The 144,179-nt window shown below is 41.8% G+C and overlaps 3 protein-coding genes and 3 long non-coding RNA genes across 8 annotated transcripts; all 6 read right to left on the reverse strand.

The window, feature by feature from the left end:
- Nucleotides 1-16,623: 16,623 nt before the first annotated feature.
- On the reverse strand, nucleotides 16,624-28,887 carry LOC123483852. The gene is made up of 5 exons (XM_045213810.1): nucleotides 28,712-28,887; nucleotides 18,938-19,234; nucleotides 18,554-18,799; nucleotides 18,206-18,351; nucleotides 16,624-17,446 (listed from the first exon to the last, which is right to left on the reverse strand). Exons 1-5 carry the CDS (start codon nucleotides 28,776-28,778, stop codon nucleotides 17,072-17,074), a joined length of 1,131 nt encoding a protein of 376 aa, XP_045069745.1. The 5' UTR covers nucleotides 28,779-28,887; the 3' UTR covers nucleotides 16,624-17,071.
- Nucleotides 28,888-35,031: 6,144 nt separating this feature from the next.
- Nucleotides 35,032-99,951, reverse strand: LOC123483844 (obscurin-like). Its single transcript, XM_045213800.1, has 18 exons — nucleotides 99,639-99,951; nucleotides 97,486-97,746; nucleotides 96,979-97,260; nucleotides 96,499-96,771; nucleotides 96,036-96,305; nucleotides 95,635-95,943; nucleotides 95,261-95,539; nucleotides 94,846-95,094; nucleotides 94,509-94,625; nucleotides 94,371-94,395; nucleotides 94,180-94,277; nucleotides 93,965-94,015; nucleotides 40,477-40,560; nucleotides 36,862-36,936; nucleotides 36,609-36,671; nucleotides 35,775-35,846; nucleotides 35,524-35,580; nucleotides 35,032-35,066 (listed from the first exon to the last, which is right to left on the reverse strand). The coding sequence occupies exons 1-18, from the start codon at nucleotides 99,949-99,951 to the stop codon at nucleotides 35,059-35,061; spliced, it is 2,886 nt and encodes a 961-aa protein (XP_045069735.1). The 3' UTR covers nucleotides 35,032-35,058.
- LOC123483867 lies at nucleotides 41,047-42,440 on the reverse strand. The gene is made up of 5 exons (XR_006658329.1): nucleotides 42,351-42,440; nucleotides 41,977-42,255; nucleotides 41,568-41,810; nucleotides 41,220-41,345; nucleotides 41,047-41,097 (listed from the first exon to the last, which is right to left on the reverse strand). It is a non-coding gene; the product is annotated as an uncharacterized LOC123483867 (long non-coding RNA).
- Nucleotides 46,227-48,939, reverse strand: LOC123483869. 2 transcript variants are annotated; one of them, XR_006658332.1, is made up of 4 exons: nucleotides 48,909-48,939; nucleotides 48,300-48,344; nucleotides 46,648-46,920; nucleotides 46,227-46,502 (listed from the first exon to the last, which is right to left on the reverse strand). It is a non-coding gene; the product is annotated as an uncharacterized LOC123483869 (long non-coding RNA). The 2 variants fall into 2 exon arrangements; XR_006658331.1 differs by lacking the exons at nucleotides 46,227-46,502; nucleotides 46,648-46,920 and adding an exon at nucleotides 47,638-47,913 and having other exon boundaries at nucleotides 48,909-48,933.
- Nucleotides 99,952-126,489: 26,538 nt separating the features above from the next.
- On the reverse strand, nucleotides 126,490-128,870 carry LOC123483856. The gene is made up of 3 exons (XM_045213813.1): nucleotides 128,630-128,870; nucleotides 128,095-128,252; nucleotides 126,490-127,335 (listed from the first exon to the last, which is right to left on the reverse strand). Exons 1-3 carry the CDS (start codon nucleotides 128,853-128,855, stop codon nucleotides 126,961-126,963), a joined length of 759 nt encoding a protein of 252 aa, XP_045069748.1. The 5' UTR covers nucleotides 128,856-128,870; the 3' UTR covers nucleotides 126,490-126,960.
- A 14,198-nt stretch (nucleotides 128,871-143,068) lies between these two features.
- LOC123483866 lies at nucleotides 143,069-143,849 on the reverse strand. 2 transcript variants are annotated; one of them, XR_006658327.1, is made up of 4 exons: nucleotides 143,739-143,849; nucleotides 143,417-143,514; nucleotides 143,200-143,250; nucleotides 143,072-143,090 (listed from the first exon to the last, which is right to left on the reverse strand). It is a non-coding gene; the product is annotated as an uncharacterized LOC123483866 (long non-coding RNA). The 2 variants fall into 2 exon arrangements; XR_006658328.1 differs by lacking the exon at nucleotides 143,200-143,250 and having other exon boundaries at nucleotides 143,069-143,090.
- Between the last annotated feature and the right edge of the window lie 330 nt (nucleotides 143,850-144,179).

A 144,179-nucleotide genomic window follows, 5' to 3' on the forward strand; every position in this document is an offset into this window, starting at 1 on the left:
ATAAATGGTAAAAACTTTACACTCATAAAAATGGTTATTCAGCTTACAGTTCATACTGTAATGTTCACACTGATGATTTGTTCTGTTCGATGACATCATCACATTGTATCTGGTCTTGAGGAGATTTGACTGTTGAACACAAACCTACAGGAATATAACGGATGGAAAGTAGCATTAGAGTTAAACTGATCCAACTGCTCTTTCAACTGTACACAGCTATAACATGTACTCCATCAGAGAGCATGACATAAAGAAGGATATTATCAAGCAGGATAAACTGATTGTAAATACACTGAACGAAAGTTCTCACCTCGAGCCCTGCAGCATTTCACCATCATCACTATGGACACCAGTAGAAAGGGAGACACCACCAGTAGACCACACAGCAGCCTGGGCAGAGAGATGGAGACAACGGAACCTGGAGGGACTAGCAAAACACGTGTTTTACCATCAAGACACTTGAACACACACTGCTCTTCTGACCTCTAGCTGTTGAACCCCATCGAAGTAGAAGAAGACTTTGAACTGCACTGTATGAGCGGTCGCAAGTAGATGAGCTTGATTTGAGCTCAAAGAGAGAGCTGCATGTAGCAAAGTCTGCACATTTGTTCATATTCTTTGCTAGTTAGTGAGTTATTAGCCCAGTTACAGCTAATTTCGAGTCAACAATGGGGGAGGGGTTGCTTCCTACAACAGCACAACATGTGTACATTTCTAGCCATCTTTGAAAAGGGAGTCAGATAAAGAGCTTTTTTTTAGGTCTTAAAGGGGCAGTGTTGTATTTTGAGACAGTCTTGAATAAGCTTAGTAGCCAATAAGCAGAGCGTACCATAACTTGTTGGTTAATAATGGTATGGGAATAATAATGCATTTTTTTGGTAAAGTGGTTTCTTGAATTAAACAACACAACATTTTCAGTCACCTCCATGTCTGAAGGACAAGTGGATAAACAGGTTAATGTCAAGCCCTGCATGTTTTTTTCCTCAACATTTACTGGGATGTAGGCTCACATTGAACACCACATATTGGCTGCTACTGTAGGCTGAATTATAGGTTTTGGTATTTTATTAGGATCCCCATTAGCTGTTGCAAAAGCAGCAGCTACTCTTCCTGGGGTCCACACAAAACATGAAACATTACATAATACAGAACATTAATATACACGAACAGCTCAAGGACAGAACTACATCAAAAGAATGTTAAAGGCACACGTAGCCTACATATCAATACATACACACAAACTATCTAGAACAGATATGTCCATATTAACATGTTATGGGATGCATTTTTCTCCATTATTAGCCACAGTAGCCATACTGTAACTTAAAGTGGGTACAGTCTCAGTGTTCACAGTAAACGCACGCCGGAAGTTGCACAGAATTTCCACAATGTTCAAGTTTGCGCTCAGCAAATATGAAATTTGCTCAGTGCCCCAAAACATTTTAGGGAACATTGCACACAGACCATGTCTACATACTCTCAGTGTACAAAACATTAGGAATACCTGCTCTTTCCATGACATAGACTGACCAGGTGAAAGCTATGATCCCTTATTGATGTCACTTGTTAAATCCACTTCAATCTGTGTAGATTAAGGGGAGGAGACAGGTTAAAGAAGGATTTTTAAACCTTGAGACAATTGAGACATGTATTGTGTATGTTTGCCATTCAGAGGGTGAATGGACAAGAACAAATATTTAAGCGCCTTTGAACGGGGTCTGGTAGTAGGTTGCAGGCACAGCGGTTTGAGTGTGTCAAGAACTGCAACACTGCTGGTTGTTATTTATGCTCAACAGTTTCTCATGTGAATCAACAATGGTGCCCACCCGAAGGACATCCAGCCAACTTGACACAACTGTGGGAAGCTGAATTTTGAAATCACAAACAGAAAAGCATTGAGCCTTTTTACCTGTTTTTTTCACACCTATTCCCAACTTAACCCGCCAGGATGTTGGAACTCAGCCAGGCGCTAATGCGTCTCTCTCTCCTCACTGAATGAATGGATGAATGTGCGATAATTGTGCACCTTACTTCACAGTTTCATTTAAATTATGCCTAACTGAATGATAAGGAGGGTGAAGAGGTTGATTAACTTTAGAAAGACAATAGTGTAATGGTGAGTTTGTGTTATGCCTATTTATCAGCAGCAAATAATTTGACTGCGTGCCTTGCGTGTTGATACCAAACTCTTTTATGTTTTACTTTGTAAAAAGAAGCTGTTATGAGACTGTTTTATTTCCTATAACTCTATTACTATTCTAATTTATTGTAAGGGAAATGAAAACATGCTACATGTTGCAGTAGGCCTTTAGAATAATGTTAAATATATCCTTGACTCTATCTAAGTTGATGAGAGGGAAAGAAATGATGCCAGTCAGCCTGCACAGCTGGCCCATCGAAACTACACCTAAACTATACTGAAACTAATTTCACACATTAGAGTTAGCCTATAGACAGGACAAAATTGACAATAATCTGATGAGTGACAATATTAGGCCTATCAGTTGTCAAATTGTACATGAAGCGATGGGCATATCTTGTAATTGACAGATGCAGGGAAAGGAGCATCCCTATATAAAATCCTCCTTCAGAGTCACATGCAGGTAAAACGTTTTGATTTCTATATAGTATCAGAAAGATAATATTCTGCAGTTTCTATGACATTTACCTCTGTCAAATAACTTTCAAAACCTAAGAGGTGCAGCTTCTTTTTCCAAATTTTACTTTTTCCAAGAATATCCATGCTGTCCATGCATTCAGCATATGTGTCACGACTTCCTCCGAGGCTGCCTCCTCTCCTTGTTCGGGCAGGCTTCGGCGTTCGTCGTCACCGGCCTTCTAGCCATTGCCGCTCCTCATCTCATCATTCCATTTGTTTTGTCTTGTTTATTACACACACCTGGTTCATATCCCCTCATCAGTACCTGTATATTTGTTCCCTCTCAGCCCTTGTCTTTGCGTGTGATTGTTGTGGTCCTCTGTAGCTCAACTGGTAGAGCACGGTGCTTGTAACGCCAAGGTAGTGGGTTCGATCCCCGGGACCACCCATACACAAAAATGTATACACGCATGACTGTAAGTCGCTTTGGATAAAAGCGTCTGCTAAATAGCATATTATAATTAATTTATTGTGAGGATAGTGAAGCTCGGTGGAGATCCTTGTATTGTGTATCGCCGGGTTATTTTCCCCGTGTGCCTTGTTGGTTTCAGTGCGCCTGTTTTGCGCACTGGACTGTTTTGACGCATTACTGCGTAACTCTGTTTTCCGGAATAAATCCTGTTATTCTGTGATTTACCATCCTGCGCCTGACTCCTTCAACTCACCCATCACAATATGACCACTCAAACGACAGCACTGCTCTGGCTACTAAGCAAAAATGTGTAACTTAAAATGTAAATATGCTATTGTGTCTTCAATGGATAAATGGGCGATAGAAACCAGATAGAAACTGACAATGGTGCATGTGACTTCAATGAACTGAATGATGAAGAGGGTGATTACATTTGATTGATCTGACTGATGAGGGTGAAGAAGATGATTGATTTTAGAACATTAGTGTAATGATGATGAAGAATTGTGGGATGTCTAATTATTGTATTATGAAAGGCTGGAAATGGTATGTAATTTCCCCTGGGAGAGTCAAATTAGACACTGAGTACAACATACACTGTGTGTAGTTCACAATGGCAAGCCCAACCAAACGAATGGATGCACTGACAGCATTGCAAATACTGCAGAATTTAGATAAATTGTAGTCGGATGGAGGATCGGATATTGAGCTTGAAATCAACGTTGCTGATTAAGAGTCTTCATCTGATTCTGATGTTGACTTTGAGCTTACGCCTCCGATGCCTGAGCCTCGCCACAGAAAAAACAGAACAGAGCCAACAGTACGTGGGTCATGTCTATGGATGAACTCAAAGCATGTATTGCACTCTTGTATGTCCGCGGGGCATACGGTGGAAAGAGCATGGATGTGGAGTGATTTTGGTCTGATCCGCACGGGGTGGACTTTTTCCGAGAGACCATGCCACGCAACTGCTTCAGAGAGACTATGCCACACCTGCGGAAGGTGGACACGAAACAAGGCCCATGAAAACTGTGTGCAGTGCAACCGATTTGTTTGTGGGGCTTGTTCACACAAAGCACCGAAGCTGTGTGCTGACTGTGAACCCGAAGCATAAAGAGAAGACAAGATTGATTCATGGGTAAAGGCACAGGTATGGGCATAAGGACACAATACAATTAACAAATGTCTGATTTTATATCTTGCCATGAATATATTTCCACTAATATTTCTTTATGCAATTCATCCTTTACAATTGTTCATGCACCACTGGTGCTTTTGTTTAGGAATACTGCTAATATTTTCACCTGTGCAGCTGGCTGGTGATATTATTATAATATTTGTTGTTTCAAAATAAGCTGCAGCTGGACTTTACTTTACTAATTACTATAACGCTATTACTAATCGAATCTACAAATCAAGTTGATCAAATGAATTACATTGTCATATTAATATGTGTTCCAAGCAAGAAGTATGAACCTGGTGGCACTGCAGAATCATCGATGCGCTCCCAACCAAGATGTTGCAATTCCCAAAAAATGAATGTGTACTCTACGACGTCAAGTGTCGTAGAGTACACAATAGTTACATACAATAATTGCCTACCATTCAGCTGTTTTCTAACCTCATTGTCTGAACCGTTAACGTTCAGACAACAAGCTAGAAATTTAGCTAGCTTGTTGCTACCTGGATAGCTACTAGTAAACAATAGCTGGAACGACCTAGCGAACAGACGCGAACTGGCTGAGTCAATTCAATGGCTAGCTTTGCACTTGGCTAGCTAACAGTAGCTGCTAGGGGTAAGTCATAACTTACATTTGTGTTTTGTTTTTTACATATTGGTAGCCCGAGTCGTTCAAGGAATTCGGGACATGGGTGACTAGTTAACGTTAGCTTGGCTCTCTCTGTGTGTTCGTGCCGTGAAAGGAGGGGTTCTTCTTTGTCCGAAAGCAAAGGCTAGCTAGCTTGCTAACTATTCTAGCTAACTAACTAACTGCCTGAATAAGTTGACGATGGACTCGCTCAAGCTGTCGGGACTAACCCACAACGTTAGACATGGACACGAACGATCTGCTTGCGTGTTGATACACTGGTGGTTTGTTGTGGCCGAGTATTGGCGCTAAACCGTGTTGTTGGAGTCCGGCATATTAGCTGGCTGTGGCGTCTTATGACTAGGTGCCCGGACGATTTTCACGGAATAATACTGTACCTAGTTAGCTAGCTGAATAAACTAAGTTAGTCTATTCCTAGAAAACATTGAACCGCTGTAGTTTACAACAATTATAGTTTCTGAGGTGGAAGTTGGGAGTTGTGGTGAGGGAGGCCCCGCTCTCTCCTTTCCCAGATGTTTAGTTCATTTCATTCCGATCTCCTCTGCATTATTGTAGCCATTTGCTGCAGCCTGTCAACTATGCCTCTGCCTATTCCTGTTCTCTCCTCTCCGCACAGGCTATACAAACGCCTCACACCGCGTGGCTGCTGCCTCTCTAACCTGGTGGTCCCTGCACGTACCACCCACGTGGAGTTCCAGGTCTCAGGCAGCCTCTGGAACTGCCGTTCTGCTGCCAACAAGGCAGAGTTCATCTCAGCCTATGCTACCCTCCAGTCCCTCGACTTCTTGGCGCTGACGGAAACATGGATTACCACTGAAAACAATGATACTCCTACTGCTCTCTCCTCGTCTGACCATGTGTTCTCGCATACCCCGAGAGCATCTGGTCAGCGGGGTGGTGGCACAGGAATCCTCATCTCTCCCAAGTGGACATTCTCAATTTTTCCCCTGACCCATCTGTCTATCTCCTCATTTGAATTCCATGCTGTCACAGTCACTTGCCCATTTAAGCTTAATATCCTTGTCATCTATCGCCCTCCAGGTTCCCTTGGAGAGTTCATCAATGAGCTTGACGCCTTGATAAGTTCCTTTCCTGAGGATGGCTCACCCCTCACAGTTCTGGGGGATTTCAACCTCCCTACGTCTACATTTGACTCATTTCTCTCTGCCTCCTTCTTTCCACTCCTCTCCTCTTTTGACCTCACCCTCTCACCGTCCCCCCCTACTCACAAGGCAGGCAATACGCTTGACCTCATCTTTACTAGATGCTGTTCTTCTACTAATCTCACTGCAACTGCCCTCCAAGTCTCCGACCACTACTTTGTATCCATTTCTCTCTCGCTCTCCTCCAACACTACTCACTCTGACCCTACACAGATGATAATGCGCCGTCGCAACCTTCGCTCTCTCTCTCCCGCTACTCTCTCCTCTTCCATCCTATCATCTCTTCCCTCTGCTCAATCCTTCTCCCTCCAATCTCCTGATTCTGCTTCCTCAACCCTCCTCTCCTCCCTTTCTGCATCCTTTGACTCTCTATGTCCCCTATCCTCCCGGCCGGCTCGATCCTCCCCTCCAGCTCCGTGGCTTGATGACTCATTGCGAGCTCACAGAACAGAGCTCCGGGCAGCTGAGCGGAAATGGAAGAAAACTAGACTCCCTGCGGACCTGGCATCATTTCACTCCCTCCTCTCTACATTTTCTTCATCTGTTTCTGCTGCTAAGGCCACTTTCTACCACTCTAAATTCCAAGCATCTGCCTCTAACCCTAGGAAGCTCTTTGCCACATTCTCCTCCCTGCTGAATCCTCCCCCCCCCCTCCCTCTCTGTGGATGACTTCGTCAACCATTTTGAAAAGAAGGTTGTCAACATCCGATCCTTGTTTGTTAAGTCAAATGACACTGCTGGTCCTGCTCACACTGCCCTACCCTGTGCTTTGACTTCTTTCTCCCCTCTCTCTCCAGATAAAATTTTGTGACTTGTGACGGCAAGCCGCCCAACAACCTGCCCGCTTGACCCTATCCCCTCCTCTCTTCTCCAGACCATCTCTGGTGACCTTCTCCCTTACCTCACCTCGCTGATCAACTCATCCTTGACCGCTGGCTATGTCCCTTCCGTCTCCAAGAGAGCGAGAGTTGCACCCCTTCTCAAAAAACCAACACTCGACCCCTCTGATGTCAACAACTACAGACCAGTATCCCTTCTTTCTTTTCTCTCCAAAACTATTGAGCGTGCCGTCTTTAGCCAACTCTCTTGCTATCTCTCTCAGAATGACCTTCTTGATCCAAACTAGTCAGGTTTCAAGACTGGTCCTTCAACTGAGACTGCTCTTCTCTGTGTCACGGAGGCTCTCCGCACTGCTAAAGCTAACTCTCTCTCCTCTGCTCTTGTCCTTCTAGACCTGTCTGCTGCCTTTGATACTGTGAACCATCAGATCCTCCTCTCCACCCTCTCTGAGCTGGGCATCTCCGGCGCGGCTCACTCTTGGATTGCGTCCTACCTGACCGGTCGCTCCTACCAAGTGGCGTGGCGAGAAGCTGTCTCCGCACCACGTGCTCTCACCACTGGTGTCCCCCAGCGCTCAGTTCTAGGCCCTCTCCTATTCTCGCTATACACCAAGTCACTTGGCTCTGTCATATCCTCACATGGCCTCTCCTATCATTGCTACGCAGACGACACACAACTAATCTTCTCCTTTCCCCCTTCTGATAACCAGGTGGCGAATCGCATCTCTGCATGTCTGGCAGACATATAGGTATGGATGACGGATCACCACCTCAAGCTGAACCTTGGCAAGACGGAGCTGCTCTTCCTCCCGGGGAAGGACTGCCTGTTCCATGATCTCGCCATCACGGTTGACAACTCCGTTGTGTCCTCCTCCCAGAGTGCGAAGAGCCTTGGCGTGACCCTGGACAACACCCTGTCGTTCTCCGCTAACATCAAGGCGGTGACCCGATCCTGTAGGTTCATGCTCTACAACATTCGGAGAGTACGACCCTGCTGTACACAGGAAGCGGCACAGGTCCTAATCCAGGCACTTGTCATCTCCCGTCTGGATTACTGAAACTCGCTGTTGGCTGGGCTCCCTGCCTGTGCCATTAACCCCCTACAACTCATCCAGAATGCTGCAGCCCGTCTGGTGTTCAACCTTCCCAAGTTCTCTCACGTCACCCCGCTCCTCCGCACACTCCACTGGCTTCCAGTTGAAGCTCGCATCTGCTACAAGACCATGGTGCTTGCCTACGGAGCTGTGAGGGGAACGGCACCTCCGTACCTTCAGGCTCTGATCAGTCCCTACACCCAAACAAGGGCATTGCGTTCATCCACCTCTGGCCTGCTGGCTCCCCTACCTCTGCGGAAGCATAGTTCCCGCTCAGCCCAGTCAAAACTGTTCGCTGCTCAGGCACCCCAATGGTGGAACAAGCTCCCTCATGACGCCAGGACAGCGGAGTCACTCACCACCTTCCGGAGACATTTGAAACCCCACCTCTTTAAGGAATACCTGGGATAGGATAAAGTAATCCTTCTACCCCCACCTTACCCCAACCTACCGCCCCCACCCCCCAAAAAAAAATAAAAAAATAAAAAAATAAAAAACTTTGTAAAGTGGTTATCCCACTGGCTATAAGGTGAATGCACCAATGTGTAAGTCGCTCTGGATAAGAGCGTCTGCTAAATGACGTAAATGTAATGTAAATGTAAGTGTCCTTGAGCACTGCACGTTTTACGTTAATGTTACATTGGTGGTGATAATTGGACAATATTTTACTTGATTCTGGGTATATATTTATTTTACTACAACTTTAGGTAAAGTGCAGAAGTGTATTCTTGGCAAAAAATATATAGATGATCTCCATTATGTGTACAGACCTGGTGGCACAGCAGGAACTTCAGGTAGATAGTAACCAAGATGTTGTGAGTTCAAATCCCAAGTGAGGTTTAGTCCCAAGTAATCAGTATACAGCATCAAACTGTCCTTTCACATTATCACCTTCATTTAGCTGTAAAAATACAGCATCATATTCAAGGTATCACATGTTGAAATTTTGCCTCCCCATGTTGTCACATTTATTTCACATGAGATCGGGTTTTCACATGTACTCAAATGTTGTCACGTGTAGTTTCATGTTATCACATGTTGCTTCACATATTGTCACATGTTGCTTCACATTAAATCACATGAGATCACATGCAGTCACGTGTTCACATGTGAAATTCATGTGTTTTTTCCATAAAAACCACTATTGCTTTTGCCCAATCTGTTTTTCTCGCATGCTCTCTAGACCAGGGTATCCCAAACTCAGTCCTGGGGCCCCCCCTGGGTGCACATTTTGGTTTTTCCCCCTAGCACTACACAGCGGATTCGAATAATCAAAGCTTGATGATGAGTTTGTTTTTTGAATCAGCTGTGTAGTGCTAGGGCAAAAACCAAAACGTGAACCCAGGGGGGGCCCCAGGACCGACTTTGGGAAACGCTGCTCTAGACAACAGTTCACTGACAAGTGACACTACAATATGATGAGATGGACAAGAGCAAGAACAGCTTTCTATGTTAATTACAGCTAACCACCGATTATAATGTCACTATGTGAGAAAGAAATTATGTATTTACCTGATTTGTTTGATATTAATACTTAAACAATTATATACTTAACAAAGACTAAGACATTTCTATTCTACTAATGCTGTGTTTTTGTAAAGGGATGGTTTCCACTCTAGCTCCCTGCAGCTAATCTGGGCATATGGTCAAGAATGGGTTGTACTAGATATAGTTTAGGAGTAGAACAATCCCTCATTGTCTCAAAATCCTCCTTGCATCTGGGAGACTAAGCCGGGTGGGAGTTAAAATAACACCAGGTGCAGATAGCCATAATATGAACCCAAACTGGCTTATGATGCCCCCCGATTTGTATGGGAGGGTGGAACCAGTCATGACTAAGCATTTTTCTGTCAGCTATGTAAGACCCATGATTCCTCAGAATAATTGGGCTCTCAACTAATCATCTGAGGGTGGTTCGTCGACCAGCTTCATTATTGCAATAATTAATCGATGTTATCAATACGTTTTGAATAAAGAAATATCCTGTTTGGTGATTGACCTTGTCTCTCCTCATTATTGATTAGAATTTCCACGACAACTAGCATACAAATTAAGACAATGTAGAAACTGAGCAATACAAGTACCACATCCTGCTTGACCACCTGAAGGTGGACAGGGCGAAGCACCTAGCCCTGTCCTTTCTCTTTTTCCCCCTTTAGGTAGGCACTACAGGCTCTGGATCAGAGGTATGGGCAACCCCGGCAGCTGGCCATGAGGGAACTAAAAGCCATCAAGGACCTGCCATCCATCCGGCCAGGAGATGGTAATGCCCTTGATGACTTTGCGCTACGGTTCAGTCCCTTGTTGGCCTCCTGCACACAACGGATGGAAGAGGTCAGGCTGAATTGCTCTGTGGGTCTCATGCTAGAAAAGCTGCCGACGGAACAATAAGAGTCTGTTTGAATAAGTGTGAAGATTTACAACAGCTCTGTTTGGTCCACCTCTATCAAAAGAAGTCCATTCAAAACTGCACTGAAGGAATTGAAAACATTAAGGGGTATTTCAATTCTAACAAAACCCCCCACATCTCTGTCAAAGCCCCCACTTCCATGAAGTAAACATGCAGTGATGTTTTTATTGTTATTAGAAAGATAGTATTTTAAATTAAGCATCTATAAATCAATATCAGCCAGGAAATGATTCAGTTCCATGTTATTATATGAACTGTAGGCCTGAAAAAAGTAGATTATTTCTTGCCATGGAAATACAGTGATTCAGATACAGAACATCGTTACACCTGAGAACTTGAAACAGCTCTTCTCAGCACAGAACTCAGTCAACAGGAAGAGGTTTTCAGTTTCTTGTCACATTCCCTCTCACACCTTAAAAGAGAGCTACACACCCTCAACCTAACCATAGATTTAACGACGCATCTAAACTACTCGTTAACTATTTGTAGCTCTTAACAATGTTTAGACATTGTCTCTAATTTCAGCATTTATAAATTGTGTTAGAAATTACCAATATCTCATTCTCATCACAAAGTCAGAATTAGACTAGACTAATCTCTTGACAGACATCTAAAGCTGATCTAGTTTGAGAAATAGATTATGGCCAGCCAGCAAAAGATCAAGTCTTTCATAATGTAATTGATTTTGTTGTTAATGTAGATTTAAAGGAAGAGGTCATTTAAACAACTCAATGTCAATAGTGAGGTCTGTAATGAGATTGTTTATTAATACTGTACATCTCATGTGTTATCATCAGACAAGTGTTATGGTCGGATTACCTCAAAGAGGAACTGGTGAAAAATACAGATTTAGCTCATTAAAAATAAATTGCTTTCACATTCTAACACTCGCCCCGTTTATACCTGGTTCTAAAATGCGTCCTTTGTCCTGATCTTGTCCTCATTCTGATTGTATCCACATGTTTAGACAGGTGTAGATGATTAAAAGATGAATTGTGAACTGATTTTGATCAGATCTTATAAATGTAAACTGGCAACATCAGGACAAGATCAGGACAGAATCAGGACCATTTTGACTATTTTCTACAATTTGAATAATAGTGAAGACATCAAAACAATGAAATAACACATATGGAATCATGTAGTAACCAAAAAAGTGTTAAACAAATCCAAATAGATTTTATATCGCAGATTCTTCAAAGTAGCCACCCATTGCCTTGATGACAGCTTTGCACACTCTTGGCATTCTCTAAACCAGGTTCATGAGGTAGTCACCTGGAATGCATTTCAATTTACAGGTATGCCTTGTTAAAAGTTAATTTGTGGAATTTCTTTCCTTCTTAAAGTGTTTGAGCCAATCAGTTGTGTTGTGACAAGGTAAGGGGGGTATACAAAAGATAAATAATAAATATAATATGCCATTTAGCAGACGCTTTTATCCAAAGCGACTTACAGTCATGCGTGCATACATTTTTTGTGTATGGGTGATCCCGGGGATCGAACCCACTACCTTGGCGTTACAAGCGCCGTGCTCTACCAGCTGAGCTACAGAGGACCACAAAAGATAGCCCTATTTGGTAAAAGACCAAGTCCATCATTACTTTATGACATGAAGGTCAGTCGATATGGAAAATGTCAAGAACTTTGAACGTTTCTTCAAGTGCAGTCGCAAAAACCATCAAGAGTTATGATGAAACTTGCCCTCATGAGGACCACCACAGGAATGGAAGACCCAGAGTTATCTCTGCAGCAGAGGATAAGTTCATTAGTTATCAGCCTCAGAAATTGCATCCCAAATAAATGCTTCACAGAGTTCAAGTCACAGACACATCTCAACATCAACTGTACAGAGGGGACTTTGTGAATCTTTCATGGTCGAATTGCTGCAAAGAAACCACTACTAAAGGACACCAATAAGAAGAAGAGACCCGCTTGGGCTAAGAAACACGAGCAATGGACATTAGACCGGTGGACATTTGTCCTTTGGTCTGGAGTCCAAATTGGAGATTTTTGGTTCAAACCGCCGTGTCTTTGTGAGACGCGGTGTGGGTGAACGGATGATCTCTGCATGTGTATTTCCCACTGTAAAGCATGGAGGAGGAGGTGTTATGGTGTGGGGGTGCTTTGCTGGTGACACTGTCTGTGATTTATTTAGAATTCAAGGCACACTTAACCAGCATGGCTACCACAGCATTCTGCAGCGATAAGCCATCCCATCTGGTTTGGGCTTAGTGGGACCATGATTTGTTTTTCAATAGGACAATGACTCAACACACCTCCAACCTGTGTGAGGACTATTTGACCAAGAAGGAGAGTGATGGAGTGCTACATCAGATGACCTGGCCTCCACAATCCCCCGACCTAAACCCAATTGAGATGGTTTGGGATGAGTCGGACGGCAGAGTGAAGGAAAAGCAGTCAACAAGTGCTCAGCATATGTGGGAACTCCTTCAAGACTGTTGGAAAAGCATTCCAGGTGAAGCTGGTTGACAGAATGCCAAGAGTGTGCAAAGCTGTTATCAAGGCAAAGGGTGGCTATTTGAAGAATCTCAAATCTCAAATATATTTTGATTTGTTTAACACTTTTTTGGTTACTACATGATTCCAAATGTGTTATTTCATAGTTTTCATGTCTTCACTATTATTATACAATGTAGAAAATAGTACAAATTCAGAAAAAACCTTGAATGAGTAGGTGTGTCCAAACATTTGACTGGCACTGTACATATATATTTATTTATGTATATATTTACTCTGACATTGCTCGTTCTAATATTTCTATATTTCTTAATTACATTATTTTACTTTTTAGATTTGCGTGTATTGTTTTGTATTGTTAGATATTACTGCACTGTTGGAGCTAGGAACATAAGTATTTCGCAACACCCACAATAACATCTGCTAAATATGTGTATGTGACCAATAAAATTTGATTTTTATTTAATTTTTAGCTTAGGGGTTATGTTTAGGGTTGCAATTTGGGATAGAATTAGGGTTAGGGGATAGGTTTAGGGTTAAGGGTTACGTTTAGGTTGTTAAGGTAAGGCTAAGGTTAGGGTTAAGGTTTGGTTTAGAATTAGGGGTTTGGGAAAATTGGATTTTTTATGGAAATCAATTTTAGTTCCCCACAAAGATAGAAAAACAAGTGTGTGAGTTTGTGTGTGCGCTTTTCACAAGTATGTGGTAAGTTTTCACAACACTTAGTAAAAAAAACTAACAGATCATAAAAAAGGCAGTTGGTTCAAAACTCTAAGGACATTTTCACTAAGTATAACACACGCAATCATCCAGTCACTTTTTCACCAAACTTAAATCAGTGTTTCAGCTAGAAATACATGTTTCACATTGCAATACATATTCATATAAAGTAATTGCTTTTCACAATGCAATACTCACATTACTTTTAATCCTTTACATTTACATTTTAGTCATTTAGCAGACGCTCTTATCCAGAGCGACTTACAGTTAGTGAATACATCTTTTTTTTATACTGGCCCCCCGTGGGAATCAAACCCACAACCCTGGCGTTGCAAACGCCATGCTCTATCAACTGAGCTACATCCCTGCCGGCCATTCCCTCCCCTACCCTGGACAACGCTGGGCCAATTGTGCGCCGCCCATGAGTCTCCCGGTCGCGGCCGGCTGCGACAGAGCCTGGATTCGAACCAGGATCTCTAGTGGCACAGTTAACACTGCGATGCAGTGCCTTAGACCACTGCGCCACACTTTAGAGTCCAAGAAGTTGGGGGGGGGGGGGGGGGTGCAAAGCTGTAATATAGTGCATTCGGAAAGTATTTAGACCCCTTGACTTTTTCAAAATTTGTATACATTAAAGGTTTGTTTTAAAATTGATTAAATCTTTTTTCCTAATCAATCTACACAGAAAACCCCATAATCACAAAGCAAAAACAGGGTTTTAGACATTTTTGCAAAAAATAATAAATAAAACATTTACATAAGTATTCAGACCCTTTACCTAAGACTTTGTTGAAGCACCTTTGTCAGTGATTACAGCCTCAAGTCTTCTTGGGTATGACGCTACAAGCTTGGCACACCTGTATTTGGCGCTGTCAGTTTGGATGGGGAGCGTCGCTGCACAGTTATTTTCAGGTCTCTCCAGAGATGTTTGATCGGGTTGCGCAGACGAGATCCTGAGTCCCATTATCGTGCCATTCATCCGCTGTCATCACCTCATGTTTCAGCATGATAATGCACGGCCCCATGTCGCAAGGATGTGTACAAATTTCCTGGAACCTAAAAATACTTGTCACCCACTGAGCATGTTTGGGATGCTATGGGTCGACGTGTACAACAGCGTGTTCCAGTTCCCGCCAATATCCAGCAACTTCGCACAGCCATTGAAGAGGAGTGGGACAACATTCCACAGGCAACAATCAACAACCTGATCAACTCTATGCATAGGAGATGTTGCGCTGCATGAGGCAAATGGTGGTCACACCAGATACTGACTGGTTTTCTGATCCACGCCCCTGCCTTAAAAAAAAAGTTATCTGTGACCAACAGATGCGTATCTGTATTCGCAATCATGTGAAATTCATAGATTAGGGCCTAATGAGTTTATTTCAATTAAATGATTTCCTCATATGAACTGTAAGTTAGTAAAATCGTAGAAATTGTTGCATGTTGCGTAATTTTTTTTTCCCAGTATACATATGAACATGCATATGTTAAAACACACATACATGCAGACTCACACTCACATTGACTGAAACATAAACATGCATAGCACACTCACACACGCACACACGCACACAAGCACACACTCATGCATAGACACAAAGGCACACACAAACCCATGCATACACACAGGCACGCGCGCTCACACACACAAACACGCAGACACACAGCGTGTGAAATCATGAAGTTAGTCCCATTACTCTCCTTTGTGTAAAGTACCATTTTCCATCAAGTTAAAGTGCTTTTAGTATTGTTAACATACATCTCCAATACATTTTTCCTTTGAAAAAGAAAACAGAAAATAACAGATCAACCAACCCATAATGTATGATTTGGATGTTAACGCAGAGTACTAGCTATATTTCACTATATTTTAAGGTGACCACTCTGGAAACCTCTTTCTCAAAGCTACGGATCCCTTCACGTTTCTCTCTTTACTCACCATCTACTGAACCATGATGATGTAGCCTAAGTCTCTGCCTCATTTGAACAAACATTCAAGGCCATTATGAAGGTTACAACCTTCTCTATTCTGTTTTAACGGCAATTGCAGTTGCACATGCAGGATGCAGTCCCTACACATTGCATTGGAGCAAAAACAATCTGCGTTTTGTGTGATGATGTAGGCTAATCTTTGTAGTTGCTGCCATATCGAAGCCACGAGCCAGAGTTGCTGAAAAAGAACAGTACTACTTTGACTGCCTGTCTGCATGTCCATTGTGTACAACTTGAAGTTTGTAGGCAACACCCATATATATAGTTAGACGAAGCATTATTGTATCTGTCCCATTATGAGAGCATGGGCAGGGCCATTGAGGTCATCTCCATTTTGAAATAGTCAATTTTCTTCTTCTACTACTTTTATGAGTTGGTAAACAAACTGAATGTGTTATTTGAACAGGTATAAACCAAGGTTGGTGATTTACTGCCACCTGCAGTTATGGAATGTTTGCTCATGAGTATAAATCATGGAATTGTGTGATCCTTCCTTAACCCATAGAAGTCCTACCCAGTTGACTTCTTCAAAATGGTGAAAGCCCTCAATGGCATTGACCATGCTAAAATAGGCTTTTGGGCACTAGAGTTCTATATCTATCTCTATGGCTACACCAGACAAAGATGATCATCGCCAATCAAGGAGGGGAAGCGGCAGTGGAGCAGCTACGTAGGTAGTGGAGTGGGCAGCAGCTAAATAAATACAAATCTGCACATACACAGACATCTTTAGACACGGCAAATCGGGTTTCCAGCAAATCCAGAACTGCAGCCACTCCGATATTTTTAGCTTTTCTCCACAGGACAAATGCTTTTGCTTTTAGCCATAATTGACTTTTCATATCTCTGCAGTTCCTCCACATAACCTGCTGGATGTGACAGATACCTTTTATAGTTATATTTGAAATATGATCTCCCATCGTATTAAATAATTAGACATACAGTATGTTTATAAAAAACAAACATTATTACATACTCGGTTGGTTTTTGCTTGCTTACTTGATTTATTGATTGAATGATTGGTTTATGTATTTACTAATTGATTGGTCGATTTGATTGGTTGATTAGATGGGCTTCCCATTTTCAATTCAGCTGTTTTGTATATAACATTTATTTTAAAGCATGTACAGTAAAAATATTCATCTGCATATTTTCATTAACAGAAAATAAGACAGTATGCACAACAATCTATCGTTGAAGAGGAAATCTGCAGTTCAAATAATAACAACGCGGGCACCCTGCCACCAATTTTCTTTACAATTTATAATGTTTACAAACAATGGAGTTAAACAAGCATATGTTGTTTTCTGCATGAATCAATAGTTATATACCATTCATTGAAAAGTATGTAGAAATCGCAGATTGCCACTTTAAATATGGATGAAATTAGACATAAACTAAATAAACAATCAATTGTCATAATTTCCCCTGTGTTTGCGGTTCGTTACCTGAGTCTATGGGTTAAGTCTTAATCAAGGTAACATCAGGGGATCTCTGAGAAGGATGGAGGGGTAATCTCCTATTGTGCAATACACAGTGTCTGGTTTATTCTGATTATTTCCTTTGCCCACTGGGTGGTGCTGTGCTACAGCTGGTTTCTGTAAGGTGCTATAGAAGACTGATGTAGTCTCTGCCTCAGAAGGGCTCTGTGGTTCCGTCCTCTCTTCTGGTGAAGTGTACTCTTTGTCTCCTGGATGGACTTCTTCTCCTCCTGCTACTGCTGGTACTGCTGCTCCTGGTCTCCCTGCAGTGTCGTGGATTGATGTCACCTCAGATCCAGGGGTGTTCTGTGGTTCTGGTCTTCCTGATAAAGTACTCACTGGGATGTCAACTTCTGGAACAACGGCCTGTTAGGAGATGATTAATCATAACGTGCAAATGATCATTAATTAAAATGTTTTTTTTTTATTCTCTAGAGTCTAAGACGTTGGGGGGTGGGGGAATTGCTTTAAGATGGTCATACCATGGATCATTTAGCTATTTGATTTGGAATTTTAGGACCCCTTTAGGTATCAAAAACAATTATTTGTAAATGTTTTGATAAAATATTGAATGTGGCCCTTAGTCCCAAATCCCATAGAAATGCATTGAATAACACATTCATAAATGGCAAAAAACTAGGTTAAAAATAAATCATAAGGTTTTGAAGTGTCTGTCCTATATCTAGGAGATTCAATAAATATTTGTGCTTTTTTTGACACATATTTAACTCCTTTTTTGGGGTAGACCTCCATACTTCCATTCATTTTTAAACCAGTAATGGTTACCTTCAAACGGGTCATAGAGCAAAACGGAGAACACCATCGTGTTTGTAAAAATCGCCCCTTTCCACATTGGGGTCACATTAGTTCAGACTCTACAGACATTTTCGTGAGACGACCGATTTCAGGGATGTCTCATGGTCTGACAAACACCGCTGTAGCATTGGCTGCATCTCAATCCACTTCATCCGCCTATGGCGGCCTTCCGCAACTGCGGTGATTGAGATGCAGCCCATGTAAAAACACAGATATCTCTAGCTTAAACTGATGGATTTTGATGTGGATTTTATGTTACTTATATTTACGCACCGTTGGTTAAACATAGATTAATGATAGAGAGGGTACCTTCAGTAGCTGTTTTTCTTTAGGGGATCGCCGTCTTCTGGTTGATGTGATGCATCCTACACCAACTAAGAATAATCCACCAGTAACAATGCCCACAATGGTGCCAACTGGTGATGCTGCAGCGATCCCCTTCTTCTCACCAATACCTGAGATGTCGCACACACACACACACATACACATACACATTTACATGACACACACACAAACACACACACACAGGCACAAAAGCAGCATTATCCACATTTTTGCTGGAGAAGAATATAACTGCAATGATGTTAAAAGTTAGTTGATTTTTTTAATAAATATAGAGGTATGTACAGAAAGTGGAAGTTAGTAAGTTAGACTTACATATGTCCTCCATGCGTTGTGATTTGGTCTCTGCACTGACGTGATTGTTGACGATACACTGGATGAATCCATTACCACTGGAGACGGTGATGTTGACCTCAGAGAATGACAGAGAATCCTGGTACAGTGTGCACTGACCTCCATTACAGACATAAAACATCCAGCCTGAACAATTCACTGTGATGATACAAAGTCCTGTACTTGAGTTGGAGTATGTCACCTGCATGGCTGGAATGGGAACAGCTTCTAAAACAACCAATAAAGTTCAGAAAGATACATTTTACATGTATGACTGGTGAAGACATTTTAAAGGAGATTAGCTTTTTCAAGCAAAGCAGAAATACATAGCAGACTACCAAAACACTAAAAAATCACAAAACTCACCCAACACCTTAAGTCTGTATGAAGACGTTGAATCTGTCCAATCTATTTTCTGTGCATTTGCAATGTAAATTCCACTGTCTGTGTCCGTCAGATTCTTAATGCACAGTGTTTGGTTCACTGGGTTATAATCTACCTTCTCCTTGTATTTAGGAGAGATCTCTTTATCATCAACTATTATATAATTTTGGAACTTCCATTGAATTTGTTTGAGTTGATCAGGTAGTTCTGCAACAGCCAGACACACCGAACCTCCGTTCAAGCCATACTGGTCTATTGGAGGGTCTTCAGCCCAGGTCCCTAAAGAGAGAGGAAGAGGTTCACCGGGCGCAGAGTTTGCAGCTCTTTATTCAGATAGGGATAATCTTAATAAGTGTTTAATCTAGAAATACATGTTTTTACTGAATTACAGTTAATTTAAGGAAATTAGTAAATTGAAATACATTTTATTACAGACAGAAATACTCCTCAGCACAGGATGTGGAGGTATTGGGCTGCGGTTGTGAGGCTGGTTGGACGTACTACCAAATTCTCTAAAATGACGTTGGAGGCGGCTTATGGTAGAGAAATTAAAATTAAATTATCTGGCAATAGCTCTGGTGATCATTCCTGCAGTCAGCATGCCAATTGCACTCTTCCTCAAAACTTAAGTCATCTGTGGCATTGTGTTTTGTGACAAAACTGCACATTTTAGAGTGGCCTTTTATTGTCCACAGCACAAGGTGCACCTGTGTAATGATCATGCTCTTTAATCAGTTTCTTGATATGCCACACCTGTCAGGTGGATGGATTATCTTGGCAAAGGACAAATGCTCAATAACAGGGATGTAAACAATTCTGTCCACAAAATTTGAAAGAAATAAGCTTTTTGTGCGTATGGAGAATTTCTGGGATGTTTTATTTCAGCTCATGAAACATGGGACCAACACTTAGCAGGTTGCGTTTATATTTTTGTTCAGTATAATAGCTTTCCACAATGCAATTCTCACATTACTTTTAAGATGATAAAAACACACACACACATAAATATATATATATATATATACACACACACTGTATATATTTCTTAATCCGACTGCTCTTAATTGATAATCACTTAACCGTTTGGTAAACCTATAGATTTTAAACTGCTTTGTTTACAACAGATTTTGTGAACTAGAGGGAAGTTGAATTGTGAATAATTATGAGTGAGAAAGTTACAGATGCAAAAATATCATACCCCCAAGACATTTTGGAGGGCGTATGCTATTTGTGCGTCTGTAACTTCTCACTCATCATTATTCACGATTCATTCAGAATTATCCGTAATCATGGAAGGACCCCATATTAATGTAGAAGTGTTCAGAAACATCTTCTATTCTTATTTACAATAAAAGTGACCCCAAAATGACACAATACAATATTTACCATTCATTTCTATAGGGCACAAAATTATCTGAAACACAACCAAAACAAACAGCAAATGCATCCAACAAATGTGTAGAGTTTCAAGCTTTGATGTAGTCATTGTGTGCTATGAATATGGGACCACATCCATGTTTAATACTTTAATAAACATAAGTGAATTCGTCCCAACACTTTTGGTCTCCTAAAATGGGGGGACTATGTACAAAAAGTGCTGTCATTTCTAAATGGTTCACCCAATATGGATGAAAATACAGTGAAATGAAAGCTAACAGTCTGCAAATTAACCTCATGGTCATTGTTTGATTTCTAATCCAAACTTCTGGAGTATAAAGCCAAATGAAGAAAAAAGTATTCACTGTCCCAATTATTACAGAGGGCACTGTATGTGATGTAATACACAATTTTCAGGGACCACTTTTGGCTCGTGGTGCTACTTTCATAACTACTGGCTTAAAATTATACAAAAGTACAGGAGAATCCCTTTAAGGCTGTTTATGACACACTGGGGGAGTGTGTTGTGACACACTTTGTTGAAGTAAAGTGTCGAATGAAATCATAATGCCAGATGAGGTTGACAGTACTTTTTCACAGATCTGTGCTCTACTGTCTTATTGCTCTCTTTTATGTATTGCTATCCTACATCTTAAAGCTAGTTCAAGTATGCCTATACTTTGGTGCATCAGTGTTAGAATATGAAAACTTTTGTTTCACCAGCTCTTGGAATCCAACCATAACACTCATCTGGTGATTGTCGAGCACGAGATGTATTACTGAACAATCTCATGACAGACCTCACTATTGACATTGAGTTGCTTAAATTAGCTCTTCCGGTAAATCAACATGAACAAACTCAATGAGAGTATGAAAGACTACGGTCTTTAAAGGTGTAAGACTAATCTCACGAGCCATAATCTAATTCTCGAAATAACTAGCTTGTCTGTCAAGAGATTAGTCTAGTGTAATTCTGACTTTGTGATGAGATGGCCATTATAGAGGCATATTTTCTAAATCCATACCGCTGAAGAGACGCTTTATAGCACAATTGAAATGTAATTTCCGATTGGGCTGACATGAGAATGCAGTCTCCATGAACACGGAGCGTTGCCTTTAAATTGGAATCACGCTATAGCACAGATCTTCAGCAATACGGATTGAATCTATCCCAAGGTCTAAAGAGTTGTCTAAACAGTTAACAAATAGTTAACAGCAGCATATCTGTCTGAAGGGTGTTTTTACCAGCAGTTGACAGCAAAACCACCGTCAGAATGACACTACTGACAAGAAACTGTTAACCACACTGAACACTTCCTGTTGACTAACAAAGAGGCACTGACAACCAAACCTAAACATTAGGGGCTTTAGAAAGACACTCATGGGGTTGTCCACTGAACGCTGACTAGCAACAACACCTGGAAACTAAAAGACACAAACCATGAACAGCCACAACATTTCCCCAAGAAGAGGCAAACAAAATAAAACCCACACCAAACTTAAAGACAGGAGCAAACCAAAATGTTGGTGCAAAGCAAACACAAAGAAGATCAGACAAAGGACCGTTTTTCTAGAACTCAAATAGGGCACATCAACTAAAGGTGTTAACCCTCCACATCGCTCCAGACAACTGGAGCACTAGGGTCAGCCACTCTTAAATATCAGCTGGGCCAGCACAGGTGAAACACCTTCCCACTAACGAGATGACAAACCAGGGCAGGTGTAACACATACTGACTAATGAGTTGACACCAATCGGTGTGCCCCACATGCTAATGTCCAACCTCAAAATATACATAAATGACCAAAGCCTGTAACAAGGTGTTGAAGTGCTCTGATGAAGTGCATCACTTTATTTCCATGGCAAGAAATAATCAATTTTATCAGGCCCACATTTCATATATTAACACGGAAATGAATCATTTCCTGGCTGCTATTGACTCATAGGTGCTTACTTTTTTGGAATATGACATTTCCAATATCAAAATAGAATTTTCTAAAACGTAATGTTTCCAATTCCGATGTGGCGGTTTCATTTGACAGAGACGGACCGAGACGTTTAAAAACAGGCCCTTCATAGTATATTAGTGATTAGGTTCCAGAGATGAGCGCCGGCCTGGGCAGTACATTTTAAACTATCACAGACATGGCCCGCGTTCAGCAGGATGCAACATTTTGGAACCTTCAGAGAGAAATATTCCATGTAGAACACAGGCGGCCGGTGGCACCTTAATTGGGGAGGACAGGCTCATTGTAATGGCTGGAATGGAATCGATGGAATGGTATCAAACACATCAAACATGTTTCCCATACGTTTAATACTATTCCATTTACTCCTTTCCAGCCATTATTATGAGCCGTCCTCCCCTCAGCAGCCTCCTGTGATGTAGACCAAACAGGCCTCTGACATATAAGGGAATAAGGGATCAGGTCAGCTCTATTTGTGGCATTTCTATCTTCTACTGAAAGTGGCCCTGATAAACCAAACCCTCTGACCTATACAACCTTGGCCTACGGCCGGGGGTTGGCCCTGCCAGCAGGCTTAGCACAACCACAGTTCACGACTGGGGGCTGACCCTACCGGGACGCCAGCAACTAGGTTAGCTATACAGCTAACGTTAGCTAGGCTAGCTAGGTGGCTATCGTTAGCTAGGCTAGGGGTTAAGGTTAGGTTTAGGGGTTAGGGGTTCAGGTTAGAGATAGGTAACATGCTAGCTATGTAGTTAAAGGGTTAAGGTTAGGGTTAGAAATAGGTTAAGTTTAGCTAACATGCTAGCTAAGTAGTTAAAAAGTAGTAAGTTGTTGCAAAGTTGATAATTAGTTAAATGCTAAAGTAGTCCATGACAACAACAGAAACCTTCAACAGGGCCGGACACCAGGCGTATGTGGCAGGGGCTTCTAACGATCATGAATTAGAAAAAGAAAGCCAGTCACGTCACGAACACCAACGCCACCTTACGAGCTAAAAAACTTTTTCTCTCCTAGCATAAAGATGACTCTGAGCTGCCGAGGAGAGCCCCTGAGAACAATGAGGGCTACATACTTACTGTTTCCACGGAGGACTTATGTAAGTCATTCAAACTTGTTAGCACTCGCAAGACTGCCGGCCCAGACAGCATCCCTAGCCATAGGACTCACTTCCGTCAACATGTGCAGACCAGCTAGCTGTTGTGTTTTCTGACATTTTCAACCTCTTTCTAGGTCAGGTCGTTATCCACACCTGCTTCAAGATGTACACTATCATCCCTGTGCCCAAGAAAGGGAAAGTAAGTGAACTGAAAGACTACCGACCCGTAGGACTCACTTCCGTCATCATGAAGTGCTTCGAGAGGCTAGTCAGGTCCCCTGTATCTCAGTTGGTAGAGCATGGCACTTGCAACGCCAGGGTTGTGGGTTCATTTCCCACGGGGCCAGTATGAAAATGTATGCAATCACTAACTGTAAGTCGCCCTGGATAAGAACGTCTGACAAATGACTAAAATGTAAATGTATTCAAGGAGCACTTCACCTCCTCCCTTCCAGACACACTCGACCCTCTCCAATATGCCTACCGCCCGACAGATCCACGGAAGACGCAAACCCTATCACCCACCTGGACAGAAGGAATGCATATGGGAAGATGCTGTTTGACTACAGCTCGGCCTTCAATACCATAGTGACCTTTAAGCTCACCACAGAGCTCACAGCCCTGAGACTCCTCCTTATGCAACTGGTTCCTGGACTTCCTGACGGGTCGCTCCCAGGTGGTGAAGTTAGGCAACATTACCTCCTACACACTGATCCTCAACACGGGGGCCCCACAAGGGTACATCCTCTGTCCCCTCCTGTACTCCCGGAGACCCGAGTTGGCACTTAGAATTAATTAGTGAGTCGCTTTTTTGAAGAGCCGCCCTCGGGCCCCGTAATTAGTGAGTTATTAGCCCAGTTATAGCTCCGTTATAGTCAACAATTGGGGAGTGGTTGCTTCCTACAGGAGCTTAAAATGTGTGCATTTCTAGTCATCTTTGAAAAGGGAGTCAGGTAAAGAGCTTTTTTTATGTCTTAAAGGGGCAGTGTTGTATAAGCTAAGAAGCCAATAGGCAGAGCGTAGCATAATTTGTCTGATTCGCTAATAATGGTATGGGAATAATGAATTTATTTTCTAAAGTGGTTTCTTGCATTAAACAACAGAACATTTTAAGTCACCTCCTTGTGTCACGATCGTCGTAATGAGTAACGGACCAAGGCGCAGCGTGATATGCGTACATCTCTATTTATTATATTCACCACACGAACAAAACAACAAAACGATACGTGAAGTCCTTGGGTACATACACAAACCAACACGGAACAAGATCCCACAATACACTGTGCCAAACAGGCTGCCTAAGTATGGTTCCCAATCAGAGACAACAAGCAACAGCTGATTCTCGGTGCCTCTGATTGAGAACCACCCCGCCAACATAGATACACATTGAACTAGATCCTGAACATAGAAACACAAAACATAGACTCTCGTGACAGAAGATCCCACCAAAACTGGACCAAGCAGCGTGTTTCGGAGCAAACGCCGGGTAGGGCATTCCTGGAGGCGGAGGCGATGGCCACCAGGTGGGCCAATGGCTGGTCCCTGGGAGGACTGTTCGAGGGCAGAGGACCATGGGCAGGGTTAAAGCCCTGGCGAGAGAGGAGGTCTGGGCGCCAACAGTGTGGTGCGCGGACAGGCAGGTACTGTCACGCCTGGCTCTGGGGACCTGTGTTGAGCCAGGGTGTGTAGAGCTATGGTGAGGCTTGGTCCGGTATGGGGCCAGGACTTCACGTGTCGTTGGGCCGGGTGAATCGAAATAATAAAGTATGTTCGCTTATCACGCTGCGCATTGGTCCACTCCTTTCAACGATCGTGACACCTTGTCTGAAGGACAAGTGGATAAACAGGTTAATGTCAAGCCCTGCAGGTTTTTCTTCTCCAAACCTTTCATAAAATGTAGGCCTACATTGAACCCAACACATTGGCTGCTACTGTAGGCTGAATGATAGAACAGCTATTTCCATGTTAAAATGTTATGGGTTGCATTTTTTCCATTGTTTTTGATGGTAGGCCACTCTGGTAGGCCTGCAGTAGCCTACTTGGCCAATGTTAAAACTGTAACTTCAAGCGGGTACAGTCTCAGTGTTCACAGTAAAGGCACGCCGGAAGATGCACAGATTTTCACAATGTTCATGTTTGCACTCAGCAGTCCTGAAATTTGGTGGAAGGCCTGATTACCAACAACGATGAGACGGCCTACAGGGAGGAGGTAGGCACTCTGACAGCGTGGTGCCAGGTAAACAACCTCTCCCTAAACTTAACAAAGGAGCTGATTGTGGACTTCAGGAGGAACCAGGCTGGGCACGCCCCCATGGTCATCAACAGGGCTGTCATGGAGACGGTCCAAAACTTGAAGGAGATGAAATGGTCAAACCACACGGAGACTGTGACGAAGAAGAAGTCACAACAGCGAACCACCCCCCATGGACATTTATCATTGTTATATTTGTTTCATTCACTTCCCTTTGACCTGCACTGTTGGAGCTCTGAGATTAAAAATGTCTCTGTACTCTACAATTACATCTTACCCTAACCCTTGGCATTTTTCCTATTTTGTTGCCTTACAACCTGAAATTACAATGGATTTTAGGGGGGTTTGTATCATTTGATTTACACAACATGCCTACCACTTTGAAGCTGCAAAATATTTTTGTGGTGAAACAAACAAGAAATAAGACAAAAAAACAGAAAACTTGAGCGTGCATAACTATTAACCCCCCTAAAGTCAATACTTTGTAGAGCCACCTTTTGCAGCAATTACAGCTGCATGTCTCTTGTGGTATATCTCTATAAGCTTGGCACATCTAGCCGCTGGGATTTTAGCCCATTCTTCAAGGCAAAACTGCTCCAGCTCCTTCAAGTTGGATGTGTTCCGCTGGTGTACAGCAATCTTTAAGTCATACCACAGATTCTCAATTGGATTGAGGTCTGGGCTTTGACTAGGCCATTCCAAGACAATTAGATGATTCCCCTTAAACCACTTGAGTGTTGCTTTAGCAGTATGCTTAGGGTCATTGTCCTGCTGGAAGGTGAACCTACGTCCCAGTCTCAAATCTCTGGATGACTGAAACAGGTTTCCCTCAAGAATTTCCCTGTATTTAGCACCCTCCATCATTCATTCAATTCTGACCAGTTTCCCAGTCCCTGCCGATGAAAAACATCCCCACAACATGATGATGCCACCACTATGCTTCACTGTGGGGATGGTGTTCTCGGGGTGATGAGAGGTGTTGGGTTTGTGCCAGACATAGCGTTTTCCTTGATGGCCAAAAAGATCAATTTTAGTCTCATCTGAATAGAGTACCTTCTCCCACATGCCTTTTGGCGAACACCAAACGTGTTTGCTTATTTTTTTCTTTAAGCAATGGCTTTTTTTCTGGCCACTCTTAAACCCATAAAGCCCAGCTCTGTGGAGTGTACGGCTTAAAGTGGTCCTATGGACAGATACTCCAATCTCCAAGGTGGAGCTTTGCAGCTCCTTCAGGGTTATCTTTGGTCTCTTTGTTGCCTCTCTGATTAATGCCCTCCTTGCCTGGTCCGTGAGTTTTGGTGGGCGGCCCTCTCTTGGCAGGTTTGTTGTGGTGCCATATTCTTTCAATGTTTTAATAATGGATTTAGTGGTGCTCCGTGGGATGTTCAAAGTTTCAGATATTTTTTTATAACCCAACCCTGATCTGTACTTCTCCACAACTTTGTCCCTGACCTGTTTGGAGAGCTCCTTGGTCTTCATGGTGCCGCTTGCTTGGTGGTGCCCTTTGCTTAGTGGTGTTGCACACTTTCAGAACAGGTGTATATATACTGAGATCATTTGACAGATCATGTGACACTTAGATTGCCCACAGGTGGACTTTATTTAACTAATTATGTGACTTCTGAAGGTAATTGGTTGCATCAGATCTTATTTAGGGGCTTCATAGCAAAGGGGGTGAATACATATGCACGCACCACTTTTCCGTTATTTTTTTTTTATATATTTTTTTAACAAGTTTTTTTTTTCATTTCACTTCACCAATTTGGACTATATTGTGTATGTCCATTACATGAAATCCAAATAAAAATCCATTTAAATTCCAGGTTGTAATGCAACAGAATAGGAAAAACGCCAAGGGGGTTGAATACTTTAACAAGGTACTGTATCTGTAGTTGTCCTTGTCTTATTATTTAATAGTGATGTTTTTTTATACCTCCTATTATGTTGCGGGTCAATTTGACCCATTTCCACTTTTGAGTTGTCTAAAATACTACTTAACCTCTCTTTTTATGCATGAAATTAAATGACTTTTCCTAATTTAGGATCATGAACCTACCTGAAAAATGTGGACACGCTGATGTGTTGTGGAATGTCTGTGTAGATTTTGTATAGAAACATGATGTTGTAGGTCATTTTGACCCTGAGGCTTTCAAGTGTATAGATATTTGCACAGGTCCAACATAAACAAGTGTATTTGATGTATTTTGTTTTGACTGGTTCTGCTTGCACTTTCATAATTATGTTTGTGTGAAAAGGAGCTTTCCGAAGCTTCTCCTTCTCAGTGTGAGAGCAGCAGATCTCTGACACAGACACTCAAAAATGAGCTCCAAAAGATTTTCAGTCAATGTAGCCTTATCACAAACTCTGGACTGTGACAGTGAAATAGAAGAAGAGGTTTCAGAGACAGAGGACATTTCAGCGATAGAGGACAATGCTGTTGATGATCGAGATTGTGAATTTTTCTTTGGTGAAGAGGATTCAGAGGAGGAGTCTACCATACCATCCCCTCCATCAGATGGGAGAGAGAGAGAGCATGCAACAACCATCACCCAGAGAAGAGAGGACATGGAAGTCTAAAGATGGTAATATAGAATGGTCACCGTCACCACAACGAAGAAGACAGTCAGCTTCCAATGTAATCAAAATTGACTGTCTTGAGTGTGTTTAGACTGTGCGGGTCAATCTGACCCATACCACAATGGACATAATTTATTTTCAGCAAAGCACCAGGGTTAAGGGACGACTTAAAACATTAATTGGATTACAATCCAGTATTGCCTTAAATTAAATGAATCACATGCGTCTAGCACAGGATCATAAGATATCTTGCTTTCTGGAAGCACTGCAAAAGCTGCTGACCCAACCACACCAATGACACACACATCAAATACGAATGTTTCATTAAAACATACAGAATCAATATACTGTATCACTCACCACGTAAAAACGAACAAGGAAGTTAGAGAAAGCTAACTCTATTCCTAACGTCATCATGCAAGCAAGTACATGTAATAGATACAAAACATGAACAGGAGAAAGTAAAGAATCCATACAATACTAACCATAGTGGAGGATAGAGAGTAGGAGTATTCCCTGTTTGGAGAAGCAGGAGAGGGGACCACCAGACATCTCTGTTGGGTGCTGTGTGTCTGTTTCCTCTGGCTGTACGTCCTCCCTATCTCTCTGTGACTGACTGGTAGCTAGCTAGACTCACCAAAACACACAGAGAAGAGAGAGAGAGTAGAGAAGGGAGAGAAGAGACTTATTTTGATGAGAGCTACTGTTCTAAAAAAGACTGCCTGTATGTTAGTTGAAAAGGAAGTCACAATCTATCTGAAAATACCCCTTCACTCAGCTTGAGAGTTAGAAAATGAGGAGTGCGTGTTTGGGGTCTGTTACTGCGGTGATCAGGCTGATGGTATCAGAACGGTGTGTGTGTATATTTTCATGTAGGCATCGTATGCCTGCAGAAGGGTTTGCATGAGTTATCCTGCATGCTCATTGTTCAGTGTGTTTTTTGTGAGGAAGTGGGTCCTAGCTTACTGACAAAGGCCCCCTTCTACGTTTCATGTAACATATTGTGTCACTTCCTGTCTGGTGGTCTCCGTGACACAGTCTGTCTGTCTGTCTGTCTGTCTGTCTGTCTGTCGGTCGGTCGGTCGGTCGGTCGGTCGGTCGGTCGGTCGGTCGGTCGGTCGGTCTGTCTGTCTGTCTGTCTGTCTGTCTGTCTGTCTGTCTGTCTGTCTGTCTGTCTGTCTGTCTGTCTGTCTGTCTGTCTGTCTGTCTGTCTGTCTGTCTGTCTGTCTGTCTGTCTGTCTGTCTGTCTGTCTGTCTGTCTGTCTGTCTGACCACATAGATATAAACACAGACACAGAACCCCCCTAACTGGAACAGTGATGCCATTAGTCATTAAGACCTTGTCTGTAGGATGGTGAGAATATGAGCAAGACCTGGTCAGGTAGTTTACACGTGGAATGTAGCACAGTAATGGAATAGGGTTGTGGGTTCGATTCCCTCAGGGGACCATTATGAAAAAGTATGGAAATCTATGCTTACTTGAACGACCTCTTTGCAATCACATTTCAGTTTTAAAAACACACAAGACATTTGTGTGTGTTGGTTGTAGAACTACAGCAGGTTAATGTTAAAGTATAGTGAGAGGTCATTGCTTTCTTAGATGAGGGGGCGGTTATAAAATGTTGCACATCACTATTTTTATCAGAGAAAGGACGTCACGTGTCTTAAGTTCTTGATATGTATTTCTGTTAGTATTTCCTGATGTTGCAACTAAACCATAACTGATCAACCTAAAGTACTAGTTTGGAGAGTTCTCTTTTGACATTTCTCTTCTCTTCTCTTCTCTTCTCTTCTCTTCTCTTCTCTTCTCTTCTCTTCTCTTCTCTTCTCTTCTCTTCTCTTCTCTTCTCTTCTCTTCTCTTCTCTTCTCTTCTCTTCTCTTCTCTTCTATTATATTATATTCTATTCTATAAGAGTCTATAATATTCTATTCTGTTTTATTACCAGGGGTTTTCCAATCAAATGCCAGACATTCAATTATAGAGTTTTGTTATCAGTAATGATGTTAAAACTCTGAAATGTTGCCACCCCAGCACTTTTCCTGGTTTGTTAAAGAGGAAGTGATACACAGTACCAGTACTGACCAGCTCATCAGAACTGCTGCAGAGAGGACATTAGAAAACTGCCCTTTTCAAGCACACCCTTCCCTAAAAAGTCATTTTGAAAATCTCAATGGGTCTTCAGCTGATGGGATACAGCAGTTGAACTAAGCTCATGAGGCATTTATAAGTTATATTCTTCAAGATTCAATGGGTATATATCATTAAAGAGATGAACTGGTACTTTTGTACACTTTTTAGCCAGTAGTTGTGAAAGAATCGCTCACAAGCCAAAAGTGGTCCTTGAAAATTGCATACTATATCACATATGTGCAGATTGCTCTCTCTCTCACTCTGTTGTGTGTGCATGATGTGCCTCTTGCTAGCTGTCACTCACATGGTGAGGGGCTGAAGCTCATTGGTTGAACTCAAATTGCTAGGGGGCTGGCCCACTTGGGGGAAATGTAGGGAAAATGGCGCAACACAGCTTCCAGAAAAACAGTCGCTGTCAAACTAGGGACTTCCTGGGTAATTAAGGTAAGACAGTAATTCTGCTCATACTACACAATACACTACTGTACATATACACAAAAGTATGTGGACACCCCTTAAAATTAGTGGATTCAGCTATTTCAGCCACACCCGTTGCTGACAGGTGTATAAAATCGAGCGCACAGCCATGCAATCTCCACAGACAAACATTTAAAGTAGAATGGCCTTACTGAAGAGCTGAGTGACTTTCAACATGTCACTGTCAAGGATGCCACCTTTCCAACAAGTCAGGGAAATCTTAACGCTACAGCGTACAATGACATTCTTGATGATTCTGTGCTTCCAACTTTGTGGCAAAAGTTTGGAGAATGCCCTTTCCTGTTTCAGCATGACAATGCGCTATGGCACAAAGCGAGGTCCATACAGAAATGGTTTGTCGAAATTGGTGTGGAAGAACATAAAAATAGATATTTAACCAGGCAAGTCAGATAAGAACAAATTCTTATTTACAATGACAGCCTACCCCGGCCAACACTGAGCCAATTGTGCGCCGCCCTATGGGAATCCCAATCACGGCTGGATTGTGATACAGCCTGGAATTGAACCAGGGTCTGTAGTGAAGCCTCTAGCACTGAGATGCAGTGCCTCAGACCGCTGCGCCGCTGGCCTGCTCAGAGCCCTGACCTCAACCCCATTGAACACCTTTGGGATGAATTGGAACGCCGACTGCGAGTCAGACCTAATCGACAAACATCAGTGTCCGACCTCACTAATGCTCTTGTGGCTAAATGGAAACAAGTCTCTGCATCAATGCTCCAACATCTAGTGGAAAGCATTGCCAGAAGAGTGGAGGCTGTTATAGCGGCAAAGGGGGGACCAACTCCATAATAATGCCCATGATTTTGGAATTAGATGTTCAACTAGCAGGTTTCCACATACTTTTGGTCATGTAGTGTACTTTGTAGTTTCAACAGTTCCGGAGTATGTCTTTAATTTAAAAGTCCCAAAATGTATGTACCGATCACATATTTAACTCATACATTGACAAGCCCAATAACTTTATTAGGCTGAAGGAGGGCTGGCCAAAGCAGATTGTATGAAAGAGTTGACAATGATGACAACATCCATTTACTGTAAGTAAGCACTAATGTCATCTCTTGGATGAAAAACTAAAGTTTATTAAAAAGCACAATGCATAGATATTCAAAAAGTACAGTTGAATAGAAAAAAAAACATGTATAATACTGATAATATTCTGTAAAATTCATAAAGAAATATGTTAATCTATCATCGAATGACAGAAATAATGAATCAAAGATAATACATTTCAGACATTGATAACGTAAACAATAAATACAAAATTGCCATGATGGTGCCACTATGGAAACCATGGATCATCGATCCCATACATTTTTTGTACATTTAATCCTTAGTTGTTTTTAATGGTCCAATGCAGACATTTTTATCTCAATATCAAATAATTTCTGGGTAACAATTAAGTATCTTCATGTGATTGTTTTCAATTAAAATGATCCAAAAAAAAATAATGTTTCTAAGCAAAGCGCAATTTGACAATCAAGAATGTAGCTAGGAATGTCTGGGCGTGGTCTGAGTGGAAAGGGGAAAACTGAATATTAGGTAGGTGTTCCTAATGTTTGGTATACTCAGTGTAAAACACAGGAAAATCACATTTTTGACAGCGCTGGGACTTTAAGTCGTTTTCTTTTGCCATTTTTCTATCAGCTTTTTGTTTTTTGATTGGTAATTCAGAATCCGTAATTAATTGGTCATCCTGAATGAGTTTTAAGTTAGAATTTGCCAGTTTGGCTCACTTGCTACCTACCAAGCTAGCTTGGAGACTGTTTGGATGTGAATGGGTTAGAATGCCACAACACCGGCTTGGAGAGAAGCAGAAGAAGTGAGAGGACTGCATGAGGAGATGGCTGGGACTAGTGGATAAGATACTCTGACTGATAATGTTATGCTTCTAGTGCCTTTGAGGCAGCATAATAGCATCACCCAAGTGGTGCTACATGGAGTTAGTGGAGAGGAGTGGCTAGCCAGCTAAGCTAACTATCACCAACCCAGAGCACGGAGGACATGGGGGGGCAGCTGCTGACTGTCTCTCTACTCTGACCGGCTCCCTCCTCCACTCATAGGATCATCAGACCATCAATGCTTCCTCAGTTCTCAATGCCATCAGATCTGCTTCCCTGATCATCCGTCATCTTGTCCAGTTCCATTACTCTCACAATTTATACATTTGTTTGTGTTTTTTGTTTGTTCTTCTATAAGCAACTCAGCTTTTAACTGCCATTTATGCAACATAATTCTACTGAACTAGGGCAACAGGTAGCCTAGTGGTTAGGAGCAAGCAAAAGGTTGCAGGTTCGAATACCCGGACCGACTAAGGGAAAAATCGCTCTGCGCCTTTGAGCAAGCCACTTAACCCTAATTGCTCCTATAAATCACTCTGGATTAGAGCGTCTGCTAAATGACTAAAATGTAAAAACAAAATAACTAACCAACAAACAATACAATTCAATACAAAGCAGATTATATTGCTGTAGCTGCAGATAAGATCCATAATCATTACACCATATAACTGTTTAAAAAACTGTTACAGTAATACACAATTAAACCATGATTAATTAAAAACAATGTTTGTATTTTTTTCTTGTTTTTTTAAATACAAATCCTTCATGTAAACTCAGCAAAAAAAGAAACGTCCCTTTTTGAGGACAGTGTCTTTCAAAGATAATTCGTAAAAATCCAAATAACTTCACAGATCTTCATTGTAAAGGGTTTAAACACATGCTTGTTCAATGAACCATAAACAATTAATGAACATGCACCACGGTCGTTAAGACACTAACAGCTTACAGACGGTAGGCAATTAAGGTCACAGTTATGAAAACTTAGGACACTAAAGACGCCTTTCTACTGACTCTGAAAAACACCAAAAGAAAGATGCCCAGGGGCCTTAGGCATGCTGCAAGGAGGCATGAGGACAGCAGATGTGGCCAGGGCAATAAATTGCAATGTCCGACTGTGAGACGCCTAAGACAGCGCTACAGGGAGACACGTGTAACAACACCTGCACAGGATCGGTACATCCGAACATCACACCTGCGGGACAGGTACAGGATGGCAACAACAACTGCCCGAGTTACACCAGGAACGCACAATCCCTCCATCAGTGCTCAGACTGTCCACAATAGGCTGAGAGAGGCTGTTCTGAGGGCTTGTAGGCCTGTTGTAAGGCAGGTCCTCACCAGACATCACCGGCAACAACGTCGCCTATGGGCACAAACCCACCGTCGCTGGACCAGACAGGACTGGCAAAAAGTACTCTTCACTGACGAGTCGCGTTTTTGTCTCATCAGGGTTGATGGTCGGATTCGCGTTTATCGTCGAAGGAATGAGCGTTACACTGAGGCCTGTACTCTGGAGCGGGATCGATTTGGAGGTGGAGAGTCCGTCATTGTCCGGGGCGGTGTGTCACAGCATCATCGGACTGAGCTTGTTGTCATTGCAGGCAATATCAACGCTGTGCGTTACAGGGAAGTCATCCTCCTTCCTTATCAAATCAAATCAAATCAAATGGTACACTTCCTGCAGGCTCATCCTGACATGACCCTCCAGCATGACAATGCCACCAGCCATACTGCTCGTTCTGTGCGTGATTTCCTGCAAGACAGGAATGTCAGTGTTCTGCCTTGGCCAGCGAAGAGCCCGGATCTCAATCCTATTGAGCACGTCTGGGACCTGTTGGATCACAGGGTGAGGGCTAGGGCCATTCCCCCCAGAAATGTCCGGGAACTTGCAGGTGCCTTGGTGGAAGAGTGGGATAACGTCTCACAGCAAGAACTGTCAAATCTGGTGCAGTCCATGAGGAGGAGATGCACTGCAGTGCTTACTGCAGCTGGTGGCCACACCAGATACTGACTGTTACTTTTGAATTTGACCCCCCTTTTGTTCAGGGACACATTATTCAATTTCTGTTTATGTCTCAGTTGTTGAATCTTGTTATGTTCATGTTAAGTTTGGTGAAAATAAACACAGTTGACAGTGAGATGACGTTTCTTTTTTTGCTGAGTTTACAATGTGTTATTGTGTGTGTGTGTGTTTGTGTGCATAATCCATGTTCCCAGGTTTCTCCTGCTCCTCCTCTGATGGTGTGTCCCTCCAGCTCCCTCAAGGACCTGTAACAGATCACCACACAAAGTGATGTATCCCTCCATCTCCCTCAAGGACCTGTAACATATCACCACACAAAGTGATATATCCCTCCACCTCCCTCAAGGACCTGTAACATATCACCACACAAAGTTATTTATCCCTCCATTTCCTTCAAGGACCTGTAACATATCACCACACAACGTTTTTTTAGAGGTATACTTTAAATAGATGCAGTATACTTTGATATCAAAGCATTAGCTCAATAAGTATAATACAGGTGTAGCATCTTAATATGATCATCATGTTGTTGCAGGACATTTCCTGCACAGTATGAAATACAAACTCGTAGTGTATTCAAGGTTTAAAAGAGGCTTCTAAAGTTTTGTATTTCCACTTCAGAATTTCAGACTTGATTTTCCCTAAATACAGATGTATCAAGCCCTACAAAAATGTCCATGCATTCTAATACACACAATAAATCACATATCCTTTTGCTGCAGGAGTATTTTCATTCTGTGAGAAACTGGTCAAATTAAGATCCTACACCTGTATTAGTGTCAATAGCATATGGCTATTAGTCTTACCTGTGGCTTTGTGTGGCTTCACTTGAGAATAGACTGAATCTGCTACTGGTGGGGTTGCTGTTTATGTAGGAGGATAAACATCAGCATAATATAATAGTTATATCCAGAATAATATCAATAATAATATCCATAATAATATCCATAATAATATCCAGAATAATGTACAGAATAATAAACATTTATTCAATATGGGTCAAAGAGGAGTGAGGTTCTGATAGGGGGAATATGGAGGGAGGGATGTCTAGTCTTACCTCTCTTCTTCTTGGCTTTGACATTCTTTTGGAGGTCAACCTCAGCATAGGTCACATCAACAGGTCCAGCTGCTGCTGACAATGGACATTTGTAGTCAACAAATGCAGAAATTAGCTTAATGCATATGCTGCCTCTTCATTCGAAACAGAAAAACATAATCAGGCTCAGAGAGAGGTAATATAGGTGTAGAGAAGGGGTGGGCAAATTATGTTTGAGAAAATAAAATAAAACGTTTGTCCACCTCTGGAGTAGAGCGAATACAAATACAATAGTGAAATGTAGAGATTCCAATAGGCCGGCCTGAATGTACAATATTTAGGAGATAATTTGCTATGGGAGTGCAAATCCAAATGTATGTTAACATCAACACTATAATCCATAGTTCATCACACTGATGATTGTCACGCCCTGGCCTATAGAACTCTAGCTAGTTTGGTCAGAGTGTGAATATATTCTAGGTTTTGTATTTCTATGTTTGGCCGGGTGTGGTTCCCAATCAGAGACAGCTGTCGCTCGTTGTCTCTGATTGGGGTTCATACTTAGGCAGCCAGTTTTCCTGCCTGTGTTGTGGGATTTTGTTAGGTTCATGTTTAGGCTTGTGTGTTAGCCTTTGGACTGTCACGGTTAAGTTTGTTGTTTTGGTTACTGTTTTGTGTGTTTATTAGTTAATAAACATGTTCGCCGTTCACGCTGCACCTTGGTCCGTCCCGTTCCTTAACGTACGTGACAATGATAAAAAGGTAATGTGATCAGAAATGATTTCTCACCAGTTTCTTAGGACATACTTAGATATAGTTTCATACCCTTTCAATAGATTGTTGATTAAGTCTTACCGGGGGCTGTGTATGGCTTCACTAGAGAATAGACAGGTTCTGCCTCAGGTGGGGTTGCTGTTTCTATAGGGGGTGAGGATAAAACATCAGCATAATGTTACAGTTATACAGAAGAATATACAGTTATACAATACATAGTTAAAGGTATGAGGTCATGATGATCCGTTACATAGAGAATACAGCTTTTAATATGGGTCAAAGAGGAGTGAGGTTCTGATAGGGGGAATATGGAGGGAGGGATGTCTAGTCTTACCTCTCTTCTTCTTGGCTTTGACCTTCTTTTGGAGGTCAACCTCAGCATAGGTCACATCAACAGGTCCAGCTGCTGCTGACAATGGACATTTCCAGTCAACAAATGAAGGAATTAGCCTATTGCATATTCGACCTCTTCATCACAAACTCAGAAATTACGAATTAAGGTTTTAATGACTGCCAACCTGTATAATGGTTCTTACCAGTGGCTTTCCCTGTCTTCACCTCAGAGTAGACAGGATTTTCTTTTGGATAGTCTCTCTTTACTGAGGAGGAAGAAGTACAGAGAACTTGTAAATATATTTATATATATTATTATACGTGTGTGTGTGTCATATATAAAGTATATATATACACTACTGTTCAAAGGTTTGGAGTCAGTTAGAAATGTCCTTGTTTTCCATGAAAACATACATGAAATGAGTTTGAATAGGAAATATAGCAAAATGCATAGGAAATGTAGTCATTGACAAGGTTAGAAATAATGATTTTTTATATAAATAATAATTGTGTCCTTCAAACTTTGCTTTCGTCAAAAAATCCTCAATTTGCAGCAATAACAGCCTTGCAGACCTTTGGCATTCTAGTTGTCATTTTGTTGAGGTAATCTGAAGAGATTTCACCCCATGCTTCCTGAAGCACCTCCCACAAGTTGGATTGGCTTGATCACCACTTCTTACGTACCATACGGTCAAGCTGCTCCCACAACAGCTCAAAAGGGTTGAGATCCTGTGACTGTGCTGGCCACTCCATTATATACAGAATACCAGCTGACTGCTTAATAGTTTTTATATAGTTTGGAGCTGTGCTTTGGGTTATTCTCTGTTGTAGGAGGAAATTGGCTCCAATCAAGCGCCATCCACAGGGTATGGCATGGCGTTGCAAAATGGAGTGATAGCCTTCCTTCTTCAATATCCCTTTTACCCTGTACAAATCTCCCACTTTACCACCACCAAAGCACCCCCAGACCATCACATTGCCTCCACCATGCTTGACAGATGGCATCAAGCACTCCTCCAGCATCTTTTCATTTGATCTGCGTCTCACAAATGTTCTTCTTTGTGATCCGAACAACTCAAACTTCGATTCCTCTGTCCAGTGTCTGTGTTCTTTTGCCCATCTTAATCTTTTATTTGTATTGGCCAGTCTGAGATATGGCTTTTTCTTTGCAACTCTGCCTAGAAGGTCAGCATCCCGGAGTGGCCTCTTCACTGTTGACGTTGAGACTGGTGTTTTGCGGGTACTATTTAATGAAGCTGCCAGTTGAGGACCTGTGAGGCGTCTGTTTCTCAAACTAGACACTCTAATGTATTTGTCCTCTTGCTCAGTTGTGCACCGGGGCCTCCCACTCCTCTTTCTATTCTGGTTAGAGCCAGTTTGCGCTGTTCTGTGAAGGGAGTAGTACACAGCGTTGTACGAGATCTTCAGTTTCTTGGCAATTTCTCGCATGGAATAGCCTTCATTTCTCAGAACAAGAATAGACTGACGAGTTTCAGAAGAAAGTTATTTGTTTCTGGCCATTCTGAGCCTGTAATCAAACCCACAATTGCTGATGCTCCAGATACTCAACTAGTCTCAAGAAGGCCAGTTTTATTGCTTCTTTATTCAGCACAACAGTTTTCAGCTGTGCTAACATAATTGCAAAATGGTTTTCTAATGATCAATTAGCCTTTTAAAATGATAAACTTGGATTAGCAAACACAATGTGCCATTGGAACACAGGACTGATGGTTGCTGATAATGGGCCTCTGTGCGCCTATGTAGATATTTCATAGAAAATCAGCCGTTTTCAACTACAATATCCATTTACAACCTTAACAATGTCTACACTGTATTTATGATCAATTTGATGTTATTTTAATGGACAAATAATTTGCTTTTCTTTCGAAAACAAGGACATTTCTAAGTGACCCCAAACTTTTGAACGGTAGTGTGTGTGTGTATATACAGTGGGGAGAACAAGTATTTGATACACTGCCGATTTTGCAGGTTTTCCTACTTACAAAGCATGTAGAGGTCTGTAATTTTTATCATAGGTACACTTCAACTGTGAGAGATGGAATCTAAAACAAAAATCCAGAAAATCACATTGTATGATTTTTAAGTAATTAATTTGCATTTTATTGCATGACATAAGTATTTGATCATCTACCAACCAGTAAGAATTCCGGCTCTCACAGACCTGTTAGTTTTTCTTTAAGAAGCCCTCCTGTTCTCCACTCATTACCTGTATTAACTGCACCTGTTTGAACTCGTTACCTGTATAAAAGACACCTGTCCACACACTCATTCAAACAGACTCCAACCTCTCCACAATGGCCAAGACCAGAGAGCTGTGTAAGGACATCAGGGATAAAATTATAGACCTGCACAAGGCTGGGATGGGCTACAGGACAATAGGGAAGCAGCTTGGTGAGAAGGCAACAACTGTTGGCGCAATTATTAGAAAATGGAAGAAGTTCAAGATGACGGTCAATCACCCTCGGTCTTGAGCTCCATGCAAGATCTCACCTCGTGGGGCATCAATGATCATGAGGAAGGTGAGGGATCAGCCCAGAACTACACGGCAGGACCTGGTCAATGACCTGAAGAGAGCTGGGACCACAGTCTCAAAGAAAACCATTAGTAACACACTACACCGTCATGGATTAAAATCCTGCAGCGCATGCAAGGTCCCCCTGCTCAAGCCAGCGCATGTCCAGGCCCGTCTGAAGTTTGCCAATGACCATATGGATGATCCAGAGGAGGAATGGGAGAAGGTCATGTGGTCTGATGAGACAAAAATAGAGCTTTTTGGTCTAAATTTCACTCGCCGTGTTTGGAACAAGAAGAAGGATGAGTTTAACCCCAAGAACACCATCCCAACCGTGAAGCATGGAGGTGGAAACATCATTCTTTGGGGATACTTTTCTGCAAAGGGGACAGGACAACTGCACCGTATTGAGGGGAGGATGGATGGGGCCAAGTATCGCGAGATCTTGGCGAACATCCTCCTTCCCTCAGTAAGAGCATTGAAGATAGGTCGTGGCTGAGTCTTCCAGCATGAAAAGCGACCCGAAACACAGTGGCTCCGTAAGAAGCATCTCAAGGTCCTGGAGTGGCCTAGCCAGTCTCCAGACCTGAACCCAATAGAAAATCTTTGGAGGGGAGCTGAAAGTCCGTATTGCCCAGCGACAGCCCCGAAACCTGAAGGATCTGGAGAAGGTCTGTATGGAGGAGTGGGCCAAAATCCCTGCTGCAGTGTGTGCAAACCTGGTAAAGACCTACAGGAAACGTATGATCTCTGTAATATTGCAAACAAAGGTTTCTGTACGAAATATTAAGTTCTGCTTTTCTGATGTATCAAATACTTATGTCATGCAATAAAATGCAAATTAATTACATAAAAATCATACAATGTGATTTTCTGGATTTTTGTTTTAGATTCTGTCTCTCACAGTTGAAGTGTACCTATGATAAAAATTACAGACCTCTACATGCTTTGTAAGTAGGAAAACCTGCAAAATCGGCAGTGTATCAAATACTTGTTCTCCCCACTGTATATGTACACATTGTAACTCATCTTAGATACACTGCTACAATTTTTTTCTCAATATATGTCACAGTTGAGAGTCACCTTTCTTTTTCTTGTCCAACTTGTTCAGTTGAATCTGGGCGTAAGTCACATGACTTGGTCCAGCAGCAGAAGCACCAGCAGCATCTGAGACATAATACACAAACACCTCCACTTAGTCAAACTCTACATGTCATATTAAATGAAGAGAAGCAGGCTACTACACATTCATACTGAAAACATTACATTACACTACCATTATCATTGTTGTCTGAGGGATTGATCGTATCGTAGATGTTAGTGTCACCTGTTGGTCATAGAAGAGAGAGGCAGGTTAGTTAGGTTGATTATCCCTTAGCTTGTCTAGGGACACATTGTACGGTAACATGTGTTTTACAAAGTGGATGTTGATGAGTCAGTGTATGAGGTTACAGAGAGAGGAGAGTGGTAGAGGTCTGGGCTGAGAGACTGACCATGCTGCAGATGTGTATACCCAGTATCAGGAGCCTGGCCCTGGGTAGATCCTTGGTCCTGTTGGGGGTCCTGGTTGGTGCTCTGGGTCTGAGGGGGCCTACAGGGAGAGAGATACTCAGCATAGGAAGCACAGAGAAGATGTTATACTGTACATATCAATATAGTTGAGAGACAGGTGTACTCACCAGAATATTCTGATGAAACAGGAACCTGTAATGACAAACGCATTGTGTTATGTACTGAACTTTCTTCAAAAACGTATATTTAGAAATGTCTCTCCTAAACATGTAATAGAATGTTTTGTATTAAATGAGAAACAGCCAAAGTATCACCTTTGTTGTTTTGATTTCTCCACAGCAGGACCAGGAGAATGACCAGTAGAACACCAGCAACAACCAGACCCACAACCACTCCTACTAGGACTGATGTAGAGGATCCAGGAGCTACGACTGGAGAGACTGGAGAGAGAACAGCACAGACTCTGATAGAGGTTATATAGGTTTAGAGTATAGAGCATGAAAAGAAAGTAGGATGGCCCATATTTTGACAATTTAGTTGAGAGATCTTATTTTCTAGGGGAGTGCAAATCTAAAACTATATTAACATCAACACTTAAATGACATGTTTTTCACACAGATAATAAAAAGGTAACTAACTTGTGATCATAAATGTTTTCTCACCTCTCACTGTCAACCAGCTTCCTGGTGATTCTCCTTGACCAGATTTACACTTATAGAATCCTTCATCTGACTTGGATACTGTAGGGATGGTCATCTCTCCTGTGGTCTCATTCTTGATGAGTACTCCATCTTTGTAGAAATCAGCTTTGAAGTTTGAGCTGACTTATCGGTATTTACAGCTCAGAGTCACAGAGTCTCCTTCAGTCACGGGATGAGCAGGGCTCTCCAGGATCACATCACCATCTGTGTAACATAATATAGAAATAATACTGTAAATCTGGAGTCATCCCTCACAATACATCAACGTCTTATGAGCTTGTATTTATGAGATGCAATCATTCAGTTAAAGAATTTAACATCCTATCATATATATGTAGAAATGTTAGTGAGTGTTGTACAATAGACGTACTATTAACTGTGATGTTGACAGCATTACTGTACTCTCCTGATCCAGACTCACACCAGAACACTCCACTGGACAATGTGTATGTGTAGCTGATGGTACATGTGGACCCTGTTATTGATTCCCAGTTAGAGACACACCCTGACTTCACTCCTCTCTCTCTGTAGCTCATCAGTCTCCATCCAGTAGAGTTCCCCTTCTCCTCACAGCTCAGTGAGAGAGACTTTGATGTAAAGTGTTGTGTTGTGTTGGGACTTATTCTGAGAGACACTGAAGGCTGCAGATCTGAAACAAAGAGAGACAGAGTCAAACCTATAGTTATATACACACATGAGGGTAACTTAAATATGATTCAATACAGTTTCAATGCAGTTAGTTACCTCCTGACCAGAGAAACTGAGGTTCACTGTAGAGTGTGTCATAGACTGGGTCTCCTCTCCCAGCCCTACACACATATTCTCCTGTGTGAGTAGGACCAGCAGGGATCAGAGTGTAGAAGTATTCAGTAGTCCCATTGCCTGCTTCTGGTAGACGCTGAAAAGAGTAGGACTGCTCTGTTAAAGTGGGAACCGTCCTGTACCAGGAGAACCTCCAGCTTGTAGACGTCTTGTCAACTTCACAGCTCAGAGACACTGAGTCTCCAGGGTTCAGCCACTGAGGATAGATACTCAGGACAGCCTTGGGTTTGTCTGTCATGATGGAAATGGAAGGTATCAAACTTTTAATCGTATAAATAGTTTAGTTAACTATCAAGACACGTATAGGTTTAGATAGACTCACCAGACACAGTCAGTTGTACAGCATCACTGGTCTTGGAGAACTTGTTTCCCTTTACACCGTTACAGGTATATGAACCACTGATAGACATGTAGACAGGACTGATTCTGTACTCAGACTTTGTATTAAAGTAGACTGAATAACCATTCTTATACCACTCATACTGCCATTCAGTGTCTCCTCCTCCCTGTATGTCACATCTCATAATGACAGTCTCTCTAATGAATATCTGGGTCCAGTTGGGTTGGAGGGTCAGAACAGCAACAGGTCTCTCTGCACAGACACAACACAGACAACTAACTGAATAAACAGTTGCACAATTGTACATTTCTTTATTTATCAAAAGGTCTACTCATGTTAGGTATAATTGTTACAATGAGCAGACCAAATATTACGCCTTAGATTACTTTATATCCATATACAATAGCAGCCGTTTATCATAAAACTGTTTTAGACTCACCAGTAATGTTTATCTGGACTGGGTCACTGTACAGGGTATAGTAGACTGGGTCTCCTCTCCCAGCTCTGCACCAGTACTGTCCTCCATCAGAGACACTGACCCTGCTGAGTGTGTAGGAGTATCCAGAGGTTGTGGTTACTGGTGTAGAGTCTGGTCTGTGTCTGTACCAGTAAAACTTCCATCCAGAAGACTCTACTGTACAGGTCAGTGTCACTCTGTCTCCTGTGAATACGTTCGCTTGATCTAAACTCAGTGTAGCCGTCGGACGACTATCTGTTGGAATCAAGAAATGTGTGTGATGCATCTGGAAAACATGGATCTGTTCTGCTGCATGATATGTCCTCTTGATGGGTATAGGTTCAAAACTCAGTGAGGCAGAATAGTCTACAGGCACACAGAAAGTGTCTACATGATTGACTCAACAACAACAGCGTCTATCTATCTGTATGACAAGAGAGAACAGAACAAAGTAATGTACCTTTAACAGTGAGAGTGACAGGATCACTTGGTAGTGAAGATGTGGGTCTAGACACTCTGTTCCCTTCACACCAGTACTGACCCTGGTCAGACTCAACAACTCTACTGATGGTGAGGGTGTCTCCTGTTATAGTGTGTCTGACAGACTGGGATACTACATTATCATTCCTGTCTTTGTACCACTTATATCTCCATCTACTGTAAGACCGTGTTGAACACGTCAGAGTAACTGTATCTCCAGGGAACACAGGGTTGGGTTTTACAGTCAGTGTAGCTTTGGGAAGAGCTGAGGAAACGGAGCACAAAACATCTTAATACATGGCTGGTAATTCAGCTGTTTCTGTAACGTTGTAATTAAAGTCTATTTTACATATGGTATGTTGACTCCATTCAGTTAGAATTGACAGTGTTTACAGTATATTTATATTAAGTGTGTATACAGTGTATACATTTATATTAACCCTCAGTGGCTCTGAATTTAGAAAGTCTAGATTGAAGACAAACAGTGAGCTCACCAGTGATGATGATGGGGAGAGCTGAGCTGAGATATGACTTCTTGGGCCGACCTCTCCTTGTCCCAACACACTTGTACTGACCAGCCTGGTCAGGGAGAGAGATGGAGTTTTTTCTGGTCTGAATGGGAAGCTCTTGGTTGTCTCTGAACCAGCGGTACGTCCAGTCTGTGTAGTCTGATATGTCACACTGCAGAGTGACTGTCTCTCCAGTGTAGAGGAGACCCTGTGGAGTGACTATCTTCACTGAGGCCGTGGGCAGAGCTGTGGAAACAGTTATATGAAGACAAATGCAGTCAGAGCACCAATCTTTCCAAAGTATGATATGACTCCAGTAAGTAGTATGGTAACTATTATTTTAGACATATACACAATATATACAAAAGTATGTGGACACCCCTTCAAATGAGTAGATTTGGCTATTTCAGCCAAACCCGTTGCTGACAGGTGTGTAAAATCGAGCACACAGCCATAAAATCTCCATAGACAAATATTGGCAGTTGAATGGCCAAACAGTTACATATAACTGTGCCCCTGCACATTGACTCTGTACCGGTACCCCCTGTATATAGCCTCCCTACTGTTCTTCTTTTTTTTTTTTTTTTACCATTCAGGGTGACTCTGACAGGATCACTGATGATAGATGATATGGATCTGGACTGGATCTCTCCCTGACACCAGTACTGACCCTGGTCAGACACAACAACTCTACTGATGGTGAGGGTGTCTCCTGTTATAGTGTGTCTGCCAGACTGGGAAACTACATTATCATTCCTGTCTTTGTACCACTGATAGCTCCAGATACTGTCAGACCCTACTGAACACGTCAGAGTAACTGTCTCTCCAGGGTATGCAGGGTTTGGCTTCATATCACAGATTAGACATATTACCTAAAGTGGATACATTAGTAGCTATTTCAAATGTATTTTCAAATGGCAAAGAAGAGTTTTACTCATAATTAGGGACGTCCAGTTAGTTATGGAGCATCACAAGTGAACTCACCAGTGACAGTGATAGTGATGTCACCACTGGGTTGTGACGTCTGGGGCCGATCTGTTCTCGTCCCCTCACATCTGTACTGACTAATCAGACCAGTCTGAGTGATGGGGATGGTGATATCAATGACTTTACTGGTCTCATCAGGACGGTGTTGGTTGTTTTTGTACCAGTAGTACATCCAGTCTGTGTAGCCTGGTATGACACACTGCAGAGTGACTGTCTCTCCAGAGTAGAGGAGACCCTGAGGAGAGATACTCACGGAGGCTATGGGCAGATCTGTGGAAAGACACATGAAGTTAGTTGAGTCATACATATAATCTGCTCTATCATGATTAAATGCATTTAGTGCACCAATCTTTTCAAAGTTTGATCACCATATTTATTTAATTATTGTATGAAATTAGAATTTTTTTTTTTTGGGGGGGGGGGGATTTACAGGTAACTGGCAAAATAAAGGAACCTCTTGAGTAAATTAGGGATACAATGTATATTGTAAGCAGATGCTTCATCACAGGTGTGGTTCCTGAGCAATTCCCAAGCAGTGAACATCCCATCATGCTTAGGGTCATGTATGAAAATACTGGGCAGGCGCAGTTGCCCATTGTTTTGGCTACCATGGCTATGCCCCCATAGGATGACAATGCCCCCATCCACAGGGCACGAGTGGTCCCTGAATGGTTTGATGAGCATGACAACGATGTAAACCATATTCCATGGCCGTCTCAGTCTCCAGATCTCAACCCAATTGACTACTTATGGGAAATTCTGGAGTGTTGCCTGAGACAGTGTTTTCCACCACCATCAACAAAACACCACAGACACTTAGAATCTATGCCATTGAAGCTGTTCTGGCTAGAGGTCCAACGCCCTATTAAAACACTTTATGTTACTTTCTTTATTTTGTCAGTTCCCTGTACTTTTGCTGTTATAACTAAGAATACTGACACACAGACCATGATTGACTCAACAACAACAGTGTCTATCTATCTGTATGACCAGAGAGAGAACAGAACAAAGTAATGTACCTTTAACAGTGAGAGTGACAGGATCACTTGTTAGTGAAGATGTGGGTCTAGACACTGTGTTCCCTTCACACCAGTACTGACCCTGGTCAGACACACCAGCTCTACTGATGGTGTGAGAGACTCCAATGTTACTGTAACCAGACTGGGATACTACATTATCATTCCTGTCTTTGTACCACTGATAGCTCCAGCTACTGTCAGACCCTACTGAACACGTCAGAGTAACTGTCTCTCCAGTGTATGCAGGGTTTGGCTTTACAGTCAGTGTAGCTTTGGGCAGAGCTGTGAAAACATATCACAGATTAGACATATTACCTAAAGTGGATACATTAGTAGCTATTTCAAATTTATTTTCAAATGGCAAAGAAGAGTTTTACTCATAATTAGGGACGTCCAGTTAGATATGGAGCATCACAAGTGAACTCACCAGTGACACTGATAGTGATGTCACCACTGGGTTGTGACTTCTGGGGCCAATCTGTCCTCGTCCCCTCACATCTGTACTGACCAACCAGACCAGTCTGAGTGATGGGGATGGTGATATCAATGACTTTACTGGTCTCATCAGGAAGGCGTTGGTTGTTTTTGTACCAGTAGTACGTCCAGTCTGTGTAGCCTGGTATGACACACTGCAGAGTGACTGTCTCTCCAGAGTAGAGGAGACCATGAGGAGAGACACTCACTGAGGCCACAGGCAGAGCTGTGGAAAGACACATGCAGTTAGTTGAGTCATACATAGAATCTGCTCTATCATGATTAAATGCATTTAGTGCACCAATCTTTCCAAAGTTTGATCACCATATTTATTAAATTATTATATGAAATTAGATTTTTGGGGGGGGGAATTTACAGGTAACTGGCAAAATAAAGGAAACACTTGAGTAAATGAGGGATGCAAAGTATATTGTAAGGAGGTGCTTCCCGCAGGTGTGGTTCCTGAGCAATTCCCAAGCAATGAACATCCCATCATGCTTAGTGTCATGTATGAAAATACTGGGCAGGCACAGTTGCCCTTTATTTTGGCTACCATGGCTATGCCCCCATAGGATGACAATGCCCCCATCCACAGGGCACGAGTGGTCCCTGAATGGTTTGATGAGCATTACAACGATGTAAATCATATTCCATGGCCGTCTCAGTCTCCAGATCTCAACCCAATTGACCGCTTATGTTAGATTGTGGAGTGTTGCCGGAGACAGTGTTTTCCACCACCATCAACAAAACACCACAGACACTTAGAATCTATGCCATTGAAGCTGTTCTGGCTAGAGGCCCAACGCCCTATAAAAACAATTTATGTTGGTTCTTTCTTTATTTTGGAAGTTCCCTGTATACTGACACACAGCCCATGATTGATTCAATATCAATAGTGTCCATCTTTATGACAAAAAAACACAACAAAGTAATTCACCTTTTACAGTGAGAGTGACAAGATCACTTGGTTGTGAAGATGGGGGTCTAGACACTGTGTTCCCTTCACACCAGTACTGACCCTGGTCAGACACACCAGCTCTACTGATGGTGTGAGAGACTCCAATGTTACTGTAACCAGACTGGGATACTACATTATCATTCCTGTCTTTGAACCACTGATAGCTCCAGCTACTGTCAGATCCTACTGAACACGTCAGAGTAACTGTCTCTCCAGTGTATGCAGGGTTTGGCTTCACAGTCAGTGTAGCTTTGGGCAGAGCTGTGAAAACATATCACAGATTAGACATATGACCTAAACTGGATACATGAGTAGCTACTGTATCTGGGAGCTGTTGGGGTGTATGGTCAGAACAGCCTTTGTGCTTTTCTGACCAAATAAAACCAGCATGAAAGAATTGCCTTACATATGTTAAATCAAACCAGCATGAAACAACTGCCTTACACATTTTAAAATCAAACCTGCATGGTACAATTGCCTTACACATGTTAAATCAAACCAGCATGAAACAGTTGCCTTACACATGTTATTTTGAGACATTAAAACCACAAAATATGTCCAGCCGAAAGCAGCTTTAAAAATCACAAATAAAGAAATAGAATGAAGCATTAAGAGATGGAGGCTTGATGAAGTGAACAAATATCTACCATCATCATCTTCAGAGTGTCCAGAGTTGATGAGTGTACTCAGCACTACAACAAAGAAAGTCACATTGCACCAATATTAGCTTAAAATTAATAACAACATGCCATATACATGTTACTAAATAATAGCCATTCATTCTTGAACAGTTTAACTTTTAGCTGTGAAACACGTTATCATGTGAAATTCAAGTCGTTTTTCCGTGAGGGTAGTACAACTGTCATATCCCATCATAACTCAAAATCTACTGTTATTTTATGACAATGTTTGTTAACAATGTCAGTGTAAACAAACAATGTACATGAATGAATTCCCCTAGCCCCATTCCTCAGCCGTATACCACAACAAGTGGCAGGGTGGCCATTTTGTGGTAGTTTCAATTACGGACTGCAGCTTTAAATGGCCACTGATGTACCATGTCCTGCAATCCCACTTTAGTTCCAATTACTAATAAGCATTTGCACTGTTTTATCAATTAGGGATAAAAGACACAAACAAGCTAAAGCATTGAAACTGTCTTCATTTACATGATTGTCTTATACCTTTGTTCAATCAAAGCCTTAGTAAATCAGGTAATTAGTGTTGATACACAAACACACTAACTCAGTACTTACAGAGTAGCACACAGAGCAAGGTGTGTCCCATTCTGTCCTGCCAACGATCTCTGAACTACAGTTCTTCTGACAAACCCCTCTACTTCCTATAAGATGACAGACCGATTAGTTCATGCCTCTTTACCGTCACACAGAGAAAACGAGAGAGAAGCATTCTACAGACATGTACAAAGACTGTGAAAAAAAATAGTAGCGGTTAAAGGCGTGTTTATTTTCTGACCAACTTCTCTGTATGGCCCCACACTGCAAAATCTCACACTGGTTCCTTCCTCTTTATTGGAGGAAAGGAGGATGGAATGAGATTAAAATAGATGCTTGAAGGCCCTTTGCTAAGTTGTCAGGTAGCAAGCCTAGCCAGCTAACCTCAGTTGTTCCACTGCCCACAAAGGACATATAACAACTTCAGCCACCCCCTCACTTAACAAACACACACACATGCATGCACCCGCACATACACACACACATGCTTGCAAGCGTACGTAAAGGCTTAAAGACTGGGTGTAAGCAACGTGCCCCCCTTAGCACTTGTCTTTCACTAAAGGACCTTAACAACGGTGAACTTTCTCTCCATCCAAAAGATCCTGCAAGGAGCATAGGACCATGGAAAACAGAGCGTAGAAAGGAACAAGCTGTTTAGTCATACCACTTCTCCAAGAGAAAGTCAACAACTGTAAAACAGAGAGCGTGCAGAAGGGCCTGGCACTGTTTTCCAAGGGCCTGTCTCTTTCCCTTCTTTCTGTTCTCTTTTCTGTTCCCTCTCTCCCTGGCTATGCCCCGAGGGCTAAAGCATCCGGGTGAGGATAGACAATTGTTTTGTTCGCTAGGATATAAACCCTGCATGACGATAGTGGCCAGGACCTATCGCAGGGCTCTAAAATAACATTTCTCATTGGTAACACTGGTGCTCCCAAATTTAAAGTTAGGAGCACCACATGAATTTTAGGAACACCAGAAAATAATATTTGTTATATTGATTGAAATACAGCGTATATTGTGCCTACATGAATTCTAGCTACTTTTGAAGCATATGTTGTGCCCTGGAAACTAATATGTAACACTGTAAAGACATTAGTTTATAATAAAAGCTAAAATGTGTATATGAATACCTGTAATTGGAATTACAGTAATTGGTGGAATATTAGGTTTCTACATTGTGTAAAGGCACTATTTTCCTATTGAGATGCATTACATTGAAAATTGTACACTGTCTCTTTAAAACGTCGGTTGACTGAACAAAGTGTAAACAAATGGTTAATGATGGGAGAGTAGTTTTAGAACGGCTCATAATATAATAATAATATAATATGCCATTTAGCAGACGCTTTTATCCAAAGCGACTTACAGTCATGCGTGCATACATTTTTGTGTATGGGTGGTCCCGGGGATCGAACCCACTACCTTGGCGTTACAAGCGCCGTGCTCTACCAGCTGACATGATATATGAGTATAAAATGTGGTTCCGGCGATCCGCTATTGGAAGATAAAAATGTTGGGCCGGTAATATGGGTCAGATCTTTTGACCTGGTTGGGCAAGACGCTAGCCGTTTTCATTGCAGTAATGGTGCAACCATGATGCTGACAAATCTGCACTCACTTGTTTCTCTAACGCACTCTAGGGAAGCCTTATCATTACAAAAGTTATTATCTGGGAGATTTTTATCCTAGTCGCACAGCGCTTCCAATATAAAACTAATTTTCACACAGCAAAATATTTTTTCGCATTCGGGATGGGGTCTCCCAGGACCCACATGGGGTTGTCACTTCTACCAGGTTGCAGCAAGTCAGTCTGGATAGATGCAGGAAGTGGCCTCTATGGGGACAGAGCAGCCAGTACCATGACTTAAGACGTCAGGCAACATAGCCGGAGGAAGAAGGAAATGATTGCAGTAGGACAGCTACGTAACTGGTCTTGGCCCTGCTCCATGGAGTAGGGTAGTCAAGTGCAGAGAGATCTCCTCAGCCGCTCGCTCCTGTAAGATGGGGAAGCAAAGCAGGCAGTGGCCCGGCTGGGTGAACCAATCACAGTAAAAGATGGACTAGGAAAAGCTGAAGCTTTGTGGACTTGGGAGTAACAGATAGCTGTGTGGGGCTCTGATGCCTGGTGAGGGCGAAGCAAACCCCCACCACACTTCTTCCCTAAGACCCAGAAAGTAAAGTAAGGAATTACTATACTGACTGATCTCTAGCTGGAGAGGGTTATCCGTAACAGAGTCAAGTCGCCTTTGCCAAAAAAATCTCTCAGAATCCTTAAAAGGGCTGAGGGGTTTTCACAGTGATCGCTGGAAACCTGTTAAACTGTAGAACAGGGAAGCCAATATGGTTAGGTTTCCCCTGTCTTGTTGTATAGAGTAGCAGCGTCCTCTGATGAGAAAAATGAGGGGCGGCAGGTAGCATAGCGGTTAGAGCGTTGTGACAGTAACTGAAAGGTTGGTTGTTTGAATCCCTGTGCCGGCAAGGTGGAAAAATCTGCCGTTCCACCCTTGAGCAAGGCAGTTAACCCCCAAAACAACTGCTCCCCGGGCGCCGATGACATGGATGTCGATTAACGCAGCCCTCCGCACTGCTCTGATTCAGAGGATTTGGGATAAATACAGAAAACACATTTCAGTTTAATGGATTCAGTTCTGCAACTGACTAGGCAGCCCATTGATTGTGATTGCTTGCGCCAACATTTAGAGGCAAAAACGGCCACTGTGGATGGCGATAGACATATTGCCGTCCTGTTCCGTGTGTCGTGACACTGGAGGGAGGGCTGACATGCTGACTTCCACCCCTGGCTGAAAACATGAGAAAGTTCCAGGGGGAAAGCCTGAGGGAGGGGGACACTCGGGGGAACAAAAAGTGTATGTCCTCCATTTTCTGATGTGAGTACAGCACAGCCACTAAAGTCAGCTGCTGCACAGAGAATAGGGTTTTGTCTTAACACAGCTCTGCTTTCCCACTGTTACAGTGAGGGAAAAAAGTATTTGATCCCCTGCTGATTTTGTACGTTTGCCCACTGACAAAGAAATGATCAGTCTATAATTTCATTGGTAGGTTTATTTGAACAGTGAGAGACAGAATAACAACAAAAAAATCCAGAAAAACGCATATAAAAATTTTTACAAATTTATTTGCATTTTAATTAGGGAAATAAGTATTTGAACCCCTCTCAATCAGAAAGATTTCTGGCTCCCAGGTGTCTTTTATACAGGTAACGAGCTGAGATTAGGAGCACACTCTTAAAGGGAGTGCTCCTAATCTCAGCTTGTTTCCTGTATAAAAGACACCTTTCCACAGAAGCAATCAATCAATCAGATTCCAAACTCTCCACCATGGCCAAGACCAAAGAGCTCTCCAAGGATGTCAGGGACAAGATTGTAGACCTACACAAGGCTGGAATGGGCTACAAGACCATCGCCAAGCAGCTTGGTGAGAAGGTGACAACAGTTGGTGCGATTATTCGCAAATGGAAGAAACACAAAAGACTGTCAATCTCCATTGGCCTGGGGCTCCATGCAAGATCTCACCTCGTGGAGTTGCAGTGATCATGAGAACGGTGAGGAATCAGCCCAGAACTACACGGGAGGATCTTGTCAATGATCTCAACGCATCTGGGGCCATCGTCACCAAGAAAACAATTGGTAACACATTACGCCATGAAGGACTGAAATCCTGCAGCGCCCGCAAGGTCCCCCTGCTCAAGAAAGCACATATACAGGGCCGTTTTAAGTTTGCCAATGAACATCTGAATGATTCAGAGGAGAACTGGGTGAAAGTGTGAGACCAAAATTGAGCTCTTTGGCATCAACTCAACTCGCCGTGCTTGGAGGAGGAGGAATGCTGCCTATGACCCCAAGAACACCATCCCCACCGTCAAACATGGAGGTGGAAACATTATGCTTTGGGGGTGTTTTTCTGTTAAGGGGACAGGACAACTTCACCGCATCAAAGGGACGATGGACGGGGCCATGCACTGTCAAATCTTGGGTGAGAACCTCCTACCCTCAGCCAGGGCATAGAAAATGGGTTGTGGATGGATATTCCAGCATGACAATGACCCAAAACACACGGCCAATGCAACAAAGGAGTGGCTCAAGAAGAAGCACATTAAAGTCCTGGAGTGGCATAGCCAGTCTCCAGACCTTAATCCCATGGAAAATCTGTGGTGGGAGCTGAAGGTTCGAGTTGCCAAACGTCAGGCTCGAAACCTTAATGACTTGGAGAAGATCTGTAAAGAGGAGTGGGACAAAATCCCTCCTGAGATGTGTGCAAACCTGGTGGCCAACTACAAGAAACGTCTGACCACTGTGATTGCCAACAAGGGTTTTGCCACCAAGTACTAAGTCATGTTTTGCAGAGGGGTCAAATACTTCTTTCCCTCATTAAAATGCAAATCAATTTATAAAATTTTTTACATGTGTTTTTCTGGATTTTTATATTGTTATTCTGTCTCTCACTGTTCAAATAAACATACCATTAAAATTATAGACTGATCATGTCTTTGTCAGTAGGCAAACGTACAACATCAGCAGGGGATCAAATACTTTTTTCCCTCACTGTACGAAACTCAGAGAGGGGAAGGACTGGCAAATATTAAACCCGAACAGGAAGTGTAGAGCAGGGAGCCGTAGGCTCTGCACTCTATCCTACTCATCTGCCAGGACTGGGCCCTAGGTTGGCCGACCCTTCTTACCGCCCTTAGGAGAGTTAGAGGGGCTGGTCCTTGATGCGGCTGCAGCGTAGGACTGCTTCCCTACAGGTTTGGCCTGGTTCAGCCTGAGTATTAGCAGACCTCTGCATCGCCGGGACCTCAGTCCCCAAGGCCAGCTTCTTGCTACCTCTGAGCTGTGAGGCTGGGGCGAGATGTAGGAACAAAGAACAAAAAGGCTGCCATGGGGCCCAGGTCTGTGGGGCAGGCAGCAGTTGAAGGCTTCACCTTCGTTCTGCATTGCCAAGACTTTGGTTGTTGACATTGGCTATTGAAAATAGAATCCAGTAGAAAATGTATTTCATATCGAACTGAAGCTTGTATGCCCTCATAATAGTGGACAGCATTTAGTGAGGAAATGCGCACGCACATCCATTCTCCGCTCTGAGTTAGTGCTGTCCACAAGTCTGGTGACTCGTGCTCACTAGAGGTATTGGCGTCAAAGAGGTGGCATCAAACAGAGACACTTTTAGCTATATAACTGACGTGGACCGAATCACCACAAAGTGGGGCTGGTTCAGTTAGTAGGCACAAAGCAACTCAATGCAAGGTGAACTACATACAAGAGCTAAGATAGTTATACCCAGACGGTGGTTAGCTATCTGGCATTAGTCGTGAGGACTTGGAGTGTGGCTGAATCTCAGCACAGGCCGGTAATCAGTAAAACCTGGCTTAATCTCAGCACAGGCCGGTAATCAGTAAAACCTTGCAAAACCATACAGTGGCCAATAATAACTCTGGGAGAAACGCATTGCTTTGCCGGGTTTTGCGTGTGCAAGTCGATGCTTAGCTGTGAGCTTTTGTTAATAGCTTGCTAGTGTTCACCTAGTTGGCTAATAGCCTAGCTAGATAGTACCACGTTAGCCGAAGACAACCATATGAATAGCATTGTTTTCTTCAGTCTTGAGAATCTCTTTTGTCCATAGCACTATTAGGTGTATCTGGTCAGTTTAGCCAACGAAAACGAGTAAACATTAGGTGTACGAAATGAGAGGAGCAAGATGGCCAGTAGTAGCTAGCTTTTCAGCATTGCTGTGAATTATCCTTGACAGGCATGAGCTAACTCATTAGATGCCTTGTGGCTAATGGTTAGCTGAAGTAAGCAGTGTTTATGAACGCTATAGCCGGGAGGCTAGTGTAAGCGTTAGCTAGCTGTCAGCCACCTCGTGAGAGTAAGGATAAGCTATATCTAGAACAGTGCTAGCTGAAGGGAACAGCGTGGGTGCAGTGTTCAAATTCGGATTCAAAATCTCATACGATCGTAATGCGTGAGGCTAAACCGGTCAGCCTAGTCATCACAAACAAGTGAATGTAAGTTGTACTAAACGAGAGAAGGGAGCTAGCAATAATACCGTCTGGGCAGGTAGGGAACTCGTTTCCGATTTATCTAGCCATGCTAATGCAACTGTATGTGCAGGTAGGAATGCTAGTGTGGTTAGCTTGATTTCCACCATAAGCTAGCTAGTGAGCATAGTAACGTGTAAGCTGGTAAGCAGCTTAGGTATTACTGTAGCCAGTGGAAGCTGCTGAGAGGAAGACAGCTCATAATAAATGGAATGGAATGAAACACCTGGAAACCATGTGTTTGATGTATTTGATACCATTCCACTGATTCAGGTCAAGTCATTACCATGAGCCCATTCTCCCCCAATTAAGGTGCCTCCAACCTCCGGTGGCTGTAGCTGGCATAGTGCTAGCTGAAGGGAACCGCATGGGGGCAGTTCGATTTCCGGTAGGTATTCTCCCACAACCGCAGAGCCGTGAGGCTAGCCAGTCAATATAGAAATACACACAAATAAGCGTAGGTTAAACTAGACGAGAGAGGGAAGCTAACAATATTACTGTCTTGCAGGTAGTAATGCTGGTGTTGTTAGCTTGTCTTGGGCGTTAGCTAGCTAGCTAGCAGCTACCTCGTGGTGAAGGTTGCACATTGACGGTACCGACTTCAGACGAGTCTCAAGGCACTTGTGGGGGTCGAAGAGCAAAATGGAGAACACCATCATGTTCGTGAGAATCTCCCCTTTCCATAGTGGTCATACGCTACAGATGTTTATGTAACTTAGATTGACACACCGGTGAGTCAATCGACTCTAGGGGGTTGCAGGAAACAAGGATCCAGTCGAACTGAGAAGAGCTTGAGAGTAATACTCTTCATGAGGAAAAGTGAGAATACTCAGAGGGAGGGAGATTGGCTCCTTTTATGGAGTTGAGTGGCTCACCTCACTCGCCACTCCACCTGTCTGTCTCCAACAGACCCTTGATAGGTTTTTCTGAGAGTAGGTGTTCCTATCAATTCCCATTTAGAGATACCGAACTAAATAATTGAAAGAGAACCCAAAATATAAGGCTATTTTATTACAATTATTGTAAACATCATAGATGAATGAATTTCCCTTGCACCATGCCTCAGCATTATACCACAACAAGTGGCAGGGTGGCCATTTTGTGATAGTTTGAATTATGGACTGAAGCTTTAGTAAATGTCCACTGACTTCCCATGTTCTGCACACAGAGAGAGTACAGAGACCAAAAACACCAAAACAACACTCATTAATCTCTTGGCACAGTTTACTATAACTGTAGCGAAAGAACTCTCAGCCATTTACAATAATCAAAACTTCATACTATGACACATCCCAAAAATATTGATTTTGGCCTTTACTACTAAAGCCCAGGGCCCAGTTCCGTGACAATTGTTGAGGACGTAGAGCAAAACGGAGAACACCACCGTGTTTGTGAGAATCTCCCCTTTCCACAGTGGGGTCCCATTAGTTTTTAGCCCAAACGGTTCGTACGCTACCACACAGAAGTTGGCACATTGACGGTACCGACTTCAGACGAGTCTCAAGGCACTTGTGGGGGTCGAAGACCAAAACGGAAAACACCATCATGTTCATGAGAGTCTCCCCTTTCCATAGTGATCATACGCTACAGATGTTTATGTTAGAAGACCAATTTTTGGGATGTCTCATGGTCTGATAAACATCGCTCTAGCTCTGCCACCTTTCACCACAGATGCGGAAGTGTGACACTGGCGGATGCAATGGACTGAGACGCATCCAATGCAAAAAAAAACGGATATGTCTAGCTTAAATTGACAGATTTTGATCGGGATATTTTTGTTATGTAACTTAGATTGACACACCGGTGAGTCAATCGACTCTAGGGGGTTGCAGGAAACAGGGATCCATTCGAACTGAGAAGAGCTTAAGAGTAATACTCTTCGTGAGGAAAAGTGAGAATACTCAGAGGGCGGGAGATTGGCTCCTTTTATGGAGTTGAGTGACTCACCTCACTCGCCACTCCACCTGTCTGTCTCCAACAGACCCTTGAGGTTTTTCTGAGAGTAGGTGTTCCTATCAATTCCCATTTAGAGATACCGAAATAAATAATTGAAAGAGAACCCAAAATATAAGGCTATTTTATTACAATTATTATAAACATCGTAGATGAATGAATTTCCCTTGCACCATGCCTCAGCATTATACCACAACAAGTGGCAGGGTGTCCGTTTTGTGATAGTTTGAATTACGGACTGAAGCTTTAGTAAATGTCCCCTGACTTCCCATGTTCTGCACACAGAGAGAGTACAGAGACCAAAAACACCAAAACAACACTTATTAATCTCTTGACACAGTTTACTTTAACTGTAGCGAAGGAACTCTCAGCCATTTACCATAATAACACATTTATGCTACGACACATCCAAAAAATATTGCATTTGTGATTTATAGATTTTTGCGCTTTTAAATGAATAATACCATTACTTCTTGAACAGTTTAACTTTTAGCTGTGAAACACGTGATCATGTGAATTTCATGTCGTTTTTCCTTAAGGGTAGTACAACTGTCATATCCCATCATAACACAAAATCTACTGTTATTTTATGACAATGCTTGTTTAAAATGTCAGTATAAACAAACAATATACATGAATGAATTCCCCTAGACCCGTTCTTCAGCCGTATACCACAACGTGGCAGGGTGACCATTTTGTGGTAGTTTCAATTACGGACTGCAGCTTTAAATGCCCACTGACGTACCATGTCCTGCAATCCCACTTTAGTGCCATTTACTAATAAGCATGTGCGCTGTTTTATCAATTAGGGATGAAAGACACAAACAAGCTAAACATTGAAACTGTCTTCATTTACATGATTGTCTAATTCCTTTGTTCCATCAAAGCCTTAGTAAATCAGGTAACTAGTGTTGATACACAAACACACTAACTGAGTACTTACAGAGTAGCATACAGAGCAAGATGTGTTCCATTCTGTCCTGCCAACGATCTCTGAACTACAGTTCTTCTGACAAACCCCTCTACTTCCTATAAGATGACAGACCGATTAGTTCATGCCTCTTTACCGTCACACAGAGAAAACGAGAGAGAAGCATTCTACAGACATGTACAAAGACTGTGAGAAAAAAATAGTAGCGGTTAAAGGCGTGTTTATTTTCTGTCCAACTTCTATGTATGGCCCCACACTGCATGATCTCACACTGGTTCCTTCCTCTTTATTGGAGGAAAGGAGGATGGAATGAGAATAGAATAGATGCTTGTAGGCCCTTTGCTAAGTTGTCAGGTAGCAAGCCTAGCCAGCTATCCTCAGTTGTTCCACTGCCCACAAAGGAAATATAACAACTTCAGCCACCCCCTCACATAGCAAACACACACACATGCACGCTCCCGCACATACACACACACATGCTTGCACGCGTGTCCGTGTGTGTACGTAAAGGCTAGTAAATCAGGTAATTAGTGTTGATACACAAACACACTGACTCAGAGTAGCACACAGAGCAAGGTGTGTTCCATTCTGTCCTGCCAACGATCTCTGAATTACAGTTCTTCTGACAAATCCCTCTACTTCCTATAAGATGACAGACCGATTAGTTCACGCCTCTTTACCGTCACACAGAGAAATAGAGAGAGAAATATTCTACAGACATGTACAAAGACTGTGAGAAAAAAGAGTAACAGTTGCTTGCGGGTTTATTTTCTGATCAACCTCTTATGATTAGCTACATGGCCTCACACTGGTTCCTTCCTCTTTATTGGATAAAAGGAGGATGAAATAAGAATAGAGATCTGAGATGAGATCAGAGCTTGTAGTTAGATATCAGAATGTGCAGATGGTTGTTTCATTTTTGCACCCACAATGCACAGATAGATAGATAGATAGATATCCCTTACTGAGTGTAGGCCTCCCTGCAAGCCTAGGGTGCTAACCTCAGTTGTTCCACTGCCCACAAATAGACATATTCACCCCCACCTCCTTCCCCCTCCTCACCCCTTCTGCTTAGTAGTAGCATGTGTCAAAACCACAGTCAGCTAGCTGACTCTTCTCTGGGGTTTGGTGGTTGACTTGTTTATTAGTCAGATAGTTTTGTTCTGAGGGATACGTTTAGTTAGATACTGTCTACATAGATATTTAGTTGTTATTGGGTTGTTTATGTGATGTGTATCAGGGCAATTGTTCATGTATTTTGCGTGTGTGTGTGTGTGTTGTGTGTGTGTGTGTGTGTGTGATTGTGTGTGTGTGTACGTCAGATGTATACACATGCATTACCACAGACCAGAGATGGGAGGAGTTTTAAAGTTGTAAATGGGTAACTGGGTACATGAATCGTATCGTTTGAGCATTTTCCAATTTTTTCCAACAATTTACCTCTAAATAAATAAAATTGTTTTTCTTTTAGAGTGTAGAGTGTGTGACACACATGCAACATGTGAAGGAGCAAACATAAATAGAGTGAGAAAGGTTACAGGGGAAAAGCAGTCAGACTTCACCTTTGGTGGGTATAGCCAGGTAAACATCTGGGGTTTCTTATCGCCCCCCTCAGGGACAGGCCTGTAACTACTCCACATTCTATTGGATCACAATATAGAAACTAATATGGTCATTGGTCACATAACAACAGCATAAGCCCTCAGTCTACTGGGTCTGCCCTCTTATTCCTTCCTCTCTCTATCTCATCATAATAGTACAGACATGGAACACTTCTGTATGGGTTCATATCAGTAGAAGTCAAATCTGAATGTGGTTTACAGAAGACTGACAGCACTATGGTGCATAGAGATTTTGTTAGAAAGTGTTACTTTACAAAATAAGAAATGTATAGAAAAAAGTTCAAGAGGTAAATGCATTGTTTCAACTCAGAAATACAGAGAGTAAAATGAATACATCCTTAAATCAAGTTATATTTCAAAGATATACAATTATGTGGGGAATCAGCACTTTTTATTTGACATATGAGAATTAATACAAAATACAACACACCTTTTCCATTTTAGGTTTCATAGTGGAACACTCATCTGGCTCCTTTAACAACAACTGAAACCATTTGACAAAATACTTACATGTTGAAAATGTATATCTGCTGTCAAATTGAACAGCGTGAAGCGAACCCGTACATATGCGCAGATACTGTGTGTGATTGTGTGAGAGTGAAGTATTGCATCTCACTCTTCTCAATATCTGCAGTGCCACTCGTGGCAACGTCGTTTCGCTGAGTCTACCTTTAATATAAAAATAAGCATTAAAGCTGCATTATGTAAATATACATTTTTAATAACAAACTATATCTACATGTTCCATCTTAACTGTTATAGTAGGTCAACCAACCAAGTATAAACACATCTTTAATATTTTAAATTCGAATTAAAAACTGAAAAGTTTCACAGACTGTATATATCCACTTGCATGTAAAAAGCATGACATTATCTAAAATACAAAATATTCAAAGAATGCAGCAAATTATACTTTTAAACAAAAACAGGCACCACACTCGTGTTTAATTAACAAACTGAAATAAAGACAGGTAAGTGTAATATTTCAAGAAAAATAAACATCAATCAATAATTACAAAGGAAAGCATACAAGCCACCAAAAGATGAAAACGTCAACATACAAAATCATAACATTCAGCATTTGTGAGATTCTATTCAGTAATATTCAACTCAGTAAATACTATCATATATCAACCGTAAAAACTTTACAATCATAAAAATGGTTATTCAGCTTACAGTTTATACTGTAATGTTCACACTGATGATTTGTTCTGTTCGATGACATCATCACATCGTATCTGGTCTTGAGGAGATTTGACTGTTGAACACAAACCTACAGGAATATAACAGATGGAAAGTAGCATTAGAGTTAAACTGATCCAACTGCTCTTTCAACTGTACACAGCTATAACATGTAACCCATCAGAGAGCATGACATAAAGAAGGAGATTATCAAGCTGGATAAACTGATTGTAAAAACACTGAAAGAAAGTTCTCACCTCGAGCCCTGCATCATTTCACCGTCAGCACGATGGACACCAGTAGAAAGGGAGACATCACCAGTAGACCACACAGCAGCCTGGGCAGAGAGATGGAGACAACGGAACCTGTAGGGACTAGCAAAACACATGTTTTACCATCAAGACACTTGAACACACATTACTCTTCTCACATGCACCCACAATGCTCTTCTGACCTCTCACTGTCACCGGGCTCTCTGGTGACTCCCCTTGACCAGATTTACACTAATAGAATCCTTCATCTGACTTGGATACTGTAGCGAATGTAATCTCTCCTGTGGTCTCATTCTTGATGAGTACTCCATCTTTATAGAAATCAGCCTTGGGGTTAGGGTTTGTTTTCTGATATCTAAAAATGCAGCCCAGAGTCACAGAGTCCCCTTCAGTCACGGGATGGGCAGGGCTCTCCAGGAAATGTCCCAGTTCTTCCATGGCCTGCATACTCACCAGACATGTCAGCCTTTGAGCATGTTTGTGATGCTCTGGATTGACGTGTACGACAGCGTGTTCCAGTTCCCGCCAATATCCAGCAACTTCGCACAACCATTAAAGTGGAGTGGGACAACATTCCACAGGCCAAAATTAAAAGGCTGATCAATAATAAAAAGTATTAACTCACCAGTAACATGTATCTGGACTGGGTCACTGTACAGGGTGTAGTAGACTGGGTCTCCTCTCCCAGCTCTGCACCAGTACTGTCCTCCATCAGAGACACTGACCCTGCTGTAGGAGTATCCAGAGGTTGTGGTTACTGGTGTAGAGTCTGGTCTATGTCTGTACCAGTAAAACTTCCATCCAGAAGACTCTACAGTACATCTCAGTGTCACACTGTCTCCTGTGAATACGTTCGCTTGGTCAGAACTCAGTGTAGCCGTCGGACGACTGTCTGTTAGAATCAAGAAAAGTGTGTGATGCATTTGGAAAACATGGATCTGATCTGCTGCATGATATGTCCTCTTGATGGGAAACTGATCAAAATGCAGTGAGGCAGAATAGTCTACAGACACACAGAAAATGTCTAAATGATTGTCTCAACTACAACAGTGTCTATCTATCTGTATGACCAGAGAGAGAACAGAACAAAGTAATGTACCTTTTACAGTGAGAGTGACAGGATCACTTGGTAGTGAAGATGTGGGTCTAGACACTCTGTTCCCTTCACACCAGTACTGACCCTGGTCAGACACACCAGCTCTACTGATGGTGTGAGAGACTCCAATGTTACTGTAACCAGACTGGGATACTACATTATCATTCCTGTCTTTGTACCACTGATAGCTCCAGCTACTGTCAGACCCTACTGAACACGTCAGAGTAACTGTCTCTCCAGGGTAGCTTTGGGCAGAGCTTCAGAAACACACAACAGACGTTTTTAAAACAACTGAATAGCATCCTTAAAATTGTGCCCAATGAAGTGGTTATAAGTATGGAGGCACTGATGTGAATGAGAGATAAGATGACTTACCTGTCACTGACAGTCTGACTGCATCACTCCATTAAGAATCCTGCTGCTGATGTGAACACAGACAACTGTATGAAAACTCAGCTGCACTGATTATACATTAATGTTCTTTGTGTGGGCATTGATCTGGACTGGGTATACTCCATGTGTACTCCCAGCCAGTGACTCCTCCCCCCTGTACGTCACATCTGAGAGTGACAGACTCTCCACTGAATATATGGGAGCTGTTGGGGTGTATGGTCAGAACAGCCTTTGCCACTCCTGCTCAAAATCAAACCAGCATGATACAATTGCCTTACACATGTTAAAATCAAACCAGCATGATACAATTACTTTACACATGTTATTTTGAGAGACTCAAAACTCAAAATATTTCTTTAAAAATCACAAATAAAGAAATAGAATGAAGCATTAAGAGATGGAGGCTTGATGAAGTGAACAAATATCTACCATCATCATGTTCAGAGTGTCCAGAGTTGATGAGTGTATTCAGCACTGCAACAAAGAAAGTCACATAGCACCAATATTAGCTTGGAATAAATAACAACATGCCATATTCATGTTACTGATTACCAAATCTCTCCTGTACTTTATTTTAAAGGTGCAATCTGAGATTTCTAAATACATTTTTGCATGTTTCAATGAATCATAGCCATTTCTTCATGAAGAGTATAACTTTTAATTGCCTCAATAAGCTTTGTACAACTGTCTTGTCTTATCATAACCCAAAATATAAGGTTATTTTATAACAATGTTTGAAAATAATGACATTTTAAACAAACAATCTAGATTAATAATTGTCCTAGCCCCATCCCTCAGCTATATACCAAAACAAGTGTCAGGGTGGTCGTTTTGTGGTTGTTTGAATTACGAACTGCAGCTTTAAATGGACCAAACACCAAAACACCACTCATTAATCTCTTAGCACAGTTTACTATAACTGTAGCGAAGGAACTCTCAGCCATTTACAATAATCACATGCTGATACTAGAACACAAGCAACAAATATTGCATTTTGCATTCATTGTCATTGAGAGCACATTTTGCAACCACTGAGTTAGCGCTACTCTTTAGTTCCTGAGTGGTGACCTGGTTAAATGCACACCACACCACCACACCACCACACTACACAGGTCTGCATGGCATCTGCTATATAAACTCAGGTTCTCACAGAGATGCAACTTCAATGTAAGGTGGTCATTCACCCCCACCTCATATACAGATATATGATCTTAATTTAAACTAGATTGTCACAGCAAAATAATCCTGAAGCAACAGGATTTGAAAAACTAGTCAATAATGTTGCTTGATTGGTGGTTAGGCTATTAGTTGGCCAAAAGTAGGCTACATGAAAAGTGCAATACTGTTAATGCTGCAATATGTAACTTTTTGAGAGACCTGACAAAATTCACATAGAAATGTGAGTTATAGATCTGTCATTCTCATTGAAAGCAAATATAAGAAGCGGTAGATCAGTTCTATGTTCACTTTTTCTATGGTTTCCGTTTTTAAGTTTTGTTTTTTTATCTTTCACTTTTGGATTTAAACACCAGCTTCAAACAGCTGAAAACACAAAATTGTTCGTTATGGAAAATATATTTTCACAGCGGTTTAGATGGTACAATGATTCTCTACACTATACCTGCTTGTTTTGTAACATAAACTGAAATTAGGTGAACTATTAGAATTTAGCAACCAGAAAATGGCAGAGCGATTTCTGCATACTGTGTTCCATTCTGTCCTGCCAACGATCTCTGAACTACAGTTCTTCTGACAAACCCCTCTACTTCCTATAAGATGACAGACCAATTAGTTGGGATCACCACTTTATTTTAAGAATGTGAAATGTCAGAATAATAGTAGAGAGAATGATTTATTTTAGCTTTTATTTCTTTCATCACATTCCCAGTGGGTCAGAAGTTTACATACACTCAATTAGTATTTGGTAGCATTGCCTTTAAATTGTTTAACTTGGGTCAAACGTTTCGGGTAGCCTTCCACATCCTTCCCACAATAAGTTTGGGTGAATTTTGGCCCATACCTCCTGACTGAGCTGGTGTAACTGAGTCAGGTTTGTAGGCCTCCTTGCTCGCACATGCCTTTTCAGTTCTGCCCACACATTTTCTATAGGATTGAGGTTAGGTCTTTGTGATGGCCACTAAAATACCTTGACTTTGTTGTCCTTAAGCCATTTTGCCACAACTTTGGAAGTATGCTTGGGGTTATTGTCCATTTGGAAGACCCATTTGCGACCAAGCTTTAACTTCCTGACTGATGTCTTGAGATGTTGCTTCAATATATCCACATCATTTTCCTTCCTCATGATGCCATCTATTTTGTGAAGTGCACCAGTCTCTCCTGCAGCAAAGCACCCCCACAGCATGATGCTGCCACCCCCGTGCTTCACGTTTGGGATGCTGTTCTTGGGCTTCAAGGACCCCCTTTTCCTCCAAACATAACAATGGTCATTATGGCCAAAGTTCTATTTTTGTTTCAGACCAGAGGACATTTCTCCAAAAAGTACAATCTTTGTCCCCATGTGCAGTTGCAAACTGTAGTCTGGCTTTTTTATGGCGGTTTTGAAGCAGTGGCTTCTTCCTTGCTGAGCGGTGTAGTGTCGAGACAACGATGCTGATCATACTGTGATGACAAGAAATCCGCTGACACTGTCCTTGATTATAATGGTTTATTACATCACAGCATGTATTCCTGCAGAAGTCCGGAGAACAACTGACCCAATCTCTAATATGTTGTTCTTCCGTCTATTGTTCAGAACATGGTATTTATATCCTATGTAACATAAGATGGGTGGTTTTTGATAGACCAATCCCTGGCCTCCACATATCTCCAACTGTCCTCTATTCCAAGAAGCCTATGTAGTAATGCTTTCCAGATGTTTCAGCAAAGCAGAGTAAAGTTCATCTATCACACCATTTGCAAACGTCAGCAAAATCATAGACTTTCAGATACTACAGCGGCCTTTCAGGTTATGTCGATATAGGACACGTTTTACTGTGGATATAGATACTTTTGTACCGGTTTCCTCCAACATCTTCACAAGGTCCTTTGCTGTTGTTCTGGGATTGATTTGCACTTTTCGCACCAAAGTACGTTCATCTCTAGGAGACAGAACGCGTCTCCTTCATATGTTGTTTATACTTGCGTACTATTGTTTGTACAGATGAACGTGGTACCTTCAGGCATTTGGAAATTGCTCCCAAGGATGAACCAGACTTGTGGAGGTCTAGAATTTTTTTTCAGAGCTCTTGGCTGATTTCTTTTAATGTCAAGCAAAGAGGCACTGAGTTTGAAGGTAGGCCTTGAAATACATCCACAGGTACACCTCCAATTGACTCAAATTATGTCAATTAGCCTATCAGAAGCGTCTAAAGCCATGACATAATTTTCTGGAATTTTCCAAGCTGTTTAAAGGCACAGTCAACTTAGTGTATGTAAACTTCTGACCCACTGGAATTGTGATACAGTGAATTATAAGTGAAATAATCTGTCTGTAAACAATTGTTGGAAAAATTACTTGTGTCATGCACAAAGTAGATGTCCTAACCGACTTACCAAAACTATAGTTTGTTAACAAGAAATTTGTGGATTGGTTGAAAAACAAGTTTTAATGACTCCAACGTAAGTGTATGTAAACTTCCGACTTCAAATGTAGCTCATCTGCATTTCCTGCAGGGCTGGAAAATTGTCAGCAACAAAATAGTGATCATATTAAGATCCTACATCTGGTGCCATTTACTAAGCATTTACACTTTTTAATCAATAAGGTATAAATCACAAAATAATGCGAAAACATGAAACCGTCTTAATTTACATGATTGTCTCGTTCCTTTTTTCCATCAAAGCCTTAGTAAATCAGGTAATTAGTGTTGATACACAAACACACTGACTCAGAGTAGCATACAGAGCAAGATGTGTTCCATTCTGTCCTGCCAGTTATCTCTGAACTACAGTTCTTCTGACAAATCCCTCTACTTCCTATAAGATGACAGACCGATTAGTTCACACCTCTGTACCGTCTCACAGAGAAATAGAGAGAGAAACATTCTACAGAAATGTACAAAGACTGTGAGAAAAAAGAGTAACAGTTGCTTGCGTGTTTATTTTCTGATCAACCTCTTATGAATAGCTACATGGCCTCACACTGGTTCCTTCCTCTTTATTGGATACAAGGAGGATGAAATAAGAATAGAGAACTGAGATGAGATCAGAGCTTGTAGTTGGATATCAGAATGTGCAGATGGTTGTTTCATTTTTGTACCCACAATGCACAGATAGATAGATAGATAGATAGATAGATAGATAGATAGATAGATAGATAGATAGATAGATAGATAGATAGATAGATAGATAGATAGATAGATAGATAGATAGATAGATAGATAGATAGATAGATAGATAGATAGATAGATAGATAGATAGATAGATAGATAGATAGATAGATAGATAGATAGATAGATAGATAGATAGATAGATAGATAGATAGATAGATAGATAGATAGATATCCCTTACTGAGTGTAGGCCTCCCTGCAAGCCTAGGGTGCTAACCTCAGTTGTTCCACTGCCCGCAAATAGACATCTTCACCCCCACCATCTTCCCCCTCCCCACCCCCTCTCTTCACACACACCACTGATTAGTAGTAGCATGTGTCAAAACCACAGTCAGCTAGCTGACTCTTCTCTGGGGTTTGGTGGTTGACTTGTTCATTAGTCAGATAGTTTTGTTCTGAGGGATACGTTTAGTTAGATACTGTCTACATACAGTGGGGAAAAAAAGTATTTAGTCAGCCACCAATTGTGCAAGTTCTCCCACTTAAAAAGATGAGAGAGGCCTGTAATTTTCATCATAGGTACACGTCAACTATGACAGACAAATTGAGGAAAAAAAATCCAGAAAATCACATTGTATGATTTTTTATGAATTTATTTGCAAATTATGGTGGAAAATAAGTATTTGGTCACCTACAAACAAGCAAGATTTATGGCTCTCACAGACCTGTAACTTCTTCTTTAAGAGGCTCCTCTGTCCTCCACTCGTTACCTGTATTAATGGCACCTGTTTGAACTTGTTATCAGTATAAAAGACACCTGTCCACAACCTCAAACAGTCACACTCCAAACTCCACTATGGCCAAGACCAAAGAGCTGTCAAAGGACACCAGAAACAAAATTGTAGACCTGCACCAGGCTGGGAAGACTGAATCTGCAATAGTTAAGCAGCTTGGTTTGAAGAAATCAACTGTGGGAGCAATTATTAGGAAATGGAAGACATACAAGACCTCTGATAATCTCCCTCGATCTGGGGCTCCACGCAAGAGCTCACCCCGTGGGGTCAAAATGATCACAAGAACGGCGAGCAAAAATCCCAGAACCACACGGGGGGACCTAGTGAATGACCTGCAGAGAGCTGGGACCAAAGTAACAAAGCCTACCATCAGTAACACACTACGCCACCAGGGACTCAAATCCTGCAGTGCAGACGTGTCCCCCTGCTTAAGCCAGTACATGTCCAGGCCCATCTGAAGTTTGCTAGAGTGCATTTGGATGATCCAGAAGATGATTGGGAGAATGTCATATGAAACCAAAATATAACTTTTTGGTAAAAACTCAACTCGTCGTGTTTGGAGGACAAAGAATGCTGAGTTGCATCCAAAGAACACCATACCTACTGTGAAGCATGGGGGTGGAAACATAATGCTTTGGGGCTGTTTTTCTGCAAAGGGACCAGGACGACTGATCCGTGTAAAGGAAAGAATGAATGGGGCCATGTATCGTGAGATTTTGAGTGAAAACTTCCTTCCATCAGCAAGGGCATTGAAGATGAAACGTGACTGGGTCTTTCAGCATGACAATGATCCCAAACACACCGCCCGGGCAATGAAGGAGTGGCTTCATAAGAAGCATTTCAAGGCCCTGGAGTGGCCTAGCCAGTCTCCAGATCTCAACCCCATAGAACATTTTTGGAGGGAGTTGAAAGTCCGTGTTGCCCAGCGACAGCCCCAAAACATCACTGCTCTAGAGGAGATCTGCATGGAGGAATGGGCCAAAATACCAGCAACAGTGTGTGAAAACCTTGTGAAGACTTACAGAAAACGTTTGACCTGTGTCATTGCCAACAAAGGGTATATAACAAAAGTATTGAGAAACTTTTGTTATTGACCAAATACTTATTTTCCACCATAATTTGCAAATAAATTCATTAAAAATCCTACAATGTGATTTTCTGGATTTTTTTTTCTCATTTTGTCTGTCATACTTGACATGTACCTATGATGAAAATTACAGGCCTCTCTCATCTTTTTAAGTGGGAGAACTTGCACAATTGGTGGCTGACTAAATACTTTTTTTCCCCACTGTAGATATTTAGTTGTTATTGGGTTGTTTATGTGATGTGTATAGGACAATTATTCATGTATTTTGCATGTGTATTTGCGTGTGTGTTGTGTGTGTGTGTGTACGTCAGAGGTATATACATGCATTACCACAGACCAGAGATGGGAGGAGTTTCAAAGTTGTAAATGAAACTGGGTACATGAATCGTAACATTTGAGAATTTTCCAATTTTTTCCAACATTTTACCTCTAAATATATAAAATATATTTTTTGTAGAGTGTGTGACACACATGCAACATGTGAAGGAGCAAACATACATAGAGAGAGAAAGGTTACAGGGGAAAAGCAGTCAGACTTCACCTTTGGTGGTTATTGCCAGGTAAACATCTGGGGTTTCTTATCGCCCCCTTCAGGGACAGGCCTGTAACTACTCCACATTGTAGTGGATCACAATATAGAAACTAATATGGTCATTGGTCACATAGCAACAGCATAAGCCCTCAGTCTACTGGGTCTGCCCTCTTATTCCTTCCTCTCTCTATCTCATCATAATAATACAGACATGGAACACTTCTGTATGGGTTCATATCAGTAGAAGTCAAATCTGAATGTGGTTTACAGAAGACTGACAGCATGTTAAAAATGTATATCTGCTGTCAAATTTAAAGAGTATAGAAAAAATAAATATAACTCAAAAGTAAGGAGTTTAAACATAGACTCAGCGATATGACGTAGATGTAGAAAGTAAACTGCATAGTGGTTGAATTTCCACAACAACTAAGAGTGTTGAAGCATGAGGCTCAACTTTTCCGCTGTTTTGGTCTTGTGGCTACCACACTGTGAACAGAGTGAAGTCAACCCGTACATATGCGCAGATACTGTGTGTGACTGTGTGAGAGTGAAGTATTGCATCTCACTCACCTCAATATCTGCGGTGCTACTCGTGGCAATGTCATTTAGCTGATTTTACCTTTAATATAAAAATAAGCATTAAAGCTGCATTATGTATATATACATTTTTAAAAACAAACTACAGCTACATGTTCCATCTTAACTCTTATAGTAGGTCGACCAACCAAATATAAACGCATCTTTAGTATTTTAAATTAGAATTAAAAACGGAAAAGATTCACATACTGTATATATCCACCAAAACAGGCACTACACTATTGTTTAACAATCTGAAATAAAGACAGGTAAGTGTAATATTTCATGAAAAATCAACATCAATCTATAATTACAAACCACCAAAAGCTGAAAACGTCAACTTACAAAATAATTTGTAAAATTATATTCAGTGATATTAAACTGAGTAAACACTATCATTTATAAATGGTAAAAACTTTACAATCATAAAAATGGTTATTCAGCTTACAGTTTGTACTGTGATGATCACACAGATGATTTGTTCTGTTCGATGACATCATCACATCGTATCTGGTCTTGAGGAGATTTGACTGTTGAACACAAACCTACAGGAATATAACGGATGGAAAGTAGCATTAGAGTTAAACTGATCCAACTGCTCTTTCAACTGTACACAGCTATAACATGTACTCCATCAGAGAGCATGACATAAAGAAGGAGATTATCAAGCAGGATAAACTGATTGTAAATACACTGAAAGAAAGTTCTCACCTCGAGCCCTGCAGCATTTCACCGTCATCACGATGGACACATGTAGAAAGGGAGACACCACCATTAGACCACACAGCAGCCTGGGCAGAGATATGGAGACAACGGAACCTGGAGGGACTAGCAAAACACGTGTTTTACCATCAAGACACTTGAACCCACACACTGCTCTTCTGACCTCTCACTGTCACCCAGCTCTCTGGTGATTATCCTTCATCAAATGTACCCTTATAGAATCCTTCATCTGACATGGATACTGTGAGGATGGTCAATTCTCCTCTAGTCTCATTCTTGATGAGTACTCCATCTTTATAAAAATCAGCCTTGGGGTTAGGATTTGTTTCTTGATATCTAATGTCGTATATGAAGATTATGACGTTGTTAATGTTTTTAAGTGGAACCGGAGAGGACGTTTATTTTAGTGTCAGAGGGAATGGTTTTAATGTGACACCCCGGATAGGACAGAGAAGTCTGTGTGTTGTAGACAGGGGATTGGACAGTAGAGGGAGCCACCCCTATCCTGGGAAGATTATATATACTGGGTAAAAAGCGAAGAAGAGGTTAGAGCGACCATTGCAATCTGGGAAGTCGCTCTCCGGGTGGTCATGACATCCGTCACTTATGCTGGAATCTTTTGATATGAATAAACTTATGATCAAAGGTTCAGTATGAGCAGACTCCTTTGTTTATCAGCAATAATTGCCAGTATTTACTCGATACTACAAATGGCGTCACGAAAAGGGAAGGACTGCATCTCTTTGTTCCATTCATTGCCGCCAAGCTAACTCGTTCTGAAGTCATGGCCAGATAAGGGTGAGTTTTTTCCTCACCGCTTTGGGAGTTTGTTAGTTTGGATGCTATTTGATTGTGCACTGGAGAAATGTACCATTAGGACCGAAGTGTGCTTAATGTTGCTTTATTGCTGAGAACTGGGGGTCTGGCTAATCATTATAAAAAATGTTGCACTGGTAAACAGCGCAAAAGGGGGGAGAGCCTATAGATTGGCTATAGAGATGTGTTGCTTGAATAGGAAGTCAGGAACAATCAATGGAAGTGAATAAGGCCAAGATATGTATACAAGTTAGAACATTGTGGATTTGATAAGCCCTCGGAACTAACGAGGCGACCATAGGGTGGGCCAAAAATCCTAATAACGCATTCGGTGTGATTAGGTTTGTTCGGGGAACTCGGGTTTTGGAATATACATTTTATTGATGTTACCGCTGAGCTGGTGGTTGACGAAGCATTTGTCTGAAGTAACCTCTCATAAAATATCCAAAACTCACAGCAGCCTAAAGTTAAAAACAAAGAAAAAGTAATTTAAGGCGCAATGTCGGGTACATTGTTTTCATGCTACATGGTGCATACAGGCTAATGCTAAATGCTAATGCTAAATGCTAATATGCTGCATGCTAACATGTGACCTTAGAGGTCCACTGCGATGGAATAAAGCCTCTTAAATTATGTTTGTGTGTGTGGAATTCGGTTCTATGTTTTGTGAGTGCTGTTAAATGTTGTTTGACTATGAGGGGAAAACGGAGGTACAGCAGGACTGTTAACTGTCTGTTTGGGTTGGGGAGACAGCTGAGAAGCTGCCGTCCACGGTGAAATCGTATGGTTAAATGTAATGCGCATGCGTGTGATTTTACTAAACTACAACTCGTGTGATTTTACTAAACTACAACACGTTTGATTTTACTACACTAGGTTACGACACACGGGATTTTACGGCACTAGACTACAACACGTTTGATTTTACGGCACTAAAACTACAACACGAGGGATTTCACTAAAACTACAACACGAGGGATTTTACTAAAACTACAACAAGGGGGGATTGTGGGTAAATGGGTCATACTTCTGTTACACTGCAGGGGGAGACAGAGACACAGACGAGGGAACAAAGAGGAGAGATTTTAACACGAATGGAATCTTCTAGTTGTTACATTGGCTGTTGGTTAAAGATGAAACTGTTTTTGTGACCTATTGAATTGATAAATGAGAGAGAGATGTTGACGGATTAAAAATAAAAATAATTAAATAAATAAATAAAATAAAAATGTTATTGAGCTATTTGAATGCGATTCCTGAGTTGATTCTTAGAGCGAATGTGACTGGAGGAATATTGAATGGTTGAAATAACTCAGTGAGTGTATAAACTTTAAATTCTTGTCTGTTTCTATGCTCTTTTGTCATATGAGAGGAACGATAGGATGAGAGGAGAGAGAGAGAGAGAACGAAAGAGAGGGGCTGGCGTGTACGTCACGTGACAAGGGGAGGATCGAGTCAAAAAGGTTTTGGTACTGTTCTGTTTACAAAATCTTCCCCTACAGGATATTTGATGTTATGACAATTTCACAGAGGCTTGGCAACAGACTGATCAATTTGAGTAAAATTTGCATTTTGGAGTTTCTGTGCATCACTTGGGTTGATTAGGGGTTGTGTTGGAAATAGAGTACTGACATTATTCTGTAAAATTAAAATAATTGGGTGCTTATAAAGCAAGGGGGTTTATGGGTATTGTAGTCTGAAGTTGACTACTTGCATTTACTTTCCGGATGGGATGTGGTAAGATAGCCACTAATTGGTAAAATAGGAATAATAGGAATATAGAATTTTTTGTTTTTTGTTAATTATTCATAATTTTTTAATTGATTTTTTTTTATTGATTTTTTTATTTTAATTAAATGTTTTTTAAATAAAAAATTTAATGGAATTTTTTTAATATTCATATTTTTGTTGATTGATTAATTTTTTTTTTTTTAAATTGTTGTATAGGTTATATTAATAATTAAAGGGGGGAAACCATAGGCTATATAGTCTAAAATAAAATAATTCACAATAAAGGAATATAAAAGGGCTGGTACAATGGGAAAAAGATATCAGGACTATGAAGGTAATTACACCTGTTGATATAGTTGAAAATATTAAACGTTGCAATACTATTAACTAAAGGGTATCTGGCAAATGAAACAAAAGTTGGCCTGACATTGAACAAACCATACCTAGTAGAGGGAATCTTAACCCTGACGTCATCAGCATAATGAAAGTGCTTCTGTCAAGTCATAAAGCAGATCAAAAGAAGGAAAAAAGGGAACTACGTGAAGAAAAGAGACCGAGAACTGGGTGTTCTTAAGTTGTCCTTCATTCTCAAACAAAAACTGATAAAAGATTCCAGCGATAAGATAAACAAAGGTATAGAGAAAATGCTAAAGGAAGAGAAGGCGACAGAAAAACTAATGGCAGAAGTTAGTACACCTTTCTCACATACGGATTCAGCAAAAAGACCCCCACCTTATGAGAAGGAAGTAGAGCTTAGGGATGTTTATCCTCAGCCTCCAGTGATCATCCAGGAGGGTGATTATTGCATCAGAGATGAAGATGAACGAATAATAGATAGAGGACAAGCAGAAACGACCAGAAAGATGAATCCAAAACTCCAGAAGTAAGAAAAACCGAGATGTCTGGAAACTAAGAGAAGAATACAGCGAGGCCAAGGAAAAAGGCCACTAGTAAGAAGATGATGGAAGATGATATTTCGAGGACAGAACTTAGAATATAAGCTGTTGAAGAATCCTGATATGTCAACAACAAGAAAGAACAGGACGAAGAAACTCTCAAAAAACTCAATCATACAACTGGTGGAGAAGGAGAAGAGAAGCTTTGGTTATGAAGAATCAGAGTGAACCAAATCAACAATCACTGCTACAGCTTCAACTGAACAAGGCCAACCGCAATTGTACCAGCCACCAAGGGCGGTACCAGTTGTTTCATATCCACAGCCAGTTTCTGGACAGACACAGAATTGGAGAGGAAGAGGACGAGAAGGCTTAGAAGGAGGAGGAAGATTCCAGCTACACTTCCAGCAACTTTCAGAACAGTGTTATAATTGTGGACAGATTGGTTACTTTACCTGTGATTGCAATGCGCCAGGAGGAAACAACAGAGGAAATTTCTGAGGAAGATAAAGGAGCAAGTGAAGATCACCTGTTCTCTAGGTGAACCCTTCAAGGATTCTAGAGTGCCTAGAAGATACGAAGGGGGGTGTCAGCTGATAGCATCGATTAGAGAAGAAGAGAAAATATCTAACAATTGAAGTAAAAACAAAGGACTAGGAGAGGTGAATAGTGGAAAAGCTTTTATCTGTGTTGAGCCTAAAGAGGTTAAACATCTCATTATGTAAAATTAACTAATTAGGATAGGGATTTGAGGTAGTAAAACAGCTGATTACTCTTAAGGAACCAATTGGGCTCTGCTATAAAAATCAAAGACTAATTAAAATAGACATACTAATATTAGAACATATACCTATTGCATTGTTGGGAAGAGAGGCATTGTGTAAATTGAACTGTACAATAAGATGTACACTAGACGGCTGTCTGGTAGAAGATTTTAAAAAGTAGGGTTTTTGGGAATCATATTTGCTTAGGAAAATAATATCATAGGAAGGATGATAATCTATTAGACTGCCTATTAGACAATCTGTCTGAAAAATAAAGTTAAAAGGGGTGACTGTTATTCTTGGTTACATTCCTACACCAAGGGATTTCAGACTAGGCTAAAATATGTTTAGTCGTTTGCCAAGTCTGTGTGTGAAGAAGTCAGAAGCAGGTGGGGACTTCCCAATCACATATTCTAAAAATTAGTGGTAAAAGATTTTGTGAGTAAATCAGTGGAAAAGGTTTTTAAAGGTTAGGAGAAAAGATTAGATTAAAAAAGTTAGGAGCAGGGACGGCTTGTTCAATAGGGCGATATGGGCGACGCACTGCCAAACGGGAAAAGGAAGGGATTTTTTTTCTAATCAATTATATCACGGCAACAGCAGTTATCAGTGTTCACGTCTGATCTGCCAGCCACTAAATGTCAAATCAGGCTAAAGTCGTGCTTCAAATGGCCCCGCCCGTTTTTTGGGCGATTTCAGTCAGGTTGAAAATCGCCCAGAAGTCTCTCATAGCCTGTCATGTAAAATCTATTTTTTTCACATTTCAAAGCTTTCAATACATTCTCTATGGGTGTCTGTGGGCTTGCACTTACGCGCTTTCGTCATACGTGACGTAACGTTGAACGTAACTAAGACAATGGCGGCTAGCAGCGTCTCTGTTGCGACCTGTAGTGTGGCGTTATTTTATGTTTTTAATTTGTAGACTTAGTTTACAAACATTCTGCAAACATTCTGCTTTGGACTGATCTTCGGTTTTGGACTGATCTTGTTGATCGTGTACATACCCGCTACGAACGGACTAAATAATGAAAACGCTGCTGGCAGCGGAATCCCAATACAGCTGGGAGACTTGGCTGGATGACAGAGTCCCGGACAGAGAGGTGGAGCCGGCCGGCTTCACCCTGGTCAGAGCGGACCGCGATCCTGGTAAGAGAGCGACTCTGTACCCCGACATTGAACTGCTTTCTGTGTCATTGAACCTTACTATTGTTGATAAAACAAGTTTACTGGAGAACGGAGACCAAGTAGAGACTTTTGGACAAGGTGGATAATTGTATAATATAAGGCAGTTTATTCAGAGGTAAAGATATCTGGAATCGCGTGCACGGACCCGTTCGTCAAACTCGTAGGGAGTTTATCAGAAGAGCCCCTAAACATTGTGTGCTGACATTTTATACAATAAAATGAAGTAGGTTGAATCTAGTAGTTCTGATCTTCTGATTGGTCCTGATGAGTTGGGCGAGGTCACCTCCAGGCTAGTGTCACTGTTGCATTGGCTCTGAGTCGGGTTCTCTGTCTTCAGATGTTCAGCCTAAGAGAAGAGGATTTGTGTGTGTGTGTGTGTGTTTGATATCAGTGTGTGTGTGTGTGTGTGTGTGTGTGTGTGTGTGTTTGTTATCAGTGATGATGTGTGTGTGTGTGTGTGTGTGTTTATCAGTGATGATGTGTGTGTGTGTGTGTGTGTGTGTGTGTGTGTGTGTGTGTGTGGGTGTGTGTGTGTGTGTCCTCAGGGCAAGAACTCGTGAGTTGGAAGAACTGAGAGACCTATGGCGTGGGTGTTATCCTTAGCCACCTGCTGACAAGGCTGACAAGATAGGACTCTTGTTCATTGTATTGAATACAAAGGCCCAACACAAAATGGGTCATGCACAAGATTTTAGTCAGACCAAGCTATAACATTATATATTTACTACGACAGTACATTCAACCAAAAGCTAATATAACAAAGGCATCAGAGATTATTTATAATCTGTCACAGAAACTGGAATCCATCTCCCCAGATCAGTCAATAAATGCTTCTGGTATTGACTTATATGCTGCCCCTGTCTTCATGTTGTTGCTGGACATATCTTTTTTTAAATGTGTGTAGGTCACCTAAATCATCAGAAAAATTGCCCCTCCTGAGAATTTTTTCAGGAGCCGCCACTGGTTAGGAGAACTAGGGTTGAAGGAGCTCTATGGTAGTAAGCTAAGTTTCAAAGTTAGTAGTAAAAGAGAGAACAGTGGTGAAGGACATTTTAGAGTTTAGTGGGAAGATAGATATGGTAGGAGTTTAGATCTGTTAGGAGCAGATGCATTGAGCAAGTATGCGTTGCTGAATGATAAGAGAAGATTGAGGGTGATTGAGTATCTATACTTACAGTTCCCAGCAGGAAGATCAAGGTAATTGTAGGTGTATTTTTTATAATCGAAAGTTTGAAAGTCAGGGATTAGAGGTAAGACTGAGAGTTAAAAAAAAAGTGACACTAGTGGTGATAGAGGGAAATACAAGTAAGGAGTTAAAAGTCTTAGGGAAAATAGATGAAGTAACAACAATGACATTAACACTTCAGCATATTAAAACAACAGTGAGAAGCAATTCAACTCTTTCAACATTGATAGTTATTAAAGCCATGAATATATCGCATTTGATTATAAGGGAACCAATAGCTCCAGCACCAATTTTAGGGGGAAAAAGACTTATTAGGGTTAGGATGGGGACGTTCGTCCCACATGGAGAGATAATTATGGAGAAGAAGTATTGTTATCAGGACCAGAAGTAGAAGCTGTTGCACCTAGTCAAAGGAAGTATAGTTTGTACAATGATATGAAGTGGAAGAGGGTTATGAGTGATTGTTCATTTATTTTGCGTAATGTTACAGAGAAAGATCAGGGAGAATATATGTGTACTTATCTAGTGCAAGCATTAAAATTTGTGCCGGTTAAGAATTATTGGTTAAAAGGCAATGTAATTCGTAAAGTGACGCTTATAATGGAATATTACAGTAGCCACTCCAACAGTAAATAATACACAGAGGATATCGGTAGCTTTCCCACTAGAAGTAGTTAAGGGTAATACATCAACTAAATCAACTACTTTAATGGTAACTTTGAAAGGGATTAATGGTACGACGGCAGTAACAAATGTAGGAAGTATGACACAGACACAAACAACGACTTTTCTGAAATGATACGGATGGAGAGTGCTGTCAATGGTAGTAAGGATAGGGTTAAAATAGGAGAGCAGATAGTGGTAGAGAACAATATAGATTCATCTGAAATAGTGAAGGATACTATCATGGAGGTACAGGATGAGGTCTTTGATTTTAATGACAGACAAGGAGAGGTATCTGATCAGTACCGCTCGTTAGGGAAGAGAGAAACTAAATGGAAGGCATATGGTTTGATTCTTCTGTTGTGAAAATTAAAAATGGATGGGCAGGTAGGAATCTTTGGTTCCAGCAGCTAGCTCATTCTGTAAGATCAGTGAGGAATCTTGAGGGTCCATGTCTGTTGAGAATTCCAGCACCAAACATTTTAGAGACGGTCGCTCGACCTCTATCAAGTATGTGTCAATCTTATGCTTTGTCATGGCTGTTGTATCAGCAACAATCAGTAACAGATAAAATAATGTTGTTTTCAAAACATTTGTTTAAGCCTAGGTTTAAGTGTTCTTGGTTAAATGAATTACCCTATGTGAATTTGTTAGATGGGAAGGAAAATCAGGTAACAGCGAACCCTGACGCATTGGAGGTGAAACCAGTGAGGGCTAAAAGTTGTTTTTGTTCTAATAAAACATATGATGGAAGGGGTATGTTTATGGGAATATCAGATTGTGATGATTATATGATAACTTTGGGTAAGCATGACCTTAAGGGTAGTAATGAGAAATATAATGTTACTTTTTATGTTCCACTTAGTAAGAAGAGCAGGACTTTGATGGTTAAAAGATTAGCTTTTGCCTGACAATGTGACTATTGGGAATTTTAGAGATATTTGGAGGGTTTGTGGTGATAAAGCATATATTTTCTTACCCTATGGATGGACAGGATGTTGTTACATGTCAACGTTGAAGCTTCCATATGAGGTTTTTACCATTAAAAGAGGGGTAGCACCGGACACAGATACATCTGAATCTAGGTTTGGAAGTAGGGTGAAAAGGGACATGGCGACATGTCATAATCTTGACGCCTATCATTGGAGGATAAGTCTAAGAGAGAAGGGGGGACTTTTTCCATGGTATGGTGTAACATTTTTGGCAGATCATATTGATAATATTAGCTATACTTTGATTCCAGATAGTTCAGATAGTATCACTATGCGTTGAAGAATATAAGGGATGCGTTTGGTAGATCTGAAGGAGCTGGATGGTCAGCGAAGACTTGGTTGCAAGATCAGTTAGGCCCAGTAGGAGCAGTGATGGATTAGATTTTAATGGCAGTTTTGATAGCACTGTGTGTGATGTTTGTAATTTGTTACTGAACTTTGAGAAAGCTATGATATTGAGATAGGTTGGAGTAGTGATGCCTGGAGACAACACTCAGATGCCGTTGTTGACTGTTCCTGATCTGGATGAAGAGGGACAAGTGGGACTGGATGGAGTATTGATGATAAATATCCTTTTTGATTTTTTTTCAATATATTTAGTGTGATTTTAGCATGATGTTATGAATCAAAGGGGGGAAGTGTATGAATGAATCACATTATCCTATTTCATTATTCTATCATTTATAGTGATACATATATCATTTTATATATCATTTTTATATTCTTAGTTGATATTGATGTTTAATTTGAAAATGTTGTTTTGCAAAAGATACTGTTTGGTCTTTTATTTTCTTCCAGAAGCATTTGGGGGAATATGTGGAGATTGAAATACTCAAACAAGGACAATATGAAGGGACAATATGAAAGGAGAATGACTGGAGGAGATGGAACAAGGAAGGTGTGGAAAGATTCCGATTCCATCATCAACGATGCATTGGAAGAAGAGACTACGGGGGGAGATGAAGTGTAGTGGACTACATTCCAGTGTCTGCAATGAAATATAGACATATTTGCATGTGTAATACATAATTTGTGTCATATTCTTAGGTATTAATTTTTGTAGAAGGATATTTTATGTTATTGAATACATGTGGGGATCTTAGATGTTTTTGTTTATTTCGTGAATGCTTAGGGACAGGGAGTCTAGGCAGGGATAGAGATTCACTATAGGGTCCGATGGGTTGACCAGCCTTAGAGTGGAAATTTTTTGGATAGTATTTTGTTTGCAGGGGCTTACATGTGTATTTCATTGCATTATAGTTTCAAATGCATTGATAAAGATTTATGAATTCATCGGGAGTACCTAGGTGGTTGCCTGGGGCAGAGGGACCGTGAGAGAATTTTACTGTCTTGATTGAAGGCTGCCAGACAGTTTTTCGCTCTCACACTCCATAAAGATTTGTTCATATTTCATAGTAATGTATTCACACTCCATAAAGATTTTTTCATATTTCACAGTAATGTATTCACACTTCATAAACATTTATTCATATTTCATGGAAAGGTATTTACACTCTAGAGAAGAATGTTTTTTGGTTTAATGTTAAAGATACTCAATAAGATAAATTGTTACTTGTCATAATCCTATTCTGTTTGTTTTCGAGACTGTTTAGTCTCGAAGGGGGGAATGTCGTATATGAAGATTATGATGTTGTTAATGTTTTTAAGTGGAACCGGAGAGGACGTTTATTTTAGTGTCAGAGGGAATGGTTTTAATGTGACACCCCGGATAGGACAGAGAAGTCTGTGTGTTCTAGACAGGGGATTGGACAGTAGAGGGAGCCACCCCTATCTTGGGAAGATTATATATACTGGGTAAAAAGCGAAGAAGAGGTTAGAGCGACCATTGCAATCTGGGAAGTCGCTCTCCGGGTGGTCATGACATCCGTCACTTATGCTGGAATCTTGTGATATGAATAAACTTATGATCAAAGGTTCAGTATGAGCAGACTCCTTTGTTTATCAGCAATAATTGCCAGCATTTACTCGATACTACACTAAATATACAGCTCAGAGTCAGTCTCCTTCAGTCACGGGATGGACAGGGCTCTCCAGGATCACATCACCAGCTGTGTAACATAATATAGAAATAATACTGTAAATCTGGAGTCATCACTCACAATACATCAACGTCTTATGAGCTTGTATTTATGAGATGCAATCATTCAGTTACAGAATTGAACATCCTATCATATATATGTAGAAATGTTAGTGAGTGTTGTACAATAAACATACCATTTACAGTGATGTTGACAGCATTTCTGTACTCTCCTGATCCAGACTCACACCAGAACACTCCACTGGACCATGTAATTGTGTAGCTGATGGTACATAGGATATGTGGTGGAGCCTGTTACCCAGTCAGCCCAATTCTGATATTTTTTCCCACTAATTGGTATTTTGACCATATGAGGTTGGTGACACCGTAATTGGGGAGAACGGGCTCAAGGTAATGGCTGGAGCGGAATTGGTGGAATGGTACCAAATACAAACATTTGGTTTCCATGTGCATGATCCCATTCCAATTACTCCCTTCCAGCCATTATTATGAGCCGTCCTTCCCTCAGCAGCTTCCACTGCTTTTGACCAATCAGATCAGCTCTTTTGCTGATCATTTACCCAATTATTGTCAAAAGATCTGATTGCTCAAAAGACCAATAATTGGGCAAAAGATCAGAATTGGGCTGACTGTGTAAACGCAGTATGTCATTGTTTCTCATTCCAGTTATGTCCTTTCTCTTTCAGGTTATCTCTCCCTTAGCCCACAACTCTTGTGCTCTCTTAAAGGGACACACACATTTAACAAGAACATCACAGGACATAGAACTGAAAGTCATCAAATTTCAATGACGTTATCTCTTCTCTCTTCTAGGGAATCAGAAGGAATGTAATGCTGATAGGAAGCCATGTTCTCCTGGCTGGGAGTTCTACAATGGATCATGTTACTACTTCTCTAAAGACAAACTGACCTGGGAACAGAGTCAGTACGCCTGCATCCGCGATGGAGGACACCTGGTCGTCATAGAGAGTAGTCAGGAGCAGGTAAGGTTGGAGGTGCAGTAATTAATTGCTAATGACTTTCACATAAAGTGCAGACTTCAAGTTAGGATACAGCCTTCTTTTAGTGTCTCTCTGTGCTTTTCATGTCTGTCTCCATTGGTTGACTTTAGTGGAAAGCAGACGGGGCTCTCGCTCTTGAAGTTAAAAATATACTTTATTTAGAATAGTATAAAAAAACAAATGTTCAGCCATCAAAGCGTTCTTCAGGATGAGAACCATTGGTCCATTGGTTGATTAACGTGTGGTTTCCTCCATAGGAGTTTATAAAACAGAGAGTGGTAACACTGGGAATTGATCCTTATGAACACAGCCCCTGGATAGGACTGACAGATGAGAAGCAAGAGAAAGTGTGGGTCTGGATGGACAATACAACTCTTAATGAGAACATCAAGTAAGGATGTTTTTAAGGCATACATTTGCACACATCTACACACACAGATAAGCACTTATGCTCACACAAACACACACACACACACAAAGACACACAAAGACAACTCAGCTGTACACTCAAAAACAAAACATTGTATACATAGTTCTGTTGTGGCCAAATATATTTGCACTCTGGCACTTTTATTAAATAATTCCCTATTTCTTCTCAAATAAGTTGAAATAGAAAATAACTTTTGATATCCACACATTTCTATTGGCTTTTCAACATTGCAGAACATTTACATTTTTGTAAACTTAAGCAACATTTTACTGTAAATTTGGTCCAGTCTTTAGAATCAATCTGCTCTAATTCTTCAATATTAGAGGGGTGCCCTCCACCAACTGCTGTTTTCAGATCTCACCATTGATTTGGGCTGTGATTCAGATCTGGACTCATCACTGCCCACTCCAGAACAGTCCAGTGTTTCTTGTTCAACCGTTCCTGGGTGCTTTTTGATGTGTGTTTGGGGTTGTTGTCCTGCTGGAGGACCCACAACCTTCAATGGAGACACAGTTTTTGGACACTGGGTTTAACACTGGACTCCAATCTGCTGATTTTCATGACGTCTTGCACATGTTCAAGGCCCCCAGGCAGCAAAGCAACCCCACAGCATTATCAAACCTCCCCATGTTTGATTGTAGGGATGGTGTTATTTTAATAGAATGCTTCATTTGGTCATCGGTAAACACAGTGCTGATCTGTAATGATCAAATTTGTTTTTTTTGTTTGTGGCCAGTGAAGATTCCAGATCTGAATCACATCCATAATCTATGGCGAGATCTGAAAACAGCAGTTGGTGGAAGGCCCCCCTCAAACATTGAATAATTAGAGCAGTTTGCTGCTGAAAATGGGGCCAAATTGCCAGTAGAAAGGTTCAGAAAGTTCATTGAGGGCTACAGGAAGCATATGTCAGGAGTTATCTTAGCCAAAAGCTCTGCTACCAAGTACTAGCTCCAGGGGGCTAATCATTTTGTCCATGCCATTTGTCTTTATTTTCTAAATATATATGTTTTCCTTCTGCTGGGACATACTGTATGGAGTAATGGTTTCACTTCTCCATTCTCTAGGTACTGGGACTCCAACGAACCAAATAACGGTGGGCCTAAAGGTGAAATAGAAAACTGTGTCCGAATTGGTCAACACTGTTACAGAGATAACAATTGTTGGTTTGACTTTCCATGTGCCGAACCATCTAACAGAATCTGTGAGAGTCATGCAGCCATTCCATAGTATTGCAAAATGTAGTGTATTGAATGAGTAACCAGCACAATCAGGCACCACATTGTTGGGTAGAATATAGGACCAGCTGCCTAGACACAGATTAAACCTAGTCCTGGACTATGAAGCATATTCAATGGAGATTCCCCATTTAGAGTGTTTTTAGTCCAGGACTAGGTTTAATCTGTGTCCAGGAAACCAACCCATAATGTATCATTTGGGTTAATGCAGAGTATTAGCTTCAGAGCTTTTTGTTTGTCTGAATTTGTGGGTTTTACACACCAGCCAAGCTTCTGGGAGAGCACCATTGTTACCTTTTGATTAGTTCCTCCACATAGCCAGCTGGATGTGACAGATCCTGCTAAATTGAATTGAACTTTTCTATTCATATTTGTAAATATGCTTTCTCATTTAACAGACTCTCTTATCCAGAGTGACTTACAGTTAGTGTATTTTAGTAAATAATTAGATATACAGTAGTATTAGAGAAATTATTATTGTAAAGATGTTATTTACTGGTTTAGCCTGTATGGTTTAGCCTGTATGGTTTAGCCTGCATGGTTTAGCCTGTATGGTTTAGCCTGTATGGTTTAGCCTGTATGGTTTAGCCTGTATGGTTTAGCCTGTATGGTTTAGCCTGCATGGTTTAGCCTGTATGGTTTAGCCTGCATGGTTTAGCCTGTATGGTTTGGCCTGTTATCTCAACCTTCTTTCCAGGAATATGTAACTTGTTTGTTGGAGATGGGTTCTAACAATGGGATTCATTAATTCAGCTGTTTTTATAGATGGATTTGTAACAATGGTATTCATTAATTCAGCTGTTTTTATATATTTATTTGTATGTGCAGGTATAATAGATGGAATTATAATAAATAAACATTTCATGATCTAAATGTTTTATGTTCACAATTTCCCGTGTTTGCGGTTCGGTATCTGAGTCTATGTCAAGTCTTGGTCAATGTAACAACGGGGTACCTGAGAGGGATGGAGGGTAGTTTAGTAGGAGGTCTCTGAGAGGGATGGAGGGTAGTTTAGTAGGAGGTCTCTGAGAGGGATGGAGGGTAGTTTAGTAGGGGGTCTCTGAGAGGGATGGAGGGTAGTTTAGTAGGGGGTCTCTGAGAGGGATGGAGGGTAGTTTAGTAGGAGGTCTCTGAGAGGGATGGAGGGTGGTTTAGTAGGGGGTCTCTGAGAGGGATGGAGGGTAGTTTAGTAGGGGGTCTCTGAGAGGGATGGAGGGTAGTTTAGTAGTAGGTCTCTGAGAGGGATGGAGGGTAGTTTAGTAGGGGTCTCTGAGAGGGATGGAGGGTAGTTTAGTAGGAGGTCTCTGAGAGGGATGGAGGGTAGTTTAGTAGGGGGTCTCTGAGAGGGATGGAGGGTGGTTTAGTAGGGGGTTTCTGAGAGGGATGGAGGGTAGTTTAGTAGGAGGACTCTGAGAGGGATGGAGGGTGGTTTAGTAGGGGGTCTCTGAGAGGGATGGAGGGTAGTTTAGTAGGGATCTCTGAGAGGGATGGAGGGTAGTTTAGTAGGGGTTCTCTGAGAGGGATGGAGTGTAGTTTAGTAGGAGGTCTCTGAGCGGGATGGAGGGTGGTTTAGTAGGGGGTCTCTGAGAGGGATGGAGGGTAGTTTAATAGGAGGTCTCTGAGAGGGATGGAGGGTAGTTTAGTAGGGGGTCTCTGAGAGGGATGGAGGGTAGATTAGTAGGGGTCTCTGAGAGGGATGGTGGGTAGTTTAGTAGGGGGTCTCTGAGAGGGATGGAGGGTAGATTAGTAGGGGTCTCTGAGAGGGATGGAGGGTAGTTTAGTAGGAGGTCTCTGAGAGGGATGGAGGGTAGTTTAGTAGAGGGTCTCTGAGAGGGATGGAGGGTAGTTTAGTAGGAGGTCTCTGAGAGGGATGGAGGGTAGTTTAGTAGGAGGTCTCTGAGAGGGATGGAGGGTAGTTTAGTAGGGGGTCTCTGAGAGGGATGGAGGGTAGATTAGTAGGAGGTATCTGAGAGGGATGGAGGGTAGTTTAGTAGGGGGTCTGAGAGGGATGGAGGGTAGTTTAGTAGGGGGTCTCTGAGAGGGATGGAGGGTAGTTTAGTAGGGGGTCTCTGAGAGGGATGGAGGGTTGTTTAGTAGTAGGTCTCTGAGAGGGATGGAGGGTAGTTTAGTAGGGGTCTCTGAGAGGGATGGAGGGTAGTTTAGTAGGTCTCTGAGAGGGATGGAGGGTGGTTTAGTAGGGGGTCTCTGAGAGGGATGGAGGGAAGTTTAGTAGGGGTCTCTGAGAGGGATGGAGGGTAGTTTAGTAGGGGGTCTCTGAGAGGGATGGAGGGTAGTTTAGTAGGAGGTCTCTGAGAGGGATGGAGGGTAGTTTAGTAGGCGGTCTCTGAGAGGGATGGAGGGTAGTTTAGTAGGGGGTCTCTGAGAGGGATGGAGGGTAGTTTAGTAGGGGGTCTCTGAGAGGGATGGAGGGTAGTTTAGTAGGGGGTCTCTGAGAGGGATGGAGGGTAGTTTAGTAGGGGGTCTCTGAGAGGGATGGAGGGTAGTTTAGTAGGGGGTCTCTGAGAGGGATGGAGGGTAGTTTAGTAGGAGGTCTCAGAGGGATGGAGGGTAGTTTAGTAGGGGTCTCTGAGAGGGATGGAGGGTAGTTTAGTAGGGGGTCTCTGAGAGGGATGGAGGGTAGATTAGTAGGAGGTATCTGAGAGGGATGGAGGGTAGTTTAGTAGGGGGTCTGAGAGGGATGGAGGGTAGTTTAGTAGGGGGTCTCTGAGAGGGATGGAGGGTAGTTTAGTAGGGGGTCTCTGAGAGGGATGGAGGGTTGTTTAGTAGTAGGTCTCTGAGAGGGATGGAGGGTAGTTTAGTAGGGGTCTCTGAGAAGGATGGAGGGTAGTTTAGTAGGGGTCTCTGAGAGGGATGGAGGGTAGTTTAGTAGGGGGTCTCTGAGAGGGATGGAGGGTAGTTTAGTAGGAGGTCTTTGAGAGGGATGGAGGGTAGTTTAGTAGGGGTCTTTGAGAGGGATGGAGGGTAGTTTAGTAGGGGGTCTCTGAGAGGGATGGAGGGTAGTTTAGTAGGGGGTATCTGAGAGGGATGGAGGGTAGTTTAGTAGGGGTCTCTGAGAGAGATGGAGGGTAGTTTAGTAGGGGTCTCTGAGAGGGATGGAGGGTAGTTTAGTAGGGGGTCTCTGAGAGGGATGGAGGGTAGTTTAGTAGGGGTCTCTGAGAGAGATGGAGGGTAGTTTAGTAGGGGTCTCTGAGAGGGATGGAGGGTAGTTTAGTAGGGGTCTCTGAGAGGGATGGAGGGTAGTTTAGTAGGGGTCTCTGAGAGGGATGGAGGGTAGTTTAGTAGGGGGTCTCTGAGAGGGATGGAGGGTAGTTTAGTAGGGGGTCTCTGAGAGGGATGGAGGGTAGTTTAGTAGGGTAGTTTATATCCTTTTGTGCAGTACACTGTGTCTGGTTTGTTGACATTATTCCTAAATTATTTTGCTTTTAGCTATAATTGACTGTCTTACTTCTGTAGTTCTCAATAAAACCATCTGGATGTGACAGCAGTTACTGAAATTGATATTTTTTAATATGCCTTATCTTATTAATAATTAGATATACAGTATTTATTAGAAACATAATGATATACTCAGACGACTGGTTGGTTGGTTGGTTGCTGGAATGGTTGGTTGATTGATTGGGTCCAATTCAATAATTCAATCAATTACTTCTCAAGTCATTTAAATGGAAATGCACTGTAGCAGGTAATGGCGCACGTGCATAAATATGGCAGAATTCAGATATGACATCATTGTTTTAGTATTATCCACTGAGTTTTTAAATTACGGCGCACGACATGGTTCAATGTGCCAATGAAGCACAATCTACTTTTTCAAATTGGTGGCGTCTTGAAGCTAAAATTGATATGTATATTGTGCTAATGAACATACAAAGAAATATTAACGGAGAGCAATGTAAAATATGCAGAACTTAGCCAAACAAAGAATGTGTGGTAAGTGCATCGAGGCCTCCATCTTGATGGACCTCCTCTATTGTCACATCTATTTTCTATGCAAACTTGATAAATGTTAACAAAAGATCAATGGACACATTAATGGAATCCTAGCTATGGAAAGGTATGGAGGGGTAATGTATCTCCCGTTGTCCAGTAAACTGTCTGCTTTGTTGTAGTTATTCCAGTCTTAGTCCACTTGATGGCGCTGTGTTGCAGCTGGTTTCTGCACGGTGCTGCAGAATACTATAGAACACTGATGTGGCTCTGCCTCAGAAGGGCTCTGTGGTTCTATCCCCTCACCTGCTGGAATATTCACTGGGTTGTCAACTTCTGGAACAACAACCTGTTAGGAGATGAGAAATCACAACTGGTAAATTATCACTTTTTTTTTTATCCTGTGGAAACATAAATAAATAATTGTCAGAGAGGGTATCTGCAGTAGCTGTTCTTCTTTAGTGGATGGAGGTGTTTTGGCAGATATGATCCATCCTACAACAACTAACACACCAATGAAGAAGAACACCCCAATAACACTGCCCACAATGGTACCAACTGGTGATGCTGAAGCTCCCCCCTCCTTCTCACCAATACCTGAGAGGTAACACACACACAGTCTTGTACAGCTAACCTTGTGGGGACACACAATTCAGTCCCATTCAAAATCTATTTTCCCTAACCCCTAACCCTACACCTAACCCATACTCTTACGCTAACCTTAACCCTAACCCTAACCTTAACCCAAAAACCTAACCACAACCCTAACCCTAAAACTAGACCTAGCTACTAACCCTAACACTAATTCTAACCATAACCCTAAACCTCCTAGAAATAGCATTTGACCTTGTGGGGACTAACAAAATGTTAGTTTGTTTACTATTCTTATGGGGACTTCTGGTCCCCACAAGAGTAGTAAACACGTCCATACACACACACACACACACACACACACACACACACACACAGAGCAAAATACTCACCTTGTATTGTTACTCTGTACCTATCAGTTGATACGGTCAATTTTCCAACAATTACTATGCAAGTTCCCCTGTATTTTTCAGTCAGATTGTTTTAACCTAATTCTGATCTTTTTTTTTCACTAATTGGCATTTTGACAAAGCAGATCAGCTCTGAAAAGATCTGATTTGAAAAGATCTGATGTGATTGTTCAAAAGACCAATTAGTGGAAAAAATATCAGAATTGGGCTGCCTGGATAAACACAGCCTTTGTGTAGAGATAGTGGTTCGCTGGGTTATAATCCACGTTCTCCTTGTATTTAGGAGAGATGTCTTTATCATTAACTATTACATCATTTTGGAACATCCATTTAATTTGTTTGAGTTGATCAGGGGGTTCTGCAACAGCCAGACACACCGAACCTCCGTTCAAGCCTTACTGGTCTATTGGAGGGTCTTCAGCCCAGGTCCCTAAAGAGAGAAGTAACAGGTTTACTAGCTGCAAGGTTTGAACCTGTTTTCTCAGCAAGGGATAAAATACCACAAACAAACAAGGCAACACAAAAAAGCAGCTGTGTTCATTTACATACATTTAGATTTATGATTCCTTCTCCTAACCGTTATTTTACATTTTTGTTCTGTCAAATCAACTATGTGGAAATGCAAACACCACACTTGTTTACTGTGTAAACAGTAGGCCACAAGTGGATCTTCCAGCAAGACAATAACCCCAAGCACTAATCAAATTCAACGAAGAAATTGTAAATTGACCACAAAATCAACATTTTGCAATGCCATCTCAGTATCCGGACTTGAACCACACTGAAAACCTGTGGTTTTAATTGAAGAGGGCAGTCCATACACACTGGGCACACACTGGTTGAATCAACGTTGTTCACACGTCATTTGAATGAAATTACATTGAACCAACGTGGAATAGACGTTGAATTGACAGTGGGTATGTACAGTTGAAGGATATCAAAGGTCCTGGAAAGTTTCTGTATGAAGGAATGGTCTGAGATCCCTCCCAATGTGTTTTACATTTTAGAAAAAAGTTCTGTGTAGTTATCCTCGCAATGGGAGGGCGTTACAGTATTGAAAACAGGGGTGGCAATAATTTTGACCCCTATCTTTTTTTATTTGTATTATTACTTACTAAACAAATATCTTTCTTTGAGCAATTAGTATAAAACATACTTTTCTAAATGTTTTAAACATACAATATACAGTAGCTCAGTATTATACAATCTTTTTTGCTAATATTTATCAAGGCTGTCAATAATTATGGATCCCTCTGTATATATACATGATTTGCCTGCGGTGGGCAGTCTACAAATATATAGGTTATTAACCCTTAGAAAAAAATGACTTCTGTCATGAATAAGAAAAAAACACAGGACATAACTACAATTTAGGATTTACAGTATCTGTAGTTGTCCTTGTCCTGCAGTCTAACTTATTATTTACCAGTATTCTTTTGCTTCAAACTTCTGGGGCATGTCTTTAATTTAAAAGTCACAAAATGGATGTACCAATCTTAGATTGACCCTTTAACTCACACATTGAGGAGCCCAATAACTTTATTAGGCTGAAGGGAGGGCTGGCCAAAGTAGGTTGTATGAAAGAGTTGACAATGATGACAACATCTATTTACTGTAAGAAAGCACTCATGCCATCTTGCAGATGAAAAACTAAAGTTTATTTTTTTAAAGCACAAAGCAAAGATATTCAAAAAGTATAGTTGAATAGAAGAAAACATGTATAAAACGTATAATATTCTGTAAAATTCATAAAATATTTTATTCTATCATCTGAATGACAGAAATAATGAATCAAAGATAATACATATTTCAGACATTGATAACATAAACAATCAATACAAAATAGTGCCATGATGGTGCCGCTATGGAAGCCATGGATCATCGCTCCCATAATTGTTTTGTACATTTAATCATATTTAGTTGTTTTTAAATGCAGCCATTTTTTTCTCAATATAACTATTAACTATCTTACCGTGATTGTTTTCAATTAAAATGGCCAAAAAGAAACAAAAATAGTTTAAGCTAAGAGCAATTTGTCAAGCAAGAATTTTGCAAGGACTCTCTGGGAGTGGTCTGAGTGGAAGGGGAAAACTGAATATTAGGTAGGTGTTCCTAATGTCTGGTATACTCAGTATATATAAAACACAGAAAGATCATGTTTTTGACTGCACTGGGCCTGTAAGTGTTTTAGTATTGCCATTTTTCTATCAGCTTTTAGTTTTTTTTAATGCTAATTCAGAATTAATTGGTCATCCTGAATGAGTTTTAAATTTGAATTTGCCAGTTTTGGCTCACTTGCTACCTACCAAGCTAGCTTGGAGACTGTTTGGACGTGAATGGGTTAGAATGCCACAACACCGGCTTGGAGAGAAGCAGAAGAAGTGAGAGGACTGCATGAGGAGATGGCTGGGACTAGTGGATAAGATACTCTGACTGATAATGTTATGCTTCTAGTGCCTTTGAGGCAGCATAATAGCATCACCCAAGTGGTGCTACATGGAGTTAGTGGAGAGGAGTGGCTAGCCAGCTAAGCTAACTATCACCAACCCAGAGCACGGAGGACATGGGGGGGGCAGCTGCTGACTGTCTCTCTACTCTGACCGGCTCCCTCCTCCACTCATAGGATCATCAGACCATCAACGCTTCCTCAGTTCTCAATGCCATCAGATCAGCTTCCCTGATCATCCATCATCTTATCCAGTTCCATTACTCTCAAAATGTATAGATTTTTCTGTTTGTTCTTCTATAAGCAATTCAGCTTTAAGCTGCCATTTATTCAAAAAAAAAACTACTAAACTAGGACAACAGGTAGCCTAGTGGTTAGGAGCAACCAAAAGGTTGCTGGTTCGAATCCCTGAACCGATTAAATAAAAAATCGGACTGTGCCTTTCAGCAAGGAACTTAACCCTAATTGCTCCTATAAATGTCAGAGGAAGGCCCTCAAAATTGTCAAAGACTCCAGTCACCCTAGTCATAGACTGTTCTCTCTGCTACCGCACGGCAAGCGGTACCGGAGTGCCAAGTCTAGGTCCAAAAGACTTCTCAACAGCTTCTACCCCCAAGCCATAAGACTCCTGAACAGCTAATCATGGCTACCCGGACTATTTGCACTGCCCCCCCACCCCATCCTTTTTACGCTGCTGCTACTCTGTTAAGTATTTATGCATAGTCACTTTAACTCTACCCACATGTACATATTACCTCAACTACCTCAACTAGCCGGTGCCCCCGCACATTGACTATGCAACGGTACCCCCCTGTATATATAGCCTCCCTACTGTCACTTTATTTTATTGTATATATAGCCTCCCTACTGTCACTTTATTTTACTTCTGCTCTTTTTTTCTCAACACTTTTTTGTTGTTGTTTTATTCTTACTTTTTTGTTTAAAATAAATGCACTGTTGGTTAAGGGCTGTAAGTAAGCATTTCACTGTAATGTCTGCACCTGTTGTATTCGGCGCATGTGACCAATAAAATTTGATTTGATTTGATTTAAATGACTCTGGATTAGAGCGTCTGCTAAATTACTAAAATGTCAAAACTAAAAAACTAACCAACAAACAATACAATTCAATACACAATACAAAGCAGATACAATTGCAGTAGATAAGATCCATCATCATTACACCATATAATTGTTTAAAAAGCTGTTACAGTAATACACAATTAAACCATGATTCAATAAAATATATGTGTTTTTTTGTTTAAAAATCCTTAATCTACAATGTGTTATTGTGTGTGTGTGTTTTTGTGTGTTTGTGTGTGCATGTGTGTGTGTGTGTGTGCATAATCCATGTTCAGAGTTTCTCCTGCTCCTCCTCTGATGGTGTGTCCCGCCATCTCCCTCAAGGACCTTCAACGTATCACCACACAAAGTTATTTATCCCTCCATCTCCCTCAATGACCTGTAACATATCACCACACAAAGTTATTTATCCCTCCATCTCCCTCAAGGACCTGTAACAGATCACCACACAAAGTTATTTATCCCTCCATCTCCCTCAAGGACCTGTAACATATCACCACACAAAGTTATGTATCCCTCATCTCCCTCAAGGACCTGTAACATATCACCACACAAAGTTATGTATCCCTCCATCTCCCTCAAGAACCTGTAACATATCACCACACAAAGTGATGTATCCCTCCATCTCCCTCAAGGACCTGTAACATATCACCACACAAAGTGATTTATCCCTCCATCTCCCTCAAGGACCTGTAACATATCACCACACAAAGTTATTTATCCCTCCATCTCCCTTAATGACCTGCAACAGGTCATCACACAGCGTTTCTTAGAGGTATACTTTAAACAGGTACAGTATACTTTGATAACAGAGCATTAGTAAAATACAGGTGTAGCATCTTAATTTGATCACCCTGTTGTTGCAGGACATTTCCTGCACAACAGGAAATGCAAACGTGTAGTTTATTCAAGGTTCAAAAGAGGCTTCTAAAGTTTTTAATTTCCACTTTAGAATTTCAGACTGGATTTTCCCTAGCTACAAATGTATGAAGCCCTACAAACATGTCCATGCATTATAATACACACAATAATTCACATGTCCTTTTTCTGCAGGAGTATTCTGGTGTAGAGAGAATAAAAATAAAATAGTGAAATTTAGAGATTCCAATAGGCCGGCCTGAATGTTTTGACAATATTTACGAGATAATTTGCTATGGGAGTGCAAATCCATACGTATGTTAACAACAACACTATAATCCATAGTTCATCACACTGATGATTAAAAGGTAACATGTGATCATAAACATTTTCTCACCAGTTTCTTAGGTCATACTTAGATATAGTTTCATACCCTTTCAATAGATTGTTGACTTAGTCTTACCGGGGGCTGTGTATGGCTTCACTAGAGAATAGACAGATTCTGCTTCAGGTGGGGTTGCTGTTTCTATATGGGGTGAGGATAAAACATCAGCATAATGTTACAGTTATACAGAATAATATACAGTTATACAACACACAGTTAAAGGTATGAGGTCATGATGATCCGTTACATAGAGAATACAGCTTTTAATATGGGTCAAAGAGGAGTGAGGTTCTGATAGGGGGAATATGGAGGGAGGGATGTCTAGTCTTACCTCTCTTCTTCTTGGCTTTGACCTTCTTTTGGAGGTCAACCTCAGCATAGGTCACTTCAGCAAGACCAGCTGCTGCTGACAATGGACATTTCTAGTCAACAAATGAAGGAATTAGCTTAATACATATTCTACCTCTTAGTCCCAAACTCAGAAATTGCGAATTAAGGTTTTAATAACTGCCAACCTGTAGAATGGTTCTTACCTGTGGCTTTCCCTGTCTTCACCTCAGAGTAGACCGGATTTTTTTGGGGATAATCTCTCTTTACTGAGGAGGAAGAGGAAGTACAGAGAATTTGTAAATATATTTATATATATGTACACATTGTAACTCATCTTAGATCCACTGCTACATTTGTTTTCACAATATATGTCACAGTTTAAAGTCACCTTTCTTTTTCTTGTCCAACTTGTTCAGTTGAATCTGGACGTAAGTCACATGACGTGGTCCAGCAGCAGAAGCACCAGCAGCATCTGAGACATAATACACAAACACCTCCACTTAGTCAAACTCTACATGTCATATTAAATGAAGAGAAGCAGGCTACTACACATTCATACTGAAAACATTACATTACACTACCATTATCATTGTTGTCTGAGGGATTGATCGTATCGTAGATGTTAGCATCACCTGTTGGTCAAAAAAGAGAGAAATCTTAGTTAGTTTGGTTATTCCTGAGCTTGCCTATGAACATAGAGTATGATAACATGTTGTAAACAAAGTGGATGTTGATGAGTCAGTGTATGAGGTTACAGAGAGAGGAGAGTGGTAGAGGTCTGGGCTGAGAGACTGACCATGCTGCTGATGTGTATACCCAGTATCAGGAGCCTGGCCCTGGGTAGATCCTTGGTCCTGTTGGGGGTCCTGGTTGGTGCTCTGGGGCTGAGGGGGCCTACAGGGAGAGAGATACTCAGCATAGGAAGCACAGAGAAAATGTTATACTGTACGTATCAAATCAATATAGTTGAGAGACAGGTGTACTCACCAGAATATTCTATTGAAACAGGAACCTGTAATGACAAAAACATTGTGTTATGTACTGAACTTTCTTCACCTATTTCGGAATAATACATGATACGTAATAATACATTTTCCATTAAATGAGAAATAGTAAAAGTATCACCTTTGCTGTTTTGATATCTCCACAGCAGGACCAGGAGAATGACCAGTAGAACACCAGCAACAACCAGACCCACAACCACTCCTACTAGGACTGATGTAGAGGATCCAGGAGCTATGACTGGAGAGACTGGAGAGAGAACAGCACAGACTCTGATAGAGGTTATATAGGTTTAGAGTATAGAGCATGAAAAGAAAGTAGGCTGGCCCATCTTTTGACAATTTAGTTGAGAGATCATATTTTCTAGGGGAGTGCAAATCCTAAACTATATTAACATCAACACTTAAATCACACAGATAATAAAAAGGTAACTAACTTGTGATCATAAAGATTTTCATACCTCTCACTGTCACCCAGCTCTCTGGTGATTCTCCTTGACCAGATTTGCACTTATATAATCCTTCATCTGACATGGATACTGTAGGGATGGTCATCTCTCCTGTGGTCTCATTCTTGATGAGTACTCCATCTTTGTAGAAATCAGCCTTGGGGTTAAGATTTGTTTCCTGATATCTAAATGTACAGCTCAGAGTCACAGAGTCTCCTTCAGTCACGGGATGGGCAGGGCTCTCCAGGATCACATCACCATCTGTGTAACATAATATATAAATAATACTGTAAATCTGGAGTCATCCCTCACAATACATCAACATCTTATGAGCTTGTATTTATGAGATGCAATCATTCAGATAGAGAATTGAACATCCTATCATATATATGTAGAAATGTTAGTGAGGGTTGTACAATAGATGTACCATTTACTGTGATGTTGACAGCATTACTGTACTCTCCTGATCCAGACTCACACCAGAACACTCCACTGGACCATGTGTTCAATGATGTGATGGTGCAGGTGGATTCTGTTATTGATCTCCAGGTAGCTGGACACTTTGACGTCACTCCTCTCTCTCTGTAGATCATCAGTCTCCATCCAGTAGAGTTCCCCTTCTCCTCACAGCTCAGTGAGAGAGACTTTGATGTAAAGTGTTGAGTTACGTTGGGACTTATTCTGAGAGACACTGAAGGCTGCAGATCTGAAACAAAGAGAGACAGAGTCAAACCTATAGTTATATACACACATGAGGGTAACTTAAATATGATTCAATACAATTTCAATGCAGTTAGTAACCTCCTGACCAGAGAAACTGAGGTTCACTGTAGAGTGTGTCATAGACTGGGTCTCCTCTCCCAGCTCTACACACATATCCTCCTGTGGGAGTAGGACCAGCAGGGATCAGAGTGTAGGAGTCTTCAGTAGTCCCATTGCCTGCTTCTGGTAGACGCTGAAAAGAGTAGGACTGCTCTTTTAAATTTGGAACAGTCCTGTACCAGGAGAACCTCCAGCCTGTAGACGTCTTGTCAACTTCACAGCTCAGAGTTACTGAGTCTCCAGGGTTCAGCCACTGAGGAGAGATACTCAGGACAGCCTTGGGTTGATCTGTGATCAGGCAGAGGACAGGTTTGAAACTTTCAGTCTTAGCAATGATTCTTGTTATCCATGGAGATGTTTAAATGATTAGATAGACTCACCAGACACAGTCAGTTGTACAGCATCACTGGTCTTGGAGATCTTGCTTCCCTTTACACCCTTACAGGTATATGAACCACTGTTAGACATGTAGACAGGACTGATTCTGTACTCAGACTTTGTAATAGAGTAGACTGGATGACCATTCTTATACCACTCATACTGCCATTCAGTGTCTCCTCCTCCCTGTATGTCACATCTCATAGTGACAGTCTCTCTAATGAATATCTGTGTCCAGTTGGGTTGGAGGGTCAGAACAGCAATAGGTATCTCTGCACAGACACAACACAGACAACTAACTGAATAAACAGTTATGAATGTATTTATTTATTTTCTACTCATGACTATAACTTCAAGTTAGCTACAAGTGTTATGATACAGTAAGCAGACAAAATATTTTACCCTAGATTACTTTATATCCATATACAATAGCAGACGTTTATCATAAAACTGTTTTAGACTCACCAGTAATGTTTATCTGGACTGGGTCACTGTACAGGGTATAGTAGACTGGGTCTCCTCTCCCAGCTCTGCACCAGTACTGTCCTCCACCAGAGACACTGACCCTGCTGAGTGTGTAGGAGTATCTAGAGGTTGAGGTTACTGGTGTAGAGTCTGGTATGTGTCTGTACCAGTAAAACTCCCATCCAGAAGACTCTACAGTACAGGTCAGTGTCACACTGTCTCCTGTGAATACGTTCGCTTGGTCAGAACTCAGTGTAGCCGTCGGACGACTATCTGTTGGAATCAAGAAATGTGTGTGATGCATCTGGAAAACATGGATCTGATCTGCTGCATGATATGTCCTCTTGATGGGTAAAGGTTAAACATTCAGTGAGGCAGAATAGTCTACAGACACACAGAAAATGTCTACATGATTGACTCAACAACAACAGTGTCTATCTATCTGTATGACCAGAGAGAGAACAGAACAAAGTAATTCACCTTTTACAGTGAGAGTGACAGGATCACTTAGTTGTGAAGATGTGGGTCTAGACACTGTGTTCCCTTCACACCAGTACTGACCCTGGTCAGACACACCAGCTCTACTGATGGTGTGAGAGACTCCAATGTTACTGTAACCAGACTGGGATACTACATTATCATTCCTGTCTTTGTACCACTGATAGCTCCAGCTACTGTCAGACCCTACTGAACACGTCAGAGTAACTGTCTCTCCAGGGAACACAGGGTTTGGCTTTACAGTCAGTGTAGCTTTGGGAAGAGCTGAGGAAACAGAGCACAAAACATCTTAATACATGGCTGGTAATTCAGCTGTTTCTGTAACGTTGTGATTAAAGTCTATTTTACATATGGTATGTTGACTCCATTCAGTTAGAATTGACAGTGTTTACAGTATATTTATATTGTGTCTACGGTGTATACATTTATATTAACCCTCAGTGGCTCTGAATTTAGAAAGTCTAGATTGAAGACAAACAGTGAACTCACCCGTGATGATGATGGGGAGAGAAAAGCTGCCATATGAATTCTGGGGCCGACCGCTCCTCCTCCCATCACAGTTGTACTGACCAGCCTGGTGAGGGAGTGAGATGGTGTTTTTTCTGGTCTGAATGGGAAGCTCTTGGTTGTCTCTGAACCAGCTGTACGTCCAGTCTGTGTAGTTTGATATGTCACACAGCAGAGTGACTGTATCTCCAGGGTAGAGGAGACCCTGTGGAGTGACTATCTTCACTGAGGCCGACGGCAGAGCTGTGGAAACAGTTATATGAAGACAAATGCAGTCAGAGTGGCTAATATTGCGTTGATTTGATCACAATCCACACAGTAGAGCGCAACGTTGAATACCAATATTACCTTACTTTAGTAGGTAATATGGTAACTTTTATTTTGGATTTACATACACACCGGCAATGTCCCCTCTAAACTGCGCGTACGCGGGACCGGGGAACCTCCGTGGGCACAAAAAATACAAACGCGAGCAGAAAAGAACGAGATTGATTTTCCCATTTAGTTAACACTATCAACGTTGCACTCTACTGTGTGGATTGTGATCAAATCAACGCAATATTAGCCACTTTCAATGTAACATACCGAAACAAAACAAACTATGCAAGACTTAGTATGCAAAACTAACTGTGCAATATATCTTCCTGTAAACAGAGCGCACTGGCGTAGGATTCCATTACACTGACTTCCCCGACTCAGGCCCTCTACACAGACCGGTGCGCCATAACCAATCAGAGCTGTAGTAGGCCTATTATGCAAATATCCATTGCCATATATGGATCTGTGCAATTCACTTTGAACTGGACTGTATGAGCAGTCGCAAGTAGATGAGCTTGTTTTGAGCTCAAAGTGAGAGCTGCATGTAGCAAAGTCTGCACATTTGTTCATATTATTTGCTAGTTAGTGAGTTATTAGCCCAGTTATAGCTAATTTCTAGTCAACAATGGGGGAGTGGTTGCTTCCTACAAGAGCACAAAATGTGTGCATTTTTAGCCGTCTTTGAAAAGGGAGTCAGGTAAAGAGCCTTTGTTATGCCTTAATGGGGCAGTGTTGTTATAAGCTAACTTGCCAATTGGCAGAGCATAGCATAATTTGTTTGATTTGCTAATAATGGCATGGGAATAATGATGGATTTTACTTTGTAAAGTGCTTTCTTGACATTTTCAGTCACCTACTGGTCTGAAGGACAAGTGGATAAACAGGTTAATGTCAAGCCCTGTATGTTTTTTTGTCCTCAAAGTTTAATGGAATGTAGGTCTACATTGAACACCACACATTGGCTTCTACTGTAGGCTGAATGATAGAACAGTTATTTCCATGGTAAAATGTTATGGGATGTATTTTTCTCCATTATTATTGATGGTAGGCCACTCTGGTAGGCCTACATTATGATCAAATACCCACAGTAGTCTACGTGGCCACTGTTAATACTGTAACTTAAAGTGGGTACAGTCTCAGTGTTCACAGTAAACTCGCTCCGGAAGTTGCACAGAATTTTCACAATGTTCAAGTTTGCGCTCAGCAGACTTGAAATTGGCTCAGTGCAGAAAGAAATTGAAGGAACATTGCACACAGACCATGTCTACATACACTGAGTGTACAAAACATTAGGAACACCTGCTCTTTCCAGGATTAGACTGACCAGGTGAATGCTATTATCCCTTATTTATGTCACTTGTTAAATCCACTTCAATCAGTGTGAGACATGGATTGTGTATGTTTGCCATTCAGAGGGTGAATGGGCAAGACAAAATATTTAAGTGCATTTCAACGGGGTATGGTAGTAGGTTCCAGGTGCACCAGTTTGAGTGTATCAAGAACTGCAACACTGCTGGGTTTTTCACACTCAACAATTTCCTGTGTGCATTAACAATGGTGTACCACCCAAAGGACATCCAGCCAACTTGACACAACTGTGGGACGCATTGGAGTCAATATGGGCCAGCATCCCTGTGGAACGCTTTCGAAACCTTGTAGAGTCAATGCCCCGATGAATTGAGGCTGTTCTGAGGGCAAAAGGGGGTGCAATTCAATATTAGGAAGGTGTTCCTAATGTTTTGTACACTGTGTCTTTATAATATGATATAAATAGTGTCCATCTCTATGACAACAAAACAGACTACAAAGTAACTCACCATTCACAGTGATGGTGAAAGGATCACTGATGATTGATGATATGGATTTGGACCCGTTCTCTCCCTGACACCAGTAGAGACCCTGGTCAGACTCAGCAACACTACTGATGGTGAGGGTGTCTCCTGTTTCAGTGTGTCTGACAGACTGGGATACTACATTATCATTCCTGTCTTTGTACCACTGATAGCTCCAGCTACTGTCAGACCCTACTGAACACGTCAGAGTAACTGTCTCTCCAGGGTATGCAGGGTTTGGCTTCACAGTCAGTGTAGCTTTGGGCAGAGCTGTGAAAACATATCTCAGATTAGACATATGACCTAAACTGGATACATGAGTAGCTACTGTAACTGGGAGCTGTTGGGGTGTATGGTCAGAACAGCCTTTGCCACTCCTGCTCAAAATCAAACCAGCATGATACAATTGCCTTACACATGTTATTTGTGACACTAAAAACACAAAATATATGCAGCCAAAAGCAGCTTTAAAAATCACAAATAAAGAAATAGAATGAAGCATTAAGAGATGGAGGCTTGATGAAATGAACACATATCTACCATCATCATCTTCAGAGTGTCCAGAGTTGATGAGTGTACTCAGCACTACAACAAAGAAAGTCACATTGCACCAATATTAGCTTGCAATAAATAACAACATGCCATATTCATTTTACTGATTTCCAAATAGTTCCTGACCTATATTTTAAAGGAGTAATCTGTGATTTCTACATTGATTTTGCACAAAAATGAATAATAACCATTAATTCTAAAAAAGTATAACTTTTAATAACCTCATTAGCTTAACATTATGGAAAAAACACATGATTCCACATGTAGGAAATCACGTTTTGGAACACTTAACGTGATGATATTTCACATGAAGTTTCACATATGGATCTTCACATGTGATCACATAACATTTCACATGTGAAATCATGTAAAACCATGTGGTTTTGGAACACTTCATATGTGATGGTATTTCACATTACATTTCACAGGTGATGCACTGCAGACAAAAATTTGTTGTTAGGATATCCCCGGAATGTCACGCAGTCTCAATGTTTTCAACTTTCATATTTGGAACACTTTGACATAAATTATTACATTGTGTTTGTTTATTTATACTGAAATTATTATTCAAGATGTCCATTATCATTCCCTTGACCAAGAAAGGGAAAGTAACTGAACTGAATGACTACGGACCCGTAGCACTAACTTCAGTCATTATGAAGTGCTTCGAGAAACTTGTCAAAGACTACATCACCTCCTCCCTCCCCGACACACTCGACCCTCTCCAATTCCCCTACCGCCCCAACAGATTCATGGACGACACAATCGCCATTGAACTGCATGCTGCCCTCACCCACCTGGACAAGAGGAATGCATATGTGAGGATGCTGTTCATTGACTACAGCTCGGCCGTCAATACCAAAGTGCCCTCTAAGCTCACCAGCAATCTCACAGCACTGGGACTGAACTCCTCCCAATGCAACTGGGTCCTGGACTTCCTGACAGGCAGCCCCCAGGTGGTGAAGGTAGGCAACATTACCTCCTCAACATGGATTCTCAACATGGGGGCCCCACAACGGTGCTTCCTGAGTCCCTTCCTGTACTCCCTGTATACCCACAACTGCGTGGCCTCACACAGTTCCAACTCCATCATCTAATTCACTGACGACACGACAGTGGTAGGATTGATTACCAACAACGACGAGACGGCCTACAGGGAGGAGGTAGGCACTCTGACGGTGTGGTGCCAGGTAAACAACCTCTCCCTCACCTTAAGAAAAACAAAGGAGATGATTGCGGACCTCAGGAGGAACCAGGCTGGGTACGCCCCCATCCTCATCAATGGGGTTGCCGTGGAGATGGTCAAAAACGTAAAGTTACTCAGCGTACACATCTCTGAGAAGCTGAAATGGTCAAACCACACGGAAACCATTGTGAGGAAGGCACGACAGAGACTCTTTAACCTCAGCAGGCTGTAGAAATGCGGCCTTTCACTGAGTGCCCTCACAGTATTCCACAGGAGCACCATCAAGAGCATACTGTCAGTGTCACAACTTCCGCCGAGGCTGCCTCCCCTCCTTGTTCGGGCAGGTTTCGGCGTTCGTCATCACCGGCTTACTAGCTATTGCCGCTCCATTATTCATCATTCCATTTGTCTTGTCTTGTCAATCACACACACATGGTTCTTATCCCCTCATTAGTCCGTGTATAAGTCTTCCCTCCTACCCCCTTGTCCTTGTGGGTGATTGTTAATTTGTGAGAGTAGTGTAGCTCGGTGGAGCTATTCGTACCTTGTTATTGCCGGGGTAGATATTTCCCCCGTGCCTGTTATTGTTGGAGCTACCGTTACAGTGTATTGCCAGGGTAGATTTTCCCCTGTGCCTGTTTCATTTATCGCTATTTGTGTACGATTGAATAAACTCTGCATTTCTTGAATACCCTCCTGCGCCTGACTCCCTCGATCACACTCATCACAGTCAGGCTGCATTACAGCCTGATATGGCAACTGCATCACAGCCTGATACCGACAATTACCCTGCCCACACCCCAATGGACATTTGTATTTATCATTGTGACAGTTGTAAATATGTATATTTGATTTATTTTTTATTATTGTATCATTCACACCTGAACTGTTGGACCTCAGAGCTTAAGTCTTTCACTGTACACTACAATTACATCTGCGACCCTCTGCATGTGACTAAATAAAAATCTAAGTTCAACATGTCCTCCTCACCTGGGATTTTGAACCAACCTTTTGGTTCACGACATTCCGATCATCCTGCTGCGCCACCATGTCTGTGTCAATAACTGATTTCACCTGTATTCCTACACTTTGGACTTCAAAGTAAATCTCAGCTTTGTTTAAAATACACTCAGTAAAACCTATTATATTTATCATAGTGATTCAGGAGTAACATTGATAAGAGTAATATGCCACATGAACATTAGACAATTATTCAGAAAACCCTCAAATTACTGAATCCAATAAATGAAATCAATGATGAGAGAATAGTCATATTACCTGATAACTAAAATAGCAATGCAGATGGCATTATTTTACAAAGTGCGGAGATGTATAGGTAATTAATCTGTAGGGGACTTCTGAGAATGCAACAGACTTTGTAGCGTAGCAGAAAGAACAGTGTACCCCAAATCCAGAGTTTGTGAGTTTCAAATCCCAGGTGGGGTCATATTGAAAGTCAGCACTAAGTGATCATGTCAAATGTGCAGCACATCAATTACCTTAAAACCCCTATACCATTTCATTACATCCCTTGCAAAAAAAAAACTCACGTGAAATGTGCGGTTTCATGTGTAAATCGCATTTTTACATGTGAAATAGCTGTTTTCAAATGTTGAGCTGAAATTTTCACATGTGAAAACAAGAGACACGTGAGGTCAATCATGAAACCATATGTTATGTTCACATTTATTAAATTCATGTTAACACCACCTTTTCACATGTGAGACAAATAACATGTGAATTGCTAAACTTTCACGTGTGAAAAACTTTTACATGGGAAAACCTAACTCTCTGTAGAATTGCATTTTCACATGTGAAAAAAATTCCCATGTGAAAATCGAATTTGCAAATTAGATGTGAAAATGTTGTCACGTGTAGTTCCATGGTATCGCATAGAAATGTTGAATCCCCATGTTGTCACATTAATTTTTTCACGTGCTCAAATATTTTCACGTGTAGTTTAATATTATCACATGTCGCTTTTACATGTTGTCACATGCCAGCAGCATACCACCCTTCATCCCACTGCTGGCTTGCCTCTGAAATGAAGCAGGGTCGGGCCTGGTCTGTCTCTGGATGGGAGACCAGATACTGCTGGAAGTCGTGTTGGAGGGCCAGTAGGGGGAACTCTTCCCTCTGGTTTTAGGAGATCGCAATGAGGTGGACATTACCCTGCTTAGGGTGCTGTCTTTTAGATAGGAAGTAAAATGGTTGTCCTGACTCTCTGTGGTTATAAAAAATCCCATGGCACTTATTGTAAGACTAGGGGTGTTAACCCTGGGGTAATGGCCCTACACAGATGGTAATGCGCCGCCGCAACCTTCGCTCTCTCTCTCCCACTACTCTCTCCTCTTCCATCCTATCATCTCTTCCCTCTGCTCAATCCTTCTCCCTCCAATCTCCTGATTCTGCCTCCTCAACCCTCCTCTCCTCCCTTTCTGCATCCTTTGACTCTCTGTGTCCCCTATCCTCCCGGCCGGCTCGGTCCTCCCCTCCAGCTCCGTGGCTTGATGACTCATTGCGAGCTCACAGAACAGAGCTCCGGGCAGCGGAGCGGAAATGGAAGAAAACTAAACTCCCTGCCGACCTGGCATCTTTTCACTCCCTCCTCTCTACATTTTCTTCATCTGTTTCTGCTGCTAAGGCCACCTTCTACCACTCTAAATTCCAAGCATCTGCCTCTAACCCTAGGAAGCTCTTTGCCACATTTTCCTCCCTCCTGAATCCTCCCCCCCTCCTCTCTCTGTGGATGACTTCGTCAACCACTTTGAAAAGAAGGTTGACGACATCCGATCCTCGTTTGTTAAGTCTAATGACACTGCTGGTCCTGCTCACACTGCCCTACCCTATGCTTTGACTTCTTTCTCCCTCTCTCTCCAGATAAAATCCTGCGACTTGTGACTGCAGGCCGCCCAACAACCTGCCCGCTTGACCCCATCCCCTCCTCCCTTCTCCAGACCATCTCCGGTGACCTTCTCCCCTACCTCACCTCGCTGATCAACTCATCCTTGACCGCTGGCCATGTCCCTTCCGTCTTCAAGAGAGCGAGAGTTGCTCCCCTTCTCAAAAACCAACACTCGACCCCACTGATGTCAACAACTACAGACCAGTATCCCTTCTTTCTTTTCTTTCCAAAACTATTGAGCGTGCCGTCTTTAGCCAACTCTCTTGCTATCTCTCTCAGAATGACCTTCTTGATCCAAACCAATCAGGTTTCAGGACTGGTCATTCAACTGAGACTGCTCTTCTCTGTGTCACGGAGACTCTCCGCACTGCTAAAGCTAACTCTCTCTCCTCTGCTCTTGTCCTTCTAGACCTGTCTGCTGCCTTTGATACTGTGAACCATCAGATCCTCCTCTCCACCCTCTCCGAGCTGGGCATCTCCGGCGCGGCTCACTCCTGGATTGCGTCCTACCTGACCGGTCGCTCCTACCAAGTGGCGTGGCGAGAAGCTGTCTCCGCACCACGATGCTCTCACCACTGGTGTCCCCCAGGGTTCAGTTCTAGGCCCTCTCCTTTTCTCCCTATACACCAAGTCACTTGGCTCTGTCATATCCTCACATGGCCTTTCCTATCATTGCTACGCTGACGATACACAACTAATCTTCTCCTTTCCCCCTTCTGATAACCAGGTGGCGAATCGCATCTCTGCATGTCTGGCAGACATATCAGTATGGATGACGGATCACCACCTCAAGCTGAACCCTGGCAAGACGGAGCTGCTCTTCCTCCCGGGGAAGGACTGCCCGTTCCGTGATCTCGCCATCACGGTTGACAACTCCGCTGTGTCCTCCTCCCAGAGTTGCGAAGAGCCTAGGCGTGACCCTGGACAACACCCTGTCGTTCTCCGCCAACATCAAGGCGGTGACCCGCCTCCTGCAGGTTCATGCTCTACAACATTCGGAGAGTACGACCCTGCCTTACACAGGAAGCGGCACAGGTCCTAATCCAGGCACTTGTCATCTCCCCGTCTGGACTACTGCAACTCGCTGTTGGCTGGCCTCCCTGCCTGTGCCATTAAACCCCTACAACTCATCCAGAATGCCGCAGCCCGTCTGGTGTTCAACCTTCCCAAGTTCTCTCACGTCACCCCCCTCCTCCGCACACTCCACTGGCTTCCAGTTGAAGCTCGCATCCGCTACAAGACCATGGTGCTTGCCTATGGAGCAGTGAGGGGAACGGCACCTCTGTACCTTCAGGCTCTGATCAGTCCCTACACCCAAACGAGGGCATTGCGTTCATCCACCTCTGGCCTGCTGGCTCCTTCCTCTGCGGGAAGCATAGCTCCCGCTCAGCCCAGTCAAAACTGTTCGCTGCTCTGGCACCCCAATGGTGGAACAAGCTCCCCTCACGACGCCAGGACAGCGGAGTCACTCACCACCTTCCGGAGACATTTGAAACCCCACCTCTTTAAGGAATACCTGGGATAGGATAAAGTAATCCTTCTAACCCCCCAAATTGTAAAGAGGTTATCCCACTGGCTATAGGGTGAACGCACCAATTTGTGAGTCGCTCTGGCTAAGAGCGTCTGCTAAATGACGTTAATGTGCCCTTGAGCAAGGCACTTAACCCTAATCGCTCCTGTAAGTCGCTCTGGATAAGAGCGTCTGCTAAATGACTAAAATGTAAATGTAAATGTAATGGCAAAATTCCCAACCAGGGTCATTCCATTATGGCCACCTAATCATCCCCCTCATTCCTGATTGGCATAATACAGTGTCTTCAGAAAGTGTTCACACCCCTTGACTTTTTCCACATTTTGTTGTGTTACAGCCTGAATTTCAAATGGATTCAATTAAGATTTTTTGTCACTGGCCTACACACAATACCCCATAATGTCAAAGTGAAATTATGTTTTTTGAAATGTTAACAAATTAATAAAAAATGAAAAGCATTCATTTCTTGAGTAAATAAGTATTCAACCCCTTTGTTTTGCAAGCCTAAATAAGTTCAGGAGTGAATTGTGCTTAACAGGTCACATAATAAGTTGCATGGACTCACTCTGTGTGCAATAATAGTGTTTAACATGATTTTTGAATGACTACCTCATCTCTGTACCAAACACAGACAGTTATCTGTAAGGTCCCTAAGTCACAGATTCAACCACAAAGACCAGGGAGGTTTTCCAATGCCTCTCAAAGAAGGGCACCTATTGGTAGATGGGTAAAAATAAAAAGAGCACACATTGAATATCCCTTTGAACATGATGAAGTTATTCATTACATTTTGGATTGTGTATCAATACACCCAGTCACTACAAAGATACAGGTGTCCTTCCTCACTAAGTCGCTGGAGAGGAAGGAAACCACTCGGGGATTTCACCATGAGGCCAATGGTGACTTCAAAACAGTTACAGAGTTGAATAGCTATGATAGGAGAACACTGAGGATCGATCAACAACATTGTGGTTACTCCACAATACTAACCTAATTGAGAGAGTGAAAAGAAGGAAGCCTGTACAGAATACAGATATTCCAAAACATGCATCGTGTTTGCAACAAGGCACTAAAGTAATACTGCAAAACATGTGGCAAAGCAATACACTTTTTGTCCTGAATACAAAGTGTTATGGTTGGTGCAAATCCAAAACAACACATTCATAATGAGTACCACTCTTCATATTTTCAAGTGGTGACTGCATCAGTTTATGGGTATGCTTGTAATCGTTAAGAACTGGGGAGTTTTTCAGGATAAAAAAGAAAATAAGTTAAGCACAGACAAAATCCTAGAGGAAAATCTGGTTGTCTGCTTTCCATCAGACACTGGGAGATGTATTCATCTTTCAGCAGGACAATAACCTAAAACACAAGGCCAAATCTACAATGGAGTTGCTTACCAAGAAGACAGTGAATGTTCCTGAGTGGCTGAGATACAGTTTTGACTTAAATCTACTTGATATCTATGGCAAGACCTGAAAATGGTTGTCTAGCAATGATCAACAACCAATTTGACAGAGCTTGAAGATTTTTTAAAAGAATAATGGGCAAATGTTGCACAGACCAGGTGTAGAAAGCTGTTAGAGACTTACCCAGAAAGACTCACAGCTGTAATCTCTACCAAAGGTGATTCTATAAAGTAATGACTCAGGGGTGTGAATACTTATGTAAATGAGATATTTTTGTATTTCATTTTCAATACATTTGCAAATATTTCGAAAAACATGTTTTCACTTTGTCATTATGGGTATTGTGTGTAGATGGTTGAGAAAAATACATAAGTTAATCAATTTTGAATTCATTCTGTAACACAACAAAATTTGGAATTAGTCAAGCGGTATGGATACTTTCTGAAGGCACTGTATCACTCCTCACCTCTCCACCTAATAGCTGATGTGTGGTGAGCGTTCTGACACAAAAATGGTCGCCGTGCATCACCCAGGTGGGTGCAACGCGTTGCTGGTTGATGAGGTGAGTTTCCCCATTCTATGTAAAGCGCTTTGAGTAACTCAGTTGGTAGAAAAGCACTATATAAATCCAATCATTATTAATTATGTTATCACAGTAACTTCTCATAAGATCACGTGATCACATGCGATCACGTGAATTTCATGTGTTTTTTCTGTAAGGGTAGTCAACTGTCATATCTCATCATAACACAAAATATGCTGTTATTTTTTGACAATGTTTGTTAACAATGTCAGTGTAAACAAACAATGTACATTCATTAATTACTCTAGCCCCATTCCTCAGCCGTATACCACAACAAGCGGCAGGGTGAATTACGGACTGCAGCTTTAAATGGCCATTGACATGTTCTGCAGCAGGTTTGCATTTATTAGGATGACTCATGTACTGGAGGCAGCTCTGCAGGGTAGTCACAAGCTGGCACAGCCACAAAGTCATCAAATCGGATTTTAAACCTAACCCTAACCTTAACCCTAACTTTTACCACACTTCTAACCTCATGTCTAACCCTAAATTTGGACCAAAAAGCGTATTTTGTTTACATATATATTTTTTTTTTCAATATGTAGACAAGTTAGACTTTGCAGCTGGCCCATCTAGTGCCTCCATCACAAGATTCATCCCAATAAAAGTAAACCTGCTGTTCTGGACATAAAGTACAGAGACCAAAAACCACACAATATCTTAGTACAGTTAACTATAACTGTAGAGAATGAACTCTCAACCATTTACAATAATCACATCCTGATACTATAGCACATCCAACAAATATAGCATTTTGTATTCATTGTCATTGACAGCACATTTTGCAATCACTGAGTTAGCGCTACTCTTCAGTTCCTGAGTGGTGACCTGGTTAAATAATTGGTCATTTAGCAGACGCTCTTATCCAGAGCGACTTACTAAATGCACACCACACCACCACACTTCCCAAGTCTGCATGGCATCTGCATTACAAGCTCAGGTTCTCCCAGAGATGCAATATCAATGTAGGATGGTCACTCACTCTCACTTCATATGCAGATGTAGGATCTTAATTTGAAATAATCCTGAAGCAACAGGATTTGAAAAACAGGATTTGAAAAACTAGTCAATAATGTTGCTTGATCAGTGTTTAGGCTATTAGTTGGCCAAAAGTAGGCTACAAGAAAAGTGCAATACTGTTAAAGCTGCAATATGTAACTTTTTGTGCGACCCGACAAAATTCACATAGAAATGTGAGTTATAGATCTGTCATTCTCATTGAAAGCAAATATAAGAAAAGGTAGATCAATTCGATGTGCACGTTTTCTATGCTTTCCGTTTTTAAGTTTAGTTTTTTTATCTTTTACTTTTGGTTTTGAACACCAGCTTCAAACAGCTGAAAACACAAAATTGTTGCTTATGGAAAATGTATTTTCACAGCGGTTTAGATGGTACAATGATTCTCTACACTATACTTGCTTGTTTTGTCACATAAACTGAAATTAGGTGAACTACTAGAATTTTAGCAACCAGAAAATGGCACAGCGATTTCACATATTGCATCTTTATTAAGTTAGTGTTGGTTTTCAGTTAATTGATGTAAATCACGAAGCTCATCTGCATTTCCTGTGGAGCAGGAAAATGATTAGCAACAAAAGACTCACCAAATTAAGATCCTACATCTGTAGACCTACGGCGTATTTGCTGCAATCCCACTTTAGTGCCATTTACTAATAAGCATGTGCACTTTTTTTTCAATTAGGGATAAAACACACAAAAAATAAAAAGCATTGAAACTGTCTTCATTTACATGATTGTCTTATACCTTTGTTCAATCAAAGCCTTAGTAAATCAGGTAATTAGTGTTGATACACAAACACACTAACTCAGTACTTACAGAGTAGCACACAGAGAAAGGTGTGTTCCATTCTGTCCTGCCAACGATCTCTGAACTACAGTTCTTCTGACAAACCCTTCTACTTCCTATAAGATGACAGACCAATTAGTTCACACCTCTTTACCGTCACACAGAGAAATAGAGAGAGAAGCATTCTACAGAAATGTACAAAGACTGTGAGAAAAAATAGTAGCGGTTAAATGCGTGTTTATGGAAAGGAGGATGGAATGAGAATAGAATAGATGCTTGTAGGCCCTTTGCTAAGTTGTCAGGTAGCAAGCCTAGCCAGCTAACCTCAGTTGTTCCACTGCTCAAAATCAAACCAGCATGATACAATTGCTTTACACATGTTAAAATCAAACCAGCATGATACAATTGCCTTACACATGTTATTTTTTTACACTAAAAACACAAAATATGTCCAGCCAAAAGCAGCTTTAAAAATCACAAATAAATTAATAGAATGAAGCATTAAGAGATGGAGGCTTGATGAAGTGAACAAATATCTACCATCATCATCTTCAGTGTCCAGAGTTGCTGAGTGTATTCAACACTACAACAAAGAAAGTCACATTGCACCAATATTAAATAACAACATGCCATATTCATGTTACTGATTACCACATCTGTCCAGCACTTTTTTTAAAGGTTCAATCTGTGATTTCGACATCGATTTTTGCACTTTTAAATGAATAATAGCCATTTATTCTTGAACAGTACAACTTTTAATTGCCTCAGCTTATCATTACGGAAAAAACATCATTTCACATGTGGGAAATCACATGATTTCATATGTGAAATGTCCACTTGTTTTGCACATGTAAAATATAATTTCACATGTGAAACCATGTGGATTTTGAACACTTCACATGTGATTACATTTCATATGAAGTTTCACATGTGGATATTTTTTACATTACAATTCACAGGTGATGCCCTGCGAACAAAAATGAGTCACACAGTCGCAATGTTTTGAACTTTCATTTTTGACACACTTTGACATACATTATTATACATTATACATTACATTATTACATTGTGTTCGTTTATTTATACTGTCATTATTATTCATGATGTCCACTATCATCCCCTTGACCAAGAAAGGGAAAGTAACTGAACTGAATGACTACCAACCCGTAGCACTCACTTCCGTCATTATGAAGTGAATCGAGAGGCTAGTCAAAGACTACATCACCTCCTCCCTTCCCAACACACTCGACCCTCTCCAATTCGCCTACCGCCCGACAGATCCACGGACGACGCAATCGCCTACCGACATGGAAGTAGTAGGATTGATTACCCACAACGATGAGATGGCCTACATGGAGCACTCTGACGGTGTGGTGCAAGGTGAACAACCTCTCCCTCAACGTCAGCAAAACAAAGGAGCTGATTGTGGACTTCAGGAGGAACCAGGCTGGGCACGACCCCATCCACATCAACGTGGCCGTCGTGGAAATGGCAAAAAACGTCAATTTCTTTGGCGTACATGTCTCAGAGCAGCTGAAATGGTCAAACCTCACGGACACCGTGGTGAAGAAGGCACGACAGCGACTCTTTAACCTCAGCAGGCTGAAGAAATGTGGCCTGTCCCCGAGGGCCCTCACAGTATTCTACAGGAGCACCATCGAGAGCATACTGTCGAGCTGCATCACAGTCTTGTACAGCAACTTGGACATTTTACGGGACATTACATTTTTCTCCCCCCCGTCAATGTACAGTTACCCTGCCCACAATCTAATTAACATTTAAATTTATAATTGTCACAGTTGTAAATATGAAAATATAATATTTTTTGTTTTATTATTTCTTCAGTCACACCTGCACTGCTGGTGCTCGGAACTTAAGTATTTCACTCTACAATGCAATTATATCTGTGTAACGAGTGTCAGTGTAATGGGGTGGATCGAAGTCAGGCGCAGGACACAGCACTCGAAGAAACGTACTTTACTGAAAATGAGTAAAGAAAACAACACAGAAATACCTCCACACAGGAAGGAACTAACCCGCTCACCAACGACACACGAAACGAAAAACAACCACGCACAAAACACATTGGGAGCCACTGGGTTAAATAGGGAAGGCGTGATACAATAATGGGCAACAGGTGTGTGACAATCAGACAACAGGTGCAACATAGAAACATAGAACATGGATCGGCAGCAGTTAGTATTCCGGTGACGACGAACGCCGAAGCCTGCCCGAGCAAGGAGGAGGGGCAGCCTCGGCAGAATCCGTGACAATCTGTGACCCTGTGCATGTGAATAAATAAAAATTCAACGTGTCCTCACCTGGGATTTTGAACCAACCTCTTGGTTCAGAGCATTCTGATTTTCCTGCTACTCCACCATGTCTGTGTCAATAACTGATTACACCTGTATTCCCACACTTTGGACTTCAATGTAAATCTCAGATTTGTTTAAAATACACTCAATAAAACCTATTATATTTATCATAGTTATTCAGGAGTAACATTAAAACATGCCTCACCAACATCAGACAATTATACAAAAAAAACTCAAATTGCTGAATCCAGTCAATTTAATAAATAATGAGAGAATAGTCTGATTAACTGATAACTAAAATTCAAGTGCAGATGGCATTATGTTGCTAAATGCAGAGATGGTAATCTGATCGTGCTTCGTCGGGTGAGGTTGTGTCTTTCTCAGGCGGGAGGTAAGTTTGGCTTATATACATATGTTTGGGCTTTGTCGAGTAAAGCTTAAACTATGTATTTAGATTGTAGTTAGGTATTGTAGGTAGTTATCGTGGGTTGTTGTATGTAATTATTGTAGGTTATTATTGTATTCGACTGAGCCCGGTGTAGCACGAGCTAGCTAGCTAGCTAACCCACTACCTGGACTGGCTAGCGGGTAGCTACTGGTAACTATTAGCAACTGTGGATAGCTGTTTCACGCCTGAGAGTGCCTGTAATTACGCCAGCTAGCTGCCTACAATAATTACATACAATAATGCCTACCATTCAGCTGTTTTTCTAACCTCATTGTCTGAAGCATTAACGTTAGGTAGTAAGTGGCTACTGTGCTTGAAATTTAGCTAGCTTGTTGCTACCTGGATACCTACTAGTAAACAATAGCTGGAACGACCTAGAGAACAGACGCGAACTGGCCGAGTCAATTCAGTGGCTAGCTTTGCACTTGGCTAGCTAACAGTAGCTGCTAGGGGTAAGTTATAACCTACATTTGTGTTTTGTTTTTACATACTGGTAGCTAGAGTCGTTCAAGGGAATTCGGGACATGGGTGACTAGTTAACGTTAGCTTGGCTCTCTCTGTGTGTTCGTGCCATGGGAGGAGGGGTCTCTTCTTTGTCTGAAAGCAATGGCTTGTCACGATCGTCAGGAACAGAGGAGGACCAAGGCGCAGCGTTGAAGACGAACATACTCTTTATTTAGTGATACACGACCAAAACAACAAAACGATAACGTGACAGTTCACGGTCTAACACAAACCAACTAGAACACGGAACAAGATCCCACAACACCTGTGGGAACACAGCCTGTCTAAATATGGCTCCCAATCAGAGACAACCAGCAACAGCTGACACTCGTTGCCTCTGATTGGGAACCATTCTGGGCAACATAGAAACACAATACTAGATAGAATCTACACACCCTGGCTCAACATAACAGTGTCCCCAGAGCCAGGACGTGACATGGATAGCTAGTATGCTAACTATTCTAGCTAACTAACTGGCTGAATAAGTTGACGGACTCGCTCAAGCTGTCGGGACTAACCCACAACGTTAGACACGGACACGAACGATCTGCTTGGCGTGTTGACACACTGGTGGTTTGTTTTGGCCGAGTATTGGTGCTAAACCGTGTTGTTGGAGTCCGGCATGCTAGTTGGCTGTGGCATCATATGACTAGGTGCCCTGGACGATTTTCAAGGAAGAATACTGTACCAAGTTAGCTAGCTGAATAAACTAAGTTAGTCTATTCCTAGAAAACATTGAACCGCTGTAGTTTACAACAATTATAGTTTCTGATGTGGAAGTTGGGAGAGTTATATTTGGGTGTTTCAGTGAAACGCAGGTGAGGGAGGCCCCGCTCTCTCCTTTCCCAGATGTTTAGTTAATTTCATTCCGATCTCCTTTGCATTATTGTAGCCATTTTCTGTAGCCTGTCAACTATGCCTCTGTCTATCCCTGTTCTCTCCTCTCGGCACAGGCTATACAAACGCCTCACACCGCGTGGCTGCTGCCTCTCTAACCTGGTGGTCCCTGCACGCACCACCCACGTGGAGTTCCAGGTCTCAGGCAGCCACGGGAACTGCCATTCTGCTGCCAACAAGGCAGAGTTAATCTCAGCCTATGCTACCCTCCAGTCCATCGACTTCTTGGCGCTGACGGAAACATGGATTACCACTGAAAACACTGCTACTCCTACTGCTCTCTCCTCGTCTGACCATGTGTTCTCGCATACCCCGAGAGCATCTGGTCAGCGGGGTGGTGGCACAGGAATCCTCATCTCTCCCAAGTGGACATATCTCCTCATTTGAATTCCATGCTGTCACAGTCATTAGCCCATTCAAGCTTAACATCCTTGTCATTTATCGCCCTCCAGGTTCCCTTGGAGAGTTCATCAATGAGCTTGACTGTCACGCACGTTGACTGATGACTCGTGGAACCAAGGCGCAGCGTGATAAGCGTACATCTTTATTTAGTGCACAACACACGAACAAAACAACAAAACGAAACGATACGTGAAGTCCTGAGGTTACACACACCAAACCTTTACGGATCAAGATCCCACAAACTAACTGGTGTGTCACGATCGTCTATGAAGTAGGACCAAAGCGCAGCGTTGGTAGCGAACATATTTATTATTTAAACGTACACACGAACAAAACAACGAAAACGTGACGTCTATGGTACAACAAGAAACCACACGAACAAAATCCCACAAACACAAGGTGAACACAGACAGTTTAAATATGGCTCCCAATCAGAGATAACGAGCCGACAGCTGACACTCGTTACCTCCGATTGGGAGTCATTGACCAAATAAGGGAAACACAAAACCAATGACCACCCAACCAAAACAAAACACAACCAAAACGAACACACCCTGGCTCAAAATACAAAGTCCCGGAGCCAGAGCGTGACAGTACCCCCCCCTAAAGGCGCGGACTGCGAGCACGCCTCAAAACCCCAAATAGGGGAGGGCTGGGTGGGTGTTGCTCCTCGAGGCGGCTCCGGCTCCGGGCTTGACCACCACCCTACTTCAATCCCCGCATAATGGCCCTGATCCGATCTGACCCAGCTGGCTGGATCAGGACTGACGACGCGCACCCCTGGCTTAGCGCGTGAGGCAGGAACGGACCGGACCTGGCTGACGATACGCACCCTAGGCTTGGTGCGTGGAGCCGGAACGGACCTCACCAGGCTGACGACTCGCATCCCTGGCTTGGTGCGAGTAGCAGGAATGGGCTGGACCGGGCTGACGACTCGCACCCTTGGCTTGGTGCGAGTAGCAGGAACAGGCCGGACCAGGCTGACGACTCGCACCCTTGGCTTGGTGCGAGTAGCAGGAACGGGCTGGACCAGGCCGACGACTCGCATCCCTGGTTTGGTGCGAGTAGCAGGAACGGGCTGGACCAGGCTGACGACTCGCACCCTTGGCTTAGTGCGAGTAGCAGGAACGGGCCGGGCTGGGCCGACGACGCACACCGCAGGCTTAGTGCGAGTGGCAGGAACAGGCCGGGCTGGGCTGGCGACGCACACCGTAGGCTCTGCGCGTGGAGCAGGAACATGCCGGGCCGGTCCGGCGACGCACACCGTAGGTTTCGTGCGTGGAGCAGGAACAGGCCGGGCCGGGCTGGCGACGCACACCGTAGGTTTTGTGCGTGGAGCAGGAACAGGCCGGGCTGGGCTGGCGACGCGCACCACAGACTCGGTGCGGAGCGCAGGAACGGGCCGGGCTGGGCTGTCGACGCACACCGCAGGTTTGGTGCGGGGAGCAGGAATAGACCGGACCGTACTGGGGACACACACCACTGGCTCTACACCGGGATCTGGAACGGGCCGGACCGGACTGGCAACACCCGCCAGTACCTCTCGCCGTGCCTCTACTCCTTCCATCCCCTCTTCTACCAGTGGCCCCCGTAACCTGGCGGCCTGCTCTGCAACCCCGCTGGACCGCTCCATAGCGGCCTCCTGCTGCCCCGATGTCGTGAGCCCCCCCCTAAAAATTTTCTGGGGGTCTCTCCAGGCCTCCAACATTCTCTCCCATCTCTCGCTCCTCTGTCTCCAACCCTCTTCACTTAGCTCCTCCATGGGCTTGACCCAATCGAAGCTGCCACGGAGATCTATTAGCGATGGCTCTTGCACACGCTGCTTGGTCTGGTCTTGGTGGGATTTTCTGTCACGATCGTCTATGAAGTAGGACCAAAGCGCAGCGTTGGTAGCGAACATATTTATTATTTAAACGTACACACGAACAAAACAACGAAAACGTGACGTCTATGGTACAACAAGAAACCACACGAACAAAATCCCACAAACACAAGGTGAACACAGACAGTTTAAATATGGCTCCCAATCAGAGATAACGAGCCGACAGCTGACACTCGTTACCTCCGATTGGGAGTCATTGACCAAATAAGGGAAACACAAAACCAATGACCACCCAACCAAAACAAAACACAACCAAAACGAACACACCCTGGCTCAAAATACAAAGTCCCGGAGCCAGAGCGTGACATGGTGTCAACAGGCTGCCTAAGTATGGTCCCCAATCAGAGACAACGAGCTACAGCTGGCTCTGATTGGGAACCACCCTGGCCAACATAGATCTAAACGATCTAGAACAAAAAACATAGAAAACTAAACATAGAAAAATCCACACCCTGGCTCAACATTTAAGAGTCCCCAGAGCCAGGGCGTGACATTGACACCTTGATAAGTTCCTTTCCTGAGGACGGCTCACCCCTCACAGTTCTGGGTGACTTCAACCTCCCTACGTCTACCTTTGACTCATTTCTCTCTGCCACCTTCTTTCCACTCCTCTCCTCTTTTGACCTCACCCTCTCACCGTCCCCCCCTACTCACAAGGCAGGCAATACGCTTGACCTCATCTTTACTAGATGCTGTTCTTCTACTAATCTCACTGCAACTCCCCTCCATGTCTCCGACCACTACTTTGTATCCTTTTCTCTCTCGCTCTCCTCCAACACTACTCACTCTGCCCCTACTCAGATGGTAATGCGCCGTCGCAACCTTCGCTCTCTCTCTCCCGCTACTCTCTCCTCTTCCATCCTATCATCTCTTCCCTCTGCTCAATCCTTCTCCCTCCAATCTCCTGATTCTGCCTCCTCAACCCTCCTCTCCTCCCTTTCTGCATCCTTTGACTCTCCATGTCCCCTATCCTCCCGGCCGGCTTGGTCCTCCCCTCCTGCTCCGTGGCTTGATGACTCAATGCGAGCTCACAGAACAGGGCTCCGGGCAGCCGAGCGGAAATGGAGGAAAACTCCCTGCGGACCTGGCATCTTTTCACTCCCTCCTCTTTACATTTTCTTCATCTGTTTCTGCTGCTAAAGCCACTTTCTATCACTCTAAATTCCAAGCATCTGCCTCTAACCCTAGGAAGCTCTTTGCCACCTTCTCCTCCCTGCTTAATCCTCCCCCCCCCTCCTCCCTCTCTGTGGATGACTTCGTCAACCATTTTGAAAAGAAGGTTGACGACATCCGATCCTCGTTTGTTAAGTCAAATGACACTGCTGGTCCTGCTCACACTGCTCTACCCTATGCTTTGACTTCTTTCTCCCCTCTCTCTCCAGATAAAATCTTGCGACTTGTGACGGCCGGCCGCCCAACAACCTGCCCGCTTGACCCTATCCCCTCCTCTCTTCTCCAGACCATCTCCGGTGACCTTCTCCCTTACCTCACCTCGCTCGTCAACTCATCCTTGACCACTGGCTATGTCCCTTCCGTCTTCAAGAGAGCGAGAGTTGCACCCCTTCTCAAAAAACCAACACTCGCTCCCTCTGATGTCAACAACTACAGACCAGTATCCCTTCTCTCTTTTCTCTCCAAAACTCTTGAGCGTGCCGTCTTTAGCCAACTCTCTTGCTACCTCTTTCAGACCTTCTTGCATCCTACCTGACCGGTCGCTCCTTCCAAGTGGCGTGGCGAGAATCTGTCTCCGCACCACGTGCTCTCACCACTGGTGTCCCCCAGGGCTCAGTTCTAGGCCCTCTCCTATTCTCGCTATACACCAAGTCACTTGGCTCTGTCATATCCTCACATGGCCTCTCCTATCATTGCTATGCAGACGACACACAACTAATCTTCTCCTTTCCCCCTTCTGATAACCAGGTGGCGAATCGCATCTCTGCATGTCTGGCAGACATATCAGTATGGATGACGGATCACCACCTCAAGCTGAACCTTGGCAAGACGGAGCTGCTCTTCCTCCCGGGGAAGGACTGCCTGTTCCATGATCTCGCCATCACGGTTGACAACTCCGTTGTGTCCTTCTCCCAGAGTGCGAAGAGCCTTGGCGTGACCCTGGACAACACCCTGTCGTTCTCCGCTAACATCAAGGCGGTGACCCGATCCTGTAGGTTCATGCTCTACAACATTCGGAGAGTACGACCCTGCCTTACACAGGAAGCGGCACAGGTCCTAATCCAGGCACTTGTCATCTCCCATCTGGATTACTGCAACTCGCTGTTGGCTGGGCTCCCTGCCTGTGCCATTAAACCCCTACAACTCATCCAGAATGCTGCAGCCCGTCTGGTGTTCAACCTTCCTAAGTTCTCTCACATCACCCCGCTCCTCCGCACACTCCACTGGCTTCCAGTTGAAGCTCGCATCTGCTACAAGACCGTGGTGCTTGCCTACGGAGCTGTGAGGGGAACGGCACCTCCGTACCTTCAGGCTCTGATCAGTCCCTACACCCAAACGAGGGCATTGCGTTCATCCACCTCTGGCCTGCTGGCTCCCCTACCTCTGCGGAAGCATAGTTCCCGCTCAGCCCAGTCAAAACTGTTCGCTGCTCTGGCACCCCAATGGTGGAACAAGCTCCATCACGACGCCAGGACAGCGGAGTCACTCACCACCTTCCGGAGACATTTGAAACCCCACCTCTTTAAGGAATACCTGGGATAGGATAAAGTAATCCTTCTACCCCCCCTTAACCCAACTCACAATATTTTACTTGATTCTGGGTATATATTTATTTTACTACAACTTTAGGTAAAGTGCAGAAGTGTATTCTTGGCAAAAAATATATAGATGATCTCCATTATGTGTACAGACCTGGTGGCACAGCAGGAACTTCAGGTAGATAGTAACCAAGATGTTGTGAGTTCAAATCCCAAGTGAGGTTTAGTCCCAGGTAATCAGTATACAGCATCAAACTGTCCATTCACAATATCACCTTCATTTAGCTGTAAAAATACAGCATCATATTCATGGTATCACATGTTGAAATTTTGCCTCCCCATGTTGTCACATTTATTTCACATGAGATCGGGTTTTCACATGTACTCAAATGTTGTCACGTGTAGTTTCATGTTATCACATGTTGCTTCACATATTGTTACATGTTGCTTCACATTAAATCACATGAGATCACATGCAGTCACGTGTTCACATGTGAAATTCATGTGTTTTTTCCATAAAAAGCACTATTGCTTTTGCCCAATCTGTTTTTCTCGCATGCTCTCTAGACCAGGGTATCCCAAACTCAGTCCTGGGGCCCCCCCTGGGTGCACATTTTGGTTTTTCCCCTAGCACTACACAGCGGATTCGAATAATCAAAGCTTGATGATGAGTTTGTTTTTTGAATCAGCTGTGTAGTGCTAGGGCAAAAACCAAAACGTGAACCCAGCGGGGGTCCCAGGACCGACTTTGGGAAACGCTGCTCTAGACAACAGTTCACTGACAAGTGACACTACAATATGATGAGATGGACAAGAGCAAGAACAGCTTTCTATGTTAATTACAGCTAACCACCGATTATAATGTCACTATGTGAGAAATAAATTATGTATTTACCTGATTTGTTTGATATTAATCCTTAAACAATGATATACTTAACAAAGACTAAGACATTTCTATTCTACTAATGCTGTGTTTTTGTAAAGGGATGGTTTCCACTCTAGCTCCCTGCAGCTAATCTGGGCATATGGTCAAGAATGGGTTGTACTAGAGATAGTTTAGGAGTAGAACAATCCCTCATTGTCTCAAAATCCTCCTTGCATCTGGGAGACTAAGCCGGGTGGGAGTTAAAATAACACCAGGTGCAGATAGCCATAATATGAACCCAAACTGGCTTATGATGCCCCCCGATTTGTATGGGAGGGTGGAACCAGCCATGACTAAGCATTTTTCTGTCAGCTATATAAGACCCATGATTCCTCAGAATAATTGGGGTCTCAACGAATCATCTAAGGGTGGTTCGTCGACCAGCTTCATTATTGCAATAATTAATCGATGTTATCAATACGTTTTGAATAAAGAAATATCCTGTTTGGTGATTGACCTTGTCTCTACTCATTATTGATTAGAATTTCCACGACAACTAGCATACAAATTAAGACAATGTAGAAACTGAGCAATACAAGTACCACATCCTGCTTGACCACCTGAAGGTGGACAGGGCGAAGCACCTAGCCCTGTCCTTGCTCTTTTCCCCCCTTTAGGTAGGCACTACAGGCTCTGGATCAGAGGTATGGGCAACCCCGGCAGCTGGCCATGAGGGAACTAAAAGCCATCAAGGACCTGCCATCCATCCGGCCAGGAGATGGTAATGCCCTTGATGACTTTGCGCTACGGTTCAGTTCCTTGTTGGCCTCCTGCACACAACGGATGGAAGAGGTCAGGCTGAATTGCTCTGTGGGTCTCATGCTAGAAAAGCTGCCGACGGAACAATAAGAGTCTGTTTGAATAAGTGTGAAGATTTACAACAGCTCTGTTTGGTCCACCTCTATCAAAAGAAGTCCATACAAAACTGCACTGAAGGAATTGGAAACATTAAGGGGTATTTCAATTCTAACAAAAAAAAACACATCTCTGTCAAAGCCCCCACTTCCATGAAGTAAACATGCAGTGATGTTTTTATTGTTATTATAAAGATAGTATTTTAAATTAAGCATCTATAAATCAATATCAGCCAGGAAATGATTCAGTTCCATGTTATTATATGAACTGTAGGCCTGAAAAAGTAGATTATTTCTTGCCATGGAAATACAGTGATTCAGATACAGAACATCGTTACACCTGAGAACTTGAAACAGCTCTTCTCAGCACAGAACTCAGTCAACAGGAAGAGGTTTTCAGTTTCTTGTCACATTCCCTCTCACACCTTAAAAGAGAGCTACACACCCTCAACCTAACCATAGATTTAACGACGCATCTAAACTACTCGTTAACTATTTGTAGCTGTTAACAATGTTTAGACATTGTCTCTAATTTCAGCATTTATAAATTGTGTTAGAAATTACCAATATCTCATTCTCATCACAATCAGAATTAGACTAGACTAATCTCTTGACAGACATTTAAAGCTGATCTAGTTTGAGAAATAGATTATGTCCAGCCAGCAAAAGATCAAGTCTTTCATACTGTAATTGATTTTGTTGTTAATGTAGATTTAAAGGAAGAGGTCATTTAAACAACTCAATGTCAATAGTGAGGTCTGTAATGAGATTGTTTATTAATACTGTACATCTCATGTGTTCAACAATCATCAGACAAGTGTTATGGTCGGATTACCTCAAAGAGGAACTGGTGAAAAATACAGATTTAGCTCATTAAAAATAAATTGCTTTCACATTCTAACACTCGCCCCGTTTATACCTGGTTCTAAAATGCGTCCTTTGTCCTGATCTTGTCCTCATTCTGATTGTATCCACATGTTTAGACAGGTGTAGATGATTAAAAGATGAATTGTGAACTGATTTTGATCAGATCTTATAAATGTAAACTGGCAACATCAGGACAAGATCAGGACAGAATCAGGACCATTTTGACTATTTTCTACAATGTAGAATAATAGTGAAGACATCAACACTATGAAATAACACATATGGAATCATGTAGTAACCAAAAAAGTGTTAAACAAATCCAAATAGATTTTATATAGCAGATTCTTCAAAGTAGCCACCCATTGCCTTGATGACAGCTTTGCACACTCTTGGCATTCTCTCAACCAGGTTCATGAGGTAGTCACCTGGAATGCATTTCAATTTACAGGTATGCCTTGTTAAAAGTTAATTTGTGGAATTTCTTTCCTTCTTAAAGTGTTTGAGCCAATCAGTTGTGTTGTGACAAGGTAAGGGGGGTATACAAAAGATAAATAATAAATATAATATGCCATTTAGCAGACGCTTTTATCCAAAGCGACTTACAGTCATGCGTGCATACATTTTTTGTGTATGGGTGGTCCCGGGGATCGAACCCACTACCTTGGCGTTACAAGCACCGTGCTCTACCAGCTGGGCTACAGAGGACCACAAAAGATAGCCCTATTTGGTAAAAGACCAAGTCCATCATTACTTTATGACATGAAGGTCAGTCGATATGGAAAATGTCAAGAACTTTGAACGTTTCTTCAAGTGCAGTCGCAAAAACCATCAAGAGCTATGATGAAACTTGCCCTCATGAGGACCACCACAGGAAAGGAAGACCCAGAGTTATCTCTGCAGCAGAGGATAAGTTCATTAGTTATCAGCCTCAGAAATTGCTTCCCAAATAAATGCTTCACAGAGTTCAAGTCACAGACACATCTCAACATCAACTGTACAGAGGGGACTTTGTGAATCTTTCATGGTCGAATTACTGCAAAGAAACCACTACTAAAGGACACCAATAAGAAGAAGAGACCCGCTTGTGCTAAGAAACACGAGCAATGGACATTAGACCGGTGGACATTTGTCCTTTGGTCTGGAGTCCAAATTGGAGATTTTTGGATCAAACCGCCGTGTCTTTGTGAGACGCGGTGTGGGTGAACGGATGATCTCTGCATGTGTATTTCCCACCGTAAAGCATGGAGGAGGAGGTGTTATGGTGTGGGGGTGCTTTGCTGGTCACACTGTCTGTGATTTATTTAGAATTCAAGGCACACTTAACCAGCATGGCTACCACAGCATTCTGCAGCGATAAGCCATCCCATCTGGTTTGGGCTTAGTGGGACTATGATTTGTTTTTCAATAGGACAATGACTCAACACACCTCCAGGCTGTGTGAGGGCTATTTGACCAAGAAGGAGAGTGATGGAGTGCTACATCAGATGACCTGGCCTCCACAATCCCCCGACCTAAACCCAATTGAGATGGTTTGGGATGAGTCGGACGGCAGAGTGAAGGAAAAGCAGTCAACAAGTGCTCAGCATATGTGGGAACTCCTTCAAGACTGTTGGAAAAGCATTCCAGGTGAAGCTGGTTGACAGAATGCCAAGAGTGTGCAACGCTGTTATCAAGGCAAAGGGTGGCTATTTGAAGAATCTCAAATCTCAAATATATTTTGATTTGTTTAACACTTTTTTGGTTACTACATGATTCCAAATGTGTTATTTCATAGTTTTCATGTCTTCACTATTATTATACAATGTAGAAAATAGTACAAATTCAGAAAACCCTTGAATGAGTAGGTGTGTCCAAACATTTGACTGGCACTGTACATATATATTTATTTATGTATATATTTACTCTGACATTGCTCGTTCTAATATTTCTATATTTCTTAATTACATTATTTTACTTTTTAGATTTGCGTGTATTGTTTTGTATTGTTAGATATTACTGCACTGTTGGAGCTAGGAACATAAGTATTTGGCAACACCCACAATAACATCTGCTAAATATGTGTATGTGACAAATAAAATTGGATTTTTATTTAATTTTTAGCTTAGGAGTTATGTTTAGGGTTGCAATTTGGGATAGAATTAGGGTTAGGGGATAGGTTTAGGGTTAAGGGTTACATTTAGGTTGTTAAGGTAAGGGCTAAGGTTAGGGTTAAGGTTTGTTTTAGGATTAGGGGTTTGGGAAAATTGGATTTTTTATGGAAATCAATTTTAGTTCCCCACAAAGATAGAAAAACAAGTGTGTGAGTTTGTGTGTGCGCTTTTCACAAGTATGTGGTAAGTTTTCACAACACTTAGTAAAAAAAACTAACAGATCATAAAAAAGGCAGTTGGTTCAAAACTCTAAGGACATTTTCACTAAGTATAACACACACAATCATCCAGTCACTTTTTCACCAAACTTAAATCCGTGTTTCAGCTAGAAATACATGTTTCACATTGCAATACATATTCATATAAAGTAATTGCTTTTATAATATAATAATATAATATATAATAATAATAATATGCCATTTAGCAGACGCTTTTATCCAAAGCGACTTACAGTCATGCGTGCATACATTTTTTTTTGTGTGTGGGTGGTCCCGGGGATCGAACCAACTACCTTGGCGTTACAAGCGCCATGCTCTACCAGCTGAGCTACAGAGGACCACAATGCAATCCTCACATTACTTTTAATTCTTTAGAGTACAAGAAGTTGGGGGGGTGCAAAGCTGTAATATAGTGCATTCGGAAAGTATTCAGACTCCTTGACTTTTTCCAAATTTTATACATTAAAGGTTTGTTCTAAAATTGATTAAATATTTTTTCCTAATCAATCTACACAGAAAACCCCATAATCACAAAGCAAAAACAGGGTTTTAGACATTTTTGCAAAAAAATCATAAATAAAACATTTACATAAGTATTCAGACCCTTTACCTAAGACTTTGTTGAAGCGCCTTTGTCAGTGTTTACAGCCTCAAGTCTTCTTGGGTATGACGCTACAAGCTTGGCACACCTGTATTTGGCGCTGTCAGTTTGGATGGGGAGCGTCGCTGCACAGTTATTTTCAGGTCTCTCCAGAGATGTTTGATCGGGTTGCGCAGACGAGATCCTGAGTCCCATTATCGTGCCATTCATCCGCTGTCATCACCTCATGTTTCAGCATGATAATGCACGGCCCCATGTCGCAAGGATGTGTACAAATTTCCTGGAACCTAAAAATACTTGTCACCCACTGAGCATGTTTGGGATGCTATGGGTCGACGTGTACAACAGCGTGTTCCAGTTCCCGCCAATATCCAGCAACTTCGCACAGCCATTGAAGAGGAGTGGGACAACATTCCACAGGCAACAATCAACAACCTGATCAACTCTATGCATAGGAGATGTTGCGCTGCATGAGGCAAATGGTGGTCACACCAGATACTGACTGGTTTTCTGATCCACGCCCCTGCCTTTAAAAAAAAGTTATCTGTGACCAACAGATGCGTATCTGTATTCCCAATCATGTGAAATTCATAGATTAGGGCCTAATGAGTTTATTTCAATTAAATGATTTCCTCATATGAACTGTAAGTTAGTAAAATCGTAGAAATTGTTGCATGTTGCGTACATTATTTTTTCTAGTATACATATGAACATGCATATGTTAAAACACACATACATGCAGACTCACACTCACATTGACTGAAACATAAACTTTAGGGGTGTAACGATCCATCTACTACATCGATGTATCGATTTATATTCCTATGATCCAACTACATCGATCTGTGTTCGGCGAGTTGGCCTTTTGGACAACATATATCAATCTAACATCGTTTTAAAATGTAATAAATCGATTGTATCGATACTAGGAAATAACCCATTGGATTTAAGCACGTCAGACTTTATATGGATGTTTTTTCTTAGCACTTTTAATGATAAAGGCTTTAAACATTACTCGATTCAGTCTGCCTATCCGTGACGTCATCGCCCCGCGCCAGCAGCAGCGCAAAGGCGCAAAGACAACAAAACATAGCATGGCGGACGACAGAGGAGAAGCCGACGAGCGAGAAATTATCAAGCCACCATTGCGGTCCTTACAAGAAACAGGAATCTAGGAAACTTCACCTGCACTGTCCAGTATCCAGGAATTTATTTCAGTCACACTGGTTGAATTTTTGGCTAAAAGGTTACTGAATCGATTTCAAGTCACTGAATCGTTTCGGATCGTATCGTTCTAAATGAACCAATATCGTCCTTGAATCGTATCGACAACCACGAATCGTGATACAAATCGAATTGTTGTTAAAACGAATCGTTACACCCCTAATAAACATGCATAGCGCACTCACACACGCACACACGCACACAAGCACACACTCATGCATAGACACAAAGGCACACACAAACCCATGCATACACACAGGCACGCGCGCACACACACAAACACGCAGACACACAGCGTGTGAAATCATGAAGTTAGTCCCATTACTCTCCTTTGTGTAAAGTACCATTTTCCATCAAGTTAAAGTACTTTTAGTATTGTTAACATACATCTCCAATACATTTTTCCTTTGAAAAATAAAACAGAAACTAACAGATCAACCAACCCATAATGTATGATTTGGATGTTAACACAGAGTACTAGCTATATTTCACTATATTTGAAGGTGACCACTCTGGAAACCTCTTTCTCAAAGCTACGGATCCGGATCACGTTCTGTTATTATAAGCACACATTTTTTCTACATAGCTGCTGCTCACACTCCACCTCCCTTCACGTTTCTCTCTTTACTCACCATCTACTGAACCATGATGATGTAGATGCTTTTGCTTTTGCTTTTAGCCATAATTAACTGTGATATCTCTGCAGTTCCTCCACATAACCTGCTGGATGTGACAGATACCTTTTATAGTTATATTTGAAACATGATTTCCCGTCGTATTAAATAATTAGACATACAGTATGTTTATAAAAAACAAACATTCATTATTACATACTCGGTTGGTTTTTGCTTGCTTACTTGATTTATTGATTGAATGATTGGTTTATGTATTTACTAATTGATTGGTCGATTTGATTGATTGATTAGATGGGCTTCCCATTTTCAATTCAGCTGTTTTGTATATAACATTTATTTTAAAGCATGTACAGTAAAAATATTCATCTGCATGTTTTCATTTTCATTAACAGAAAATAAGACAGCATGCACAACAATCTATCGTTGAAGAGGAAATCTGCAGTTCAAACAATAACAACGCGGGCACCCTGCCACCAATTTTCTTTACAATTTATAATGTTTACAAACAATGGAGTTAAACAAGCATATGTTGTTTTCTGCATGAATCAATAGTTATATACCATTCATTGAAAAGTATGTAGAAATCGCAGATTGCCACTTTAAATATGGATGAAATTAGACATAAACTAAATAAACAATCAATTGTAATAATTTCCCCTGTGTTTGCGGTTCGTTACCTGAGTCTATGGGTTAAGTCTTAATCAAGGTAACATCAGGGGATCTCTGAGAAGGATGGAGGGGTAATCTCCTATTGTGCAATACACAGTGTCTGATTTATTTTGATTATTTCCTTTACCCGCTGGGTGGCGCTGTGCTGCAGCTGGTTTCTGTAAGGTGCTATAGAAGACTGATGTAGTCTCTACCTCAGAAGGGCTCTGTGGTTCCGTCCTCTCTTCTGGTGAAGTGTACTCTTTGTCTCCTGGATGGACTTCTTCTCCTCCTGCTACTGCTGGTACTGCTGCTCCTGGTCTCCCTGCAGTGTCGTGGATTGATGTCACCTCAGATCCAGGGGTGTTCTGTGGTTCTGGTCTTCCTGGTAAAGCACTCACTGGGATGTCAACTTCTGGAACAACAGCCTGTTAGGAGATTATTAATCATAACGTGCAAATTATAATTAATTAAAATGTTTAAAAAAGACGTTGGGGGGTGGGGGAATTGCTTTAAGATGGTCATACCATGGATCATGTAGCTATTTGAATTGGAATTTTAGGACCCCTTTAGGTATCAAAAACAATTATTTGTAAATGTTTTGATAAAATATTGAATGTGGCCTTTAGTCCCAAATCCCATAGAAACGCATTGAATAACACATTCATAAATGGCAAAAAAGACAGTTAAAAATAAATCATAAGGAGTAAGGTTTTGAAGTGTCTGTCCTATATCTAGGAGATTCAATTAATATTTTTGCTTTTTTTGACACATATTTAACTCCTTTTTTGGGGTAGGCACAAAAAGACCTCCATACTTCCATTCATTTTTAAACCAGTAACGGTTACCTTCAAACCGGTCGTAGAGCAAAACGGAGAACACCATCGTGTTTGTAAAAATCTCCCCTTTCCACATTGGGGTCACATTAGTTCAGACTCTACAGACGTTTTCATGAGACGACCGATTTCAGGGATGTCTCATGGTCTGACAAACACCGCTGTAGCATGGGCTGCATCTCAATCCACTTCATCCGCCTATGGCGGCCTTCCGCATCTGTGGTGATTGAGATGCAGCCCATGTAAAAACACAGATATCTCTAGCTTAAACTGATGGATTTTGATGTGGATTTTATGTTAGTTATATTTACGCACCGTTGTTTAAACATAGATTAATGATAGAGAGGGTACCTTCAGTAGCTGTTTTTCTTTAGGGGATCGCCGTCTTCTGGTTGACGTGATGCATCCTACACCAACTAACACACCAACTAAGAATAATCCACCAGTAACAATGCCCACAATGGTGCCAACTGGTGATGCTGCAGCGATCCCCTTCTTCTCACCAATACCTGAGATGTCGCACACACACACACACACACATACACATTTACATGACACACACAGAAACACACACACACACACACACACATAGGCACAAAAGCAGCATTATCCACATTTTTGCTGGAGAAGAATATAACTGCAATGATGTTAAAAGTTTGTTGATTTTTTAAAATAATGATAGAGGTATGCACACAAAGTCCTCTGTAGCTCAGCTGGTAGAGCACGGCGCTTGTAACGCCAAGGTAGTGGGTTCGATCCCCGGGACCACCCATACACAAAAAAAAAAATGTATGCACGCATGACTGTAAGTCGCTTTGGATAAAAGCGTCTGCTAAATGGCATATTATTATTATTATTAAAGTGGAAGTTAGTAAATTAGGCTTACATATGTCCTCCATGCGTTGTGATTTGGTCTCTGCACTGACGTGATTGTTGACGATACACTGGATGAATCCATTACCACTGGAGACGGTGATGTTGACCTCAGAGAATGACAGAGAATCCTGGTACAGTGTGCACTGACCTCCATTACAGACAGAAAACATCCAGCCTGAACAATTCACTGTGATGTTACAAAGTCCTGTACTTGAGTTGGAGTATGTCACCTGCATGGCTGGAATGGGAACAGCTTCTACAACAACCAATAAAGTTCAGAAAGATACATTTTACATGTATGACAGGTGAAGACATTTTAAAGGAGATTAGCTTTTTCAAGCAAAGCAGAAATACATAGCAGACTACCAAAACACAAAAAAATCACAAAACTCACCCAACACCTTAAGTCTGTATGAAGACGTTGAATTTGTCCAATCTATTTTCTGTGCATTTGCAATGTAAATTCCACTGTCTGTGTCCGTCAGATTCTTAATGCACAGTGTTTGGTTCACTGGGTTATAATCCACGTTCTCCTTGTATTTAGGAGAGATCTCTTTATCATCAACTATTATATCATTTTGGAACTTCCATTGAATTCGTTTGAGTTGATCAGGTAGTTCTGCAACAGTCAGACACACCGAACCTCCGTTCAAGCCATACTGGTCTATTGGAGGGTCTTCAGCCCAGGTCCCTAAAGAGAGAGGAAGAGGTTCACCGGGCGCAGAGTTTGCAGCTCTTTATTCAGATAGGGATCATCTTAATAAGTGTTTAATCTAGAAATACATGTTTTTACTGAATTACAGTTAATTTAAGGAAATTAGTAAATAGAAATACATTTTATTACAGACAGAAATACTCCTCAGCACAGGATGTGGAGGTCTTGGGCTGCGGTTGTGAGGCCGGTTGGACGTACTACCAAATTCTCTAAAATGACGTTGGAGGCGGCTTATGGTAGAGAAATTAAAATTAAATTATCTGGCAATAGCTCTGGTGATCATTCCTGCAGTCAGCATGCCAATTGCACTCTCCCTCAAAACTTAAGTCATCTGTGGCATTGTGTTTTGTGACAAAACTGCACATTTTAGAGTGGCCTTTTATTGTCCACAGCACAAGGTGCACCTGTGTAATGATCATGCTCTTTAATCAGCTTCTTGATATGCCACACCTGTCAGGTGGATGGATTATCTTGGCAAAGGACAAATGCTCAATAACAGGGATGTAAACAATTCTGTCCACACAATTTGAAAGAAATAAGCTTTTTGTGCGTATGGAGAATTTCTGGGATGTTTTATTTCAGCTCATGAAACATGGGACCAACACTTAGCATGTTGCGTTTATATTTTTGTTCAGTATAATAGCTTTTCACAATGCAATTCTCACATTACTTTTAAGATGAAAAAAAACACACACACATATAAATATATATATATATATATTTCTTAATCCGACTGCTCTTAATTGATAATCACTTAACCGTTTGGTAAACCTATAGATTTTAAACTGCTTTGTTTACAACATATTTTGTGAACTAGAGGGAAGTTGAATTGTGAATAATTATGAGTGAGAAAGTTACAGATGCAAAAATATCATACCCCCAAAACATTTTGGAGGGCGTATGCTATTTGTGCGTCTGTAACTTCTCACTCATCATTATTCACGATTCATTCAGAATTATCCGTAATCATGGAAGGACCCCATATTAATGTAGAAGTGTTCAGAAACATCTTCTATTCTAATTTACAATAAAAGTGACCCCAAAATGACACAATACAATATTTACCATTCATTTCTATAGGGCACAAAATTATCTGAAACACAACCAAAACAAACAGCAAATGCATCCAACAAATGTGTAGAGTTTCAAGCTTGATGTAGTCATTGTGTGCTATGAATATGGGACCACATCCATGTTTACTACTTTAATAAACATAATTGAATTTGTCCCAACACTTTTGGTCTCCTAAAATGGGGGGACTATGTACAAAAAGTGCTGTCATTTCTAAATGGTTCACCCAATATGGATGAAAATACAGTGACATTAAAGCTAGCAAATTAACCTCATGGTCATTGTTTGATTTCTAATCCAAACTTCTGGAGTATAAAGCCAAAAGAAGTAAAAAGTATTCACTGTTCCAATTATTACAGAGGGCACTGTATGTGATGTAATACACAATTTTCAGGGACCACTTTTGGCTCGTGGTGCTACTTTCATAACTACTGGCTTAAAATTATACAAAAGTACCGGAGAATCCCTTTAAGGCTGTTTATGACTCACTGGGGGAGTGTGTTGTGACACACTTTGTTGAAGTAAAGTGTCGAATGAAATCATAATGCCAGATGAGGTTGACAGTACTTTTTCACAGATCTGTGCTCTACTGTCTTATTGCTCTCTTATATGTATTGCTATCCTACATCTTAAAGCTAGTTCAAGTATGCCTATACTTTGGTGCATCAGTGTTAGAATATGAAAACTATTTGTTTCACCAGCTCCTCTGAGGTAATCCAACCATAACACTCATCTGGTGATTGTCGAGCACGAGATGTATTACTGAACAATCTCATGACAGACCTCACTATTGACATTGAGTTGCTTAAATTAGTTCTTCCGGTAAATCAACATGAACAAACTCAATGAGAGTATGAAATACTATCTTTGCCTGTCTTTAAAGGTGTAAAACTAATCTCACGAGCCATAATCTAATTCTCGAAATAACTAGCTTGTCTGTCAAGAGATTAGTCTAGTGTAATTCTGACTTTGTGATGAGATGGCCATTATAGAGGCATATTTTCTAAATCCATACCGCTGAAGAGACGATTGAAATGTAATTTCCGATTGGGCTGACATATGAGAATGCAGTCTCCATGAACACGGAGCATTGCCTTTAAATTGGAATCACGCTATAGCACAGATCTTCAGCAATACGGATTAAATCTATCCCAAGGTCTAAAGAGTTGTCTAAACAGTTAACAAATAGTTAACAGCAGCATATCTGTCTGAAGGGTGTTTTTACCAGCAGTTGACAACAAAACCACCGTCAGAATGACACTACTGACAAGAAACTGTTAACCACACTGAACACTTCCTGTTGACTAACAAAGAGTCACTGACAACCAAACCTAAACATTAGGGGCTTTAGAAAGACACTCATGGGGGTGTCCACTGAACGCTGACTAGCAACAACACCAGGAACCTAAAAGACACAAACCATGAACAGCCACAACATTTCCCCCAAGAAGAGGCAAACAAAATAAAACCCACACCAAACTTAAAGACAGGAGCAAACCAAAATGTTGGTGCAAAGCAAACACAAAGAAGATCAGACAAAGGACTGTTTTTCTAGAACTCAAATAGGGCACATCAACTAAAGGTGTTAACCCTCCACATCGCTCCAGACAACTGGAGCACTGGGCCAGCCACTCTTAAATATCAGCTGGGCCAGCACAGGTGAAACACCTTCCCACTAACGAGATGACAAACCAGGGCAGGTGTAACACATACTGACTAACGAGTTGACACCAATCGGTGTGCCCCACATGCTAATGTCCAACCTCAAAATATACATAAATGACCAAAGCCTGTAACAAGGTGTTGAAGTGCTCTGTTGAAGTGCATCACTTTATTTCCATGGCAAGAAATAATCAATTTTATCAGGCCCACATTTCAAATATTAACACGGAAATGAATCATTTCCTGGTTGCTATTGACTCATAGGTGCTTACTTTTTTGGAATATGACATTTCCAATATCAAAAGAGAATTTTCTAAAACGTAATGTTTCCAATTCCGATGTGGCGGTTTCATTTGACAGAGACGGACCGAGACGTTTAAAAACAGGCCCTTCATAGTATATTAGTGATTAGGTTCCAGAGATGAGCGCCGGCCTGGGCAGTACATTATAAACTATCACAGACATGGCCCGCGTTCAGCAGGATGCAACATTTTGGAACCTTCAGAGACAAATATTCCATGTAGAACACAGGCGGCCGGTGGCACCTTAATCGGGGAGGACAGGCTCATTGTAATGGCTGGAATGGAATCGATGGAATGGTATCGAACACATCAAACATGTTTCCCATACGTTTAATACTATTCCATTTACTCCTTTCCAACCATTATTATGAGCCGTCCTCCCCTCAGCAGCCTCCTGTGATGTAGACCAAACAGGCCTCTGACATATAAGGGAATAAGGGATCAGGTCAGCTCTATTTGTGGCATTTCTATCTTCTACTGAAAGTGGCCCTGATAAACCAAACCCTCTGACCTATACAACCTTGGCCTACGGCCGGGGGTTGGCCCTGCCAGCAGGCTTAGCACAACCACAGTTCACGACTGGGGGCTGACCCTACCGGGATGCCAGCAACCAGGTTAGCTATACATCTAACGTTAGCTAGGCTAGCTAGGTGGCTATCGTTAGCTAGGCTAGGGGTTAAGGTTAGGTTTAGGGGTTAGGGGTTCAGGTTAGAGATAGGTAACATGCTAGCTATGTAGTTAAAGGGTTAAGGTTAGGGTTAGAAATAGGTTAAGTTTAGCTAACATGCTAGCTAAGTAGTTAAAAAGTAGTAAGTTGTTGCAAAGTTGATAATTAGTTAAATGCTAAAGTAGTCCATGACAACAACAGAAACCTTCAACAGGGCCGGACACCAGGCGTATGTGGCAGGGACTTGTAACGATCATGAATTAGAAAAAGAAAGCCAGTCACGTCACGAACACCAACGCCACCTTACGAGCTAAAAAACTTTTTCTCTCCTAGCATAAAGACGACTCTGAGCTGCCGAGGAGAGCCCCTGAGAACAAAGAGGGCTACATGCTTACTGTGTCCGTTCCACACCGGAGCCTAAGCAATCCGCTCCACCGATGTCCAGTCCAGCTCCAGCCAGCGGGACCAGACCAGGGGCACTACGGGGGGGTTATTAGAGGGTGGTGGTCACGCCCGGAGCCGGATCCGCCTCCGAGGAGGAATGCCCACCCGGCCCTCCCCTGTTTGGTTTATGTTTGGCGCGGTCGCGGGGGGGTACTGTCACGCCCTGGCTCTGGGGAGTCTTATGTTGAGCCAGGGTGTGTAAAGTCTATGTTTTGTGTTTCTATGTTCAGGATCTAGTTCAATGTGTATCTATGTTGGCCGGGGTGGTTCTCAATCAGAGGCAATGAGAATCAGCTGTTGCTTGTTGTCTCTGATTGGGAACCATACTTAGGCAGCCTGTTTGGCACAGTGTATTGTGGGATCTTGTTCCGTGTATGGTTTGTTTATGTTACCAAGGACTTCACGTATCGTTTTGTTGTTTTTGTCCGTGTGGTGAATAAATAATAAAGTATGTTCGCTTATCACGCTGCGCATTGGTCCACTCCTTTCAACGATCGTGACACCTTGTCTGAAGGACAAGTGGATAAACAGGTTAATGTCAAGCCCTGCAGGTTTTTCTTCTCCAAACCTTTCATATAATGTAGGCCTACATTGAACCCAACACATTGGCTGCTACTGTAGGCTGAATGATAGAACAGCTATTTCCATGTTAAAATGTTATGAGTTGCATTTTTTCCATTGTTTTTGATGGTAGGCCACTCTGGTAGGCCTGCAGTAGCCTACTTGGCCAATGTTAAAACTGTAACTTCAAGCGGGTACAGTCTCAGTGTTCACAGTAAAGGCACGCCGGAAGAAGCACAGATTTTCACAATGTTCATGTTTGCACTCAGCAGTCCTGAAATTTGGTGGAAGGCCTGATTACCAACAACGATGAGACGGCCTACAGGGAGGAGGTAGGCACTCTGACAGCGTGGTGCCAGGTAAACAACCTCTCCCTAAACTTAACAAAGGAGCTGATTGTGGACTTCAGGAGGAACCAGGCTGGGCACGCCCCCATGGTCATCAACAGGGCTGTCATGGAGACGGTCCAAAACTTGAATGAGATGAAATGGTCAAACCACACGTCACACTGTGACGAAGAAGAAGTCACAACAGCGACCCCCCCCCCCATTGACATTTATCATTGTTATATTTGTTTCATTCACTTCCCTTTGACCTGCACTGTTGGAGCTCTGAGATTAAAAATGTCTCTGTACTCTACAATTACATCTTACCTTAACCCTTGGCATTTTTCCTATTTTGTTGCCTTACAACCTGAAATTACAATGGATTTTAGGGGGGTTTGTATCATTTGATTTACACAACATGCCTACCACTTTGAAGCTGCAAAATATTTTTGTGGTGAAACAAACAAGAAATAAGACAAAAAAACTGAAAACTTGAGCGTGCATAACTAATAACCCCCCTAAAGTCAATACTTTGTAGAGCCACCTTTTGCAGCAATTACAGCTGCATGTCTCTTGTGGTATATCTCTATAAGCTTGGCACATCTAGCCGCTGGGATTTTAGCCCATTCTTCAAGGCAAAACTGCTCCAGCTCCTTCAAGTTGGATGTGTTCCGCTGGTGTACAGCAATCTTTAAGTCATACCACAGATTCTCAATTGGATTGAGGTCTGGGCTTTGACTAGGCCATTCCAAGACAATTAGATGATTCCCCTTAAACCACTCGAGTGTTGCTTTAGCAGTATGCTTAGGGTCATTGTCCTGCTGGAAGGTGAACCTACGTCCCAGTCTCAAATCTCTGGATGACTGAAACAGGTTTCCCTCAAGAATTTCCCTGTATTTAGCACCATCCATCATTCATTCAATTCTGACAAGTTTCCCAGTCCCTGCCGATGAAAAACATCCCCACACATGATGATGCCACCACTATGCTTCACTGTGGGGATGGTGTTCTCGGGGTGATGAGAGGTGTTGGGTTTGTGCCAGACATAGCGTTTTCCTTGATGGCCAAAAATATAAATTTTAGTCTCATCTGAATAGAGTACCTTCTCCCACATGCCTTTTGGCGAACACCAAACGTGTTTGCTTAATTTTTTCTTTAAGCAATGGCTTTTTTTCTGGCCACTCTTAAACCCATAAAGCCCAGCTCTGTGGAGTGTACGGCTTAAAGTGGTCCTATGGACAGATACTCCAATCTCCAAGGTGGAGCTTTGCAGCTCCTTCAGGGTTATCTTTGGTCTCTTTGTTGCCTCTCTGATTAATGCCCTCCTTGCCTGGTCCGTGAGTTTTGGTGGGCGGCCCTCTCTTGGCAGGTTTGTTGTGGTGCCATATTCTTTCAATGTTTTAATAATGGATTTAGTGGTGCTCCGTGGGATGTTCAAAGTTTCAGATATTTTTTTATAACCCAACCCTGATCTGTACTTCTCCACAACTTTGTCCCTGACCTGTTTGGAGAGCTCCTTGGTCTTCATGGTGCCGCTTGCTTGGTGGTGCCCTTTGCTTAGTGTTGCACACTTTCAGAACAGGTGTATATATACTGAGATCATTTGACAGATCATGTGACACTTAGATTGCACACAGGTGGACTTTATTTAACTAATTATGTGACTTCTGAAGGTAATTGGTTGCATCAGATCTTATTTAGGTGCTTCATGGCAAAGGGGGTGAATACATATGCACGCACCACTTTTCCGTATTTTTTTTTTTATATATATTTTTTTAACAAGTATTTTTTTTCATTTCACTTCACCAATTTGGACTATATTGTGTATGTCCATTACATGAAATCCAAATAAAAATCCATTTAAATTCCAGGTTGTAATGCAACAGAATAGGAAAAACGCCAAGGGGGATGAATACTTTAACAAGGTACTGTATCTGTAGTTGTCCTTGTCTTATTATTTAATAGTGATGTTTTTTTATACCTCCTATTATGTTGCGGGTCAATTTGACCCATTTCCACTTTTGAGTTGTCTAAAATACTACTTAACCTCTCTTTTTCTCCATGAAATTGAATGACTTTTCCTAATTTAGGGTCATGAACCTACCTGAAAAATGTGGACACGCTGATGTGTTGTGGAATGTCTGTGTAGATTTTGTATAGAAACATGATGTTGTAGGTCATTTTGACCCTGAGGCTTTCAAGTGTATAGATATTTGCACAGGTCCAACATAAACAAGTGTATTTGATGTATTTTGTTTTGACTGGTTCTGCTTGCACTTTCATAATTATGTTTGTGTGAAAAGGAGCTTTCCCAAGCTTCTCCTTCTCAGTGTGAGAGCAGCAGATCTCTGACACAGACACTCAAACATGAGCTCCAAAAGATTTTCAGTCAATGTAGCCTTATCAAACTCTGGACTGTGACAGTGAAATAGAAGAAGAGGTTTCAGAGACAGAGGACATTTCAGCGATAGAGGACAATGCTGTTGATGATCCAGATTGTGAATTTTTCTTTGGTGAAGAGGATTCAGAGGAGGAGTCTACCATACCATCCCCTCCATCAGATGGGAGAGAGAGAGAGCATGCAACAACCATCACCCAGAGAAGAGAGGACATGGAAGTCTAAAGATGGTAATATAGAATGGTCACCGTCACCACAACGAAGAAGACAGTCAGCTTCCAATGTAATCAAAATTGACCGTCTTGAGTGTGTTTAGACTGTGCGGGTCAATCTGACCCACACCACAATGGACATAATTTATTTTCAGCAAAGCACCGGGGTTAAGGGACGACTTAAAACATTAATTGGATTACAATCCAGTATTGCCTTAAATTAAATGAATCACATGCGTCTAGCACAGGATCATAAGATATTTTGCTTTCTGGAAGCACTGCAAAAGCTGCTGACCCAACCACACCAACCACACCAATGACACACACATCAAATACGAATGTTTCATTAAAACATACAGAATCAATATACTGTATCACTCACCACGTAAAAACGAACAAGGAAGTTAGAGAAACTGTATTCCTAACGTCATCATGCAAGAAAGTACATGTAATAGATACAAAACATGAACAGGAGAAAGTTGTCATGATTTAACTGGATATGAACCCACATGCAGACAACTACACCGAGCCAGAGAAGGTTTAACAGGTTTATTTACAGACGGGTTTGCATGAGTTCTCTTCTATGCTCATTGGTCATTGTGGCTGAGGTACATGAAACACCCGCCCACTTGTGCATTTTCAGGAGGAAGTGGGTCCTAGCTTACTGACAAAGGCCCCCTTCTACGTTTCAGGTAACGTCTTGTGGTGATGTCTCTTCCTGTGTTTATTGGTCTCTGTGGCAACCTGCTTCTGTTTCTCAGGAAAAGTGACACAATGACCTCACTGCTGTCTGTCTGTCTGGCTGTCTGTCTGATATAACAACACAATCTCACATTAAATTCATGCAAATATATAAGCATTTTAGCCGATTTCTTGTGTTTTTGTGCATTTTTGTATGGCTTAATTAGTGTGAAAATACACACATTTTTGTACGGCTTAATTCGTAGGAAAATACACACATTTTTGTACGGCTTAATTCGGAGGAGAATACACACATTTTTGTGCTACTTCATTCATAGGAAAATATATTTTTGGGGGGCCAACTGGAACAATCTTTTGAAAGTTATTGGAGCAATGCATTTTGAGCAATGGTGTCCCACATTTATTTATATAAAAAACGAACGTATTAACAACCCAATATTGTTAATCAACCAGGTTGTCACCGAAATACTTATAATATTATAGTAGCCTTACAGTTTATTTTTATTTTTATTAATGACGATGCTGTTTTCTATGATTGTTTTCGCTAAATACTTTGGGATACTGGTGCTATGTCAGATTTTATGAGGGTTGCCAGATTGGAGAGAAAAGCTGTTTTTTGTGGTATTGATGAAGGTATTTGATTGGGGAATGTGGATACATTTTCATGATGGGAAATTAATTCATCAATAAATGTGGGGAAACAGAAGACCTGAAAAATAAATCTGTTTGGTTTAAATTCCCCTGGTGCAACTGCATGGTATTTGCAACTATAATGAGTCTGGACTATGATCAATTATGCCATATCAATGCAGTTAAACCGGTTAATGTAAAATAATGAATTATGTTGGCTTATACTTATGGCACTTCCAAGGCTGTTTCATGATGATTATTGCTGTCGTGTCAATCATGTTATATACTTAGACTATTGTAACAAGGCATATGCCAGCATTGTAGGCATACTGCCTCTGCACAGAGGCCTACTAGGCTTTGATGGCAACGGCCGTTAGAGTTCACTTTGCCATGTATGAGCCCTGGTTAGAGTCCCTGTTGCAGCTTTCACTTTCTTCCGTGACATTGGTGGCATCGTTGGGATCACGTCCAGATCACATCTAGTTATGTGATCTAGCGGTGGGAAGCATTCTGTTTTTCAAAATTGTGTTGGGTGTAATTACATTGATATATCTAGTGAACAATGGATAAGCAACATTGAGCGTGACAGATAGAAGTAGTCACTACAGGTGTGATCAAGCCTTACATCAAAGTTGCCTGAAGCTGAATGGAAAGTGCTAAACCCTGACCAGTTATTCAGTAGAAAATCCTCTGTGACTGTCTAATATACATAAGTTAACTTACCAGTGTTGACCCAAAACAAACACATTCTACAAACTACATGTTTAATGTGTTATTACAACCGTGGTGTTATTTTGTTACTGAAGCTTATATATCAAATAATCTGACAATGATCCACATTATATGGGTAGACAAATAATGTAAGTGTGTTATGCAGCAAAATACAACTATCCTTTTTTAGGATGCAAACCAGTAACATGAATCCCTGTTGATCCATCCTGTTCTGATATAATGTGATGGATGTAGGATTTTCTACGGCTAAGATCGAGGCCTTTCCCAGTCATGAAGGTCGAAGCTAGGCCCCTCTTGGTTCTCATTGGCGAAGACTGGACTCAAGTTAGGGGTTATATGTCAGACTCTCCTATACCTCTCTGCCCTACATGTTATACCCCAGAGATTGTAAATAAATCCCTTTTTAAGGTGATATAACTTTTTATAGGTCTGTGAAACCCATAGCCAAATGGCTTCAGACTATTTCTCACTGAAAATTGCTGCTGACATTGAACATAGATTAGAGTTAGAGTATTTAATTCATTTTAGACTCTCTTTTACCACTATTCCCAACATATCTCAGAACTCACTTTCTTTTTACTTGCTCGTGCTTGCATGTGCGTGTGGGTGTCTGTGCATAATCCATGTTCCCAGGTTGTTACTGCTCCTCTTCTGATGATGTGTCCCTCCATCCCCCTCAAGGACCTGTAACATATCACCACACAAAGTTATTTATCCCTCCAGCTCCCTCAAGAACCTGAAACATATCACCACACAAAGATATTTATCCCTTTATCTCTCAATCTGCCCCTGGTGGGGTTGCTGTTTCTGTAGAGGGCGGGGTTATATACAGAATAATATACACCTACATACAGAATAATATAAAAGTTATATACAGAAAACTATACAGAATAATATAACAGTTATATGCAGAATAATATACAACATAATATGCAGAATAATATGCAGAATAATATGCAGATAAATATAAGTTATAATCAATCAATCAATCAATCAATTTTATTTTATATAGCCCTTCTTACATCAGCTAATATCTCGAAGTGCTGTACAGAAACCCAGCCTAAAACCCCAAACAGCTAGTAATGCAGGTGTAGAAGCACGGTGGCTAGGAAAAACTCCCTAGAAAGGCGAAAACCTAGGAAGAAACCTAGAGAGGAACCAGGCTATGAGGGGTGGCCAGTCCTCTTCTGGCTGTGCCGGGTGAAGATTATAACAGAACCATGCCAAGATGTTCAAAAATGTTCATAAGTGACAAGCATGGTCAAATAATAATCAGGAATAAATCTCAGTTGGCTTTTCATAGCCGATCATTAAGAGTTGAAAACAGCAGGTCTGGGACAGGTAGGGGTTCCATAACCGCAGGCAGAACAGTTGAAACTGGAATAGCAGCAAGGCCAGGCGGACTGGGGACAGCAAGGAGTCACCACGGCCGGTAGTCCCGACGTATGGTCCTAGGGCTCAGGTCTCTCAGTTGGCTTTTCATAGCCGATCATTAAGAGTTGAAAACAGCAGGTCTGGGACAGGTAGGGGTTTCGTAACCGCAGGCAGAACAGTTGAAACTGGAATAGCAGCAAGGCCAGGCGGACTGGGGACAGCAAGGTGTCATCATGCCCGGTAGTCCTGACGTATGGTCCTAGGGCTCAGGTTCTCAGAGAGAAAGAGAGAACGAGAGAATTAGAGAGAGCATACTTAAATTCACACAGGACACTGGATAAGACAGGAGAAGTACTCCAGGTATAACCAACTAACCCCAGCCCCCCGACACATAAACTACTGCAGCATAAATACTGGAGGCTGAGACAGGAGCGGTCCGGAGACACAGAATAATATACATAAAAATATACAGAATAATATAACAGTTATAGACAGAAATAATATACACAATAATATACATAATGTAATATTTATATACAGAATTATACACAGAATAATATATATATAATAATATAAATGTATTCAATATGGGGTCAAATAATTATGAAGTTCTGATAATGGGAATATGGAGGGAGAGATGTCTAGTCTTACCTCTCTTCTTCTTCATCACAAACTCAGAAATTACGAATTAAGGTTTTAATGACTGCCAAACTGTTGAATGGTTCTTACCTGTGGCTTTCCCTGTCTTCACATCAGAGCAGACATGATTTTATTTTGGATCATCTCTCTTTACTGAGGAGGAGGAAGAAGTACAGAGAACTTGTAAATATATTTATATATATTATTATGTATGTGTGTGTGTGTGTGTGTCATATATAAAGTATATATATATATATATATATATATATATATATATATATATTTACATGTACACATTGTACTCATCTTATATACACTGCTACATTGTGTTATCAATATACATTGGGGAGAACAAGTATTTGATACACTGCCGATTTTGCAGGTTTTCCTACTTACAAAGCATGTAGAGGTCTGTAACTTTTATCATAGGTACACTTGTGAGAGACGGAATCTAAAACAAAAATCCAGAAAATCACATTGTATGATTTTTAAGTAATTAATTTGCATTTTATTGCATGACATAAGTATTTGATCACCTACCAACCAGTAAGAATACCGGCTCTCACAGACCTGTTAGTTTTTCTTTAAGAAGCCCTCCTATTCTCCACTCATTACCTGTATTAACTGCACCTGTTTGAACTCGTTACCTGTATATAAGACACCTGCCCACACACTCAATCAAACAGACTCCAACCTCTCCACAATGGTCAAGACCAGAGAGCTGTGTAAGGACATCAGGGATAAAATTGTAGACCTGCACAAGGCTGGGATGGGCTACAGGACAACAGGCAAGCAGCTTGGTGAGAAGGCAACAACTGTTGGCGCAATTATTAGAAATTGGAAGAAGTTCAAGATGACGGTCAATCACCCTTGGTCTGGGGCTCCATGCAAGATCTCACCTCGTGGGGCATCAATGATCATGAGGAAGGTGAGGGATCAGCCCAGAACTGCACGGCAGGACCTGGTCAATGACCTGAAGAGAGCTGGGACCACAGTCTCAAAGAAAACCATTAGTAACACACTACGCCGTCATGGATTAAAATCCTGCAGCACACGCAAGGTCCCCCTGCTCAAGCCAGCGCATATCCAGGCCCGTCTGAAGTTTGCCAATGACCATCTGGATGATCCAGAGGAGGAATGGGAGAAGGTCATGTGGTCTGATGAGACAAAAATAGAGCTTTTTGGTCTAAACTCAACTCGCCGTGTTTGTAGGAAGAAGAAGGATGAGTACAACCCCAAGAACACCATCCCAACCGTGAAGCATGGAGGTGGAAACATCATTCTTTGGGGATGCTTTTCTGCAAAGGGGACAGGACGACTGCACCGTATTGAGGGGAGGATGGATGGGGCCATGTATCGCGAGATCTTGGCCAACAACCTCCTTTCCTCAGTAAGAGCATTGAAGATGGGTCGTGGCTGGGTCTTCCTGCATGACAACGACCCAAAACACACAGCCAGGGCAACTAAGGAGTGGCTCCGTAAGAAGCATCTCAAGGTCCTGGAGTGGCCTAGCCAGTCTCCAGACCTGAACCCAATAGAAAATCTTTGGAGGGAGCTGAAAGTCCGTATTGCCCAGCGACAGCCCAGAAACCTGAAGGATCTGGAGAAGGTCTGTATGGAGGAGTGGGCCAAAATCCCTGCTGCAGTGTGTGCAAACCCGGTCAAGACCTACAGGAAACGTATGATCTCTGTAATTGTAAACAAAGGTTTCTGTACCAAATATTAAGTTCTGCTTTTCTGATGTATCAAATACTTATGTCATGCAATAAAATGCAAATTAATTACTTAAAAATAATACTTTCTGGATTTTTGTTTTAGATTCCATCTCTCACAGTTGAAGTGTACCTATGATAAAAATTACAGACCTCTACATGCTTTGTAAGTAGGAAAACCTGCAAAATCGGCAGTATATCAAATACTTGTTCTCCCCACTGTATGTCACAGTTGAGTCACCTTTCTTTTTGTTGTCCAACTTGTTCAGTTGAATCTGGGTGTAAGTCACATGACTTGGTAAGCAGCAGAAGCACCAGCAGCATCTGAGACATAATACACAAACACCTCCACTTTGTCAAACTCTACATGTCATATTAAATGAAAAGAAGCAGGCTACTACACATTCATACTGAAAACATTACATTACACTACCATTATCATTGTTGTCTGAGGGATTGATCGTATCGTAGATGTTAGTGCCACCTGTTGGTCATAGAAGAGAGAGGCAGGTTAGTTAGGTTGATTATCCCTCAGCTTGCCTATGAACATAGAGTATGATAACATGTTGTAAACAAAGTGGATGTTGATGAGCCAGTGTATGAGGTTACAGAGAGAGGAGAGTGGTAGAGGTCTGGGCTGAGAGACTGACCATGCTGCTGATGTGTATACCCAGTATCAGGAGCCTGGCCCTGGGTAGATCCTTGGTCCTGTTGGGGGTCCTGGTTGGTGCTCTGGGGCTGAGGGGGCCTACAGGGAGAGAGATACTCAGCATAGGAAGCACAGAGAAGATGTTATACTGTACGTATCAATATAGTTGAGAGACAGGTGTACTCACCAGAATATTCTGTTGAACTAGAAACATTGTGTTATGTACTGAACTTTCTTCAAATATTTATATTATATTTAGACATTTCTCTCCTAAATATGTAATTGAATGTTTTGAATTAAATGAGAAATTGTAAATGTCTCACCTTTTGCTGTTTTGATATCTCCACAGCAGGACCAGGAGAATGACCAGTAGAACACCAGCAACAACCAGACCCACAACCACTCCTACTAGGACTGATGTAGAGGATCCAGGAGCTACGCCTGGAGAGACTGGAGAGAGAACAGCACAACACCATCAGACTCTGAGGCAGAAAATAAATAAAGTAGTTTAATTCCTGTATGTATCTGAGTCTGATGACTTGGAGATCAGAGATGATAAGAGAGGGATGAAATGTTTTACTCTGTTCTCCTCACACACGGTCAGGGAGAGCAGCTGATAAGCAGCAGTAAGGTACGGCTCACTGTGACAGGTAAGGGTCTCAATCACAACCGTGCCCTGTTTTAAATGTGCACTCTGTAGGATTTATGCTAGATTTGCCTCTAGGGGCGCAAGTGAGACAAAATGCAATCATTGGACATAAGTG

The sequence above is a fragment of the Coregonus clupeaformis genome, unplaced genomic scaffold (genome assembly GCF_020615455.1).
Source record: "Coregonus clupeaformis isolate EN_2021a unplaced genomic scaffold, ASM2061545v1 scaf0156, whole genome shotgun sequence".
Taxonomy (NCBI): Eukaryota; Metazoa; Chordata; class Actinopteri; order Salmoniformes; family Salmonidae; genus Coregonus; species Coregonus clupeaformis.

Bases quoted from the DNA above. Each gene is read 5' to 3' on its own strand.
- LOC123483856 (XM_045213813.1), bottom strand. From the start codon at position 128,855: ATGCAGGTGACATACTCCAACTCAAGTACAGGACTTTGTAACATCACA. The intron at 128,253-128,629 runs GTAAGCCTAATT...GCGACATCTCAG, and splicing joins ACAACGCATGGAGGACATAT to GTATTGGTGAGAAGAAGGGG. The intron at 127,336-128,094 runs GTACCCTCTCTA...ATCTCCTAACAG, and splicing joins AAGAAAAACAGCTACTGAAG to GCTGTTGTTCCAGAAGTTGA.
- LOC123483844 (XM_045213800.1), bottom strand. From the start codon at position 99,951: ATGTCTAATCTGAGATATGTTTTCACAGCTCTGCCCAAAGCTACACTG. The intron at 94,278-94,370 runs GTGAGTACACCT...CTCTCCCTGTAG, and splicing joins TGTTTCAATAGAATATTCTG to GCCCCCTCAGCCCCAGAGCA. The intron at 35,847-36,608 runs GTAAGACTTAAT...CATTGTCAGCAG, and splicing joins GAAGCCATACACAGCCCCCG to CAGCTGGACCTGTTGATGTG.
- LOC123483852 (XM_045213810.1), bottom strand. From the start codon at position 28,778: ATGTCTGGTGGTCCCCTCTCCTGCTTCTCCAAACAGGGAATACTCCTA. The intron at 18,352-18,553 runs GTAAGTCTAACT...GCGACATCTCAG, and splicing joins ACAACGCATGGAGGACATAT to GTATTGGTGAGAAGAAGGGG. The intron at 17,447-18,205 runs GTACCCTCTCTA...ATCTCCTAACAG, and splicing joins AAGAAAAACAGCTACTGAAG to GCCGTTGTTCCAGAAGTTGA.